This window comes from Rhinichthys klamathensis, unplaced genomic scaffold (assembly GCF_029890125.1).
Source record: "Rhinichthys klamathensis goyatoka isolate OS25496 unplaced genomic scaffold, OSU_Roscu_1.1 h1tg000191l_1, whole genome shotgun sequence".
NCBI lineage: Eukaryota > Metazoa > Chordata > Actinopteri > Cypriniformes > Leuciscidae > Rhinichthys > Rhinichthys klamathensis.
Window position 1 is genome coordinate 533,132 of NW_026606717.1, and position 116,590 is coordinate 649,721.

General features: G+C 40.7%; 5 protein-coding genes and 1 long non-coding RNA gene across 14 annotated transcripts; 5 read left to right on the forward strand and 1 right to left on the reverse strand.

Moving 5' to 3' along the window:
- Window positions 1-12,488: 12,488 nt before the first annotated feature.
- LOC130095584 (uncharacterized) lies at window positions 12,489-13,142 on the forward strand. Its single transcript, XR_008808132.1, has 2 exons — window positions 12,489-12,795; window positions 12,880-13,142. It is a non-coding gene; the product is annotated as an uncharacterized LOC130095584 (long non-coding RNA).
- A 5,576-nt stretch (window positions 13,143-18,718) lies between these two features.
- LOC130095291 (complement factor B-like) lies at window positions 18,719-32,962 on the forward strand. Its single transcript, XM_056261982.1, has 18 exons — window positions 18,719-18,828; window positions 19,073-19,288; window positions 19,723-19,908; window positions 20,190-20,363; window positions 20,492-20,587; window positions 20,725-20,858; window positions 24,581-24,731; window positions 25,621-25,752; window positions 26,024-26,116; window positions 26,296-26,433; window positions 27,573-27,667; window positions 28,027-28,162; window positions 28,274-28,403; window positions 28,492-28,571; window positions 28,736-28,869; window positions 29,209-29,338; window positions 30,977-31,026; window positions 32,733-32,962. Exons 1-18 carry the CDS (start codon window positions 18,768-18,770, stop codon window positions 32,907-32,909), a joined length of 2,313 nt encoding a protein of 770 aa, XP_056117957.1. The 5' UTR covers window positions 18,719-18,767; the 3' UTR covers window positions 32,910-32,962.
- Window positions 32,963-39,186: 6,224 nt separating this feature from the next.
- cfbl (complement factor b, like) lies at window positions 39,187-44,450 on the forward strand. The gene is made up of 18 exons (XM_056261981.1): window positions 39,187-39,281; window positions 39,741-39,932; window positions 40,042-40,227; window positions 40,366-40,539; window positions 40,629-40,724; window positions 40,822-40,955; window positions 41,142-41,289; window positions 41,404-41,535; window positions 41,694-41,786; window positions 41,926-42,063; window positions 42,248-42,348; window positions 42,468-42,600; window positions 42,683-42,821; window positions 42,913-42,992; window positions 43,330-43,430; window positions 43,631-43,760; window positions 43,916-43,965; window positions 44,120-44,450. The coding sequence occupies exons 1-18, from the start codon at window positions 39,221-39,223 to the stop codon at window positions 44,288-44,290; spliced, it is 2,259 nt and encodes a 752-aa protein (XP_056117956.1). The 5' UTR covers window positions 39,187-39,220; the 3' UTR covers window positions 44,291-44,450.
- Window positions 44,451-45,850: 1,400 nt separating this feature from the next.
- Window positions 45,851-66,713, forward strand: bbs1 (Bardet-Biedl syndrome 1). Its single transcript, XM_056261983.1, has 17 exons — window positions 45,851-46,018; window positions 46,335-46,411; window positions 46,521-46,555; window positions 47,877-48,149; window positions 49,841-49,887; window positions 50,277-50,315; window positions 50,732-50,804; window positions 50,899-51,030; window positions 51,193-51,299; window positions 52,317-52,437; window positions 52,524-52,682; window positions 52,774-52,843; window positions 52,940-53,098; window positions 63,687-63,820; window positions 63,906-64,040; window positions 64,164-64,250; window positions 66,211-66,713. Exons 1-17 carry the CDS (start codon window positions 45,987-45,989, stop codon window positions 66,295-66,297), a joined length of 1,767 nt encoding a protein of 588 aa, XP_056117958.1. The 5' UTR covers window positions 45,851-45,986; the 3' UTR covers window positions 66,298-66,713.
- Window positions 66,714-69,144: 2,431 nt separating this feature from the next.
- si:dkeyp-50d11.2 (calpain-1 catalytic subunit) lies at window positions 69,145-83,455 on the reverse strand. 3 transcript variants are annotated; one of them, XM_056261985.1, is made up of 22 exons: window positions 83,322-83,455; window positions 82,687-82,949; window positions 82,335-82,404; window positions 82,022-82,140; window positions 74,614-74,747; window positions 74,352-74,520; window positions 73,854-73,937; window positions 73,681-73,766; window positions 73,509-73,583; window positions 72,963-73,123; window positions 72,721-72,881; window positions 72,288-72,299; window positions 71,914-72,125; window positions 71,111-71,150; window positions 70,953-71,018; window positions 70,817-70,874; window positions 70,577-70,641; window positions 70,398-70,466; window positions 69,834-69,912; window positions 69,618-69,734; window positions 69,441-69,499; window positions 69,145-69,325 (listed from the first exon to the last, which is right to left on the reverse strand). In XM_056261985.1, exons 2-22 carry the CDS (start codon window positions 82,936-82,938, stop codon window positions 69,299-69,301), a joined length of 2,115 nt encoding a protein of 704 aa, XP_056117960.1. In that variant the 5' UTR covers window positions 82,939-82,949; window positions 83,322-83,455; the 3' UTR covers window positions 69,145-69,298. The 3 variants fall into 3 exon arrangements, 2 of the variants coding, with proteins under 2 accessions (XP_056117960.1, XP_056117959.1); XM_056261984.1 differs by having other exon boundaries at window positions 69,145-69,499; XR_008808081.1 differs by lacking the exons at window positions 69,145-69,325; window positions 69,441-69,499 and having other exon boundaries at window positions 69,717-69,734; window positions 69,834-69,901.
- A 2,526-nt stretch (window positions 83,456-85,981) lies between these two features.
- Window positions 85,982-111,732, forward strand: pacs1a (phosphofurin acidic cluster sorting protein 1a). 7 transcript variants are annotated; one of them, XM_056261986.1, is made up of 24 exons: window positions 85,982-86,372; window positions 94,409-94,496; window positions 94,580-94,669; window positions 95,760-95,885; window positions 96,499-96,643; window positions 96,809-96,900; window positions 97,581-97,673; window positions 98,142-98,201; window positions 98,696-98,856; window positions 99,161-99,254; window positions 100,363-100,446; window positions 100,576-100,688; window positions 101,365-101,515; window positions 103,464-103,568; window positions 105,885-105,991; window positions 106,210-106,364; window positions 106,484-106,594; window positions 106,742-106,859; window positions 106,949-106,991; window positions 107,262-107,307; window positions 107,782-107,926; window positions 108,046-108,278; window positions 108,504-108,623; window positions 111,224-111,732. In XM_056261986.1, exons 1-24 carry the CDS (start codon window positions 86,203-86,205, stop codon window positions 111,340-111,342), a joined length of 2,769 nt encoding a protein of 922 aa, XP_056117961.1. In that variant the 5' UTR covers window positions 85,982-86,202; the 3' UTR covers window positions 111,343-111,732. The 7 variants fall into 7 exon arrangements, with proteins under 7 accessions (XP_056117961.1, XP_056117965.1, XP_056117966.1 ...); XM_056261987.1 differs by having other exon boundaries at window positions 85,983-86,372; window positions 97,581-97,664; XM_056261988.1 differs by having other exon boundaries at window positions 85,986-86,372; window positions 101,383-101,515; window positions 111,224-111,731.
- The last annotated feature ends 4,858 nt before the right edge of the window (window positions 111,733-116,590 follow it).

Consider the following 116,590-nt stretch of genomic DNA (forward strand, 5'->3'; position numbering starts at 1 on the left):
TTCATCTCTATGATAATTAAGCCATTTTGGGGATGAGCTAATTCTAAAATATATTCGGGAGTGGACTCTGGGTCGAGGCAGACTACAATTTCTTATAGGCCCCTCTCTGATGCTCTTGGCCCAAAGTAGCATCCCATCCACTCCCTTCTCACAGATAACACCTCTCTGAGTTAGTTATCACAACCGTCTATTCGGTGTACATCTACATCTGTAGCCGGAGCCATCGGCCCTGAATGGTGGAGACTAAAATGAGACAAAGAAGTTACTGGTCCTAAAATAAGCTAATCAAAAAATGTCACTTCTATCATACAAGGTCTGCATTATTTTAAAGATTTCTACAACATTTAAATACAACTTGTCCTCTGAATGGCAATGATTTCTTTTAACATCTCCATGTCTATGATTTTCAACTGAAACACTGTGCTTTACTATCAATAGCTTATTATCACTTATGACACAGGCTCAGATAACAGCTTTTAGCTGACATTGAATGAGAGAGACTTTAAGGACTTGGCACCTTTGCACTTTCATAAACTTCTAACTTTAGACTTCATCCGTCATCTTTTAACTCTAGCCCAGCTTAAGGCATGTTTTCCATGAATTACATGTATTTTCAATACAATCACAATTTTATATTTGTCTTTTGCCCATGCAGGGAATTTAGACATTACAAATTTCAACTCAGATAGAGTATCTGTCGTACTGGCAGTTTCAGCACAGCAAACACCAGATTCAGATAAGCAAATTGTTTTAGCCAAATCACAAGCTTATCTTCTAAAATCTAAAAACACTAACAAGCTTTTGTTTAATCAAATGGCATTTACATTTAGCAACTGTTAATCCTGTAACACTGCTTTTGCTTAGCTTATTTAAAGGAGCTGTATGTAAGACATTTATTTCAATTAATCATAAAATGGCCCTGATATGTCACTAGACATTAAGAAATCATGTACATTTCAAATACTTATATCACTGACAACAGTAGTCCGGCCAGGATATTGTCATTTAAAAAGTGCAGTTGCAGCCCTCAACTGATGTTGATGTTGTCATGTTGCGTTTTGGTCTGATGCTCCACCCTCCACCTATCTACCAATCACGAAGTCAGTAGTGTTGCGGCATCCGGGTTGCCAGCTCTGCTCTAGTTACCACTTCTTGTAGCAGCCTACGCTCCTGCTGGATCCTGCAGCCTATCTGGCAACCTCGAGTCAGGGAGGAGGGGGAGGGGATACACCGCTCTACAGTCATTTGAAAGTGATTGCAGTACCAGTTTTGGCCACAATCTTACATACAGCTCCTTTAATCATTATGAAAATAATGTTTCAAATTTCATCTAATTTCATTCTTGTCAGGTTCTCAATTACCATAGTTTAATATCTGACTTCCATGTTTTCTTTTCTAGGAGTTTACCAATCTGCAATTAGCAATACTTTTAAAAGTATATTGCAACTCATTTCTTATCTGTAATTTTCCACTAACCCCAGTGAAACCAGATCTATCAGGTTTTAGAAATACAATGTCCCTCAACCCCCCTTCCTGGGCGTTTTACTGTCCTCACCCCTGTGAAGTCAAAACAATACATAATACAGTGATCCTTCTGACCCCCCTGGGCTTCACTGTTTTCAATCTTATGACATTATTTTATCTCCTGTCCTTTCTTAAATTAAACCTTTAATTTCATCATATTAACATCTATCTGCTTTCTAACCCATATTAACACATAATTTTCTTCAAATTTGTATCATAAATCCCTGTCACCTTACCACATTTTTAAACCCCTTCTCAGTTGCCATCCACAGCTACATGTTAAATGGCCCTGCTGACCACAATCAAAACACTCTCTGTCGTCTTGTTTGTTCCTGTGCCAGCCTCAACTACACCACCACAGACCCTGCCCAATGTTTGGTCACTTTGAGCTTCCAAACGACTCCAACTCACACCTTCGGTGCACACCCCCGAAGCAGTGTGTCCCAATCAGGAATGTGAACAGAGCTGATAAGCAGTTCTCTGCCTTCCTTTGACCATCCACCAGTGGCTGATTCAATCACAATATCCAAATCATAATTCTCATCATTACCATTATCATTGGCAGCACATTAATTTTCATAAACTGCACGGAAAATCATTCAACATATTCTAAGCGGGTTTCACAGTCTTTTGATTAATCGTTGGTCACACTTGTCCAGGGAAATTATCCCCGACCCATAATTTCCTTTATAAAACTGACAATATCTTTTTCCTTCAATGACTTAATATCAACATCATATCCGACATTGTACATTATTGATTTCCAGAATCTTTAGACATAGCTGTCTTTATCATCAACACTAATTACAGAACAAGTACATATCTAACATCTGGAAGCCGGGCTAAATAAGCAAGCACTGTTGCTGTACTCCCAGCATAGCTGGACCCTCAGTCACTCCTCAGTTATTAGATACAGACATCATCTACAATCATAAATACCAGGATATATGCATTCGTTTTTTATAAAACTATAATTTTCCAATTCCTTTTATAATAAACGAAGGTTGATGGTTAATCCATCTTTTCACTACCCCCTTTATAGACCCGTTGGGTTCAAAATGTTATCAAACTAAAACTAAACATCATCTGCAAATTTCTTTAAAGTGAGAGCTTCAGAGCAGAGCTGCTTACAGCATTTGCTCTCTTCTGTCTCACTATTTGTGTCATGACTGTTCAGTTACTATTCATACAGTATAAAGAAATTTAGCATGTCATCAATTTCATTAACACTGGTTTGAAATCTATTTCTTCTATCAAATGGTAATCTGCAGATTCAACTTAACATTATCATTATTCCTCAGTCCCACTTATCTTTACCGTTTCACAGAAACCACAGGATTATATTCCTCATATCTTAGTCCCTAAATTACACAGACAGCTATCACAGCCGCTTGCACCTTCAACTATAAAAATATGGCAATCTATTCTTCAATACCCTTGTTTCCATAACATTGCTACAATAAAGCACATTCACATCATTATTTCAATCATTATTTTATCACTAAAATATAGAATTTTCCCCATTCTGCTTGATAAAACTTTTCATACTATTTCAACTTATTTTGACTTAACAGGCGTTCATAAATGACTCCATGAATTCTATCTTTCCCTACATGCCAGTTCCTTCTGCATCTGTTCTCTTTTATCTGCTTCTTCAATTCAACAATTCCCTGTTAAATTCTATCAGGAAAACCCCACATTTTCCTACTATCTTTCCCTACATGCCAGTTCCTTCTGCATTTACTTTCATTCTCTTTTATCTGCTTCTTCAAGCCAGCAATTCAGTTTTTACACACATGTAAAACGCAGCCACAAACAATCCTTTTGTTTCTCACTGCCCTGTTCAACTGATTCCTTTACCACCTTTAATCTTCTAACACTCAGTGTCCCCTCATCGGGAAAATCATGATATTTTAGCAACTTTTCTATGTCCAGCATGCATTTACGTTCAATTTCACACTTTCATTCTCCACTCCACTAAACCAAGTTTCCCTTTCGTCTGGGAACTCCTACGTCTCGTCGGAGGAGTTTCCAACGAATTGGGATCACGCTAGGGAGACCAATTGCCTTTGAGTGAATAAAAACGAGCCAATAAATATTGGCATGCGAGATTTGCAATCCGTGTCCCACCTACCAATGCGGGTATAAAACGGAAGCAAACGCACACACCTTTGCTTTTAGCTTCGGAGCCGAACTTAGTGTCCTCTGAGTGATGAGCTACAAAGATTGGTTTGATATCTTCACGCTCAACGAGTCTGCTGTTTCAGAAAGAACCTCTCTGTGTTGGTGTGACGGCGCTTCAGTGATCCTCGCGATCTCCCGGTGTCAGCTGTTGCTTCACGCGATCTGCCTTGTTTTCAAATCTGCCTTGATCTGCCGCGCTTCACGCGATCTGCCTTGTTTTCTGCCTGGTATTCGGTTGAGTGCGCGCAGCGGGCTTGCAGTTTCCCCGCTGTGTTGCAGCGTTGGTCCCTGTGTGTCTCGACACAATAAAGAGAGCGTTTCTTTTCTAAAAGAGCAACACGAGTGAAGTTCGCGTCCTTTTCAGGATGACGTTTCAACCGTGTGTTTCTGGATGCGGTCAACTTCTGCCTCCGGCCGATGGTCACGATCGCTGTGTCACGTGCTTGGGCCTCGCGCACGCTGAAGCAGCGTTCGTGGATGAGTCATGTTCTCATTGCGGGAACGTGACCGTCGCGGTGTTGAGACTAAGACTGCGATCCCTCACCAGAGGGGGAGTCCCTTTGTAGGGGTGTAACAATACATCGATATGGATCGATACATCGATCAAAAGTCTAACGATACGATGCATCGATGCCACACATAAAATATCGATTATACGGTACCTTTATTTTGACACTCTCCACATCCTCACGTAATTTTTCTCAGCTGAAATAGACGCCTGACAAGATTGACTGAACCCTTTGTCACAAAAGCCGGTATTTTCCACTGTCAAGGCATCGCGAGTTCATCTTTTACAGCAGAAACGACAAGCACCCTTGTTTGTGAAACAGTGCGCAGTATTCAGGTCAGGTGACAAGCCTGCTAGTCACTTTGAAAAGACGCGCTAGCTGAGAGGAGTTTCGATTAAAAGTGATCGAGGATGGATTTCAACGAACTTGATGAACCTGTGATATCTTCTTCGGGGCATAAAAGGATATAAGATCTGAAACTTTTTCACGGAATCTTGCTAAAACAGCAGGTTAGTGGTGAGGGAAAAGCTCTCTGTATCGCGTGTACGTTATTCACAACAACAAAGTTTGACAGGCGTCTAGATGTCAGCTGAGGAGATTAACATTACAAAGATTAAGTGTTTTATTAAGTATCGTAGCAATTACTAGGCTTTGTTTAACTCTGAAACATGAAATGTGGAGTTATCTGCTTTTGCCACACACAAAAAATATATAGCTATAGCCTATATATATATAAAAAAAAATACTTTCAATGCACTTTAATTTAATAATTTACCTGTATTTTTTTTTTGTTATTATTACTTAATCAAAACAACCTCTTCTGTTAGTTCATTTGCAAAAACAGATAACTCTGTTTTTACTTGTAACTTGTAACAAACAACTTGTAAATGTCCCAATTGGGAGAGGGTGTGCAATTTTCAAAGAGTTTAATTAAACTTTCATATATTTTTAGATGCATTTGTGAGTTAATAAACGTAACTGGTTGTGTAAACTTGGCACATAATATCTAAATATCGATAAATCGATTGATAACCCTGAATCGAATCGAATCGTAATCGTATCGCGGAATTTTTTGAGGTATCGGCAATAATCGTATCGCTGGCTGAGAGAATCGATATCGTATCGTATCGTGATGAACTGTCCGATTTACACCCCTATCCCTTTGGAGATCCCCCGATCTAGTTGTTCTTCTGGTTCACTCCAGAAGAAAGCTACTTCGGCTGATCCCATTGGTGGTCTGAGGGTTACAGTGAGGAATGATCTACCGGGTGAAAAACCCCCTCGGACATCCCACTCCTCTTCAGCCGTGCCACTGGGGTCTTCGGAGGAGCGTGCTGGGTCATCACGTGTGGCTCCAGTCGTTTCCTTCGGGGCCCCTCCGGAGGACCAGATGTCGATCGAGGCATCAGAGGGAGATGAGTCGCGATCTGGGGATGACGACTCGGCTGCATTGCCCCCTTCGGGTGTGGTAGTGTTGTCCGAGCCTGACCCGGAGATGACACTTATGCTCGCCCGGGCGGCCGAGAAGGTCGGGCTCGTGTGGAACCCTCCACCGCGTCCCGAACCGTCTCGGCTCGACGATTGGTATCTCGGGGCGGCCCGTGCTGGTACTCAGCGCACCGCTCCGGTTCTTTTCTTCCCGGAGGTGCATGAGGAGGTGAGGAAATCTTGGTCGAACCCCCTGGCGGCTAGACTGAGGTTGACTCCCTCCTCCTCCCTCACCACTCTCGATGGCGGAGCAGCTCTGGGATACAAAGGCATCCCCCCAGTGGAGCGCGCGGTGGCGATGCAACTGTGTCCCACCTCCGCTTCCTCCTGGCGGGGTAACCCTTCGCTCCCCTCTCGCGCTTGTAGGTTCTCTTCCAGTCTGACTGGAAAGGCCTACACTGCGTGTGGAGAGGCTGCCTCTGCCCTGCATGCCATGGCGCTCCTCCAGGTCTACCAGGCCCGGGCGCTCTGTGACATGCAGGAGGGTGTTGTCGACCCAGGGGTGCTCAAAGAGCTGCGCACGGCGATGGACCTTGCCCTACGGGCAACAAAAGTCACCGCGCGTTCCCTGGGTCGAGCGATGTCCACTCTCGTGGTCCAGGAGCGACATCTATGGCTCACCCTGTCGGATATGAAGGACTCAGACAAAAACAAGTTCCTTGCTTCTCCCATATCCCAGGTTGGCCTCTTCGGCGATGTGGTGGAGAACTTCACCCAACAGTTCTCCACCGCCCAGAAGCAGTCGGAGGTGATCAAACACATCATGCCTCGGAAGTGGGCTAGGGCTGCCCCGCCTCCGACGGTCGCGCCTCCAGCTGCTCGTCACCGAGGGCGCCCTCCTGCCGCCGCCTCCGCCCCTGCCCAGCCCAAACAGCAGCCCGCTAAGCGACAGGGTGCCGGCCGTAGGAGAGATGCGCAACCCGCTCAGGCCTTGTCTAAACCACCCGGCAAGAGGAAAGGTAAGCGACCCTGAGACGGGCCACCCAGAGGACGCGGTTGCTGCTCTTCAGGAGAGGGCCTCTGCACCTCTCCTTCCCCCAGAGAAGGGCCGGGTGGAGAATCTTTTGTTTCCTTTTATTTCTGTTCCCAAATTCTCAATAAAAGAGCAGTTTCCGTTTCCACTGGGTCACCCACGGTCGAGACTGGCAGTCAAGAACGACGCTCAATTGCCTCGTCACTCTCATTCTCCTCCGTCGAAGAAGGCGAGAATGTCTGTGTGCGCCGCCACGTTGCCTCGCCACACTCATTCCCTTCGCTCCAGCGCTCAGATGCCAGTGATGCCGCCCCGGGCTCATCACTCTCGTCTGTCGTTGGCCAAGGAGGCGCGGAAGCCAGGACTCGACGCCCCTCAGCCTCGCTCCTCGTTTCCCCTCCGACCTTCGCCACGGGACAGTCAGCAGTCGAACGCTCCAGAGAAAGATGGGCCTTCCCTGCTGCTTGCCCCCCGGTGGAGGCAGATAAATGTTGCACCACACACTCAGACCCCACCCTCGGCCGCAGCAATGCCTCCGGGGGCGGGTCCCTGCCTTCCACCTCGCTGCCCCTCCGCGGGTACGCCCGTGGTCCGAGTGGGTTCGTTGGTTCGGTTTCGCGAAAGGCCTGGCTAGCGCTTCCGAGGCTGTCCAGGTGGCTCATTCGCACCATCCGGGTCGGCTATGCAATTCAGTTTGCCCATCGGCCTCCCAGGTACAGGGGTGTCCTCTTCACCCAAGTGCGGAGTGGCGACGCCCCTGTCCTGAGGAAAGAGATCGTTGCCCTGCTGGCGAAGGACGCGATCAAGCCGGTCCCTCCAGCCGAGATGAGGTCTGGGTTCTACAGCCCTTACTTCATTGTACCCAAGAAAAGCGGTGGGTTACGACCAATCCTGGATCTGCGTGTTTTGAATCGGGCCCTTCACAAGCTCCCGTTCAAGATGCTTACGCAGAAACACATCTTCGAGTGCATCCGTCCCCAGGATTGGTTTGCAGCGATCGACCTGAAGGACGCGTACTTTCATGTCTCGATTCTGCCTCGACACAGACCGTTTCTTCAGTTTGCGTTCGAGGGTCGGGCATATCAGTACAAGGTCCTACCCTTCGGCTTGGCCCGGTCGCCCCGCGTCTTCACGAAAGTCGTGGAGGCGGCCATTGTTCCCTTGAGAGAACATGGCGTTCGCATTCTCAACTATCTCGACGACTGGCTGATAATAGCTCACTCGCGAGATCTGTTGTGCGATCACAGGGACCTGGTGCTCCGGCACCTCAGCCGGTTGGGACTTCAGGTCAACCGGGACAAGAGCAAACTCTGCCCCACGCAGAGGATCTCTTATCTCGGTATGGAGCTGGACTCGGTCAGTCAGACTGCGCGCCTCACCGAGGAGCGCGTCCAGTCAGTGCTCAACTGCCTCAGGTCTTTTCGAGGCAGGTCAGCGGTTCCACTGAAGCAATTTCAGAGGCTCCTGGGGCATATGGCAGCCGCAGCCGCAGTAACGCCGCTTGGCCTGTTGCATATGAGACCGCTTCAGCGCTGGCTTCACGACCGAGTCCCGAGATGGGCGTGGCAGAGCGGCACGTTTCGGGTCAACATTACCCCGCACTGTCGCCAAACCTTCAGTCCTTGGTCGGACCCTGCCTTTCTACGGGCCGGAGTGCCCTTAGTCCAGGTGTCCAGGCATGCTGTGGTTTTCACGGATGCCTCTGCCAACGGATGGGGGGCCACGTACAACGGGCATGCAGTCTCAGGTCTGTGGATGGGGCCTCAGCTGCATTGGCACATCAATTGCCTAGAGTTGCAAGCAGTACGCTTAGCCTTGTGCCGCCTCAAGGGGCTGCTTCTGCACAGGCATGTACTGGTCCGTACGGACAGCACTGCGACCGTGGCGTACATCAACCATCAAGGTGGTCTACGCTCCCGTCGTATGTCGCGACTCGCCCGCCATCTCCTCCTATGGAGTCAGAAGCATCTGAGGTCACTTCGGGCCATTCATATCCCTGGTGTGCTCAACAGTGCAGCCGACGAGCTCTCACGGCAGCCGCCCCTTCCGGGAGAATGGCGACTCCATCCCCAGGCGGTCCAGCTGATATGGCGAATCTTCGGAGCCGCTCAGATAGATCTGTTTGCCTCTCCGGACACGACCCATTGCCAGTTGTTTTATTCCCTGACCGGAGGGTCCCTCGGCACGGATGCACTGGCACACAGTTGGCCCCGGGGCTCACGCAAGTATGCGTTTCCCCCAGTGAGCCTTCTCGAACAGACACTGTGCAAAGTCAGGGAGGACAAGGAGCAGGTCTTGCTAGTTGCGCCGTACTGGCCCAACCGGACCTGGTTCCCGGAACTCATGCTCCTTGCGACAGCACCTCCTTGGCCCATTCCTCTGAGGAAGGACCTGCTTTCTCAGAGACGGGGCACTCTTTGGCACCTGCGTCCAGACCTGTGGAGACTTCATGTCTGGTCCCTGGACGGGACGCGGAGGTTCTAGGTGGCCTACCACAGGCTGTGGTAGATACCATCGCTTCCGCTAGAGCCCCCTCTACGAGGCGCCTCTATGCGTTGAAGTTGAACCTGTTCGTCGTTTGGTGCTCTTCCCGCTGGGAAGACCCCCGAACTTGCCCGATCAGTGTCGTGCTTTCCTTTTTACAAGACGGGTTGGAGCAAAGGCTGTCTCCCTCCACCCTCAAAGTATATGTGGCCGCAATAGCTGCCCATCATGATGTGATCGACGGGAAGTCGTTAGGGAAGCACGACCTGATCATCAGATTCCTTAAGGGTGCTAGGAGGTTAAATCCCCCTCGTAATTTGTACCCTGTACCCTCTTGGGACTTAGCCCTGGTGCTGAGAGCGCTTCAAAGGCCCCCATTTGAGCCCTTAAATGATATAGAGCTAAAAGTTTTGTCTGAAAAAAACTGCTCTTCTATTGGCTCTAGCTTCCTTCAAGAGGGTCGGGGATCTGCAGGCTTTTTCGGTCGACGAATCGTGCCTAGAGTTCGGACCGGGCCTTACTCACGTGGTTCTGAGACCCCGGTTCGGATATGTGCCCAAGGTTCCTACCACTCCATTTGTAGATCAGGTAGTGAACCTGCAAGCGCTGCCCGTGGAGGAGGCAGACCCAGCCCTGGCTTTTCTCTGTCCCGTACGTGCACTACGTTGTTTTGTGGACAGAACGCTAAGCTTCAGGACCTCAGAACAGCTCTTCGTCTGTTACGGAGGCCAGCAGAAGTTGAAGGCTGTCTCCAAGCAGAGGTTAGCCCACTGGCTAGTGGATTCTATCGTCCAGACTTATGAATCCCAGGACGTACCTTCCCCACCCAGGTTGACGGCTCACTCCACTAGGAGTGTCGCTTCCTCTTGGGCTTTGGCGCAAGGTGCCTCACTGACAGACATCTGCAGAGCTGCGGGCTGGGCGACACCTAACACGTTTGCCAGGTTTTATAGCTTACGTGTTGAACCGGTTTCCTCCCGTTTACTCGCTTCGGTCAGTGGCGCGAGGGAATAGGTTCTGTCGGCTTGCTGCGCCATTCCGCCTTATGAGCTGGATCCGTGCGCCTTTTTGCTCCTTGGTTCCCCAACAAACGGCTAACCTTCTGAGCTCCTTCATCACCCCTCGGCATCAGGCGTGGCGGACCGCCTGACGCTAGGTCTATTACCTCTCTTAAGAAGTTGCTAGTAGACTGGGTGACCTTCATGATGACTTCTTCGTGATCATTTTTCCACGTTCCTGCTACCCTACAGGCTAGCTCCGTGTCTTCCCCTCGACAGACTCACTCTGTCGTCCTTGCTGAGTATGCTCCCCACCCTACGGGCTGGGACTACCTAGAGGACTCCCATATGTTTTACTACCCTACGGGCTAGTTCATATGTGTATTCAGTGCCTCCCTTCGGGCTGGCCGGGGCTCTGCAACGTTCCCACATGGGCACGTTTCCCCAGTGTTATCCAAATCCACTGAGTGGGTCTTGCGGAACAGCAGTGTGATTTCCTCCTAGCTAGCTCCCGCCCGGAAGAAACTGAGAAACTGCTTAGCTGGGCGCTGGAAGGGGCCAGCATCATGGCGTTTTATTTGGGATCCCAATTCGTTGGAGACTCCTCTGACGAGACGTAGGAGTTCCCAGACGAAAGGGAACGTCTCGGTTACGTATGGTAACCCTCGTTCCCTGAGTAGGGAACGGAGACGTCTCGTCCCCTCGCCATGCTTGCTGTACCTTCGCAAGGTCTGGACACCGTCTGGCTCCTCAGCGTAAAGAAAAGGTGTGTGCGTTTGCTTCCGCTTTATACCCGCATTGGTAGGCGGGACGCGGATTGCAAATCTCGCATGCCAATATTTATTGGCTCGTTTTTATTCACTCGAAGGCAATTGGTCTCCCTAGCGTGATCCCAATTCGTTGGAAACTCCTCCGACGAAACGTCTCCGTTCCCTACTCAGGGAACGAGGGTTACCATACGTAACCGAGATGTTCTTCATAGTGTGAGAAAAACCGCTGTGCTTTTGTACATTTTCAAACATTCATCGGAAATACTGCTCAAAATTTCATCATTCACAACATTGCTTTTTTTTGAACGGACTCTTTCACAACATTCAGTCACACGTTTATGTCCGTAAATCTTTTTTTCCATTTTTTTTTTCATTTGACCGAAAACTGGTGTTTGAAAATTAGCTAGCTTACCGTTATATGACCCCATATTGGCTGTTTTCTATTTCTGTGGATTTACGACGTCTAATAATCTGTTGGACGTCTCCGACAGATCTGATTTCTTAACCCAAGATCAGTTAAGGGTGCACTCTCTAGTGCTTTATCTATCTGCTTGAAATCTCTTGATTCGGCTGCCCGATCTCAATTAATTCCAGATTAAAGTCCACCTGAAATCTCTTGACCTGTTGCCAGGTCTCAATTAATTCTGGACTGTAATCTGCTTGAAATATCTTGATCTGACCCCAAATCTCAATTACTTCCAGATTTTCACGAGAACTCAGTGCCCACTTGAAATCTCTTGATCTGGCTGCCCGATCTCAATTAATTCTAGATTAAAGTCCACCTGAAATCTCTTGACCCGTTGCCAGGTCTCAATTAATTCTGGACTGTAATCTGCCTGAAATCTCTTGATCTGGCTGCCCGATCTCAATTAATTCCAGATTAAAGTCCACCTGAAATCTCTTGACCTGTTGCCAGGTCTCAATTAATTCTGGACTGTAATCTGCTTAAAATATCTTGATCTGACCCCAAATCTCAATTAATTCTGGACAAATCTTGTACCCGCACCACAGAAATAGACTCAGCCACTTATGGTTCCCTCACATTTATACCAAATTGCACCATAAAAATAAAACAATTTTACGGTCTCTTACCTGAGATGCTTTTACTGCCACCGGATTCTTTCAGATCTCAGTCGAGTCCCTCCTGGCCCTGAAAGCAGTTTGGCTCTTCTCTCTCAATTTCCGAGGTAAGACCATAAGCCTGGTGCTTTGGGATGATCAGTCGTCAAATCCGTCTTCAGGACCAGAAAGGAACTGCTGTGAGATCCCACTTCTGACACCAAATTGTTGTGGCAAAAACAATTATTAAACAAACAAGCATCACAGCGTAAGGACATCAGGGGCCCGTTCTTCGTACGTCGCTAACTCAGTTAGCTGGATTTGATTGTTGGCGATTTGGCATGATCTTGGATTGTTTGGTTCTTCGACCCTCATCCTGGACCTGCTGTCATAGCAACAGGTGCGCCAGCTTGAACCTGCTCGCGAGCAGGCTTATTTCATGTTAACAGGATTAGATCGCGGCTTTATAAGCGGAGCTGATACGGGAAGTAGCTTTAGCGCAGTGCGATAGTGTACTTTTTGAGAGATATCATTTTTCTCATGACTCGTGAGGATGTCGTTTACATCATTAATTTGTTGGAAACGCATAAATGTTCGACTCGTCGGAGTCGGGCTTTAATAACAGTGCAGGCAAGTTACTATTGCGATTCTTATCCAGATTAGTAATATTATATCAAATTTTAAAAAGGCAGTTGACTGACTAAAATCTCTTAGAAAGTCTGTGATATGTTCCATATCACAAATATGGCCAGGATCTGTGCATGACTCAAGAATTTTCAGAGATTTATGCACATTATTTGAACGTGGTAAGGAAAAATATAAATATCAAGCTCAAAGTATTACATACACTTATGCTTATCCTAACAGAACTTAATTTTTCCATTAAACAGGTGATTACAACAGGATCCTGCTTGGAGACAGGTGTTTTATGATCCCATTCCCTGACCCAAACCCCAGACCAGTTACAATGCAGCTCTAGCCAGGACAAGGGCACACAATGAAGTGAACTTTAGCCAACTAAAGTATCTGAAAAGTCTGAGGGTTGCACCTGACAGGGCCTGTGACATTGCATGGGCCATATTACACAACATTGCACCATCAGAAAAAATATAAAACATTTCATTAATGTTTAATAAAAGACAAGACAAATATGCTTAGTTCTTTGAGTTTTATTTTAATTGTTCTTTGTAAAGAAAAGCCAGTGATCAAGTCATCTTTTGCCTGCAAATAATATATATTGTACTCTGTGTGAAATAATATATTAGCACTTACTCTGAAGTTCCTATGAAGCAACTCTATCTCTAGTGCCAGTTTTTTTTCTTTAAGTTGTCAAGAATTTTCGAAATACTCTGTTTTCTAGGGGTAGGGGTAAACCTGTCAAACACATGGCTTATGCATCAAAAATTAAAAGGAAAAGTACAACACTGCCCACCTCTGCATCACTGCTTTGTGCAGACTCTTCTGTAGATGTGGACTCCTGCAACTCATATTGCATTCAGAAATAATAGGTACTCAAGTGTAAATTAAGTAAAGATATTTATGCACTTAAAGATACCTGAGAGGGTTTCTTCACTGTCCTGTGCATTGGGGGGAAAATGGGCATTACAAAGTGTTGTACTTTCTTCCCTTTTGATGTAACATTAGAAAAAGTCCACTTACTGCACATGCTTCAGCCACCACTTGCTTGGGAACACGTAAAAGTGTTGGTGTATTGTTTAATACTGCACAAAAGAGGAAAACACAATTTCATTACAATGAAGTACACTGGGGGGAAATGTGATCAATAATTCATGGCAACATATTTTTTTTACATTAACTATGTAGTTTCACAGTCACACATGTAGACTTTCATAAGTCAAAGCAATTCATTACTACTCAAGGTTTAACAGTTGATATGACTGGACAGCCATTTGGATTATAGGCCTACTTAATTTAATGCAGCAACAAATTATTTTACAGTGTACTAGGATCATTTAAAGGTCATTTACCAGCAGTGAAGGTGTTGCTGCTCCTGGCTGTGGGTCTGAGGAAGAGCTGAACCCAGGGATGCCCTCCACAAGATTTACATTTAACCCAAGGGCCAGCTCTTCTGCCTGGGTATAATGTGGGGGTGCAGGACCACCATCTGTTTGTTTTTCTTTTCTTCTTTTTTTTCTCAGCCTTTTTCTTGGTTGCTTTTATAAACAGGCAAACATTTATTAACAGTGCCTTTTTAAAAGAGATTAGTTAGTACAAATTACTATTATGTAGAATATTCTAGTACTTCACTTTTACTTGTTCCCATGTTCTAGTAGTGGGTGGTGACTCTGACATTACAATGAACAAAGTTATGAATTATTTAGAAATTATTAAAATATAAAAATATATACTGTAATAAGTGATAAAAACATCTAACTACAAACTTAATTTGTCTGCTACTTTTTGCCAGCCCTCTCTCCTGGCTTTTGCACACTTTAAGGTGTTCCCTGGCGTTTTAATTAAGTTTTCAAATTTAGCATATCCTTCAAGCAATAACTCTTGCTCTTCTGTGGAGAAAAAAACTGAGCGCGCTCTTTGGCCACGGTGAGCAGCCAATATCAGCGTTGCTGATCAATGTTTCTTCTATCGATACATATCCCCTTTTAAACCAGCGCATGAACGCGCAATTATCTCAGATAACTCAATCCAGCTATACTAATCATAACCGGCAGGAGTGTTCGAAGACCCTAATTAGCCGGATCATGATGAGCACGATGATATTATCTTGGATGTCTCGTTTGATCTCGGATGTTTTACGCAACGTACGAAGAATGGGCCCCTGGATTCCAATTGTATTTTAAAAGATTTATTCTTGCAAGAATTGTTCCCAGTCCAACCACAGTCCAGCTGCAGGCGGAGTGAGACCCAGAGCAGAGGTTCGCTAGCAGTCTTATACTGTTCTATCTCTTGTTTAGACAAGAGGAACAAAGGAACTTTACGACTACCCCGAAACCAGGGGGTCTTCTCACCTCTGAAGTCAAAGGTCACTTGCCCAACCACCTGCTGAGTGTCTCACACACACACCCTCTAGCTGTATTAACATAACAACAGGAAACAGAGTCCTCTGTTTCTATAATCAGATCACAGATAAGGAACTAAAATCAATGAGAATATAAAAAATTTCCATTACATTCACAATAAACAAATTGTATCCAACATACTTGTGCAATTAAATTGTTTTAAATTGAATGTTAAAAGTTCATACTGATGTTCTATTCTGTAACTAATTTTAAATTAAATCATATACTGTCAGAATAAAAAGGTTACATTTAATTGGTGCAACAGCCTGTCACTGGCAGTCCCTTATGAAAATGAACATTACAGTGACCATAGTTCAAATAGGCCTATAATATTTTGTAGATTTCCATGGTTACCACTACAAGTAAACATTTGAACCATGTGTAAATAAAAATATAATCTAATAAATTCTAATTAAGGCATATTGAATGTTAAAATGCCTTTCAAATATAATGTTTAATGGGTATCATTACCCATTTTAATCTTAGTAATTCAATAATTTAATAATTTCAAATTTAAAAGTTCAGTTTAGAGGTATCGTATTGGTATTGGTATCGGTATCGTATCGACGATACTGGCCTTGAAACTATCGGTATCGTATCGAAAACAAAATAAGTGGTATCGCCCATCACTACTCACTGGAGCCGAATGACGTCCAGCTCCACCTCTCTGGACGGCATGGGTTGAGCCTGACCTAGTCCAGCCCCACCTCTGTGGATCTAATGGGTGAGTGGAGGGATAGAGTCACGCAGAAATTACAAATAGGAGATGTACTTCACGCTCCACCCATGGCTCTGCAGTGAGCAGCCTATGAGTCGCTTCTACATCCGTGTTAGTGTTTATTTTGTTTTCAGTGTTGAAACAGCTATTAACAAAATAGGACGTTTTTAATAATTTTGTTTATTATTATGAAGGTAAAATACGGCCATAAAGAATCGCATGCGCAGGGTAAGATTTGTGAAAGAGTACATAAGATTGCAAGTGTAAAATAATTGTCATGCGCAAGAGAAGGTTTGTAAAGGTGTAAATCGCCCTTCAAGTGTAAGAAAAAAATATTTGCTGCATTTAACTGTTATTCGTAAGTGTAATTCATGTATTTTGAAGCTGTAGCTTCATGCTAACTTAACATAAATAAGATCTGTATTCTTCAGACTTTCATTTTTCCGCGCTTACACTTTTGGCACGGTTTTTGCGCACAAATGCGGCCAAAAGCATTGCAAGCCTGTGAACAGCAATCTGCAAGCGAAAACAACAGAGGCAGGAACTGCAAAACAGACGAATTGCGTAAAATCAAACTTTGTGCAAAAAAATAAACTGTTGCAAATGTCTGAATGACTTGTTGTGTGCATGGGGTAAAAAAGTTCCCGAAATAACCCGATCTGTACAGCAAGGAGGAGGGCGGGTCCACCTTCATCATGTAGCGGCTACATGATGAAGGTGGACCCGCCCTCCTCTTCGCGCTTGCAAAACTCAGTGAGTGAGAGAATCGTGCCAAAACTGAAAGCGCAGGTAAAAGAGAGACGCAACTGTACAGATCGGGTTATTTCGGGAACTTTTTTACCCCATGCACACAACAAGTCATTCAGACATTTGCAACAGTTTATTTTTTTACACAAAGTTTGATTTTACGCAATTCGTCTGTTTTGCAGTTCCTGTTGTTTTCGCTTGCAGATTGCTGTTCACAGGCTTGCAATGCTTTTGGCCGCATTTGTGCGCAAAAACCGTGCCAAAAGTGTAAGCGCGGAAAAATGAAAGTCTGAAGAATACAGATCTAATTTATGTTGCGTTAGCATGAAGCTGCAGCTTCAAAATACACGAATTACATTTACGAATAACAGTTAAATGCTGCAAATATATTTTTTTTTCTTACACTTGAAGGGCGATTTACACCTTTACAAACCTTCTCTTGCGCATGCACATTTATTTTACGCGTGCATTATGTACTCTTTCACAAATCTTACCCTGCGCATGCGATTCTTTATGGCATTATTTTACCTTATTATTAATATTTCATTAACAAATATTTAATATTGTTTAATATATTAATAATGTCAACACTCATATTGTTACGTTTTGCGTGGAAGCAAAGGCAGTAGGCGGATCTAAATGCAGCAGTAGACTTTAATAATACAAACTAGGGAAAACTCAGAACAGGCAAGACACTCGAAAATACATACATTCAATAACTGACCAAGAACAAAAGAGCAGACAGGATTAAATACACAGACGGGATGAGGGAACAAGACACAGCTGGGGCAAATCAGAACACAGGTGAATAAACTGAACACTAACAAGGAGCGGGAAAACTGGGAACAGGACTGAACCAAATACACAATGACGGGGAAAACTCAGGGAAACAGATACAGAACAGACATAACTATAACACATATAAGCACAATATAATCCACAATTATTGTTTTATACTGCAAATAGCCGACATATTGATCATTTTTATATTGCAAAAAGCTTAAGGCTAAGTAAATTTGAGAAGAGCTGTGAAATATGGATTTCGAAAAGACATTATTATTCAATATTCATACATGATAGTGTTATTATTGTTATTACATTGAATTTATTGCAACACTAGAATATGTGAACTATATTCTCAGAAAACTGAACACATTTTGTGTGTTGCGCAAACGGAGTTGCGCACTCGGGGTGTACGGCTAGCCTACTATAAATTGGCCTGCCACAAGATGACACTGTTTTCAAATTCCATTAGGACTTCGGCCTACTAAGTTTACATTGTCAGTGTTAGTTAGGATACAAACACGGAATTAAAAAAGATATGGATATGCAGTCAAATTGTATATATATATATATATATATATATATATATATATAACTCAAAATTACACTTTTTCAAGAAATCTAAAAACAGAAACAGAACAATCAACAAGATCAGACCAAGAACTAAAAATTAGGACTATAATACAAACTCAAACCAATCAAAGAAACGTGGTGTCAAAACTTAATCAAACCATGAACAACAATGCAACAAATTCAAACAAGGAAACAAAAGGGGAAAAAAAGTAAAACCATATCAAAATTCTACAGAAACACAGACTTATCATATTCCTTACTTTCTCCTTTTTAAGTCTTTCTTTTTTGTCTTGAAATCAGGAGTTAAAACACGTTCCATGAAAATAGGACACGTTTATTATTACCAGTAAAGTCAATAACAAATGTATTTAGTTCCAAAGATGAATCTATTGCACATAGCTATAGCTTTTACAAAATGATTTAATTATTAGTCTAAAATGTAAAAATGTTTAGTTCTTTGATTATATATGATTGTATCTATTAATATTCATGCATTAAGCTGGTGTTAATGTATGAGGCGAGCAGTTTAATAGTGTTCTCAAATGACCCCTTGAGTCTGAGCTGCTCTCTGGACCCAAGAAATACACATGATTGTGTTTAACTCTAAACATATTCAGTATTCCCCAAACAAATGTGCTTTTTTCTTCATCTGTATATTTGATGAAAAATTGCAAATAGAATCCATGATAGTAATTGTTTTTTGTTGTTGTGATTTTTGAATATATAATGATGTACTGATTACGGTTATTATTTTGTTCCGTGTGCCGGGAAATTGATTTGCTTTATTTGACTTAAGGTTAAACATTGACCACTGAATGTAAATAAAATCCTTTTGCTGACCCCACTATAAAAAGATGTCCCCTGGTCCATTTGCTTCAGTTTTTTTTTCCATCTCAGCTGAAGAACTGAAATAAACAGCATGGAGTGTGAGCAGCGGTTGAATTGGTTAATGTTTGCAATGATATGTCCTCTTATTGCAGGTAAGTCTTTTTGCTTAATCAAGATAAATACATTCTAAAATTTAGAGACAAAACGTTATTTAGCATGAAAGGAATATATTAAAAATGAAGGTATACTTTTAAAGACTTTATGATAGACAGCTCACAAATAATTCTCATCTAAATCTGTATTTTGGCTTGTATATATATGCATTTTCTCTGGAAATGAAACCACAACAAAAGTATTTTTTCTTGTGACCTCCTCCAATGATCTGATTGTTTCTAGGTGCTCCATCCTCCATGTCCAAAAGACACGGATCATGTCCCGAGGCGAATCTAAACATTGTTGGAGGGAGCTTTGTTCCTTCAAATGGCTATTCAGATGGGAGTGTTCTAAGATACATCTGTCCGGATGGATATTACCCATCTGTTCAGTCACGTAGTTGTCAAAATGGACTTTGGACCCCAAAGCCTAGTGCCAGAAAACCCCCAGAGTGCAAAAGTAAGAAACAATACAGTATCATGTGGGTGAACGGGATTTCACCAAGTAAAACATGTGCCTTGATCAACAGCTTTGTTGATCCTTGAACAACATTTACGTTTAGAGTTTATGTCAAGTTTGCACCTATCATTTCTCTCTGATTTTAGGGAGAATTTATGGTTAGGTTTAGGGGTAGGGATAGGGTTAAATGTAAGACATTTTTGGACAGGAATGTTGTTGCAGCATCACCAAAACATGTAAATCCAGGAACATGTTGTACATGGTAAAATCACGTTCACCCATATGGTCACCGTGATTTTGAGTCATTATATCATGAATAAATGCTGGACTATTTTGAAGCAGAGTTATGTATTTTTTATTTTTAAAAAAATAATTCTGAGGCTGTTTCAAAACATCTCTTCTACAGTATGTGTTTATTCATGCTTTTATTCTAGAGGTCACATGTCCCAATCCTCGTGTTTTGGAGAATGGAGAGGTGACCCCATATAAAAACTACTACTATGTAAATGACACAACCACCTACTCATGTCATTCCGATTATAAGTTCCGTGGCTCGGCGGTCCGTGTTTGCAAGTCTAATGGGAAATGGAATGGAACCACACCAATCTGTGGACGTGACTGTGAGTAATTGCCATTATTTTCAGCAGTTTCCATGAACTAATCGGATATAAAAATGCTAATTTAGTTCCTGGTATAATATCTCTCCATATATCCTCGAGTCCTTCAGTTTAGCTTAAAAAAATGTTGTACTGATGTGTGATGTGTATTCTGTTGCGTTTTTATCTGATGTCATGTGAGTTCAACACAGTTCCAGCAGAGATGTCATCACAATCATATCAAATTTCATCAGAAAGGTCCACAGATCTTCACTTCAATTAGTCTTTTTGTTACTTCCTCACAGCTGATCACTGTCCTGATCCTGGCGTTCCCCCTGGTAGCAGTCGAACAGGCCACGTGTTTGACATTGACGACAAAGTCACGTACCGCTGTGACAGTAAATTGACCTTGATTGGTTCCAAAGAGCGAGTCTGTCAGGATGGTGGCCAGTGGTCAGGAACAGAGCCACAATGCTACGGTGAGTCTTCTGATCGCTAAATCGCAGTTCCAAAATGATGTGCTTTGTATGGACCTGTGTTCTCAAAAATAAGATATTTTGCTCTGAAATGTGGCTTTTTTGGATAATGCACCTATAATGTTGTGCAGCACATTTCACATACGACACCCCAGAGGAAGTGTCAGAAGCATTCAGCAGTTCTCTAAAGTCAAATCTAGCAGTTTCTCAACAGCATGAAGGAGAAGGTACATATTTTGTGGTTTAAAGCCTTAATCATATACTTAAACGCACATGTTTTTCATCGTCATTAATAATTGGTGTGCTCCGAAAAAGAAAATAATGTGAATCTATAACGTGAATGCCTTGTTCCTTCTGGCTTCAGTTCAGCAGGGGAAGAAAATAACTTTGGATCAGGGTGGAAAACTTGATATCTACATTGCTGTGGATGCATCTGACAGCATCGAAGAGAAAGATTTAGACAAGGCAAAAACTACCATTAAACTGCTTATAGATAAGGTATGTTCCCCAGAGGTTAATGTAATAAAGTTGTAAGACCACTTATTTTTTTAGGCTACTGATGAAGATAATTAAGCTTTCTTAACTCGTTCTAAAAGCAGTAATTTAAAGGTTCTGTAAATTCATCAGTAAAAATACCAATATTTGAAAAGGAAGCATTACAATTGTGATGCTGTCAATAGTGAACTTTTAACCTCACAATCTTGCCGTAAGCCTCAAATATGAGCCTTGGGTTAGTTCTCCCAAAAATGAAAATTCTGTTGTTGATTACTCACACTCATGTCGGTCCAAACCCGTAAGACTTTGGTTCATCTTCGGAACACAAATCAGCATGAGAGGAGACCTATATACTTAGCCCACACACACACCTATGTTCTTTGACAGTTTTCGAGTATGGGGTCTTTGCAGAACAAAAGTGGGCGTTTCTAAATTTGTGGGTGTTTTCAAACTGGTGAGTGTATAGAAATCATGCCATGAAAATTATGCCCTTCACCCGACCCCACCCCTAAACCCTACCTACACTGTGACCTGGGCAAATCAGGTAACGCGGTCGAAAACGGCCCTCTGTTTATGGCCTTGCCCACTGATCTGGTAACTCCTGTTACTGTCCTGCAGAGACCTATACTTGTAGTTTTCTTCATTTGGCTCTGAAATGGACAATAAGCCCCGTCGAGCACCAAGCTCGCGTCTCAGGCAATGCTGCCCTCTTCCTGCGTAGGAACAGGCTTTCCTCACAGCAGGCCCTCAGCAAACCAGGGCCGCACCGCAGATTCAGTCCCTGCCAGCTCGCACTTTCCGCCCCGTCTGCTCAACCTCGTAAGATCATTGCTCAAATCTTTCTAGTTTTCAAGCGCCACACTTGAAATAGTTTGTTTCAGCGTTCCCCCATAGACGGCGCAAATTAAATGATCATTAGCTTAGAAACCAACATATTATTATACTATTTATACTTATTATTATTTTATATATACCTTTATTTATTCATTTTTGACCGCTACTCCTAGATTTAACGCTATAAGCACCAAACCTAGCTCAGACTGTATACTGTATTTTTTCTGAAGGACATACTGCTGTCCACAAGGAGGTTTCAGGATAAGACATCTTTCAAGTTTACTATTTACAATTTTAACATATAAATGCATGCTCTGATAATAAACTTTTATGTTTAGGGTTCCTACCTACACAGTTTGGAAGGTGGAATTTGATTTGAGTTATTTCAGGTCTGGATAAGTATGGGAAAAGAGAACTAAAAATTAAGACAAAGGAAAGAAAATAAAGAAAAAGAAAATGAAGAATTTCTAAAAATAAATGTATCATACAAACAGTGTGTTTTCATGGAATCCCTTAACCCAGGATAAACCCAGGGTCCAGTCACGTCAATTGAATTTCTGGGCATTAACTTGGATGTCATGTGCTCCACTCAGCATTACCACAGCTCCTCCAGTCATTGCGCTGTTCTTCGGTATGCCCGTTGGCTTCACTCCCAGCCTCCCAATCTTTACTTTTCCCTCCTGCCACCACCAACTCTCTCCTTTTCGTTGACTCCAGCTCCTGTTGCAGACGCTAGCGTGAGGCTGCCTCTGTTGGCAATCGCAGCCCCGGCTCCTCTCCTCTTCATCTCTCTTTCAGTCTAAATCCCAATATTCACTTTTCACCGCAACACTGCTCCTCGTCACCAATTCAGCCGTACTAATCCCTTTTAGTCTACTTACATTTTAGAAGCTCACGGGCTAAATTCCTATCTGACTCCAATTGCTCCATCACAGTTTCTGGTTCCAAAAACACCTCAAATCAATTTGATTCAAGCCGACATCCCAGCCGAACACTTTTCCAGTCGTTTGTTCGGCATAGGTACAGCAACCACAGCTGCTCAAAAAGGCTTCTCCCAGCAGCATCAGATTCAAACACTCAGTCGCTGGACGTCAGAGGCTTTTAAGAGCTATAATCAATCTAATCGCTTCCACATCAAAGAAGCTCAATGAACCCTTATCAGCTAAATTCTTCAGCTCCTGCTTATTCTCACACACTCAAACCTATAGGATCACCATATACGCCTCAATTAACACCACCAATCCACTAAAATAGTGAAAATATTTCTACTTCACTGCTGGAGCAGTGTCTTCCCACCCGCTCCAACAGGAGCTCTATGTCTCCGGCCAACTTGCTTTCACTGCCGCAGCAATGTTATCTCCTCCGCTCCTTCAGGAACTCAGTTTCTCTGGCTAGTTTTCTCCACTGCGGCAGCAGTGATGTTTTTGTCCGATGATGCGAGAACCCTCCTGGTCCACCGACTAACCCCTCAGATCGGCGCACTATCAGCCCTGTGCTCCGGAATTTTTGAAGGTTGACAGTAATGTTCCTGGCTGCTGTCCCGTGTTGGTTTGCAATTTTTGGGGGGAGTACTCTGAGTTCGGGCCATAATACAGAGCTCGAAGCCCTCTTCTCGGACAGCACACCAGCACACCAAATATGCATACTTTTTTTCATCGCTTTATATGATGAACAGATTGAATTTAGGCTTTTATTCTCATATAAACATTCATCAATTCATACATCAGTTGTGGTAAACGGAAACTCAAGCATGTTCACTTAACACACAAAAACCAATGAGATTCATTCTCATGTGTCAAGAAAGTAGGGTTAAGCTTCTGTTTATGTTAACTGATCAATGTTTATTGTTTATATGTAAATAAAAGCCTAAATTCAATCTGTTCATCATATAAAGTGATATTGTCTCTTCAGAAAATTTGGACTAAACTGATCAATTCGTATGGATTAGTTTTACGATCTCTTTATGAACTTTTTGAAGCGTCAAAGTGGTAGTTGCGTAGCCTCAGATTTCATAAAAAAGATCTTCATTTGTGTTCCGAAGATGAACGGGTTTGAAATGACATGAGGGTGAGTAAATAAAGACAGAATTTTCATTTTTGGGTGAACTATCACTTTAAGCCTAAAGTATACTTAGTTTTTTAAGCATAGGCAGTGCACGTGATGCAAATTTTGTCACCACCTGATTTTTGTTGACTTTGTATGCGTAGGTTGCACATGCGCATTGTATTTGTTTTGCACTAATCAGTTGTTCCACAACATGTCAACACTGGCCCGGGCGTTGTTTCACAGTAGAAAACAAAATACAAACAACAAAATCACAGAAATTGCAACAACAACAACAGACGCTCGTGATCATAACTTCTGGGGGGAAAATAATAGCGCTGTCACTTGATGAATGATGAATCTTTTAAGACCGCATGTGTCGACCACCTGCATTCACGCACACTATTAAATGGACTATATTTTGAAAGGCTACACTTTCGACTGTGCGCACACGCTAGCGTAAGCGTAAAAAAACAACAACGAAGTAGGCCTATACTTTGGCCTTTGATGTATTTCAAGAGGGGAGTAGTCCCCTACAATCCACAGTATAATTGCATTCAGCACTGGTACAGTCACGGTTCACAATCCAAGCAATAACCGGAGGATGAAATCAAGTCGAAGACTGAATTCGATCTTAATGAAAATCCTGTTTCACATTATGGAAGCAAAATGTATATGTTGTTTCATGTGGACTTGAACTCTTTATGTGTTCATGCTATCGTTAACATCTTGCCATTTGTTCATGCTATCATTACTGCCAACATAATTACATTTAAATCCAGCATTTTGATTGGATAACCGACAGATGTTGCGTCCAACTCTGAATTCTTATTGCTCTTTCCCAAAAGATCAGTTATTACCAGGTCTCACCAAACTATGAGATCCTGATGTTTGCTACGGACTTTTACCGGATAATCTCTATGAGGGACTATAAAATTACTGAAGATGAAGATAAGATAGAGAAGGTTTTTAAAGATCTGGACAATTTTAGTTTTGAAGGTAAGTACGGGTTTTATTGTCATACATTACATACATGAGTCTTATTGTATATATTGATAGTCAGATTTAGAGATGATAATTACAGAAAAATGTGCCATGCCAAAATAGTACTTTTTTTTTTTATTAGAATTTTATGTCAACAACAATAAAACAAAAAGGGGAAAAGTAAAATAAAATAAATAACATACATTGAACAAAATCAGAGGAGGCCAAAATAGTACATTTAAATGGACTGCATTTATATAGCGCTTTCACAGACCCAATGGCCACCAAAGCGCTTTACAATTTGCCTCACATTCACCCATTCACTCACTCATTCAGCCATGCAAGGCACCAGCTTCTCCCGACGAGCTGGATGGTGCCTTCCATCCAGCTCGTCGGGAGCAGCTGGGGTTAGGTGTCTTGCTCATGGACACCTTAATAAAATAAAATAAAATAAAATAAAATAAAACCGGGGATTGAACCACCAACCTTCCGGTTTGTAGACAACCTACATGAACCACTGAGCCACTGCCGCCCCAAAATTATTTAGGAGTACAGCAACTTGTAACAGTTAATTTATGTAAGTGAGGATAACAAGGTGTCTGAATAAATTTGGGTAGACTGGTGTGTATATATATATATATATATTACAGTCTAGACTAACTTAAGGATGTTTGTTCATTGCTATCCAATGTAGAGTAAAAATTAAACAAATCATATATTCTTTTTAAACAAAATCCCAATTCATGTTCTAATTTAGATTCATTTTAATTTTAAAATCTTTCAATTTTTAGATTTAATGTAGTCACTTGCTTTTAGAATTATTTAGTTAATGAGAAACTTTTTAGAAAAAAGTTTCTCATTAACTTGCTGATTGTAATAATTGTTTTTGGTGTTTTTGTGACAGATAAAGGTGATCGCACAGGTACCAATATCGCCAAACTCTATACAGCCATTCATGAGAGCATGGCATTAGAGGAGACGACGAATTCAACGACCTTCCTTGAAACCCAACACATCATCATTGTGTTCACTGATGGTATTTACATCTATTCCATTTATAATTTGCGTTTACTATTCAAACAACACACATGTATGTACATAATGTCTTTTGGTCCCCATGAGCAAAAAAAAACAACAATAATCTGTAAATCACACTAAATTGTGTTTTTTGAAAATGTAAAAATGCATAAAGTTTTCTGTGAGGGTTGTTTAGGGTTAGGGGTTAAGGGATGGAATATACAGTTAAAAATCATTATGTCTATGGAAAGTCCCCATAAAACTATCAAAATTGATCTCCTACTTCATAGGTCATGCAAACATGGGGGGGAATCCTATACCTAAAGTGAACAAGATCAAACATCTCATCATCAAAAATGATCCAAAGCGAGAGAAGAAACTTGGTAAGCAATGAATTTTATTAATCATTATAATGAAATCAAATATTTAGGACTAGTTGTATTTTTCAAATTTGTCTTTCATTTACAAGCATTATCATCAGGGACAGCAAAAACTGCACATATTGATTTAGAAGACTTTATTATTGATTTCATATTGATACGAATGTGTCCTCTCTTTCCAGATCTTTATGTATTTGGAGTTGGAAACGATGTAAATAAAGATGACATGAATGGCTTGGTGTCACAGAGGGACCAAGAACAATATTTCTTTATGCTTCCAGACTTGGACCAGGTGCAGGAGACGTTTGACAGCATGATTGGTACTGTAGCTATAATTTATATTTAAAATAGATATACATTTTTAGATATTATATTTAGAGATTTATAGATATACATTTCCGGTAACACTTTACTTGAAGGGGTGTACATAAGACTGGCATGACACCTTCATAACCATGACATGACATATGTCATGAATATGAAGTAGGGTTTATGCATGTTTATGACAACTGTCATTAAGTGTCTTTCGCTCAATAATGACATTTTGAATGCAAATATGACATTGTTTAAGATGTCTTTGTTATGACACCTTGACATAAACCATAACATCATAACCTGTCAGTGTCTTTGTCATGACAACTTGACATTAAATTAAGTTAAACTGTCATGTGGTTGGTTTTGACATTGGCTGTCATAAGGCCATTATAACTGTGTCATGAATATTTTTCGTGACCTCAACTACAGTGGTACAAATTGAATTTGTCATTAAACAGTTATTATGGCTTCATGACAGGCAATGTCAAAACCAACCACCTGACAGTCTAATGTAATGTTAACCAATAAAGCTAAGTGGTTTCTTAAGTTTGATAATTAATCTGCTATGTCATGTTTATGACAGGTTGTGTTGTCTTAGTAATGTCAAGTTGTCATGACAAAGACACTGACAGGTTATGATGTATTGGTTTATGTCAAGGTGTCATAACAACGACATCTCAAACAATGTCATATTTGCATTAAAAATGTCATAATTGAGCGAATGACACTTAATGACAGTTGTCACAAACATGCATAAAACTTCCTTCACATTCATAACATGTGTCATGTCATGATTATGAAGGTGTCATGTTAGTCTTATGCACACCCCTTCAAGTAAAGTGTTACCAAATTTCCTCCCTGCTTCTGTTCAGTTCAAATATGGTGCCTTTAGATGTGTCATAGCAGGTTTGACGCCATTGACGGAAATTGTCATTAATTCTCGTGTATTTGATTGTGAGAGAATGCATTAGTTTGAATATGTGGAATGGACAATGGGATTTTCTTCAAAATTTCTACTTAGTCATACAGGTTTGGAACTACATGGAGGTTAATGAATGTTGACAGAATAGAGAACTAATGCTTTAAGCATTGACTTAAGGAACCTCTAGTTCTTATCATGTAATGATTGTTCTTCCTTACACAGATGAGAGCACCAGTGTTGAATTGTGTGGAATTCATCAAAACTATGACAATAATAAACGGAGTGCATTTCCCTGGTTGGTAGAGATTAATGTAGCTGTAAGCATAACCTTTTTATCATATGTATGTCTATATATATATATTAATAATTGTTTTTTAAGTTTTATAGGTTGACTATGTAACAACTGTCCAGGGACTACAGATGAAAAATAGTCTCTTGGCTAATTCTGGCGCATTTGCATTTATGCTTATTAATGTGCATTGTCCCTGCTAAAATAAACTGTTTAAAAAAAAAAAAATATATATATATATATATATATATATAATTATAGATAGATTCATGTATATAATACTAAGCTCATTAAAAAAAAACACAAGAAGAGGCAAAACAGACATGCAGGTTATATGGCAATAGAGATGAAGCATGACAACATCTATCTTTTCTGCTCTTCATGTAGCATTTATCAAAAGGTTCTTCCAACTGCATGGGGTCATTAGTTACCTCAAGTTACATCTTGACAGCAGCTCATTGCTTCAAAAACGGAGACACACCTGATAAGATAACAGTTCATCTGGAAAAAGACCTGAAAGAAAGTAATGTTATGTCCTGACCTGATACACCCGTATGTCAGATGATTAATGAAGAAAAATGTGTTACAGCATAAATCCTATCAATGACGTTTACTTGTTCTTTTGCATTTGTAGAAGTGGAAAAATACATACTTCATCCTAAATATAACATCACAGCAAAACAGCCTAGAATAAAGGAATATTATGAATTTGATGTAGCTCTTATACAGCTGAAAGAACCTGTCACGATGAGTGCTAATCTACGGTGAGGAGTATGTAACGTGATGTAACTTTATTAAGAATAATAAAAAAGGCTGAATTAATTAAAGAACATCATGTGTATCTCTGTACAGACCTATCTGCATCCCCTGCACCAAAGAAACCAATGGAGCTCTGAAACTTTCAGACAGTGAAGGGACGTGCAAAAGACACGGTAAGGAACCAGATTAGATATCTGTCAGACCTGCTGCATGCATATTAGAATCCTATCAAAAAGTGTGAAAGATTAATTAAATGTAGCTATATTAAACATGTGCCACTGCTTATACAATGAAATATACCAAACGTAAAATGTCATACATTTTGCATTTGTTACAGAGGAATTACTAATGAGCAACGAACTTGTGGAAGCTTCTTTTACGTCCAAAATGAAAAGAAAAACAGAAACTACCGGTTCTGTACAAAAAGTACCAGAAAAAATAAGGAACATCAAGATCAAGCGTGGGAAATATGTAATGATTTTATTTTTTATTTCTAATCTGATGTGTAGTAATTGAAAAAGTTTCTCTTTAAAAAAAAAATCTCCAGTGCATTATGATTATAAGAAGAAAGCAACAAAACTTTAACTTTGATTTTGATTTTATGGGGCCTAAATGTCACACAAAGTTCATACAGCACAATCATTTGCTATAGGACTTGAATTTCATTTAGCCATTTAACATTAATTATGTGCAATATGCTACAGAAAATGTATTATTTGAATATATATATATATATATATATATATATATATATATAAACATTTCATCCACAACAATCTAAAAACACTTCTTGGTGTACTTATTCTTTAGCGGGATGCTTGTGTTGAAGATGCAAAAAAAGCAGAAGGAATCAACGTGACAAACGCAAGAGATGTAGTTACAGACAATTTTCTGTGCAGTGGTGGTAATGAACCACAAACAGATGATGTTGCCTGCAAAGGTATGTTTGATTTTTGCCATTGTGACAGCAGCTTATATATTTGGCTTTAAAGGGTCACTTCACCCATTTGCATTAAGGTTTGTATTGTTAGAAACCCTGTCATATATTATAATGATGGTGGAATTTTGCTTGTTTTTTTTCTGAGATGGGAGAAAAAAGGAATTAAGTGTTTTACTTCCGTCCTATCGTGACGTAAATATCGTCATTTTGCGTCACGATAGGACGGAAGATAAATTTCATTGCATATTAAGAAAACTACAGCCTTTAGCTCATTATTATTCAAGGGCGTGGGACCCACTCACCCCACCGGCCTATTACAGATCAGTGGGTGGGACTAAACCTGAAGAAACTAAACTATTAATCCGCCATCTTGCTTGGAAGACAGCAAGCTAAGCTAACAAGCGCTCAAGGAGTTAGATTTACCATAATGCCTGAATTTACGACACACGATATGGAAGACGAGGATTTTGAAAATCTTTTGCTCGAAACTGATACGAGCCACAATATAGTGAAGAGCAGCTGAGGCTGATGGAGGAACAAGAGGCGGCGTCGGCTGCGGCAGCGGCCGCCACAGGAGACCAGCCCGGCGCAGACGAGAAGCCCGGGCTTGCTCGCGCTGTAGCGAATTGGTGGTGCTCGTGCTGTAACTGTGCGCCTATGGACACCGAGCTAGAGTCTGTCTGCTGCAAAGAATCTCTAAAATGCCAATTCCTTCTAGAAGAAATGTCAGAGGCAGACACGGACATGGAGTTTTGTGCACACGGACGTTTGTGTTGTGATGTGAACCATCCTAGTGTCGCACCCCATATGCAGATTCCAGGTATCATGCAATAATTCACCATATAGAAAGAAATACAAACGAGGAGTAGCTGCTAATTCGCTAATGAGTTTGCCAATGTAACGGGGTTCGTTGTTGTGGGAAGAATGAGACGGGAATCGGCGAACATTTAAACATTTTAATAGTAAAATAAACAAATACAAAACAAAAGTATAAGCCAGCAGCCCCGCACTGCTGGCCACACACAACAGAAACAAAACACACCATAAAATCAGGCCTGTTCCTCTCTCGATCTGCCCTGTCGCTCCTCGTTTTATGCGTCCGCTCCTCGGTGAGAGACGCGAGAGAGACCAGTGCGGCTCACAGGTGTCGTTCATTATCACTCACGCCACCGGCCTCGCGCCGCTCTCACGTCCCTTGTCCTGCTCGCCACAGCCAACTAACTATACATTTTGTGTGAAATGAATTTCTAACTCTGTTGGCAGCTAACGTTAGCCCCGTAGAGTAGACGGAAAAGTGATTTCTCTGATGTTTGCGACTTTGCGCTGTTCTGGATTAGTGGGAGTGGCTTGCGGAGCTGTGCAACGTGGTGCATTCTGGGAGTTGTGGTCTTACACACAAATGCGCCCTAAAGTTATTTTCTGTCTTTTCTCGGTCAAGAGGGCACCAAATTCAAAATTTCTTTTACATTTCGACTACATATATGACCCACTTTCAATAAAGATTAATGTTGAAATGGGTGAAGTGCTCCTTTAATACCACTTCATAACATTGGTTGAAAACATTTTAATCAGAGATCTGAAATAAATTTATGTAATTCTTATATAGTTACTTGTGTCTGCATGTCATTTTTGTAATAGGTGAATCCGGCGGGGCCACTTACATAACTAAAAAAGGTCGACTGATTCAGGTGAGATTTCCATTTCCTGTTGAAAACAATATTGGTGATGTGGTTGTGAAGTCCCGTATAAAATGGCTCTTCATGGAGAGGACGCCATTAAAGGTGCTCTAGTCTAAGCGATGTTGGGTGTCGTCACTTCTTGTTGACGTTCGAAGTATTGCCAAACAAAACGGAGGCTAGCTAGACCCTCCCTCCTCCTCATCCCGTCCCCTCCCCCTGTTGTTTTACTGATACTTCATTCAAGGTGTAATGTCGCCAAGTTAGATAAATGCTTTCATATAATGCAGAAAAGAGAAACATTACCGGAAAAACACGATAAAACGTTTCGCCACCTGAGGTTATAACTTTAGCTCCCATACAAGGACGCAATAATAGCAAGATAACATTAGCTTCACGTTTCCCATGAGCATAAACAACGGCTCCGTCGTAAACAAATTTAGTCAAAGTTGTCAATAGGCTATGAATGAACATTCAAATTCAATAAACAGTTGGTGAAAACAATCATTCACACAAACTGTCGCCCTACTGTGAGTTTGCTTGATCATTTACAATAGAGATCGATAGCTAGCTGCTAGAAACCTATGTTGTATTCACCAAAGTTAGCACTGACTGCATTGTTCTAGCTAATTATATCCTTGTGTTTGTTAGGCGAACATGAAAGTCCATTTAGAAAAACCAAACTGGATTTACCCACCTGTCCAGCAAAAACAGAGCTACCTGAATGTCGGATTGGAAGCCTTTCTGCCGGCGGATTTCTCGACACCTTTCACAGGCTTTACCAATGTAAATTCGGGACTTCGCGCGTTTCTTCTCCTTTTCCCTCTTCTTTGCATTTTTGCAATCTGTTCATCGGAACATCGTCTCTTTGGTCGTGTGTCGACCATATCAAACTTAAAGAGTTATAATTCTAACTTCCCTCTTCATGCTTCTCTCTCCTCCACACCCCCCTTCATTTGTACGCGCACTAACCCCACCCCCCAAATCATTCTTGTCGGTTATTGGCTGGAACACTGTTTGTTTTGTTTTGTGGAGCGTGTTGCCCCAGTTTGTTTTTGTTGCCGTTTGTGGAGCCTGGGCTGTCTACAGAGACTGCTTTTTTTTTACAGTGTGTTCAGGGGACAGGCAGCTAACGGATAGTGAGGAGATGTTTGCTGTATGTGACAAAAAATGTTTCGGCCTAAAAAACGCGTGACATCGCTTAGAGCACCTTTAAATAGAGGCGTGCCAAACGAAAGTGTACACCTTCATGAAGGGCCCTTCCACAAGTCAGTCAGCGAAGGGTACATGCCATGCTCACTTCAAAGGAAGTAATTTGACCATTTATGGTCATATGACTCAGAGTGGTGAGTCCTCGTGATTGGATGGTATGAACAGTTGCTGTATGAACAGAATAATTCAAGTTGTTTTGTTTTGTTGTGCTATATTGCACACATTTTCGTCATGCATTATTTCATATGAAGTTTAAATAAGTTATGTATAGGTAAGAAATGATGTGATTAGCTGCAGGGTCCAAAGAAAAGACGGCAAGTTTTGAAGAGCAGAGAGGAAACTCTCACACATACACACACACACACACATATATATATATATATATATATATAAAGCCATAGGGATGTTCACTTCCAATTGGAATTTGTGTGTTACAGGGTGAATTGTTTACAACTGTCAAGCTGAGAAATAGGAACCTTTTTTAATATCTGTAAAAATTTTAATAGGTTGGTGTCATAAGCTGGGGAGTGAAGGACATCTGCACAAAAAGAAACCCGAACCCCGTTTCCCAAGCAGACACCAGAGATTACCATACAAATCTGTTCAGTGCGGATATACTATCATTCCTTAAAAAACACCTAGGAAATGACACAATTATAGGCAACCCTCTAGGATTCTTCTGAATGTTTTGGCAGACTGAAACTGTGTGAGTGCAATTTGATAAAACACTTTGATAAATTTTCATTGATATATTAATTTTTTTTAAGTCAAATAGCTGGTCTTTGTTAAAAAATGTATACAGTTTATTATCAACAGTCTTTCATGTGTTATTCTTTTATGTCTATGTTTGTGCAAGACTATCTGTATGTCCAACCAATGGCAAGCAGGGGAGTGTCATTATGTTTTTGCAATTTTGTTTTGTGATGCCAGTGGTGCAAAAATTGTGCTCTGCAAATGTAATTACAAAATAATGATCACTGACACAGAAGTATATAACAGTGCTTTCAGGCATTTTTGTGAAATAAACCTACAAATTTATAAGTTAATTTCCATGTTTTATGTGGACTTTCCATAGACATAATGATTTTGATACTGTGCAAACTGTACTGTATATTTGATCACCTAACCCTGACTACCATAACCCTAAAAACAACAAACATAGCAAACTTTCTGTATTTGTACATTTTAAAAACAACAACAACAACAACATAATTCTGTGTGATATATAAGCTGTTGACCTCATGGGGACCAAAATAAATAAATAAATCTCTTCACACACACACACACACACACACACACACACACACACACACACACACACACACACACACACACACACACACACCACCTTGCTTTTATTATATTACTATAGACAAATATTTCAAAATGACAATTAAAACTAAAGTCACAGTTACAGTACATCACTGCAGTTTCCAGTCAGCTGTTTTATGGCCAAAGGATATGAAGGTAGATTACGTCCTATGAAAAATGATAACTATGGCACTGTATGAATTTGACAGTCTCGTCTCACAGACACCAGATTAGCAGTGTCAATTAGATTGGAATATGATTATGTGAAACTTGTGTAAGTTATTGAAATTATAAATCATAGACAATAAAATTGGACAAAAAGTATATGCAGGAAAAAAAAAAGCATAAACCATAAAATGGAGGTTTGATAAGAATAAAAATAAAACAAGACCTGTTCCCTGTTCCCATTTCTTTCTTTTTTTGTACTTATAAATTTCACCAAAATGTCACAAATTTAGACTCTTTATTCACAGAAACAGTCAAATCTTTGGTGAGTGCTAAAATTTACAGGAAATTGTTTATGATTGCAACAAAGGTTTTTTTGAAGGTTTCATCATAGTGATTTTGGTGGTGCAAAATTTATTTCACAATTCAATAATTACAACAAACAACTGTAGGCCAAAAAGAATTGTAGGCCAATAAAAAACAGTATACCAAAGATACAATTAACAGCACATTGCATGTTAAAATTTTGCTTTGTTTAAAGGTCATTTGTTTTAAATAAGTAAAATTCTTATTATTTTCTCTTAGAAAATGTTTGACTTTTTTATGTGATACAAGGCCTATAACAGTGGTTCTGGTTTGGTTTTGCTCAAGTAAACTAATGTGGAAGGAAACACACAATATCCTTTACTTCAGTGACATTTTTACACAGGATTTAAATGTTATATTGTAAATATTACCATGAAGACACGAATAACAATATCTAGGCTACCTCAGAAATATTGTATTAGCCTATATTACAGAACATTATCTCTATTGAAGATGATGCTGTGACATGAGGTTTCTGTTTTAGGAGGTGTCTAGGCTACATGACAGCATTTTCAACAAAAACAAACAGAGAAAAAAAACGGTTTGGCCATTTATTTACTCAACAACGATGTTTTGGGGGCCGCCTAAAAACGCAAAAGTTTGAAAACGTGTTTCAAAGTGTAAGGTTTTAAAAATGATACCATCGTCTCTCCATGTAAACTACAAAAACGTGCATTTGTGAAAATGGTGATGTTATAAATATTACGTTGTTCAGTTTGTAGGCGCATAGTTTTTTTTATAAAGTGACATCGCCGACTACTGGCCTGGCATGAATAATACAGTGTTTTTAGTCGTTTTCACAGATCCGTGTGAAAAGGTATCGTTTTGACAGTCATCTGTACGTGAAAAACACAAAGGAAAAACTGTTCTGTTTTTAGTAGCTACATCATTGTCGTGTAAACGTATCAGTTTGTTAGCTCTTGTTTCCTCCCTAATATGAAAAAATAGCCCTCATTTTCAGTTGGTTTTTGTCCTCCTTTCTCTTCTGTATTTCCTGCTCTCTCCTGGTCTCCAGTGTGTTTTTTTTTTTTTTGTTAATAAAAGTGACTGCTGCAAATAGATCCTGCTTCTACTCTCCCTTCCTGCAACCAGCCCAGACAGACTTTATTTCATTTCAACCAATGTCATCCTAACTGTGCCCTTTTTGAGAATAGACGTGAAAATGCACTATCCAGACATAAATAGTTGTAATTCATGAATGCTTTGGAATACAGACCTTAGGTATCTTTTAAAAGACAATCAGCAGAATGAAAGTGTAAAAAAGTTTAAAGGTGCAAAACGCAAGTCTCTGAGTTTTTGCAGAACTACGCCCCCTCTGGCGACAAGCGAAACTGCAACCAGAGTTGTGCACGCTCATGGACCACACGCATCTTTTATTGGATATGTTTTATGTTTCATGTTGTACTATTCTTCCGAACACAATTCCTAGTTTATGAAACTGTTCACTAACAATGGTAGTAAAACCAATTCTGATTGTACATGTATCTAGCTTACACTAAAGCATTACACATTTTACGCATCGTCATTTGTTGTCATACATAGATTGGCCGCATCAAACATTAGAGAATGGGCTATATCTTACCGTTTTATCAAGAAAAAAGCCAACTGAGGATCCCGTTTGAGACCAAGAGCAGACCGGAGATCTCTCCATTTGTTGAATGCCTTCCCGAGGTTGACTCTCGTCTTACTCCGACGCCTGTCTGACTCCTGTCTACTTTACGTGGAGTTTGCGTTGGGGGTTGGAATGGACTACAAGCCGGTCTCTTTGAATCAATCTTCTACCTTTGACGCACGAGTTGTCTTCGCTGATGCGGAGAATGGCGGCGCCGGCGAATACACAAACCTGCAAGACATAGCCTGGTGAGCGTGAACGCGCATGACGTCACGTCCAGTCTCAAATTCGAGACTGAATCCCTCTTATATATTTTACTGTATGGATTATAGAGGCAATCTCAGTGCGCAGAGAAGGGCTCATTCAGCCCATCAGGCAGTTCTTTAAGCATGTATAGGATAGAAAAACAGGTATTTTTAACATGAAAAGTTGCGCAATGCACCTTTAAAGAAGTTTAAGTTTACTCTAAAACAAATGTACTGTACTAAACATTTTTTATTTTATACAAAACATATATTTTAGTAAATAGGCCTAGCATTTACTGTAAAATTGCTATAAAATGAATGTATGTCTAACCAATTTTGGTTCAAAATTGTAGGCTGATATCACAAAAATAGGCCAATTTCACACTTAGGGGTTTTTGGCTTCCGTATTGGCCCTTGTTGGGTAAACTTTTTTTTCCGGAAACAGCAATGGCTGTGCCTAGAAAGAACCAGTATATAATCAAATCTAATAAGCATATAAGTAAACCAATATCTGTCAAAGACCGTTTGCATCCCCCTATTGCCTGTTCTTTTAACTAATATTTTTGTTATTTCTAACAGAAATGACACAATGATTCTTAATAATTGAATAAATAGAAACATTAAAAGGAGAAGGATGGAAATTTGGGTTAAAGATCATTGCAACACTTATGTTGAGTAGTATGGAAGCTTATGTGTAGCAATATTCAATTTGAAATGTAATATGCAAAATGATAATGCAATATGTAAAATGACAATGCAATATGTAAAATGGCAATGCATTTCTGTATTTAAATTTACATTTTCCATTACATTTGTGCAACGTTTGGTGCAAAATGAAAATGATAATTCAATTATATAATTTACATTTGATACACATATGCTTAACTTTATTCTTATTACTATTAACTATATTTACCCAATAATGTTGGAGATCCTACAGGTTTTCTTTACAAATGCACCTACTCTGAGATCACAGAATATGACGGGTCAAATTCATAGCTACCAAAAAATTTGACCGCTCTTTATTTCTTCATAACTTACTGTAATGTTCAATAAAGTGTCTCATGTGATGTTTAACCATCTCCCTTTTTTATTTTACAAAGCATATTGATCAGATATTTATCCGTGATCGGCTCGGAATGCATTTTCAATTTGCACATTGAATTTTGCTACATTCATTGCGGGACATTTAATGAAAATCCAATCGCAAGTGTCTTAACTGAGAGTGTAAATGCAATTAAGAAAAATAACATTTAAATGATCATTTTGCAACAGTTTTTGCTTGAACATTTTAAACAGATCTAAAAATTTCTTTAATACCTTTTCATTTTAATTTTGCAACTTATAAAGCGTTAAAATATGTATTCAATTTACATATTAAAGCATATGTATGAAATGGCAAATGTAAATTATATAATTGAATTATCATTTTCATTTTGCACCAAACGTTGCACAAATGTAATGGGAAATGTAAATTTAAATACAGAAATGCATTGCCATTTTACATATTGCATTGCCATTTTACATATTGCATTATCATTTTGCATATTACATTTCAAATTGAATATTGCTACACATAAGCTTCCATAGTAGTGTTGAACTAAATTTTCAGCCAACTCCCACTAGCCCCACTTTCCTTCTGTAGTTTTTAACCCTTTGATGCGCAAGCTATGGATACCCCTTCTAATGCACAACATGGGTCTAAAAAGACCCGTATTAATTTCCTATGTTATTTCATGCATGGCTTGGCTTTTTTTTTTTTTTTCACCTTTTGAAATCACTTTATTTGAGCATTTAATATTTCATGATCTATAAATTTCATGATTTATGAATATTCTAAATATCTTGTTTTCAATTATCACAAATTCATATTTGAATATTTCCTAGGTTTTGTGTTAATACATCAAGTTTACACACATGGGTCTAAAATGACCCATCTATGCAAGCGTGATAAAACAAAAGAATAAAGAAAGCTTTTTGTTAAAATAGCCAATGTCACAGTTGTTTAGATCAACACATTTACTGTAACACTTGAAATATGTTTATTGGCCACTTTGTCACACATAACACACATATAACCGATAACACTGAAATTGAACTGTAGTGTAGTGCAACTGTAGCGGGATCTACCCACCACCAATGTGCAGCATCCACCTGGATGATGCGACAGCAGCCATAGTTCACCAGAACGCCATCCCACGAAGGCTTATGTGACCGATAGCATTGATTTATGACCACAAATAAAAATGAATATGGAGGTACAAGGTTTCTGACCAACAGCGACAAATATATACTTGTATATATAACTTTCTATTGCAACTTTTATTTTGTTGACCTAGCTAACATTAGATAAAATAGAATATGTCGACCGCAAGCTAGCTAATAGTATTGGACATGTTTCTCTTTTGCACTAGTAATGGATTCCAAGGTCAAGGTAACCTTAGCCTAAACGTTCAAATATTAGGCTATATCTAGATGTCTTTCACAAAATATCAAATATTTTCTGTGACAAAAAAATTTATTAAATAAAACTTACATACATGAAATATACAAAAGCAGCCGTGTTGAATTGTGAAATGTGTGGCAGGTGAATAGTTTTCTGCAGTAAATATATTTACTATTTATAAATATCAAAGGTTCCTATATGGGTCATTTTTGACCCATGTGTGTAAAATTGATGTAGAAATACAAAAAACGTGTTTGTTTATAAAGTAAGAAAGGAAAAATAAACAATGATTTGTGGAAATCAAAAACAAGATATTTAATGAATACCTGGATTAATAAATGATAAAAATACATTTCTTTCAAATATTCAGCAAAGAAACATGAATACGGGTCTTTTTAGACCCATGTTGCGCATTAGAAGGGTAGTGACACAAAAACGATTTTTATTCGAAAAGTAAGAAAGGAAAAATTTAAATAAGGATTTGTAATGATCTAAAACAAGTTAATTGAGGAATACCTGGAATACTGAATGATGAAATTAATTTCTTGCAAAGATATAGAAAATGAAAACGCAGTCGGGTCTATTTAGACCCATGTTGTGCATCAAAGGGTTAAAAGGAAAAATAAAGAATCTTTCAGGATCAATTTTGGTAACTTTCCCATTTTCAAGAGAACTTTATACAGTTTTTGTTACTTTATACGTATACATTTTATGTATAATCATGTAAGTTTTACCTTGACAAAGTGTTTGACAGATTAGTTTGTGTCCACAGTCACTTCCTCTTCGCTATAAATATGTGGCCTTCCTCGGTTTTTGTTTCACTTGCTTTGTGAACCTGACGAGAACATCATGGAGCGTGAACCATGGCTGAATCTGTTCATGCTTGCAATACTGTGTCCTCTCATAACCGGTAGGTCATCTTGCCTTGCCTTAAACCATCAGAACCATAAGGTTTTTTTGTCTATGTAAAGTTTTATTTTGCTGTTTCACTGAAATGCTGATTTGAGGGAATGTTTAAACACATCAAGAGATGCATTAAACAGCTAATTGATTCTTAATTTCTAATTTAATAGTCTGTAGTATATAGTCCAAAGCAAATAAGTCTAAAATGAGTCTATAAATAATTTATTGTAACTTTTAGACGCATAGTTTTTTTGAACTCACAAACACACCATCTTTTATGATTTGAGCTTAAAAAGCACAACTTTTATTTGATAAAGCGTAAAATAATATTACAGTAATTTTACTTGAAAAGTAGGTTTGGGACCCAGAATTCTAAACTGTACAGCCCTGCTGAAGGGTCACACTAATGTTCTTTACAGTGATTTCTTTCACGACACCCTTTTTTTCCATCTGATATTCCCAAAAGGTGCTCCATCCTCTAATTTGTGCTCTGATGAGAATCTCAGTATTAGAGGAGGCAGTTTTTCTCTCTCAAGTGATGGGAGCCTTGTAAGATACAGCTGTTCAGAAGGCTATTACCCAACCGTAACAATCCGTCGCTGTAACAGGGGAAGATGGAACCCGATGCCAGAAAAAAAGAAAAAAAAAGATTGCAAGAGTAAGCAACACATTATGAGACAAACATGATCTTACTCTTATTTATAACTGAGAAAACAACCACATTTTCCATTTCAAGGCTACTCATAAAACCAATCCTTTTGTCTCAGAAGTCACATGTCCTAATCCTCGTGGTTTTGAAAATGGAGAGGTGTATCCATCTTTGCCAAGGTATTTCGTGAACGACACAACCCACTACTCATGTCATTCAGGCTACATATTCCGTGGCTCAGGGACTCGTGTTTGCCAGTTGAATGGGAAGTGGAGTGGAAGCACAGCAGTCTGTGGAAGAAACTGTGAGTGAGAAGTCTCTCTGTGCTCTAGTGCAATAAAAAAGCTGTAAATTCAACAATTTCCTGGTTCATGAATGCCCTACAGATTTGTTAAACATTGGTCCTTAATATATTTCATTATCTGTTCCTCTTTTCAAACAGCTGATCACTGTCCTGATCCCGGCATTCCCGCTGGCTCTACAAAATATGGCAACAATTTTAACATTGACGACAAAGTCACATACCGCTGTGACAGAACATTGACTCTGATTGGTTCCAAAGAGCGAGTCTGTCAGGACGATGGCCAGTGGTCAGGAACAGAGCCAGAATGTTACGGTAAAACCTTCCTCCTTCCTGTTCAAAGTACATTGCCCTAATTTTACTGAAAGTTCAGCTTTGCTAATGTTGTTGTTGTGTAAATACAGCTGATTTCACATACGACACCCCAGAAGAAGCCTCAGAGGGTTTCAGCAGTTCTCTAAAGTCCAATCTAGAGCTTTCTAAACAACATGAAGAAACAGGTAGTCTTGTGCAACTCACGCTGCCTTCTTCCTCTGCAAGACAACATATACTTTTGTCACCACAACTTTTTTGAACGAAACCCATTTCCTGTGTCAGATCAGTACGGGAAGATAATACGAGTGCAAAAAGGTGGAAAACTCGATATCTACATTGCCCTGGATGTATCTGACAGCATAGACGAAGATGAGTTTGAAAAGGCAAAAGAGGTCATCAAAACACTCATAGATAAGGTATATGAAATAAATAGTGTGGTGATAACCATCATTTCAACTGACCGATTTCATGCTTCGATATTTCTGCCTAATTATGTCCCATTAGTACTTGTGCACCATTACAAGTTAATGTAAGGTGTTATATTTTTAATGTAACTACACATGAACATAATAAAGATTTGATCCTATGTTAATTACCGACAGATCAGTTATTACGAGGTCTCCCCAAACTATGAGATCCTGATTTTTGCCACAGACGTTAAAAAGATAGTCTCAATGAGGGTCTTCAAGAGCGGGCAAGGAAATAACCTGGAACAAATCCTTAAAAGCCTGGAGGATTATAAATATGAAAGTAAGTGTTTTGTTTTAGTATAGCAAAAGTTCAAATGCATTTGTTCAGCGTCGTATAGTCTGAGAGTCTTTAAGGACGTATGTTTTAATATCCTGACTTTTTTGTGACTAACAGGTAAAGGTAATCGAACAGGAACTAATATTGCCCAGGCCTATAAGGACATTTTAGAGAGTATGAAAATAGAACAGCTGACCAATGAAGAAGACTTCATGCAGACCCAGCATATCGTCATCATGTTCACTGATGGTATTGATGACAATATTTATACTTGGCGGTTACCACTGAAACTGTTAAAGTGTCTTTTGTTCTTAATGTAAAAAACTATTAAATTATCACAAATCAGAAAAAAGTAAACTAACTAAAGCTCTATATTTACTATACTTTACAACTTATTTTGTCTTTAGGTCAGGCCAACATGGGTGGTAGCCCAAAAATGCCAGTGTACCAGATCAAAAATCTTGTGATACAAAGTAATCCTTTACGAGAGGACAAACTTGGTGAGGAAGAACATGAATCATCTTTGACATTATAAACTATAGAACATTAACAAAAAATAGAGCAAATCTTCAAATACATCTCACTTATAACTCAGTTCTATTGTTTATTATTGATACATTTTTTTTGTTTGTCGTAAAGATCTGTATGTGTTTGGGATGGGAGATGAAGTGCAGGCTGAGGACATTAATGATTTGAAGACTGATCGGGGAAATGAGAAATTTTTCTTCAAACTTAAGAACTTGGAAGAATTGAAAAAGACATTTGACAACATGATTGGTACTTCATTATGTGTCTTTTCCATTTAGGAACATGGTTAGAAACATAAATTTAAGATAATTATTGTCCTCTGTATTAATCTCAAAGCACAGTCAATATATATAATTAATCTATAAGTTAATATTAATATTTATAATGATTTAATATATGATTTCTCCTGTTCTCCTTGCTTCTCCCTTAACAGATGAGGGCACCAGTGTAGCATTATGTGGACTTTACAGAGATTACAATGATGGTTCCAATGACCGCCATCAATACCCTTGGTTGGCAAAGATCAGTGTGACTGTGGGTATCCCTATATCATAGTCTTACTACTTATAGCTTAGCATCATCACCACATTAGTTCTAGGAACATATGCAAATTTGTTTTGAATTATAACGTCCATTCTCTGATGATTTTGCAGCGCAGCAATGGAAAAATCTCTAACTGCATGGGGTCACTAGTCACCTCAACCTTTATCTTGACAGCGGCTCACTGCTTCAATTTTGGTGACACACATGATAGGATAACTGTTGATATTGGTTCAAATATCCGAGGTAATGTTATGTCTTCAACCATATCATTTAGAATATGTATAATGGTGTAAATCTCATCAGTGGTGATTCCATACTCTTATAGGAATAAAAGTGAAGCAGTACATACCTCATCCTCACTATAACCTCAAAGCAAAAAAGGACATGGGAATACCCGAATATTATGAATTTGACGTAGCTCTTATTCAATTGGAGAAACCCGTAATTATGGATCTCAATCTTCGGTGAGCAATGCAGCTCATGAGTCATTTTACGCTACTAAAAAGTGTTAAAATAGTGTAATGAATGAATGACATATTGTGTTTGTCTGTACAGGCCAATCTGCATCCCCTGCACCAAGGAAACCAGCGGAGCTCTGAGACTTTCAGATAGAGAAGGAACGTGCAGAAAACATCGTGAGTTGCAATTGTCAGAAATGCTGCATGCATTTTAGTTTTGTGGATTTTCTAAAAAAAAATGCTGGGTTAAAAACAAACATTTCTAAGTTATTTGGCAACTCAGTGCTGGGTAAAAATATTACAAAATATCCCAATAAGATGACACAACAGGCTGAACCGCATTTGGGTTAAAAAAAAAACCCCAGCATTTTTAAGTGTATAAATATATAGTAAATATATATCATTGCACTGTCACAATGTAGTTTAAAAACATATTTGTGTAGCCTGTTATTTATATCTTGTAACATTGCTAAAATACAACATATATTTTATTTACATTTAAACTGTTTTACAGAGGAAGTGATAATGAGTGCAGACACTGTGAATGCTGCTTTCATGACTGACAGGAAGAAAAAAATTGACAAGAAGTTAATCAAAATCAAGCAGGGAAAATGGGTAATGATGTGTTTATGCTGAACACTGGGTTATCCTTTGATTGTTTTCCTTATATTTGTATTCATTTGTGGTTTCATTAAGTATATACAGGGCTTGATTGTTTTTTTCTAAGTGGATCTCAAAAGGGAATGGACTTATTAGCAATAGTTTAATTAAAAGCATTACCTCAACAGTTGAATTAATATGTCCTTTTTCTTCAGCGGGATGCTTGTGTTGAGGATGCCAAAAAAGCTGAGGGAATTACTGCGAAAAATGCTGAAGATATCGTTACAGATAATTTTCTGTGCAGTGGTGGGATTGAACCTACCAGAGATGATATTGCCTGCAAAGGTACGTTTGATTTTGCAAGAGTGCATAATATTTGGCTCTAATCTACAATTTTTGGTGTTGCTAGAATCATCAAAATCTCATATAACAACTCATTATCCTTAGTAAATTGAATTTGCTAAAAGATCTTCTCTTAATGCTGTGCATGTCATCAACAGGTGACTCTGGAGGGGCCACTTTTGTGGTTCCTGGTAATCGAATGGTCCAGGTGAGATTTTGAATAATTTTTCATGTTTGTTGATACTTTTTACAGAATACAGAATAACTATTTCAAATCACCTGCATACTCTTCTGAAGACTTAATAGCTATTCATGTCTATTTTAAGAGATGTTTGTTTTAATATCTGAATAATCTTGGAAAGGTTGGTATCATAAGCTGGGGAGTGAAGGATCTGTGCGCGCGCAACCCGAGCGCTTCGTCTGATGCACAATCCAGAGATTACCATACAAGTCTGTTCAGTGCAGAAGTACGCTCATTCCTTAAAGACTACTTAGGAAATGGCACACTGGGAACCCCTCTTACGTTCTTGTGAACATTGTTTTTAACAGTAGTTCAGAAATGTTGTGCATGCCTCTCAGTTAAATAAACATTTCTATTGTCCTTTCCTACTTTGAACTTTGTTGCAATTTGTAAGAAATGTGACACAATAAAAGCATTGTGTAGGCTAATAATGAAAAGCAATAACATATTAATTTAACCTATATGTTGTTTTTGTCATTTTGAATTTTAAATTATAATCCAGTGCAAGTAACAAGTGTGGTTAATTAACATTGAATTTAATGAATCAGGGGTCGTTTACACGACACTGGTTTTATAATTTTTTGTATGCGTTTTTGCCGTTCATTTAGGAGGCCTGAAAACGTAAACTTTTGAAAGTTTTGCTTCAAAGTGCAAGATTTTTATTTGTGATCACCTGAATATTTTGAATTTTATAATTTGTTTTGTTTTGTATACCTGTTTGCTTTCATATTGTATGTAAAAAAAGAGAGAGGAAAAACAGCTAAATGGCTTTATTTTCTATGTGACATTTCTACCTTACAGTTATGTATCTTTCATTGTGTCATGTTTCTCAATAAAAAAATATATATACAACAAAGTGCAAGATTTTGAAAACAATACCGTTCTTGTCTCCCTTGTTTAACGAAAAAAACGCACATTTGTGAAAACGGTGATGTCATGCGCATATGGTTAAGTCAATAGACCTTATTCAGAGCTGCACCATAGGTGTGAAAGCGAGGCTTTGAGGGATAGACTTACCTTGTTTTCAATGTCATCTGCTGTACAAAGCTCCTAGATCACTTATAATTTTCCAAAGCTCATGGTGTCTGGAGTTTTTTGTCTACTGAAATTTCTTGGAAAGATATTTCTGCAGTGTTTCGTCAGCAGAACAATCCAAAAAAGAAAAACACATTAAATAACAGTACAACCCACTGAAGAAGAGACGTAGAGATCACAGCCTCGCTGTGTAATAATAATCGAAGAATAATCGAAAGATTATTCCCGTTAAAAATGGCGTAGTTGGCGCTGCTGTGAATAAGGTCTAGGCCTTTCTATGGTCTAGGCTTAGTTTTTCTTTACAAAGTTACATCGACAACTCTTGGCCTGGCATGAATAATACAGTGTTTTTAATTATGTTTGCGGATCCGAGTGCGATCGTTTTGACAATGTTGTCGTCTGTACGCAAAAAAACGCAAAGGAAAAACTTTTCCGTTTTTAGTAGGCTACATCGTGGTCATGTAAATGTGCCCACAGACAAAATAAAGCTTGAAACTTTATTTTACATGACTTTATATTATCTAGCAATGAATTTAATGTTCATTGCTAGGTAATATATTTTTTTAAATCACAAAAAGGTTTTGAAACATTTAGACGTTTTTAAATATTTATATCTGTTTATAATGCAAATGTGCTAATATAATATAATATAATATAATATAATATAATATAATATAATATAATATAATATAATATAATATAATATAATATAATATAATATAATATAATATAATATAATATAATATAATGTTGTTGTTTTTTTATTCGGAACTAATTATTACAACGAACCTTTCCTGGAGGAAGCATTTTAATGTAGCGCCTTTGAGCTCTTCCGCTGGAGTGGTTGCTATAGGAACGAGGAAAGCCGATCTGAGGATTACAGCAGACAATCGAAGCAGTTTGATTTTCACTGCCTTGGTTAATAAAAAGCATTTGAAAATAGCAAAACCGTCATGTCCTCTGTTTCCCAGGAGCTGAAAGACACGTGAGTAGTTATATGCGTATTCATGAGGCTTTTTCTAGAAAACAGCATTAGCATGTTGATATAGCATATTCGAATAATTTAAGATTTCCTTAAAATATAATAAATGATGGCCAATCCTTTTATAATAGCAGTAACGTTAGAGCTGAACACCTCTGATTTGCTCAAATATGTCGGCACAATAAATAATACAACAGAGTTGGAGTGTTTTCAAATCCAGTGGATAGAAATAAATTCAGATGTAACGTAACATTACCGATGGTTTTATAATAAAATGCTAGCTTATTGGAAGTAGTAAGTTTTCCCTGTGCTCTTGTAGTTCAGTGGCCAGCTCCAAATGGCTTGATGCCCACTATGACCCAGTCGCCAATCTATACACCTTTTCCTCTTGCATTGGTAAGTCCCTTGAGTCACATGAACTTTCACAATAACTTAACGTACATATCTGCTGTTTAGCCTGCAACTGCCAATGTCCCCAGCTCAGTCTTCCTGTTATTTTCCACAGCTCTTTCAGATTTGCATGGAGATGGTGAGAATAAGGTGAGAATGTGTGTTTATGGCATTGTGTCCCTTGTGAGAAAGATGTGCACTTATAGTTCATCAAAAAATGTAAATGATCCCATAATTTACTCACCCTCAAGCCATCCCAGGTGTATATGACTTTCTTCTTTCAGACAAATACAATCGGAGTTATCAAAAAAAATATCCTGGCTCTTCCAAGCTTTAATGGTACCTTAGATTTTGAAGGGCATGCATCCATCATAAAAGTAATCCATACGGCTTCAGGGTTTTAATAAAGCTCTCCTGAACCGAAGCGATGGGTTTTTGTAAGAAAAATATCCATATTTATAACTTTATAAACTATAATCACTTGCTTCCGGTAACAGCCGTACGTGAGTCGAGTTCCGGCGGAACAGTGACCTCTGACCCGACGAGTGACCTATTGATGAACGCGGAAGCGCAGAGGATAGAGCAAAACACCGGTCACGAATTAGGTGTCTTAAACGAGAATTTTTTAAGTGAAATGTTGGAGGAGCTTGAGTTTGTTGGCCAGCCCTATTTGTTTGAACCAAGAGAGGCGTCTACTTTCACCTAAGCTTACGCTACGTCATGAGTCGGGTCAGAGGTCACTCTTCTGCCGGAACTCGACTGGCATACGGCCATTACCGGAAGCCAGTGATTATAGTTTATAAAGTTATAATTATGGATATTTTTCTTACAAAAATGCTTGATTTCAGAGGGCCTTTATTAACTCCCTGGAGCTATATCGATTATTTTTACAAGGGATAGATGTGCTTTTTTGGACTGCAAAATCGAAGGTACCATTCACTCCCAATTATAAAGCTTGGAAGAGCCAGGATATTTTTTTAATATAACTCTGATTGTGTTTGTCTGAAAGAAGAAAGTCATATACACCTATGATGACTTGAGGGTGAGTAAATTATGGGTTAATTAAATGTTTTGGGTGAACTGTCCCTTTAATATATATATCAGTACATTTGACAGTACATTTTAACTATATTTCAAAGGCAATAGACATAATTATGAAATTACTTATAAATATGTACTTAAGTCCCACTTAAGTGGGTAAAAAAAAAAAATTTCATTTAATATTAATTTAAACTGTAATACATGTTTTATTTAATTGTAAATAACATTAAGGGTACGAAAACATTACATTCAGTAAGTATATATATGTATTTTTTAAATATTATATCCATAGAAGTAATTTTAAAAGTATGCTAAAGTGTAAAGTTTTTTTTCCCAGAAGATAAGAAGTTACCTTTTTATGCAATGGCAATAATCCATCAATGAGAAGTAGACTGGCAATAAAGAGTGATTTGAGCTGTCTGTGTACCAGCTGGTGGTGGGTGATCTTGGCACGGGAGTGTGTCACATGAAGCTAAAGGTGTACCGTGGCACTGGCCTGTTGAGTGAGAGCACCCTGCTGGACTTGCCCACTGGACTGGTCTCCTTCCTCATGGACCTGCATGAGCCACGGACACCGGCCATCGCTGTGGCCTCTGGTCCCTTCATATACGTCTACAAGAACCTGAGGCCCTACTTCAAGTTCACGCTGCCTAGTCTGGAGGTGAACCCTCTGGAGCAGGACGTCTGGAGTCAGGCCAGGGAGGTGAGCTGTTCATATCACACATTCAGCTCTATGCATTGAGTGAATGAATGAGGCATTTATATAGTGCTTTACTATGTACTACTGTACACCCAAAGCGCTTTACAATCATATAATGGGGTCGGCAGCCACAGTACAACAGCACTAGTGCGCTCAATACACACCAGCTATAGATCTTATGCACCAGAGAAACAAGGGCGCCGCCATCTTTAGAATATTGTCTTTGAACTTCCGTTTTTGCGGTCGCTCTATATATCTCTATGGCATCGCTGTCCAAGAGTAATTCGCTTTTGAAGTGGATTTACTTAATGTAAAGTTAACGAAAGTTATCATGAGGATTGTAATGTTTAAAGCAGATGTCTTTAAAAATTTCAGTAGACCGGGAAGATTTTAAAACGAGCCGTTCATTCATAAATAGGCAAGATCGCTGTGAAAATACAGACCGGAAGACAAAAGACAACGAGCGCTGCGCTGAAAAGGGGCGGGGCTACATAAGGTCTATAGACGAATCCGGCGAAACTACCGGAAGTAAGCGGGTGCCATAACTGAGCTGTTGCTGGGTAGCGTTGCGCCATTGCCTCCTATTGTTTTAGTTGCAAAATGCGTCCACTGGAATAAACAGCTCGCGATTTACGACTGTCACTAACGTTACAACTTTTATAATGTCGAGTGGGAAAACATGTTCCGTTTTAAATTGTTTCAATGGTGGCAGTAAAGGGCGCATTGGGGCAGTAACGTTAGTAACATTACTGTTATGTCTGTTGTTAATGTTTGATTTGCTTGACTGTGACAGAATTTTTTTTAAATAACAAATTAAAATAACAAATTAAATTAAATATAATGCAGTTTTTGTTATAATAACAATTATTTAATGACATAAGTAAAACATATAATACATATGTAATATAGTGCTCAGCAAAATCTCCTCTCTAGCTATTTTTTTCTATTCAATTAACATGCTATGGTCATTAAATGGCTTTCCTGAGCTAAATGTTACGTTATGTGACATAATTGTTCTCCTGCTGTTATATTGACCTCTTTCCATGGTTTAAAAACACTAATTGGTCGATATTATGTATACTTTCTAGCTGTAACGTTACCTTACCCTTGCCTTTTGTAATGTGAAAATGAGATAAATAATGGACACAAATGAAAACCATGAATTCGTTTATTTGATGTCATTCATTTATTTATTGTTGCCAAATGGACAGATCTTTTTATAGTTTCCTCGTTAGCTAACGTTAGCCTAGCTGGCTTGCCAAGCTATTTTCATAAATAATCTGTAAGATCGTTTGTACCTTCATCTGTGACTGGAGGCCACTGTCTAACATCATCAACCCAACAAGTCATTCTGCCTGGCTGTAGCTGTCTGTCTGCCTGGCTGCGTTATCACGGAGGTTTGTTTACATACCGGTAACAGCTCAGTAATGGCGTCGCCACAAGATGGCAGCCTACACAGAACGCTCGTCGGATTCGTGTATAGGTGGAGAGGAGAATAAAGCCAATAAAAGCCAATTGAGTGAATAAAGCCGATAAAGCCAATTGAGTGGATGGGGATTATTAGGAGGCCATGATTGATAAGGGCCATTGGAGGGAATTTGGCCAGGACACTGGGGTTACACCCTTGCATCATGTCGTGTGTGAGGCTGCCATATGTTTACTCTAATGATTACTGGATGTGTTTTGACTCTTAGGACATGATTGATCCAATGACCCTTAAAGAGATGTTAGAAGGATTAAGGTGAGTTACTGTATATATTTAGTGTTTTAGACCCAATGCACTGCAGTTGTAATGGCTTTTAGAGTACAGCCTGATACAATACATGTGTATTTTCAGCCCGTTCTCATCCTTTGGCGTCATACATGTGGACATTTCGTTGAAATCTTACGCACATGGCATCGTTTAGCGTGAATATGAGACGCAGATCCCAAGGCGTCATAACCGTACCCTACCCCGGACCTAAACCTACCCATAACAGTGCGTGTTATATTGACGCTAAAGGATGATATGTGCGTAAGATTTCGACTAAATGTCATATGGCGTCACCTATATGACGCCAAATTATGAGAATGCGTTGGTATTTTACAGTTAGAGTACTGTAGATAATTGTATTGTTTTCTTTTGAACAGGGACAAAGCTGAAATTCCCCTCTCTGTCAGATCGCTACGGTAAAAACTGTTCCAATATTATATCTGTTCATATTATAACCTTATTAAGATTATTAATCTAGTATATTAATATAATATTAATATACTATAATAATAACCTTAATAAGGTTATAATATAAAAAAATATTATTTAAAAAGTAATTATTAGTAGTAGTAATTAATACTACAAAGTAGTAATTAAATAAAAATTCATATTAAAATATAATTTTTTTAAATATCAATAAGGAATTGGAAAAACTTGGAATTGGTTGCCTCAAAATAAGTCTTTATACAAAAACAATTATTTGTTTAATATAAAATATAATATATAAACCTTTGTCAAAGTCATATGGTACAACCAACATGCAGAACAAAATCATATAAATATTTTTGTATCTATTTATTAATTAATTGCCTTTCTCGTGTGATTTATTCAGGTTCCTCATGCTTGAGCCACAGGAAATGAAGAGTTTTGTTCATCTTTACAAAGAACAGCCTATACGTAGACAGGTGCCAATATCCGAATACATATACACAGTCACTCACACATAGATGGCCAAAAACAATTGCACTAACATGGCTTTTGTCTCTTTGTTTGTCTCAGACGGTCATTACCTGTATAGGGACGTTGAAGAAGAACATGGCAGATGAGGATGCGGTTAGCTGCCTAGTGATTGGCACAGAGAACAGTGATGTTTACATATTAGATCCAGAAGCCTTTACCATTCTCTATAAGGTCAGCACATTCATATCTGCTTCATATGTTTGTAGTTTCTGGTTTTTATGTATCATCAGAATATCAGTGACTAGTTTAAAATGACTTTACATGTAGTTTTAAATAAACCGATTTCCTAAAAAGAATGAACTCTTTACTGTGAGTTTTCCTGTGTGTTTTCAGATGTCACTGCCTAGTACAGCCACCCTAATGGACGTGACGGGTCAGTTTGATGTGGAATTCCGTATCACTGTGGCCTGTCGCAACGGCAATATCTACATATTACGCAGGTAATTCAGTGAATTGAAACATTTTTGCGGTCCAAGAGGATTTTCAAAACTTGTAATCAGTTGAACCAATTGCTTTACAAAATAAATCTCAAAGCACTCAAAACTGGACATGATGAGGATGTCTGCTGGTTAAACACATGTAAATACATTGTAAATGTGTTTTCATTAAAGTTTCATATGTTCATATGTATTTTTAATACCTCCCCCCGTGGCATTTTCTCCTATAAATTCTAAATGTTCTGAAGCAGTGGGACAGAACAAAGACTCTTTCCTGAAATCATGTGACTTGGTCAGTTAGATACGTGCTCTAAAGCAGTGGATTAGAGAAAAAAAGATGTATAAGGGCTTTGAGGCTTTTTGAAGCAGTCTCTCCCAAGATCCTGATTCACAGGTCAGAGTTCTCCAAACCTGAACTTTGGAACGCATTGAAATGCGAAACTTTTTCGCATGAGCTTGTGTTTCCAGTTCCCAGCTTTCGCATACGTATGAATGGAAGTCAGTGAAACGAAAAGTGTAGTGTGACCGTCCATTTAGTGTAACTTGTATGAAAGATTGTTTCCACCATGGAAAAACAAAAAAAGTAATTGTGACTTTTTATGCTAGTTTTATGCAATTCTGACTTTTTCCTTGCAGTTGCGAGCTTATATCTCGCGATTCTGAATTTATTTATCAGAATTCCGAGTTTATATCTCGCAATTCTGAGTGACGTATTTTCTCAGTATTCTGTATTCAGTGTCCCCCCCAACCGCATACACATGAGGAATAAAAAGCCAGAATTCCAAGATATAAACAGAAAAAAGTCAGAACTGTGAGTTTGTATCTCGCAATTCCTACTTTTTTCACAGAATTGTGAGATACAAACCCGGAATTGCGGAAAAAAAGGTCACACTTGTCATTTACCTTTACCTTTTTTATTCCGTGTCGGAAGCAAGCTCGCATAAACCTGTGATAACGTTAAAAAAGGCCAATAAATAGGTGAGCAACGCTCACTGACATTTTTTTTTTTTTACCTTAAAGGGATTCCCCAAAGCCCAAGTACTGCATTGAGCTGTCCTCTCACCCAGTAGGACTGGTGAGGATGGGAAAGAATGTAGTTGTAGGATGTACCGGTGAGACGCTGCATGGTTACACTCAAAAGGTATGATACATGTATCCATGTCTGTCACAATAACAATAATGCCTCAAAAACTGATAATGATAACCTTCTAATGAATTCTCCTGTAGGGGAAAAAGCTGTGGACGGCTTATTTGCCAGCCCCTGTTACCACCATGGCACTGATGGACCTCCCCACACGAGGATTCCAGGCTGTACTGGTGGGTCTGGCCAACTGTGAAGTACACATGTACAGAGACAAAAATCTGATCAGCACCATCAAAACACCAGTAAGAACTCAATGGGATCATATTGAAGTGTGAAGTTGAAGTGTCCCTGTTCTCGTTATCATTATCAGAGACTTTAATTTCTGTCTTACAGGACGTAGTGACAAGCATTTGTTTCGGGCGCTATGGACGGGAAGACGGCACTCTGATAATGACCACCAAAGGTAATAACGTATGTTACATGGTAGATAAAGCAGTTTACGTCAACTGTAAGATTGGATACAATGCATTTCACATGTTTTTAACTGTCTGTGATCCAGGAGGAGGTTTGATTGTGAAGATCCTCAAGAGGACGGCTGTGTTTGATGACAGAGACTCGGCCCCTGGACCCCCAATAGCCCAGAGCATCCGCCTGAACGTGCCCAAGAAGACCAAGCTCTATGTGGACCAGACTTTGAGAGAGCGTGAAAATGCAGTTGGTTAGTGATGAACCGAAATCATTTTTTTTACAGAAACACCTCTTTCCCCACCATTGACGGAAATTTCTGGTAATCCATGTTTTCACTGTTATACGCTAGGGGAGCTATTACACATCTTCTGAAACAGTAGAGAATCTCTGGATCAAACATTAAACCGCATATAAATCAAAACTGCTTAAAGGTCCTTTCACACTGGACGCGATTTTGACGCACGAATAATTCGCGCGATAGTTTTATTTTTTGATCAGCTGTTTGTGTAATGAGTGCTTCCACACCGAACGCGAATATGCTGCAGGGAAAAAAACGACTTTTATTTTTTTCGCTTCGATGTCGATTTTTTTTTTTACTTTTGCGGCGACAGAAAAGGCTTCAGCCAATCACATACATGGAAACAAAGGTGAAGCTTGTTGACGCTTTGGCCGCTCTGACGTAGCAGCATTATGTGCGAGAGAAGAGAAGTGTCACAACATGAAATGTAAACTAAAAACAAGTAATTCATTGAAACTAGAAACCTTTTATAATGACAGCATTTTTATATTGCCTATTCCGCATCTTAACGCACATGACGTTGTTTGCTTAGGGACCAAAAGAACGAGGCATGGGATAACATAGCTGGGATAGTTGGTGTCTCCGGCGAGTTGATGAAGTGCTTGCTGATGATGTATAATATTTGTGACTATTCATTATTATTAATGTATCGTATCGTTGGCTATGCATCGAGATGCATATCGCATCGGCCTCAGCTATGGAGATGCACATCCCTAGCCCAATATATCGAAAACATTCGGAATGGGTCAGACATAATTTTGGCCACTTATTAAGTTTTGTTTTGTAGAAAGCCTTTCTTTAAAGTGAATTTCATTTTGTATAAATTGTATCTTAATTTTAATCAATTTTTCATCAACAAATTGCCTGGATTAATAGGAATAAGAAGCAAATATAGTAGACAATATAATTAGGACACGGAGGCGCGTGAACTGAAGCGCGTCTCATACCGAAAACGGACAGAAAACACTAGTTTATTAATTAACAATTCAAATGTTTAATGCATAATCCTTACTTTGGCCGGTTCTTTGTGGCAAAGTTTAAGCTACTTTACAAGATTAGCATACTCCCCTTCAGACTATCTGTTCTTTAAGATTGGGTGCACACAAAATCTTTTCTGTCTTTTAAAGAAAACGAAAAGCTCGTCTTCACTGGATGATGATGATGGTGGTGAAGTGTCCGTGTTTTCTCAGTTGTCGGCGCGAAAGTTTTGGAATGTTGAAGCTCTGAACGTCGCAAATTCGCATCGCGGCTGATGTGAATGGTTTTGACGCGAACTATTCGCTTTTTCGTTACGCGTCCGGTGTGAAAGGGCCTTAACGTTACAGAATAAAATGTCGACCCAGGACGAGCTATAGGACTGTGCAAGCTTTGGGAGTGTTGATGGAAGCGATCTACATCTGTTTTGATCATCGTTCTGAATCCGATCCGGACGTCATCTTTGATCATTTTTTTCCCAAATTTTTTTTCAGAATGTTTCTTTTTTTTACCCACATTCAAGTGTTGATAAAAAAAGATTGAATGTAGGTAGAATAAAATGTTTTATGTATTTTTTCTTAAAGCAGAGGCTCTGTTCTTTTAATATATTGCATGTTCAGCTATTCATACAAAAATTTTTTGTATTTTGTGAAAATGATCAAAAATGCTGACTATGCTAAAGTTTTCCCTTGGCTGAAAACCGAAACCGGAAGTCTAGTTTTGATAATTAAGTTTCACTGAGTAACTGAACGTTTGCTGTTAAGGGTGTTGTGTTCTCAAGTGATAAATTAAACCAATTTGAACAAATCTTACATATTGCATATTACATACTAGTCAAAACTTAGGAATAATTAAGATGTTTAAATGTTTTTGTAAAAAGTCTCTTATGCTCACCAAGGCTGCATTTGTTAGATCAAAAATACAGTAAAAACACTAACATTATGAAATATTATTACAATTTAAAATCACTTTTTTATTGTAATATATTTTAAAATGTAAAATGATGGCAAAACTGAATTTTCAGCATCAATACTCCAGTCTTCAGTGTCACATGATCCTTCAGAAATCATTCTGATATGCTGATTTGCTGCTCAATAAACATTTCTTATTATTATCAATGTTATATCATTACAAATATTTACCTATTGTTGCATCATTTTTGGCCATGGTGAAAAGTGTCTGACATGTTTATCTTTTGTATTTTATCCACGTTTTGTGAACAAAATAGATACTGACAGTCAAAACACGCCACTGAAGAAGTGGTAATTAAACGCCAATGTTTAGGTCAATTGCTCTCCAATACCATTTCCACTGAAACCAACAGTTCCTTTTTTTTGCGTGTTTGTTTCCGTTTGCTGAAATTTCGGTGCATTGCTACAATTGGACACAGTACTAGAACAAATTAGATAATTTAGTCATTTTTATAACCAAAGGTGATGGTGTAGTTCCCTTTCGTTGTCACTCCGAGTTCCGTCGGATGACGACGAATGGGGTTTCGCTTAGAAAGCCAATCGACTTCGAATACTTCAAAACGAGCCAATGGCAAAGAAATGCCATGGGTCTGCGGAATTTGCATAGCGTAGCACCGCCCCACCTCGTGGGTATTTAAGGAGCACGCTGGCAGCAAACCGGCATGTTTTCGCTTCGGAGCCAAGGTGATCCTTCGTTCCACAAGCCATTCCTGAATTTGTCAGTTCTTCAAACGAGCAAGATTCTCTGGTGTTGGTGTGACGGCGATCTTCGGCGAGCGCGCACTTCCTGCGTATCTGTCTGTGGTTCGACAGCGAGTGTGTTTCTCCCCGAGCGCTTCAACACAATCAGGTTTCTATTCTCACAAAAGAGCTTGCACGTGGCACGTCTTTTTAAAGATGCCTCGCCCGTGCACTTCTGGTTGCGGTAGGCTGGTTGACGACTCTGATGGGCACGAGTGGTGCATAGTGTGTTTGGGCATTGATCACGCTAGAGCAGCACTCGTGGATGACTCATGTTCTCTCTGTGGGAACATGACCATCGCAGCATTACGGTCAAGACTCGGTGATCTCGCAAGAGTGAGGGTCCCCTCATCCACACCCCGATCTACTGACTCTAGAAATAGAGCTAGTACTTCGGCTGGTGGCCAGGGTGATCTGAGGGTGACGGTTTGGAACCAAGCGCCGACTATCAGTCCGTGCCCAGCCGCACCCTCTCCAATGCTGCAACCCGTGAGTGCTCAGGGGATTCCGGCGAGATCATCTTCGGGTGTCCCGCGGGTTTCCTTTGGCGCTCCAGAGGAAGATGCCATGTCTATTGCAGCATCACAAGGTGGGTCGGAGTCTGCTGGAAGTGAAGACTCATCACAGCTGCCGCCTTCGGGTGTGACTACAGTTGTGCCAGAGTCAGATCCAGAGATGACGGCCATGCTGTCTCGAGCCGCCGCGAGCATCGGGTTAGAGTGGAACCCTCCGCCCTGTCCCGAGCGCTCGCGGCTGGATGACTGGTATTTGGGTCAGGCTGCGGACCCCCGTCCGCGTCAGGCCCCGATACCTTTCTTCCCGGACGTGCATGATGAGATCTCGAAGTCCTGGAAGACTCCCATGTCTTCCCGTGACCGCTCGATGATCTCATCCGCCTTTCCTCCCCTCGATGAGGCCGCTGCCCGTGGGTACACTGGGCTTCCCCCGGTCGAACGCTCTGTTGCGATGCAACTGTGTCCTCAGAGCGCTTCGTCTCGTGGTGAGCCAAAGCACCCATCCAAAGCCTGTAGGTATTCGTCTACGTTAGTGGCGAAGTCCTACAGAGCTGCGGGACAGGCAGCCACCTCTTTGCATGCCATGGCCATTCTGCAGGTCTACCAGGCCCAGATGCTCAGGGACATGCACGAGGGTAGGACGGACCCAGGGCTCTTCAATGAGCTGCGCGCCGCCACCGACCTTGCTCTCCGAGCGACGAAGGTGACCGCACGCTCCCTGGGTTTGGTGATGTCCACAGCCGTGGTCCAGGAGAGACATCTATGGCTTAATCTTGCCGATATGAAGGATGCCGAGCGGTCCCGGCTGCTCGACACCCCCATATCGCAAGATGGCCTTTTCGGCGGTGCAGTCGAGGACTTTGCCCAACAGTTCTCGACTGCGCAGAAACAGACTGAGGCTATTAAGCATATTCTGCCCCGACGGCCCGCTGCTGCCTCCACCCAGCCGACCGGGCAGAGTACTCAGTCTGTTCGCCGCCGAGGGCGCCCTCCTGCGACTCCCGCCCCTCCCGCCCGGCCCAAGCAGCAGCCTCCACCCGGGCCCGGTCGCGGAGGAAGTCGCAAGAAGGCGCCCCAGCCCTCTCCAGCCCCGCCCCCCGCTAAACGCCGGGCCAAGCGGCGCTCCTGAGACGGGCTGCTCAGGGATGACGTGTGTTTCTCAGGAGGTGGTAGCAGGACCACTCCTTCCCCCGGTGGAGGGCCGGGGGAGAATCTTTTGTTCTCCACTCCCCGCTGCTCACCCACGGGTGGGCAGCACCCTAATGTGGTTAAGAAAGAAATAACACGTTCATCCCTGAGCACACAGAGTTCTTGGACGACACGGTGCGCCGCCCCCGGGCCGTGCACCCCTCGTCCTCCTCTGTCCCAGAGCCGGATGACAGTGCGCGCCGTCTCCGGACCGTACCACTCTCATCCCCCTCTGTCGCCAGACCCCTGGCAGAGCAGACCCCCGTGGAACGTTCGTCCTTCCCTGGTCTCCTCTGTCAGGGCGCGGTTCATGACTGCACCCCCACATCGGGCCGCTATGCCGTCCACGTCTGGGTCAGTCATACCGCCTCGCTGCCCCACCGACGGGAAGTCTGTGGTTCGCATGACCCCGCTGGTTCAGTCCTTGGGAGCTTGGTTAGAGCTTCCCAACCTGTCCCGCTGGGTCGCACGAACGATCAGGCTCGGCTACGCGATTCAGTTCGCGCGGTCTCCTCCCCGCTTCAGGGGAGTCCGCTCCACTATGGTCGGTGGCAATGCCCCTATCATGAGAGCGGAGGTTGCTACCCTGCTGGCGAAGGGTGCGATCGAGACTGTCCCTCCAGCCGAAATGAGGTCCGGGTTTTACAGCCCCTACTTCATTGTTCCGAAGAAAACCGGTGGGTTACGGCCAATCCTGGACCTGCGCGTATTGAACCGCTCCCTTCACAGGCTGCCGTTCAAGATGCTCACCGCCAAACGCGTTTTCGAATGTGTGCGGCACCAGGATTGGTTTGCAGCGATCGACCTGAAGGACGCCTACTTTCATGTCTCCATTCTCCCTCGACACAGACCGTTCCTACGGTTTGCTTTCGAGGGACAGGCATATCAGTACGCAGTTCTCCCATTCGGGCTAGCCCTGTCCCCTCGCGTCTTCACGAAGGTCGTCGAGGCAGCCCTTGTTCCCCTCCGGGAACACGGGGTTCGCATTCTGAACTATCTCGACGACTGGCTGATTCTAGCTCACTCTCGAGATCAGCTTTGCGAACACAGGGATTTGGTACTCCGCCATGTAGCCCGTTTGGGCCTTCGGGTCAACTGGGAGAAGAGCAAACTTTGCCCCGTGCAGAGGATCTCTTTTCTCGGTATGGAGATCGACTCGGTCGCCATGTCCGCGCAGCTTACGAGCGAGCGCGCGCAGTCACTGCTGACTTGCCTGAGACAGTTCGAGGGCAAGAGTGCGGTTCCACTGAAACTTTTTCGTCTACGTTAGTGGCGAAGTCCTACAGAGCTGCGGGACAGGCAGCCACCTCTTTGCATGCCATGGCCATTCTGCAGGTCTACCAGGCCCAGATGCTCAGGGACATGCACGAGGGTAGGACGGACCCAGGGCTCTTCAATGAGCTGCGCGCCGCCACCGACCTTGCTCTCCGAGCGACGAAGGTGACCGCACGCTCCCTGGGTTTGGTGATGTCCACAGCCGTGGTCCAGGAGAGACATCTATGGCTTAATCTTGCCGATATGAAGGATGCCGAGCGGTCCCGGCTGCTCGACACCCCCATATCGCAAGATGGCCTTTTCGGCGGTGCAGTCGAGGACTTTGCCCAACAGTTCTCGACTGCGCAGAAACAGACTGAGGCTATTAAGCATATTCTGCCCCGACGGCCCGCTGCTGCCTCCACCCAGCCGACCGGGCAGAGTACTCAGTCTGTTCGCCGCCGAGGGCGCCCTCCTGCGACTCCCGCCCCTCCCGCCCGGCCCAAGCAGCAGCCTCCACCCGGGCCCGGTCGCGGAGGAAGTCGCAAGAAGGCGCCCCAGCCCTCTCCAGCCCCGCCCCCCGCTAAACGCCGGGCCAAGCGGCGCTCCTGAGACGGGCTGCTCAGGGATGACGTGTGTTTCTCAGGAGGTGGTAGCAGGACCACTCCTTCCCCCGGTGGAGGGCCGGGGGAGAATCTTTTGTTCTCCACTCCCCGCTGCTCACCCACGGGTGGGCAGCACCCTAATGTGGTTAAGAAAGAAATAACACGTTCATCCCTGAGCACACAGAGTTCTTGGACGACACGGTGCGCCGCCCCCGGGCCGTGCACCCCTCGTCCTCCTCTGTCCCAGAGCCGGATGACAGTGCGCGCCGTCTCCGGACCGTACCACTCTCATCCCCCTCTGTCGCCAGACCCCTGGCAGAGCAGACCCCCGTGGAACGTTCGTCCTTCCCTGGTCTCCTCTGTCAGGGCGCGGTTCATGACTGCACCCCCACATCGGGCCGCTATGCCGTCCACGTCTGGGTCAGTCATACCGCCTCGCTGCCCCACCGACGGGAAGTCTGTGGTTCGCATGACCCCGCTGGTTCAGTCCTTGGGAGCTTGGTTAGAGCTTCCCAACCTGTCCCGCTGGGTCGCACGAACGATCAGGCTCGGCTACGCGATTCAGTTCGCGCGGTCTCCTCCCCGCTTCAGGGGAGTCCGCTCCACTATGGTCGGTGGCAATGCCCCTATCATGAGAGCGGAGGTTGCTACCCTGCTGGCGAAGGGTGCGATCGAGACTGTCCCTCCAGCCGAAATGAGGTCCGGGTTTTACAGCCCCTACTTCATTGTTCCGAAGAAAACCGGTGGGTTACGGCCAATCCTGGACCTGCGCGTATTGAACCGCTCCCTTCACAGGCTGCCGTTCAAGATGCTCACCGCCAAACGCGTTTTCGAATGTGTGCGGCACCAGGATTGGTTTGCAGCGATCGACCTGAAGGACGCCTACTTTCATGTCTCCATTCTCCCTCGACACAGACCGTTCCTACGGTTTGCTTTCGAGGGACAGGCATATCAGTACGCAGTTCTCCCATTCGGGCTAGCCCTGTCCCCTCGCGTCTTCACGAAGGTCGTCGAGGCAGCCCTTGTTCCCCTCCGGGAACACGGGGTTCGCATTCTGAACTATCTCGACGACTGGCTGATTCTAGCTCACTCTCGAGATCAGCTTTGCGAACACAGGGATTTGGTACTCCGCCATGTAGCCCGTTTGGGCCTTCGGGTCAACTGGGAGAAGAGCAATCTTTGCCCCGTGCAGAGGATCTCTTTTCTCGGTATGGAGATCGACTCGGTCGCCATGTCCGCGCAGCTTACGAGCGAGCGCGCGCAGTCACTGCTGACTTGCCTGAGACAGTTCGAGGGCAAGAGTGCGGTTCCACTGAAACTTTTCAGAGGCTCCTGGGGCATATGGCATCTGCAGTCGCGGCAACGCCGCTCGGATTGCTTCATATGAGACCGCTTCAGCTTTGGCTTCGCGACCGAGTCCCGAGGTGGGCATGGCAACACGGCACGCTCCGAGTACCAGTTACTCCGACCTGCCGTCAGACCTTCACCCCGTGGGGGAACCTCAGCTTTCTACGGGCAGGAGTGCCTCTGGAACGAGCTTCCCGGCATGTTGTTGTAACGACAGATGCCTCCACCACGGGCTGGGGTGCCATGTGCAATGGACGTGCTGCCGCGGGCTCCTGGACAGGACCCCACCGCTTATGGCACATCAATTGCCTCGAGTTGCAGGCTGTACGTCTTGCTTTGCGCCGCTTCCGGGCCGTGCTCAAGAATCAACACGTACTAGTCCGAACAGACAATACCGCCACTGTAGCGTACATCAACCGTCAAGGTGGTCTGCGCTCCCGCCGTATGTCGCAACTCGCCCGCCACCTCCTCTTTTGGAGTCAGAAGCATCTGAGGTCGCTTCGAGCCATTTACATCCCTGGAGCCCTGAACTGTGCAGCCGACGAGCTGTCACGGCTTCAGCCCCTCCCCGGAGATTGGCGACTCCATCCCCAGACGGTTCAGCTGATTTGGGACCAGTTCGGGGACGCACAGATAGATCTGTTTGCCTCTCACGACTCGACCCATTGCGCCCAGTATTATTCCCTGACCGAGGGCACGCTCGGCACGGATGCTCTGGCGCACAGCTGGCCGCGGGGCCGCAAATATGCGTTTCCCCCAGTGAGCCTTCTTGCGCAACTCCTGCGCAAGGTCAGGGAGGACGAGGAGCAGGTCACTCTGGTCGCGCCGTACTGGCCCACCCAGACCTGGTTCTCCGAACTTGTACTCCTCGCGACAGCACCTCCTTGGCCGATTCCTCTGAGGAAGGACCTCCTTTCTCAGGGACGGGGCACCCTATGGCACCCTCGTCCCGATCTTTGGAACCTCCACGTGTGGCTCCTGGACGGGACGAGGCAGGGTTGAGTACCCTGCCACCAGCGGTGGCGGCTACCATCACTTCCGCTAGAGCGTCGTCCACGAGACACCTCTACGCGTTGAAGTGGAACCTCTTCGTCAGCTGGTGCTCTTCTCGCCGAGAAGAGCCCCGGAGTTGTTCGATCAGTGTTGTGCTTTCCTTTCTTCAAGAAGGGTTGGAGCGAAGGCTGTCTCCCTCCACCCTTAAGGTCTATGTAGCCGCTATTGCCGCACAGCATGACCTTATAGAAGGTAAGTCTTTGGGGAAACATGACCTGATCATCAGGTTCCTGAGAGGAGCGAGGAGACTGAATCCTCCTCGTCCTCCTCTCGTACCCTCTTGGGACCTCGCAGTGGTCCTAGCTGCCCTGCGCAGTGCTCCCTTTGAGCCTTTGCAGTCAGTCGAGCTAAACTTCCTATCTATGAAGACAGCGCTTCTGACTGCATTGGCCTCCGTTAAGAGGGTGGGGGACCTGCACGCATTCTCCGTTGACGAAGCGTGCCTAGAATTCGGGCCGGGCTATTCTCACGTGATCCTGAGACCCCGGCTTGGATATGTGCCCAAGGTTCCTACCACTCCCTTTCGGGACCAGGTGGTGAACCTGCAAGCGCTGCCCCGGGAGGAGGCAGACCCAGCCTTGGCACTGCTCTGTCCAGTACGTGCGCTCCGCATCTACGTAGACAGGACGCAGTGTTTCAGGACCTCAGACCAGCTCTTTGTCTGTTATGGTGGGAAGCTGAAGGGAAAGGCTCTCTCCAAGCAAAGGTTGTCTCACTGGTTAGTGGACGCCATTGCTTTGGCATACCAGCAGCAAGGTCGACCGTGCCCCCTTGGTGTGACTGCCCACTCCACCCGGAGTGTGGCATCCTCTTGGGCTCTAGCGCATGGCGCCTCGCTAACAGACATCTGCAGAGCTGCAGGCTGGGCGACACCTAACACATTCGCCAGATTCTACAATCTCCGAGTGGAGCCTGTGTCCTCTCATGTACTCGCTTCAACCAGCTAGTACCGGACCCGCTCAGGTGTCTTCGCTTGCTCGCCATTCCACTCTACGGACTGGATACGTGCGATATTCTCCTCAGGTGAGCTTCTCCGAAAGCCCTGAGTTCCTCCAGCACTCCTGACGTCGGCGCCAGTGTCTCTTGCCTGCGCGTCGGCTAGGTGCCTCCCGTGTGCATGGTACCTTCCGGAGCTACCCCCACATGTGTATTCCCACTGTAAGCCTCTCTGAGCATGTGTCTTTCCCTTGCCAAGCCACCAAATATTCCACCTGCGGCTGGATACCCCAGTGATTCCCCATATGCATCCCTCGGGTCATATGTGTATTTCTAAGTCCCCCCCTCTGGGTTGGCAGTAATTGCATACTTCCCTAAGACCTGGGATATGCTCCCCAGTGTACCTTGGTATTCCTGTGTTAAATAGGAGTCCTTCGTCCGTGCTAGTCTCACGACATGGATCTCAGATTTACGCAGGGCACTGGAAGACAGCTGGGAAGGTGGCGTGATTAGACTGGTATCCCCATTCGTCGTCATCCGACGGAACTCGGAGTGACAACGAAAGGGAACGTCTCGGTTACGGATGTAACCCTCGTTCCCTGAGTAGGGAACGGAGACGTTCCGTCTGTCTGCCACTTCCGCTGTGCCGCGAGGATCGCCTGACCTCAGTCTTGGCTCCTCAGCGAAGAAAACATGCCGGTTTGCTGCCAGCGTGCTCCTTAAATACCCACGAGGTGGGGCGGTGCTACGCTATGCAAATTCCGCAGACCCATGGCATTTCTTTGCCATTGGCTCGTTTTGAAGTATTCAAAGTCGATTGGCTTTCTAAGCGAAACCCCATTCGTCGTCATCCGACGGAACGTCTCCGTTCCCTACTCAGGGAACGAGGGTTACATCCGTAACCGAGACGTTTTCTGTTATTCCTTATTAGCCTCTTGTTGCTTTTTCTATGCAGCCATGCACCGAGCTTTTCAGATGGATCTAAGCAGGCTGCGTCTAGCTGCAGCACGTGCTTATGTCAAAGCCCTGGAGTCCAGCCTCGCGCCCATGTCTGCGAGCCTGACCGAGCCTCTCAAGATGAACGCAGTGGTAAGTTGTGCAATACTGAGTGCATGAACAAGATGAAACCGGATGGCCGATACTGATCTCCACTTCTGCTTTCTGTTCCTGCTAGGTTCAAGGGCTGGGCCCATCCTTCAAGCTCACTCTGAACATCCAGAACACTGCAGCGTCTCGTCCGGTCATGAACCTGGCCATCAGTTTTCTGTATGATGAAAGTTTGTACAGCATGAGGACAGCCTTCTTCAAGGTGACCTCAACTGAGCAGTTTCATGATCACTATTCTTACCTGATAAGTGCCGACTTTTTATGTGTAGTTATTAATGTTGAGGAAATGTTTTACTGAAAACAGTGAATTGTCGTGTGTCTGTAGATTCCCCTGCTGGTTCCAGGCCTGAATTACCCGATTGACACTTTTGTGGAGTGCTTGAGTGACAAAGGCATCTCTGACATCATCAAAGTAAGACTCGCACCCAGTTAGAACATTTATATTCTGAATGGCTAGAAAAATATGCAAATTGCACAATATACCAATATTAGCCCCAAAGTTTTATACAAAATTGAATTAACCATTTTATTTACAGAATAATAACTATGCGTCGCTCACATGCATATAAGGAAGTGACAGTAAAGACTTTCATAATGTTACAAAATATTTATACTTCAAATGCTAATAATACGAAATGATTCTTTAGCACCAAATCAGCATATTAGAATGATTTCTGAAGAAATGTTTTTTTCACTGAAGACTGAACAAGAACAAATTACATTTAATTACTATGTAATATATTTAAAGGTGCCCTAGAATGTTTTTTTTATTATTTTATAATGTTTCCTGGGTTACCCTTATAATGTTAGTATGTTTTTTAGATAAAAAATAATCATAATTTAGAAATAAATGGCATTTTTCCTAGCCTGCTTTTAGCCTCTGATTTGAACACTCTGTTTGAAGGGGCGTGTCTGCTGTGGGATTCAGTGTAACCGCGGCCACTGCTGTGATTGGCTGACATGCTTGCATATGAAATAGCTAGTACGCATTACATGTGAAACTCTCTCCCGAATACTTTTACTACTGCTATTATACGTTTTTACTATAACAGCTATCGAGATTAACGAATCGTGAGATGTTTTTAAAGTATTTAGATCTATTCCCATCACATAAAATGTTGCCGTGATGAGCATTGAGCAGATGACAGTGTGTTGATCGCGAGAATGAAGATCTTATCATTGCAAAGCAGTTTCTGCACTCTCTCTGCTTTCACCAATGCAAACACGATGATGTAAGTACAGTAAGAGCTTCGTTGTGCAGTAACGTGCGTCATTGATTTCATAACGAGTTTGGCAAGTGTCCACATAAACTCGCGCTGTGTGGAAAGATTGTTCTTTGATCGCTTTCTGTATATAATTTGTTCACAATTTAAATACGATTATTTTCATCCTACTAAAAGAAACGATGTGAAGCTGATATTTTAGTCACTGGCTTGACTTACTGATGCATAAACAGTATTGAACGATTTTGAGAGAAAGATTACCTGTCTGAACTTGAACAATTACACATCAGCTTGGTAGCTCGATCCGAGGCCAGCTCTGTATTGGCCCAATTTGAGGAAACACTCGGTGAAATGTTTGGAAATTTCCAGAGAAAATAAAATTAACCCATTGTTTCTTCAGAGGCTCAGATGAAGGAACTAAAAAATACTTTTGTGTTCATGTGTACATCCACACTGAGCAACTGCCATGCTTCGGCTGGGCAGTTCCGCCTGGCATTGAGGGCTGGCATTATGCAAATATTTGGAGGCGTACATATTAATGATCCCGACTATTGCGTCACAGTCGGTATTGTGTGGAGAACCGACCGTTTTTCAGGGGTGTTTTTCATAAACGTGAATTAAATGAGAACGCGAAAACAGTCCAGTTTGAGATTCACTCTATGTCATGTCCATGCACTGAACTCTTGTTATTTGACTATACCAAGGTAAATTCAATTTTGAATTATAGGTCACCTTTAAATAGAAATGTTTATTTTAAATTATAATAATATATATATATATATATATATACATACACACACACACACACACAATATTACTGTATTTTTGATCAAATAAATGCAGCCTTGGTTTTAATAGACAATCAAAAACTAAAACATTCAAAAAATCGTATCGATCCCAAACTTTTGAATGGCAGTGTGTGTATAAAATGTAGGTAAAACAGTGTTTATCTAAAATGCTGTGGCATAAGTAATCTATTCATGTCTACATTTGCTTGAAACTGAATATTCTATTATCATTCTATCACTGGTGCCACCTCAAAAAATAGGAGCATGATGCCCCTATACAGTCCCATGATGTACTACATAAACGTTGATTACTGTATGCATGAAATCAAGCCGATGTTTGTTGTTATGTTTCTGATTTTAGGTGTTTGTGCTGAGAGAAGGAAAGAGTGCTCCTCTCCTCACCGCCCACATCAACATGCCTGTGAGTGAAGGACTTGCACTGAACTGAGAGCGAGTCGTGTCGTCTAGCTGAGCTTCACAGGCGTCTTCAACTCTTGCTGTGCTCCTAGCAGCAGCAGTAGTTAGCAGCGAGGCTTCTCCAGGCAGCTGCCTGAAACGTCACAGGAGTAAAGAGAAGCTTGTGCTGGCCGTAGAGCCGGTGCTTCCTGTAGTTTAGATCAGGATCGAGGGAGTCGTGTCCTCACAGGCAATACCTTTTAATGGATAGTGACTGGAGCCTTTGATTGACAGCTGTGAGGCCAAGTGCTCCATAGTTTGGATGTAAGAGTTGTTCTGATGTTTATTTGTGGTAGTCATGTATATGTGTATGTAAATTCATATTTATTATTCCTGATGTAATGATCACACACAAACTCAATTATGAGACTTTATTGACTTTTGTTGTTATATAATTATTCATTACATGATCAGTGTAATGGTTTATGGGGTTAATCTTGCAAAACCGTTCAAGGCAGAGAGAGCAGTAAGTAAAAGATTAGGTGCGTCCCAATTCACATTCTTATGCACTATTCTATGACGTTTTGTAGTATAAATAGTGTGAATAGCACTTTAAATACCTGGATGATGCACTTAATTAACCGAAAAAAAGAAGGTGGAATGTTTGACCCTTCATGCACTCAAATGTCGTATCAGAGGGGCATCAGAATTCAATGTTAAATGACAAAATAACCATATGAAATTCATACAATACATGGTTGAGTACATAGTGCATAAGTACATAGAGTATAAGTGCAGTGTTTCATCTGGGACACAACTATTGTATACTACTTTTAAAGCACACACATGAAGAGGCACACGGGTGAAAGGTCACAGGAGAGAATCTCATGTAAAGGGCAGCCAGAGCTGTTGACGACTGACCCTCCGCTAAGCCCCGTTACTGACCAGTCCTGCCTTAGCAAATGTTGCTGATCACCATATTATCAGACAAGCTTTTGCTCATCTATTCTGTATGTCTATGGAATTCCAATGTGTTTTAAAGATTTTAACCGGGTTTACGGGCAATATAAATAGTGGCACGGTACCAAAAGAGGATAGAGACAATATTTTTTTATATATATTTAAGAGAAAAAAAATGGTCTGAGTGAGCATCAGTAACCAAATGGAGTGGGGCTTAGTGAAAGGTCAATTCATTCTCTCCCTCTATACAGTGCAACAGTGCCATCCATTTTTCAGAAGTATATTTTCCTTTCATTTCTCCCATAGGGATTTAGAAAAAAGTTTTCATTAAAGCGTTATAAGCCATGAATCAAGACAACCAGCTACAAGGTGAATCATAACATTACAAACTTTGATTTGAAGCAAAACAGTATTTGAAAATCGGACTAAAATAAAAACGTACAAGACTGTGCACTTACCAGCTTCAGTGATGGGAAGACCTACAATCCCATGAAAAATTGCAAACAGCATAATCAATTCAAACCGATGGAGAAATCCAGTAGCACCTCAATGCAGTACATGAGATCCACGGGGAGGAGTCGGATCAAGATCCAAGGGGTGGAGATGGGTAGGATTAGGGGTGGGGTTAGGGATTAGGGGTGGGGTTAGGGATTAGGGGTGGGTTTAGGGATCAGGGGGCGGAGATGGGTAGGTTTAGGTATGTAAGGTGGGAGATCCAGATCCAACTCCTCCCCGTGGATTTCATGTTCTGCAGTGAGGACCATCTCGAGAAATGTGACACTGCTCATTTAAAAATGTTGATTATATATATTAGCAATATGTTTTAAGTGTATTGCAAAATATGAACATATATACAAATATTTAAGCATTTTGAGAGCACAGCGAGACCGATTTGATTACATAATTGGCAGTGCTTCATGGGATTGGGCAGAACTAATTTGTTCTTTTGGCGTTTCGACTGGTGGAATTTTCTGTACTGCATCATGGGTAATGCAGTTTTTCACCACAAATTCTGCTGTTAAACAAGATTATTTTAAAACCAAGTATAATGCAATAATGCAGGCTAATGGCTGATGAATGATAAAAACATTGACAGCCAGTCAGAATCCATCCTGCTGTAATGAGCTCGAGCATTTAAAGTGACAGACAAGCAGGCGCTTCTAATAAACAGAACGATATCATCCGCTGGTGTGGATGCTAATATAGTTATCTTTATAGCTATCGTTCTTGGTGTGAACAGGCCTTAAGGCTGTTTAAAGGTTTATAAGTTATCATTAAAAATCTATTTCCCTATGGAGAAAACGAATGGAGTTTTTACTTCCTGAAACCCAACTGTTGCACTCTATTTCACAGTTATAGTCTAAACTTTTTACTCAGACTAGTCATTGGCATAAGTACAAACGTTCTCTTTGGCTCAGATACTTTTAAGTTTTGCCAACATATTTCTTACATGCTTGTAAACTTTATTGTACACTACCGTTCAAAAGTTTGGGGTTGGTAAGTTGTTTTTGAAAGAAGTCTCTTCTGCTCACCAAGGCTTCAATTATTTGATCAAAAATACAAGAAAAACAGTAATATTGTAAAATATTATTTCAATTTAAATTAACTGTTTTCTATTGTAATATATTACAAAATGTAATCAGCATCATTACTCAAACATTTATTATTATAATGTTGAAAACATTTGTGCTGCCTAATATTTTTGAGAAAACATTTTTTTCAGGATTATTTGATGAGTCATAGTTCAAAAGAACAGCATTTATCTGAAATAGAAAATGATTAACATTATGTAACATACAACTCTGTACTGTCACTTTTGATCCATTTAATTCATCCTTGTTAGCCTCAAACCTTTGAACAGTAGTGTAAACAAAAAATAAGGTTCACAGCTTTTTCTGAGTATATTCTATTAGCTGTTGCATCTCAATATTTGCTCTCCTTTCCTAAATCGTGCATATTGCCATATACTGCTGATAGTATGAGTGCTATACTGCTGGTCAGGCACCTGCTTCATAAACACAACTGAGGTTACATGAGGCATGTAGTAAAGAGGATTTGGGACTGAGGAAGCAGAGAGGACAAGGAACATCCATCTAAGCAAACATAGTGAGGGTGATCCACTATAAGACAGGGAAAAAACAAGAGGGAGAGAAATGTTGCAAAAATATATTACTGAGCCACAGAGAGACATTTGCTTTTTGAAGTTCTCATTACTAATGACCCGTTTAGACCAACCTGGGAGAAGCTGAAGGATACCAAACCATCTTCATCAGTGTCCATTGTTTTAAAGGTTTCTGTTGGAATAAATGTGAACTCTCAACACATCTAGTCCTACTGAATTTTGATGGGTTATAGTAATTGCACTGTGAAAATGATCATAAAAAAATGGAGATTTCTACTTGGCACACTTACTGAACATAGTCTCCAGGCGGATCAGACAGGCCACAAAGTTGTCAAAGTCCACGTTGAGGTCTGCCTTTGCATAGCGCAGGATTATCAGCTGGAACAGGTTGTTGGTTAACTTGAAGCCTTATTGAAGCATACAATCCAAAAAGTCATCATCAACATAATTTACCACAGTAATTATAGATAGGCTATGCTTATTAAAGTGTTGCATGTGGCAGATACCTGCTGATTCTAATGCCAGACGCATTTCATAAGAGCTCATTGTGCCAGACTTGTCCAAGTCAAACTTCCTAAACACAGCCTAATGATTTATTGAAGAAAAGAAAAAATACTGTCCAAGATCTACGCTACTATTCAAAAGTTTGGGGAAGGTAAGATAAAAAAAAAAAAGATAAAAAAAAAAGTTTATAGTTCCTCATAACATCGTAATATACATCGTTTAGATTTTTCTTATCAACAACCGAGACTGAGACCAGTTAATGATATGCTAAAGCCCGCCCACACGTTGACTGGATTGGTTACAAAGTAGTTTGTGACATAAGAAACGTGTTTTTTTTTTTTCACTGCTGTTTTAAGGAGAAAATACTCATCAATGGTGTTCATTTATGAATTTGCACATAGACAACATTAAAAACTTAATTTTCACTACAGGGGGTCTTTAATAAAAGTAAAACATTTTTTTATTTTTTTTTACATTTTCCAACCCCAAACCTTTGAATAGTAATGTATGTCTAATACTTCATTCATACATGCACCATAAAGTAAGCATAAAATGTAGCCACTGACAAGATATCGTTTGATCTTCTCCCAGAGCACATGGAAGTCTGTCAGTCCCAGCTTTCCAACTCCAGTTGTCTTTATAGCAGGTCAAGGTTTGTTCCAAGACTGTAATGCATACTATTCACATGCCTTCAAAGTGGTCCACAAATGCTAATATTCATAAATGTGGAGTCTTTAAAGGATACATCCATAAGATTTATCATGGCTCGACAGGCCTCTTTGCCAAATCCGTCAGTTTTTATATCTTTATCTGTAAGAAGAACCAGAAATAAGGTCATTTTATACTTCAGTTGCCTCCTTTCAGGGAATATACAAGGTAAAATATGACCTTAGCTTTATTCACAGCATATGTGACACGTTGAAAATTAACACAGAACTAATTGTGAAAACTGAAACATGCGTTACGTGTCCATTAGCACACTGACGTTTGCCAACCACCCGGTTTAGAATCATCTGGAGTTTGGACACATTGATCTCCATTTCCTGTAGAACAAAGTGAGCAAGTCAATGAAGCTATCGAGCATAACAGAAACCCATTAACACCACTTCCTGCTGTCTTACCGGCCCTGCCAGCTTTGCGAAAAGTGCCTTAAAGCCTGCGTCAATGTCACTCTCCTGGAGTGCAGGCTGCCACAGAAACAACACATTCATTAGCAGCAAAACTTCCCAGTATTCATCTATGTGCAGTATTGTTAAAAACATTTCACAGGGAAACTCACCTCCTCCGGTACATCTGCTGAAATTTCATCATCTAGCTCCCTATAGTGAAAGAACTACATTTTATTTTCTCTCAGAACCATCCACAAGAAAGATGGGTCATGGCTCGCCACTTTGTGCCAAATTTCATAACAGAATTGTCAAACAATTATATTGTGAAAAGATTCAGGGAAACTTCTGTTAAATGCAAGGCAGGAAATTTCTGTTAAATGTGTGTGACCTTCAAGCCTTCAGATGGAATTGCATGAGAGACCATCATGTTACTGTGTTAAATATAGCTCAGGAGCACTTTTAAAAACTGTTGTCACTTAATGCGGTCAAGTTAAGAATAAGTCTGCATCAAGAAATGCCACTCGAATCTCTATTACGCAAGGACAAAGCTTGTACATCAATTCAATGCAGAGATGCACTAAGTTCTCTGGGCCCGAGCTCATCTCAGATGGCCCAAAAGACAGTGAAAATGTTTGCTGTGGTCAGATGAGTCCACATTTCAGCTTGTTTTTGGGAAAACGGACATTGAGTTCTCAGTCCCAAAGAAGTAAGGGACAGTCCATACTTTCATCAGCATCTGTCATGATATGAGGTGCATCAGTGCAAACAGCATGGGTGACTTGCATGTGTGTGAAGGCACCATTGATGTTTAATTATTTGTATTTCTAACCATTTCAAATATTTATTACTGCTCCATTAAAAATATATTAAACAAATTCTGTTATTTTATAACCATTCTGAATCTGAATATTCTGTATATTATTTCTTCGTTAAAAAAAACCATTACATTACATTTTCTCAAATGGTCACTCACTGGGAGTCAGCAGCCTTTTCTGAAAAGACCCTCAGCACAAAGTCTCCTTCTTTCTGGGGCTCAAAGGTGGAGGGGACGATGATATATTCCCCTGCTGGCAGGCAGAAGCGCGAGCTCACCTCTCGAAGGTTGATGTAGAGCTCGGAACGAGCGCTGGACGTGTGGGTGAGGAAAAAATCACGCTTCAGATGCACACCCACCCCGCCCAGATACTGACAAGTGGAGGAGATTCGTATCACTACACACATATCATCAGCTATCGGACCATGTGCAGGATCTCTCAGCGTTACGCTATCTAAACTAAGAATCAATCTGCAGTTTAGGCACTGATAACAAATGGTTTTTACCTATGTTTAACAATGCTGATCTCGTACCTCTTTTGGGACCTGTAAGATTCAGAAATAAAGTTTAGAAAAAATTATAATTAATAATAAGTATATAGCTTTCAGTTTTTCTTTATAATTGGAATCACTTTTTTAGCAACCTATAATAATTGTTACGTCCAGTAATGTAATATAGGCAACAGTGGGGCTAGTTGTCACACTTTTTATGCCAGTGAATATTTCTCAGGGATGGGTTTATTTTATTTAAGGTTGACTTTCTCTATAAAACATAAATTAAAGCCTATAGTTAGTGAGGTAAAGCCAGTGCGACAACTTGCCCCAGTCTCATCTATAACATGGAAATACATTTAACGAAACAAGAGTTTATTCCTGATACATAAAAAGCATCTTAAAGCTGATTGATTCTTCAGCAATTAATCAAATCTATTTAGCTAATTATGCCCATATCAAATGAGTTTTCTACCTCATAAATGGCAAATCCAATCGTCTCCATGTCTTTGCCCTCCCGACGTAACTTTCTGCGATTCTTCTGCATCAGGGCCACTAGAAAAGTGCATTCATCTCGATTTTGAATATCTGGTTCCTTCAAGACTATTTTAAACTGGGGATTGATCCAAAATGTTGCTGTGTAGAGAGAAATAGACTTTAATGTGAGAGCACTGTCACTCATGTCAGCTCACAAGCATCCTTTCGTAGAGAACATGCCTGGATAATTCCTGCAGCCGCCAGCAGTGCTTCCTCTTCTCCATTCACCAGGATACAGGGACGTGTTCCACTTCTTCACCTCGCTGCTCTGTAGCGCATCCGCTGTCAAGTTACAGATCTCTAGTCTGCTGAACTCTCGCATGAAGTCACTGAACGACATCCTGTGTGTGTGGGAGTGAACAATACTTATATTTAAAGCTTAAAATGATAGTTCAGAAGAAAAAAACAGCTGAAACATTCTTCAAAATATCCTCTATTGTGTTACGCAGAAGAAAGGAAGTCAAAGTTTGGAATGACACAAGGGGAGTAGAATTTTCTTTTTTGGGTGAATCCCTTTGGGTGTGTCATATTTTGGATCACATGCCATAGATGTCCTTGTTGAGTTTAAGATGTATTTAACACAGGAAAATTGCTGTAATGGTGCCATAAATATTGAGCAATTAATTATTCCTGTTTAATATGCCCCATATGTAACTATTTAAAAAGTAATATGCAAGTGAGGAACAGATTCCATTGATTAAAAAAAATACTGCAAGAAACATGTACCAGAATTCTCCATCCTCTTGGCAGTTGTGCAGACGGGACCTTACAGATGGGTCGATTTCACGCCATTCCTTTGACCTGAATTGACAGATGGTGATAGTATTCAGCAAAGCTTTCTGACATTATTCATTGTTATTTTAGGAATAATTTTCCCTCTTCACATCATTCTTCTCACTCATCGCTCCATGGCCCCATCCACTCCACTTCTCCCCAAGGGTTTCTGATGCGCAGCAGCTTTGTGAGGTTTCTTTTGTACTCCACCTGGCCAAGGCCAACAGATTTACATCTGCCAATGATGAGTTGTCTGTGATTGATTGAATTTCTTCTCAATCAAAATCCAACACTCACCTCCTCAACTCCAGTAATGGAGTAGGCGTGACCTTTCACTAGCTTTTTAAAGGTGATAGCCTCCATGTCAAAGAAACTTGTAACCTGAAAGTAAAAAAAAAAAAAAAAGTTGAGTACTTTTGAACATATTAATAACAATCTAAATATGAGAATCTAAAGTTAGGTTGGCATGGCCTCTGCTGGTAGATGCTGAAATTACACCAACTAAAGCATTTCTCTGCATCATTCAAAAGTATTATATTATCCTGTGATTATATTATATTATACTATATTATATGACTGGATTATATTTATTTGAAGGGCTCTAAAAAGCTCGAAATGGACTAATATTTTCTTTTATGTATTTGAATTCAGGTTGATTGGGACACTTTGTGCCATTGAGATGACTGGGAAAAAGTTTCCCAAATCAACCTGAATTCACCTAGATGTTCAAGACACAGACTTCTCCAGATATTAAAGACTGATTGGCTAATGGTTATGTTGTTCCTGAGCACTAACATCTATCGAGCAGCCCATCAGGGAGCCTCTCTCCACAGCTCTTCTGATGATGCTGAAGAGGTTGGCTGGAGCTTTTTTCAGCTCATACATCTCTGTCACTCCACCGGTGAAGTCCTCAAACCCCTCGGATGTGCAGCCTCCGGAAAGAGCCTCGTAGCAGCCGTTCAACCTGTCACGTTCATAACAACAAACGCATTACACAACCAAACAAGATCCTGGTCGGAAGTATACCTGTAAAAGCGTATGACTGAGGCCTTCTTACTTTGCATAAGCCTTCTCCACCAGGGCGCTCCAGAACTCTGCTCCCTCGGCTGAGTGGACGAAAAGTAGCTTCCCATCTCTGACAGGCAGCCGGTCGTCAATCACCACGTCCACCCAGTCCCCGAACTGCCAAAACTAGAAAACCCAGTAGGAAACACATTGGATTTAATGCAGCATTCACATCATGTCACAATTATTATAATTAAAAGAATGACAAACAGGAATCAAAGAGTCTAGTCTGAAGCTTTGACATCCTTTTACTCTAGATTTGTTTCTATGAAAATGTTCACAATGCCTAAATGCATCCATGTCTGACATTGATGACAATTGGTGATTTTGCAACTTTTCAACTAGTAATTACGAGTTTGACGAAGACGTGAATGTTTTTTACTAGTCAGGAACACGTAATTATGATAATACTGACATGACATGAATGGAGCATTAACCAGTGGAATCAATGGGGGGGATGGGTGTATTATATTTTTGCCATTCACCTGATGTGTTAAATGTTCCAGATCACTATCCTCACTATCAGGCCTGTCATATATATATACTCAGCAAAAAAAGTCCCTTTTTTTAGGATACTGTATTTTAAATTTGATTTAGTAAAATCCAAATAAGCTTTGCAGATCATTATTGGAAAGGGTTTAAGCAAAGTTATTCATGCTTGTTCATTGAACCATGAACAATTATTGCACATGCACCTGTGGAACAGTCCTTAGGACACTAACAGTTTACAGATGGTCGACAATTAAGGTCACAGTAACAATAACTAAGGACAATGCCTAAGGCATTCTACCATTATACTGACTGCTACTTTTGATATTGACCCCAACCCCTTTGTTCAGGCCAGCGACTCATTATTCAATTTCTGTTCGTCAAATGTCTCTTAAATTCGTCCAGTTCATTTGTCTCAGTTGTTGAATCTTTGTATGTTCTTACTATTATTTACAAGTTAAGAAATTTGCTGGGGGGAAAAAAACAGTTAAAAGCAATAAGATGTTATTACACGCACACACATGAACACGCACACACACTATTAACATTTTTGAGCTAAGTATGATTTTTTTGTGTGAGAAATCAACACTTTTATTCAGCAAGGACACATTAAATTGATCAAAAGTGAAAGTAAAGACATTTATAATGTTACAAAAGATTTCTATTCCTTTTATGCTGTTCTTTTAAACTTTCTATTCATCAAAGAATCTTGAAAAAAATATATGACGATTTTAGGCAGCACAACTTGAGCACCAAAAATCTCAAATATAAGGCTGAAATTGTGTCAGCTAGATCTGTTTATCTTTCTCAGATAATTGTCAACAATCAGAGAAACCCTAAAAAACTGTTTCACTCAATCAACAAGCTGCTTAAAAATCACAGCCTCTCTAATGTTCCTGCTTCAACTCACCTTTGTAATATGTTTTTGGAGTTTTTTAGCACCAAAATTGACAATATACGTAACCACATTGTTGCCACTCATACCGTTGCTGCCTCCTCCTCAAATACTTTTGCATTTTCTGGTGTCTCTCTCTCTAACTTTGCAATTCATGACTCCCAGTCTCTGTGTAATACGGTTTCAAAACTGAAAGCGTCAACTTCAAGAGTTGATCCGATACCATCTTGTCTTTTTAAATCATGTTTTGATTCCCTCTCTCCTGTTGTTTTGAGAATTATCAATAACTCTCTGTGCACTGGAGTTGTGCCAGCAGCACTTAAAATTGCTGCTGTCACCCCTGTACCAAAAACTAACAACATGGACTTGATAATCTGAATAATTTTCGTCCCATCTCTAATCTTCCATTCCTGGCCAAAATTTCAGAACAAACAGTGGCTTCTCAACTACTTTCTCATCTCTCCTCTAATGATCTTTTTTGAGCCACTTCAGTCTGGATTTCGGAAACTGCACAGCACTGAGACAGCGCTGGTCAAAGTGACTAATGATTTGTTAACCCTCTACTGCACGCATTATTATGCAATCATGGAAAAAAAATTTACAGTGTTTTTTTTATATATAAAATAGACTCAAATTAACATTTTTTTTTTTTTTTTTTTACTTTTGGGTACGTTGCCATATGGCAACATTGTGCGACAATGGAACAGCCTGATGCGTTTTCTCCCAAAATGACATGACATTCATAGATGATTACAGACCTGTCTTTTAGAAATGAAATTGTTTTTATTATTTAAAATGTTTTCAAGAGCTTTGTGTACAAAATATGAAACTAATTTTCAAAGTATTATTTCAACAATATTTACAAAACATCTGACGCATACTCATAAGAACTGTTCAAGTGAAACTACTCAATGTGAAACGATTATTTCAACAACATTTACAAAACATCTGACGCAAACTCATAAGAACTGTTCAAGTGAAACTACTCGATGTGAAACGCCTTAAAGCAGTTGTTCTCTCCGTTAAAGGTGGGGTATGTGATTTTCTTTTTTGACCATTTTTTCAAAATCACTTGAAATCCTATTCCTAACCCACTTACAGCCACTGAGTTAGAAGCACTGACATGAAAATAAAAAAATTTAATCATCTGTGGAACGGGCAGGACTCGAAAAACTCCAGCCAATCATTTCCAAGACCACCTAGAATCATTGGACAGTAAGTGCGTCAATCAAACGGTCGTACCATACCCCCCTCCCCCCATGCCCCTCTTCGAATGGGTGGAGTGGGTGGAGTCAGGGCCAGCGTTGGAGGAAAGAAGGTAGGACCTTTTGAGTTGTGTATTTTCAAAATCTGCCGGCCGTTTTGCAAATCACATACCCCACCTTTGAGGCAGAGGTGCACCTTGCACTTAGAGCAAACAACTCTGACGATGCCCTTGCAGCCAGGATTCTTGCACCTTCCTTTTGGTGCACCCATCTCTGGCCAGTGATCAAAGCGGTCAAGACGGATATATATTTTACTTTTATACTTTACTTTTACTTTACTTTATAAATATATACAAATATATATAAATATATGAGTAGAATACAACCATCCAACTATATCAGTGCATCCATACATTGTCATTCATACAAAGCTACTCTGCATTAGCATGGGTAAAATATTGTTCCATTACCGCACAATGTTGCCATATGGCAACATACCTATTTTATTAAATAAAAAGGTAATATAAGTATCAAAACAATGTGACAATGATTGAAAAAAGATTAGAACTTATCCCAGATGCTTGATGTATTTTTTTATTCCGAAGAAATATGAAAAAAATGAGGAAAATCTTCACATATACACGAGCACTTTTTCAGCAGCTGGAGTCATCAAAAGTGTGTGAAAAGAATGACGTTGCAAGGGTGTGTGTAGTGTCGTGATGTCATCACAGCATATCATTGGTTACCACCAGGTTCTATTATGAATTTAAGATCAATCAGAGCTCATGTTTATTTTCAAATTTCAAGAAATGTCCAAAGAAAAGGTATGTTGCCATATGGCAACACTGTGCAGTAGAGGGTTAATGGCTTCTGATTCTGGCCGTCTATCTATACTGATTCTTCTTGATCTTAGTGCCGCTTTTGACACTATGGATCACTCTATTTTAATCAACCGCTTAGAGACCATCTTTGGAGTTTCTGATTCTGCATTAGAGTGGTTTAAGTCCTACCTCTCTGGTCGCAAGCAGTTTGTTGTGATGGGTGATTGCAAGTCTGAGGTCGGTGTGGTGCACTCTGGTGTTCCCCAGGGATCAGTTTTGGGCCCGTTACTTTTTAGTATTTAAATTTTTCCATTTGGCCAACTTTTAAGAACACTTGGTCTTAACTTTCACTTTTATGCCGATGACACTCAGATCTATATACATTCAAAACCTGATGTCAATATGCCTGTGTCTTTTCTTTCTCAATGTTTTACTGAGATTAAGAAATGGATGTCTGAAAATTTTCTCTGTCTAAACAGTGGTAAGACAGAAGTGATGCTTATTGGTTCAGCTCATCAGTTGCGTAAAGCAGAGTCCATAACCTTAAGTGTGGATGGCTCTGCTTTGAAATTGCAAACTAAACTAAAAAATCTGGGGGTGATATTTGACCAACTTAACATTTGACCATCATGTTCGTAACACAGTCAAAACATCATTTTTTCATCTCAGAAACATTGCCAAATTACGCTCTATGTTGACCTTCTCTGTGGCTGAAAAGTTAATCAACACTTTTGTTTTTTCACGTATTGATTATTGTAATGCTCTGCTGGCTGGGGTTTCTAAAGCTACCCTAAGTAAATTACAGTTGGTACAAAATTCGGCTGCTAGGGTTCTGACTGGGACCAGTGCAAGGGAGCACATTACACCAATCCTGGAAAAATTGCACTGGCTTCCTGTTAGTTCTCGTATTGATTTTAAAATTCTCATGCTCACCTATAAGGCCTTGAATAACTTGGCCCCTCAAAATTTGTGTGAGCTCTTAACCCCTACACTCCTACACGTGCTTTGCGATCTTCTGAAGCTGGTCTTTTAACTGTCCAAACAACACGGCTAAAAACGTCTCGGTTACTGATGTAACCCTCGTTCCCCGAAGGAGGGAACGGGAGACGTGACGTCGACGTGACGACGTTAGGGGATCACTTCAGGGAGCCCTATCAACTTCGAGTATCTAAGAACAAGCCAATGAACGTTGGCGTGCGTGAACGCGTCACGCGCCCCCGCCCCGCAGCGCGGGTATAAAACAGGAAGCGGGCGCGAGCACCCACCGTTTTTCACTGAGGAGCCGAGTTTAATGACGGCCGTACAGCGATGGTCAGCAACTGTGGCGGCGGGACGTCACGTCTCCCGTTCCCTCCTTCGGGGAACGAGGGTTACATCAGTAACCGAGACGTTCCCCTTCAGTCGCTCACGTTCGACGTGACGTCGACGTGACGACGTTAGGGGATCCCATGGAAAACGCCACCGGTTGCTGCCACATCCAGTGCCCTACGCAAGACTCTCAGACCCCCAAGCTGGGGCGGAAGACCTGCGTAGAGGGAGAACCTGCTGTTCCACATACCCACGCAGTGAACTCTTGAATAACACTGGGAAGCGTGCCTCTCCAGGGGAGAGGGACGCTGCGGAGCCACATCCTGCCCGAAGGGAGGTACCATGTGGAGAATACACATATGGACTGGCCGGTTGGGGCAGTGCAACATATGGAATGTCACTGGGGTGGCTCCACCTAAGGAGGGGGAGGCTACACCAGACAGTGACAGCAGAGCGAGCTCTGCCAAGGGAAAGACACGGGCTCACCGCAGGGAGCTGATCGTGGAAAATACTCATATGGGATCGCCGCAGGGATCACACATACGGAACCCAGCCTAGTACAAGTTACACAAGCATACGAGCACTAGGCCTGGCGTCGGTTCGGGACGTGGTGGAGGATTCCACGCAAGCCCGACCTTCTCGGCGGCCCGGGAGAGCATAGCGGCCCATTCTGGATCCGGCTCGGACAACGCTACACACCCCGAAGGGGCCAAATGCAGCCGAGTCGTCATCTCCAGATGACCGCTCCCCCTCCGATGCTGCGATCGACATCTGATCGTCAGCTGGTGCCCCAAAGGAAACGACTGGTCGTTCCGGAGAAGGACCGAGCCGTTCGCCAAGGGGCGCCGATGGCAACAGCACATGAGAGGCGTGAGGGGCCCGCGGAGATTGCCTCGGCGGGGAAGCCCTCACGGTAATCCTCAGATCACCCTGGTCATGCGCCGAAGTAGGCCTATTCTGCGGGGCAGAATAAGCACTAGATCGGGGCATAGGCGAGGGGACTGCACCTCCCTTGAGGTAAGCGAGTCTCGATCTAAGTGCTGTGATAGTCATATTCCCGCAATGGGAACATGAGCTATCCACAAAAGCTGCTTCAGCGTGCCGAACGCCCAAACACGAGATGCAGCTATTGTGGCCATCTGCTGGCGCCAGGGAACGACTGCATCCAGAAACGCACAAGCGGAATGACATCTTGAAAAAGACGCAGGCGCCCAGGGGTAGCCACTGTGTGGACACACACACACACACACACACACACAAACAATAGTGCTGTGAGAACAGCAGTTGAGAGCTGCACTGCTCGCGGCCACCGCTGATCGCGCCGTCACACCAACACTGGAACAGAGAGATCTTCCTTGAAGTCTTCAAAGGCGTTGAATCTTAGACATCAGTCACAGGAAACTCGCGCTCCGAAATGAAAGACGGTGGGTGCTCGCGCCCGCTTCCTGTTTTATACCCGCGCTGCGGGGCGGGGGCGCGTGACGCGTTCACGCACGCCAACGTTCATTGGCTTGTTCTTAGATACTCGAAGTTGATAGGGCTCCCTGAAGTGATCCCCTAACGTCGTCACGTCGAACGTGAGCGACTGAAGGGGAACTATGGGTGATCGGGCTTTTTCTTCTTTGGCTCCTAAATTGTGGAATTCCCTGCCCTCTGAGATTAGGAATGCAGAATCCCTTAGAGTTTTTAAATCGTCCCTTAAAACTTACTTTTTTAGGGTGGCTTTTATGTGATTCGTGTGATTGCTGTGTTTGTTATTATATCGGCCTTCTATTTTTATTGCTTGTTTAGTTTTTACTGCCTAGACTGTTGTGTATCTTTCTAATTTCATTATTTTTATGGAAAGTGCTTTGAGAATACTTTTAAAGGCACTATATAAAATAAAGTTTATTATTATTATTATTATTTTACTGTATTTTTTATCAAATAAATGCAGCCTTGGTGAGTAGAAGAGACTGGTATATTATTAAACATTTGTTTAAAAAAAAGATAAATAACATCTTTGTTTATTTTTTCTCTATGTAAACATCAGTACAGTAGGTGCTGCTGGCTGTATTCCAAGTCTCTCTGCAGCACTAATGCTCTGAACATTACAAGCATTCACTGAGTGACTGAGCCTAAATGGCTCCTGGCTGGACAACAGAAGGGGAATTTGGCAGAGAGGAGTGAGAGATGTGGCCATTTCATTTTCTGGGTGAGGCTTGTATATATAGTCACTGCAGCAGACAGGGTGGGTTGAGGTTTAGGGACTGTGGCTTAAAGTAGATCTGCTGAGCTATGGAGAATCAAATGGAAGGGGAACAGATCAGTTTACACGCTGCATTGGAAGGAAGGAAATGTTTGGGATTTTTCACAAAAACCAGGGCTCAGGAAATGTGTCAGAAGATTAACTAACGGGTTCTAAATGTATTTACTTAAATAATTGTAAAATATTCATTATCTTGTGACTAAGTGTATATATTACCTCTAAATGATGTCTCTCTTTTATAGGTAATTGTAAATTATAATTAAATTTTAATCGTAATTAAAAGAGCAATTTGGCTGGTCATACGATCATATATAATTGTAATTATATATACATACTGTATATATATATATGTATAAAATTAGACATTTATAAAATTAGAATTAAAAAATATTACTGAAAAAAAACTTACAATCTGAATGTACACTGCTCAGTACCTGGAAGTGAAAGATTCCAGCATATTGTTGATGGAAGCTCTGGCCATGAGGCACCACCCGATGCAGCAAGGGTTCATTGAGGGTGAGGCACGCAATGGCTGCCAGCAGCCAACAATCTCCTACAATCAATTTATTGAAAGAAAAAAAACAAGTGTAGAGAAACAGATGGGAAACATGCTTCATTGCTGCTGCAACAACGTTATCACTGGCAAAAACATGCACTTTCTTGTGAGTTAATTGGCAGGAAAGCATCCATGCCATGTTTTTGAGTTCTTCATTGATTTATTTCTGTTTTAGTAGATGCTTGTTTTACCTAGAGCTCCTTGGCAGATGTCTGTGCGAGTGGCCCCATCTACGATAAAGTGTGGATCAGTGCAGAAATCCTGGGGTACATAGAGAAGACCTATGGGTCAGACAGGGCATACAAATGACTGGAACATCTCTGCTTATTGAAAGATAAATAGTTGGTTAGTTGATCAACCAGTGTTATCTTTTTACTGTATTTTGCAAGTAAAAGATGCTTTAGAATATTAAAGCCCAGTATGTGAGCAAAGACTTTGCATAATTTATGTATGCTAATGTCTATACATATTAGGTTTTTGATCTTGCTATGGTTGAAATACTGGCCCACACTACAGACTCCCAGTTTATTCTATTATTCTCACCGTCGGCCTCATCCAGCGAACACCTTTGGTTTTGGCAGAGCCGGGGCCCAGCTCTTTGAATCCTAAAGAAGACTGCTGGGCTGGGAATGTTTCATCCTCAAATAGACATCCACTCTGAAGGCAGCGGTCACGCAAGTATTCAAAATCTTGGCCCAAAAACTTCAGGGCCATATGGTTTTGACCAAATCCCTCATTTCGATCCCATTCACTCCTCAAACGAGCAGCGATTCCCGTGGCACAGATTTGCTCCATCCAGGAAAGAACTGTCAGAGACACTCAAAAAAAAAAATATATAGATCACTGCTACATCACATCACTTTTACATCAAATTCACTATTCCTTATTTTACAACAGTCTAAATGCAAAGTTAATCGCTTTGATCAATCATAGCAGCCACATATTTATTATTTATATTTTTATTTATCATCTACCCCCAAAATGTAATTATTTAGAAGCAGATGTAATGTAAAAACTGAACTGGAAATGAAAATCAGGGGAAGAAATCCTTCCACTCATTATGTTTATATGGTTGGTGGTTGTTGACAACCACTTATGAAGAGAGTGAAAACATTTGACGACAAGAGAAATACTTTTAGACTTCTACCAAGTGTACAATTATTGTAGGCCTACCTTACCTTAAAACGACACTCTCCAAATCCTGTTATGACTGTCCTTGCAATGAGGTTCTGTTTAATTAATTTAGCCTATACCATGTAGGCTTGTCCCAGCATGTAAAGGCTGATGTAAAGACTGCAGTGCGGAGCGCGCGCACGCGTGTGGTTCCGAACGTTACTATTCACTTTGAGACAAGCAGCCAGTTATATTCCTCTAGAGGGCGCAAGGGTGCTGGAGACATTTGCAGGATATTATTTGTACATTAATATTTTAGTCAACATATCGCAGGGACCGATACATGACATACACAATAAAATTGGCTGAAATAACAGATATAAAACGTTTTTTTTTTTTTTTAAATAACCTTATTGAAAAGCCAAACGACTGTGATTGGTGGCCCATCCTGACAAACGCAGACAAAAGTAACAGATTACATGTGGCAACATCGTTACTGCAATATGCAGAAAGCCATTAATTTGAAGGGGGGGGGAAATAGAAGATTTTTAAATTATTATTTAAACCCACTGTACATGAGCAGATTTCGATGTAGTGACTGCGGTAACCAGCTAAAATCTAATGTGGAATTACTACTATCTACAGGCGAATAGCCTACAGGTAAATACTGCATGACTTTAAAAAAAAAAAAGGTTCTAGGGAACAAGAGTGCTGCTGGGCAGATTTATAAATTTATAAAAAAGCCAGCATAAAGCAACTTATAGGTCTACCGAAAATATAAAACTAGGCTCCATGAAATGCCTTCTAGTTTGGAATATTACATTTAATTGTTACATAAATGGCCAAAGGGGGGCAGCAAAGAGCTGTAATAATGTGACAGCCATTTGATTTGTGGTTTAAAATATTGCACAAATAAGAGAATCAGAATGATCTTGTCCTGTCCTTTGATGGAAAGCCCTTGGATTTTCTTTAGTCTCCAGAGCTAGATATTTTGTGCCAACAACAACAATATTCTAGTGTTTGTTTATCTGGGAACTATGGTGTCTGATTACAGTGTATATGAGAGATAATGAGATCATATCAGAAGAGACTAAAACATACATGTACTTTACTCAATACTATTTTGTTCTTGAATTTGCTTGTCATGCATCCTAAATTCCTTTCAAAGTATGTATTGGAAGTGGGGATGTGTAGTGTGTTGCACGAGTTTAGTAAAAGCACAGTCCTTAAAATCCAAGACAGTCTTGAAATAGAGCAGACATTATAACCTTTAGGTTCAGCTTTATCCGAAAAGATTAAAATGTAGAAAGTGTAAGAAACTCTGGGCTTTTTTTTTTTATTAATCCTCGGCAGTCTGCATGTTTTAGGACTTGATGTCATGAAACTTCACTTCTTTCATGGCTCCAATCTGTCAGGGAGAGATAAATTACAAATGGTGCCAGTGTGGGTGGCTGCAGTGTTTTAGGAGCTGCCACTACCATAATAGATTCAAGTGGGTTGCGTTTTAAAAATAGATAGATAGAAAGACAGTAAGAGAGAGTGAGATTAGAGTTTATGATTATGACTTGATTCAATACACATTTATTTGTATAGCACTTTTCACAATAGGCCCCATATCGTTTCAAAAGCAGCTTTACAGAAAATGTATTGGCGCATGTTGATTCAGAGTTTGCGTCATCTTGAGTCCTCGCAGGAGTTTGAGTCATCTCGAGTCGTCTCTTCACAGGTGTTGGGGCATCTAAAGTTTTTAAGAAGGTTGGATCCAAACTGGATGGCGTACTCTCTATGGGCATCCTGAGATAAAACAGAAAAGGAAATAGAATGGAATTAGCATAGCTGCTGTTCATAACATTTCAAGCAAAGATAATCATGTGCATTTGATCTGATATAACTGGAGTATAAGGTTATGAGATGCATTATGCTTGGCTAAAGAGATGTGTCTTTAATCTAGATTTAATGGGAGAGTCTGAGCCACAAACATTATCAGGAAGGCTTAGGAGCCAAATGCGAAAACGCTCTCCCTCCTTTAGTGGACTCAGATATCCTATAGCTATACCAGAAGTCCAGAGTTTTGTGACCTTAAAGAGCGTGATTGATTGAAGATCGGTAAAATACACAGGACATGAGCAAAACCGTTTAGGGCCTTATAGGCTATAGGTCAGTAGCAATACTTTTTAATCGATGCGGTCCTAATCAATAGGCCCACGGAACTTAATATTGTTGTCTGTAATTTCTTAAACATTTAAGATGGTAGTTGATTTTCGCAAGTGGCCAAAATCAGTCAACAGTCTAACCAGGTCATCTAGCTAAGACCAGCAAACCATCTTAGACTGGTTTACAGGATATAGCCTATAGGCCTATTCGTGGTAAGCTGAAAATAAGCATTTTTTCAGACACTACCCCAATGCACATGGAAAGGTAGACATTGACAAATATTGTGCTAATACAGCAGGTGCTAGAAGTGACCGCCTAGTGATATTTCTTTTAAAAAAAAGTTAGAAAACAAGTTTATGTTTTTGTTTCTTATTTCGAATAGCTGACTTTAATAGTAGCCTAGAGACCTAATGGCTAATGCTCTGTAGCCTATACAAGGACAAGAGACCCGTTCAGTTTTGTTCCGTCGCGTCACTAGCTTGAAGTAGGCTACGTGCGTCTTTAACGAGAGGCGTTGCTTTACTAGCCTATATGTTTTTAAAGAAGAGATTTCCGCTTCCTGCTGCTGTTTTAAACGCTCTATTGATCACAACAAGCCGGAGAAGCACTGACCGCAGCAGCAATTGAGTGAAGTCATATGAATCCACCGCTAAGCGGAGGCGGGAATGTCAAGAGGCTCGTGCCATGAACGTGTCATCATCATCATTCAAAAAGATTACAGACACGAGCGAGTGTCTAAACTGAGCGAGTAGAGTGGCAGCAGCACACACAGATCCCGAGACTTCCTTCAGCATGTCGGAGCGTGGAGGTCTTCAGCAGCAGCAGCAGCTCCAGCGAGCGGGAGCTCCGTCTCCACACCTGCAGCATCTCAGGACGGTCACGATTTCTTCGGGTCGCCCGGTTCAGATGAACCTGTTCGCGACATGGGAGATTGACAGCTCCTCTCCCAGCTGTGTGCCCAGGTATGCCGCGTCTCACTTACGAGTAGACATGCGCTTTTTTTTTTGTACAGCCACCGATAGAGCTACTTTGTATTCGAGTAATTGGTTAATCCCGATCACGCTGCTGGAGATCACATGAAACAGTGGTTTCTTACTTTAGACAAGGGGGCTTTCAACTTCACACACCAAACACCAGAGACTCTGCAAAGCCGTTTCAACACACACACACACACACACACACACACACACACACACACACACACACACACACACACACACACACACACACACACACACACACACACACACACACACACACATACATATATATATATATATATATATATATATATATATATATATATATATATATATATGTTACTTGTACTTGGCCTATTTTTAAATTACTATTGAGAAATTCGTTAAGTTCACTTGTAACTGTCATTAGATAATATTTAAAAGCACTAGACAATATTTAGTCAAGGCTCATTCATTAGATACTAGCCTTTTCTCCTCACTATTCCAATACGTTAATGCCTTGTTTTTATATTTTACCAGAAAGAAAGTTGTATTACTTAACGTATAGGCTATATATTAGTAGCTAACATTTATTTATATTATGGTAACACTCATTTGTAAGTCACTCTGGATAAAAGCGTCTGCTAAGTGAATAAATGTTAAATGTAATGTAGCCTATATGTTGCATATGAATGCAGCAAAAGCTGCAAAATCATTTCAAATTAATTGAAATGTCATGATATACTGTATGAGGGCCCCTGGTTGAAACCCCCTGGCTTTTGACAGTAGCTGATACTGACTGCTGATCGTTTTGCATTATGTTCTAACTTCTTTCTGTTACTCACTAGTCATAAAAAGTGTACTGAACGTAAGCAGTCCGTTAAAATCAACACGTCATATGTGGAGCCATCCTTACATTTGTAGAGTGAAAATGTCATTCGAGGTTGTTGCCGCAGTGAAAACTAGTGCGAAAAGAGTTGTTTAAAAACAAAACAATGCATCTCCTTTGTATAATGCTTGCAGTAAAATGGATGCATTTGCTGTATACTATTCACCAATATTCAGCCTCATTACTTCCATAAAGGGATTGTGATATGGAAATAAAGAGGAAGGGCTTTGGGATTATTTATGCAGGGAGTGGAATAAAAAATGTCCATGAAGATGCAAAAAGGCCAACTGTAAAAGTGGCCAGCAGAGAAGAAAAGCAGAATTGGAGTGACAGAAATAGAATAAAGAGTATTACTCAAATATGAAGACATTTTTAAACTAGTCTCTATCTATGACACTGCGTCCATAATGCTTTCAAAGGCGTTTGAGACTCTTTTAGGCATTTAGTTTCTTACTTTGTACCTTCCATTATATATCAGTGTATATATCAGAATATACCAGTAGGCTACTGCTGAATGTAAACTCTAAATGGATGATGTAGCATATTATGCCATTAGAATCTTGCAGATGATCACTGAAAGGTGAGATGTGTTTCCAATTCTCCCCTCCTCTCCCAATTTAATTTCTTCTGTGCTCTAGAGTTACACTCTAATGCACAGGGACAGACTTGTAAGTGAATTAGACCCGTTCAATATTGAAGAGCAGATTGGGCTCAAGCTCCTATTATGTATTCATGTCTTTTCTTGATGTTGCTTTTAGGTAATGCAAGGGCATTGAACGTCATCTGTAGCTTAGAAATAAAAACAGATTGAAAGTGAAGATATATAATTGTATTATACACAAATTTAGTTACTGGATTCAAATATACACAGCTCTGGAAAAAAAATTAAGAGACCACTGCAAAATTAGCAGTTTCTCTGGACTTGCTATTTATGGGTTTGTGTTTGAGTAAAGTTAACATTTTTGTTTTATTCTATACTGACAACATTTCTTCAAAATTTCAAGTAAAAACATTGTCATTTAGAGCATGTATTTGCAGAAAAGGACAACTGGTCAAAATAACAAAAAAGATGCTATGTTTTCAGACCTTGAATAATGCAAGGAAAACAGGTTTATATTCAATTTTAAACACACGGTACAAATGTTTTAATATAGGAAGAGGGTCAGAAATCAATATTTAGTGGAATAAATCTGATTTCCAATCACAGCTTTTATGTGTCTTGGCATGCTCTCTACCAGTCTTTCACATTGCTATTGGGTGACTTTATGCCACTCCTGGCACAAAATTTCAAGCAGCTTGGCTTTGTTTGATGGCTTGTGACATTGTGTCCTTCCTCTTGATCACATTCCAGAGGTTTTCACTGGGGTTCAGGTCTAGAGTTTGGGTTGGCATTGGCAGGTTCTTGATCTTGTTGTCTAGCTTTGAGTTGGGGAACATTGTCAGAGCAGAAGGAAGAAAGCGTCTTCACAAAGACGGATCTGCCCGATTCCAGACACACGCAGGCTTGGGAGGCTTACTTTAAAAATGTATTCCGTTACAGTTACAAATTACTTCATAAAAAAAGTATTCAGTAACGTAATCCAAGTACCACAATATGAAAGTAATGTAACTGATTACTTTTGGATTACTTCAAGGACAGATATTATTTTTTTTAAAAAACTTTTATTTATTAAGAATTTCACAGCCCTGAATAAATATTTATGTAAAGGACTATACAGACATCTAGTGGCTACAGTATGGTATTACAGATTCTTTTGTTTTATTTTTAACTTGACATGTACAAGGAAAAAATAAAATGGAAATGTTTCTTCAACAGGAAAATAGAGAATACAAATTCATTTTTTTCAAGCAAATATAATAAAGAATTTTTAGACCAAACCACACCGATCAAGCCATGAGAAGGTGGTGGAAGTGGCTAAACCCCCAACTCCTGCTCCACCAGCAGAGGGTGGCAACACAGACACTCAACTACAGATCCTGGCTGCTATTCAAAGTTTAGCACAGAGGATGGACAGAGTTGAAGCCCGTCACTCATTTTCACCATCACTACCTCCTGGTCAGGAAGGCGTTCCTCCACCTGCACAGCAGGGTAATCCTGACACTGACACAGAAGATGCTGATGTATTATCTCTTCGTGCTCCCCACTCGCTAGTTGATAATGCGCAGCAGGCAGAAGGAGGGAGCCAAGGAGAGGGACCCCATTCAGATTCTGCCGAAGTGGATGGCAAATCAACAGGGAGGGATGATTTTCCAGCAAATACTCTTGTTGCTAGAGTTTTTAGTGCAGCAAAAATTCTTTGTTTGCAGCCATCTGTGGCTGACCCAGCTCCTGTCGGGAGTGTCTGGGAAGGCATACCTCAGACTAATTCTCCATCTTGCATTTCAGTGGCAGATGAGTATACCTCAATGTTGAGGACAACATGGAAGAAACCATCTCAGAAGCCTCAATTCAATGCAGGCTGCAGATGGTTGGCCAATGCCCATTACCCAAAAGAAACTGGACTGGGGGACATGCCACCACTAGAACAAGAAATAGCATCATGGACAACTCTGGGACCAGCTTATGCATCTGCTAACCCTCGCTGTCCCAAGGAGTGTGCGAAAACTGACCGTCTGATCTCAAGATCCTTTAATGCCACTGCACGTGCAGCTCGTACAGGCAATGCTTTGGCTATCCTCTTAGCAGCCTTACGGAAAACAGTAAGTGCGGATGACCAGGATTCTAGGAACCTTGTTGATTCTGCTCTGGCAGCCCACTCACAATTGACCCGTGATGTGGGGGGCGCTATGTCTTCGGCTGTTTTATGTCGTAGACAGATATGGCTGGCACAAACCTCTTTGCCAGAGACCATACAAAGCAAACTAATGAATTTGCCAGTAATTCCCGGTCATGTTTTTAATTCAAATTCTCAGGAGGTGCTGGATAAGGCGGAGCGCTCCATTGTAACGAGAGAAGCTGTTCAGCGGGCTTGTCATAAACCAGCTCCAGTCTTCAGACCAAGGGCTCGAGAAACACAAAGGCCGCAGCAACCTGCCTGGTCTAGACGCATGAGTGGCAATCTTGTTTGTGTTCAAGGGCAGAGCTTTCGTGCCCAAAGACAAAATCCTGCCACTTATCCCCAGAGGAGATTTCAGTCCCGTGGGGGAGCCCAACAGAGAGGTTCACGAAAGGGTACAGGACGTGATGGCGGACCTCAACAGCTAGATGAATCGGTATGCGATACACTGAATAACGCCAGAGCTCCATCTACTCTGAAAAAATTCTCCACTTTATGGAGTAATTAGCCCGAGTGGTGTTTAGGCTTGAATGATGATCCAATAACCTGCTCAGTGGATGGCCAGCCATTAGGCCGACATCCCATGGTAGGTCAGTTCCTGAAAGGAGCTGGTCGCTTATGTCCAAATCGCACTTTGCAGGTACCCAATTGGGATTTGCCTTTTGTACTAGACTCTCTCACTAAGCCCCCGTACGAGCCTATGGCAGATTTTAAAGCTTGGTCTCTCAAGACAGCTTTTCTCTTGGCTATATGCTCTGCTAAAAGGGTAGGAGAATTGTGTGCGCTATCTATTAGTGAGGATTGTTTATGTTGGAGGCCGGATGGCACAGGGGTGACGCTTTGGCCCAACCCTGCCTTTTTACCAAAAGTACTTAATTCTCAGTTCAGGAATCAAGTTCTGGAGGTAGTTCAATTTCAACCCCCTTCACAGGCAGATCAGCAGAATTTACTCACCCTTTGTCCAGTAAGGGCATTACGCTCTTATGTTAATTTTACTCAGACCTTGAGGAAGTCTCATTCTCAGCTTTTTGTTTGCTATGGGAAGGCCAGACTAGGGTGTCCACTTCCTAAGCAACGTTTGTTACATTGGTTGGTTGAGGTTATTTCCCAGGCTTATACAGGAAGTGGGTTACCAGTTCCTATGGGAATACGGGCCCACTCAACCAGAAGTGTAGCTACTTCTTGGGCTGCACTAAAAGGAGTTTCAGTGGGGGAGATTTGTGCTGCAGCATCATGGTCTACACCATGTACATTTGCAAAATTTTACAGAGTTGACGTAACTAGCACAACGCCTGTCAGCACTGCAGTTTTGATGTCTGTAGCCCAGCGAGGTTTGAATAGTTCAGAGTCTGTAGTTCCTTGCGACCCTGTTGACATGAGTCATCCTAGTAGACCGTAGTGACGGTCATCCTTCGGTCTCACAGATCCATAGTTATATAATATTCATAACTTACGATCTGTTTCGACCTCACTCTGACCGTCACTACGATCGTAAGTTATGAATATTATATAACTATGGATCTGTGAGACCGAAGGATGACCCCCACTATCCTTGTCGCTCGGAACACTAGGGCGTTCAAGGTAAGAGAACGAGCCGGAAGTTTAATTCGCCTTTTATAGTGCGTGACGTTCCGCTTCCGGGGTCATGGGCATGACTTTGTTTACATAAGGTCTCGAGAGAAGGCGGAACGAAGGTTATCATCCTATTAGACCGTAGTGACGGTCATCCTTCGGTCTCACAGATCCATAGTTATATTCATAACTTATGTTCGATTTTGTGACGTCACTAAATCGAAAGGCCCCTCCCACGATTGTTGATTGACAGCAGCGTTTCAACACAGACACGCCCTGAGTGAGCTGTCATCATAGTCCGTCAATGTTGATACGCTGGAGCAGAATGGCGTTTAAGTGATTGTGGTGCTCTGTTCTTGGGTGTAATAATGAACACAGCAGTCATTTTGATGTTCCTAAATCCGAACCGCTGAAGACGCAGTGGCTGAGTTTTGTTTTCGAAGGGAATATTCCCCACGATCAACGTCAATGCTTTCATGTTTGCGCGAATCATTTCTCACCAGACTGCTTTATAAACAAGGTTCCTGCTGCACCTCCAGAAGAAGTTAGTGTTAAGTTTTATTAAGCTTTATATTAATCTTTGCAAATCGCGAAAAAAAGTTGTTCATGACCATTAACTGTAATATCAATCTGTCAACGAACTAACCTATACATCAGTAAACGCATAGCGTTCGTATCTCACTACTCTACCATGCCAGTACATACAAAAATAGATCAAAGTGACATTACGTTAACCAACCATTCAGAAATGTCCTGTTCGAGCCTTAATTGTCGAACTTCGGGGCTGTCATCTTGTTACCGGTCCGACTCCGGTTCAAACTGATACGGTTGCACAGATGTGTCCTCAGAGACTCCCACTGCCATTCTTTCTCCAAAATATACCCTAAACTGTTGTCAAGGCAACACTCCACGTGTGTTGTCAAAACACTGTCTATGGTCAAAACGCACTAAAGAATAGAGGGGTGGGGTTGAGCAAAGCTCATTATCATTTAAAGGCATATGCACTGAAACGGCATGCTGAAAACAGAGCTGGTTTTGACCAGGTAAAATTAGTGTTTTCTCACAATACTAATGAGAATTTTTAATAAAAGTATATTACAAAGTTTTCATTTAGACCCTAAAGATTCATATTAATTTGTACAAAAATGGCATTATATGACCCCTTTAAGAAATTCATAATAAATAATAATAAAGCAAGATACCCTGTTAAAATATGTGAGATGTGTGGTTTATTTAAACTGCAACGGTAAAGTATAAATTCAAATGATTGTGACCAATGTGAAGGCGGAGGAGAATATAAAATATAAAATTAGTCGATAAAACACTTCCGCAAAGGATACACCTGTGTATCCTCGCTTATGAGTCCACGGGAAGCCTCCTCACTCCTCGATCCTCGACTGCTCGCTGTGCAATTAGAGAATTGAGATGTCCTTCAAGATGGCTGAGCTCGATCGGTTTCCAGGTCATAGGATGGAGGACGGAGGAGCAAGGAAACGAGGAGGGATATTGAGAAGCACCCTAGGTCTCTGTCTAACCATTAGAAGACAAGTTGAGGAAGGTTATCCTGGAAGAAAACTTGCTTCCTTTGGCTCTTATGATGTTCCCCAACTCGAAGAATGGGTTTCCCCTCAGCCAGGACAATGCTCCATGCCACACAGCTAGGCAAATAAAGGTGTATATATATATATATAATTATGTACTATACGTATAATTATAACTATAAATTGACATTATTGTATGGCAGTATTTTTAATGTTATACTTTTATCTTAGTCTTCATATTGGTTTAGATACACATCTATGTAATTCCTTACAATGTTATGACAATGTTCTCCTGTCGTTCTGTAAAAATACAACCTGTCAAAGAAACTGAATGAGCCAAGAGCCTGAGAGTGCCGTGTCACTCTAAGATGTATTACTCCCAATGCAGTGTTTTTGACTTCAGGCCAAAAACACCTCAGCACACCTTGTGGAGATGTACCCGAGGACAACCCAGTTTTTGGGACATTGCATTCCTTGTCTGTTACAAAATAGAGTTTACTTCAGATGTCCTGTGTCACGTGGAGTGGAGAAATTAACTTGGAAATGATTTTCATTCCAGCATCCAATTATTAGCTGTCCTTAAATCGCTAGCAGGATATTGAATCTCCAGTCATGTTTGTTTTCTGTACATGTATTTTATAGATTGATTGTTAATTTTTTGGCATGAAACTATTTGCCATCATTTACTCACCCTCATATTAATCCAAAGATGTATATTGGTAGTTTTCTGTGAACTAAAGTAGAATAAGGAATCACTTCCTAATTGACCGTTCATAATTACGTCAAGCTCAAAAAGGGACAAAAAAGGCTCAAAAGGGTATATTTTTGAGTTAGACAAACAAAGGCACTATGGAAAAAAATCTGTGTGTAAACAAATAAATTCTCCTTTTGTGTTCCACAGAGAAAAAAAAAGTAAAACATTAGTATAGTCTACAAAACATCCTACGGGTGTGGAACTCCATGAGGGCGAGTAAATATCATTCCCTTTAATTATATGAGGAGGCACATTTTGATTTGTTATTGTGACTGAGAGTGACATATATTAAAAACCATCATGGCACTTCTCACTCACTGCACAAAAGGTCACAATTGTTGTGTAGAATTTTAGGTGAAATGGCAGCCAAAATTGCATCTGGGATTTAAGGCCAAAATGTCAACTCTGTATTTGATAAACCAGCTTGGGGACAGATTATTCATTCAGCTGCCATAGCAACTTGTCCTCGGAACAACGTGTGCATCTCTCTTATTTTTCTCTTGTAGACTTCTCAGTCTAACTCTTAAAAAATTAGTGATTTTGAAGGAGCTGGACAGGGATCTCACATCGGTGGTCATTGCAGTTAAACTTCAGGTAAAAACTTTTTTTTTTCTGGTTGGCAAAAAAAACTGCTTAATCTATGTTTAGGTAACTAATGATTGTAAATATCTCTTTAGGGCTCAAAACGCATTTTGCGGTCAAATGAAATCATGCTATCCTCTGCTGGCCTTACAGAGACTGATCTTCAGCTGACCTTCTCTCTTCAGGTTAGCTGTGTTTGAGTGCATTTTGGATGAGATTAGTACTACATTGATATTTGCAAATTTAATATTATGGTATTATGGTTTTGTTTTGATGAATTTATTGGAAGTCCTTTAGTGACTCTTCCCTTCTGTTTAAAGGTGGGGTATGTGATTTGGACAACGTCCGGCAGATTTTGAAAATATACAATTCAAATGGTCCTACCTTCTTTCCTCCAACGCCGGTGTTCTGACGATTTGTGCTGCCTTGTCGAAAAATGCTACCGTATCACAAAGAATGTCGATTAATATTATATGAAATACAATTATAATACAATTATAAGTTATGAGTAGCTACTGTAGTGTGGACTACTGTTTTTATTTTTAAAACGGTGTGAAAAGTAAAAAATTATCATCAAATATTCATCTTTGACTTGTCAAAGCACTCCTTAGTAACTGAAACTTTCAGTTATTCTTGTTTAGCTGGCTGACCAGACAAATATTCATATGGTAGTTAGCATTTTTTAAAGAGAAATTACATTATAACACATGAAAATGTACCTTTTGTAAAAAAAAAAACGGAGTCTGCACATGCGCAGTAAGTAGCAAATCTCGATGGGTAGCATGAATCGTCATAACACCGGCTCTGACTCCACCCATTCGAAGAACATGGACGCGTAATCATGCACGAGCGAAAACTCAGATGCGCGAGAGATTGTAATGACGATTTACTACTAATCATGGAACTGGCTTTACTGACGAGATGCGCATGCGTCACAAACTTTGAGTATGCGCACGATAGGGTCACGCGCGCTGGGGGGAGGGGGGTGTGGTACAACCGTTTGATTGACGGACTTACTCTCCAATGATTCTGGTGGTCTTGGAAATGATTGGCTGGAGTTTTTCGAGTCCTGCCCGTTCCACAGATGATTAAATTGCTTAATTTTCATTTCAGTGCTTCTAACTCAGTGGCTGTAAGTGAGTTAGGAATAGGATTTCAAGTTATTTTGAAAAAATGTACAAAAAAGAGAATCACATACCCCACCTTTAAATGAATTGGATTCAATTAGATTAATGTTCATTCTTCAGTACTTTTCCCCTTCCATATTGGCTTCAGTACCCACACTTTTTGAAGAGAGATGCCAACAAGCTTCAGATTATGCTCCAGAGACGCAAGAGGTACAAGAATCGCACTATACTGGGCTATAAGACCCTCGCACTAGGACTGATAAATATGGCTGAGGTGAGGAACCGCAAAACCCTACAAATCCAGTTTGGCCACATTTTTGTGTGATTCTAGATTGCTTGTTTGAAAGAAGTCTCACATTTAAGCACAGATTTGAAAAATGCTTCTCAAAAAATGCCATATAAGACATGGAAGCTGCTGTAGGAGGAGGAAGAGAATGACTTTCTGTGCTTCAGTCTCAGTACTGAAACTTCTCACAAATGCACCAAAATCCACACAGGTCATTTTGTATCTGTAATTTAATGCCCAAAACAATGCCAAGACATTTGCATTTGTACTATGATTCAGTACATGACTAACTGTTGAAAGGCATCCACGTCATTTCACATTATTATTATTATTATTATCATTATTCATTTCATACCAAGAAGAAGAAAATATTTAAAAAACCTTGAAATTAAACCAGAATAAAATGTTAAAACGCATATCAGGAAAGCAGGTTAAACAATATATGGAATATATTTTGCTGCAAACATATCTACATTTGAGCACCATAACTAATCTAACATTTTGTAGTTTATTTGCAGTGTAATCACTTAGCAGATTTGTTTTGTAGTTTGTTCCCTTGTCTTTAAAGCTACTTCATGGCTTTTGTTCCCCCTGTCTGTAGGTGATGCAGCACCCTACAGAAGGTGCTCAGGTGTTGTGCTTGCACACGACGGTGAAGGACACACCGGTGCCCGTTGCTGAGATCAGGGTCTATTCTCTCTCCAGTCAGCCCATCGACCCAGAGGGACCAAAGTCCAAGCTATCCGGTGAGTTGTACATGTTGATCTCTGTATTTCAAATTGAACAAGCTAATGAGAATTACAAAAAGAGGTCAAGGCTGCCCTTTTACTTTTGAGAATACTTTCTGTAAGTTCTTTAGCCAGGCCTGCTCTGGTTTAATCACTCACATGCTCCCGTTTTCTGCCTTTCAGATCGTTCACCAGACATTGATAATTACTCTGAGGAGGAGGAGGAAAGCTATTCGTCAGAGCAGGACGGCAGTGATGATCCTCTACAGGGGCAGGTCTGGCCTGTTAGATTGAACTGATTGATTTTGATGTTCAGCCATCTTGCCTATTTCCGGTTTAGTGAATTACGTCTTTGCTCAGAGACTGAAGTGAATCTGTTGAAGTCAGATCACTTAAAAAACGCACTGCATGGTCTTTGTATAGAAAAAAATTTATATTAATTGGTGTGAAGACCCTCTAGCAAAGGAGAGGAAATGTAGGAAGCAAAAATGGAAGATTAGTATAATAGTATAATAGATAAGTTGAACTGAAAACAAAAATTCTGTCATCATTTACTCATCCTTATGTAGTTTCAAACCTGTAATGACTATGAAACTGAAAAAAGAAGTTTTGATAAATGTTCATGCAGCTCTTTTTCCATGAAAAAATATTTTCATATTTTGGCAATAGTTTGTAGCCTAAAAGTTTGTGTAATAAATTCTATATTGAATCAAATAAAATATTTCTTTCTAAAGCTACTTTTTGTAATGTCTATTTGACGCTTTTCTCATTTAACACAATAATGACTTTAAATTATTATTATTTAGATGTATTAATTGGCACATAATGTAATTAAGTATTTTTTATTATTTTTTTATCACTTGACAGTCCAAAAAATAAGTTACTATGAACTGTTATTGTATTCAAATAAGGTTTTTGAGGAGGTTTTAAAGTTTGATTTGTCCCTTTTGGGTAGTACCTCTACGATGACGAGGATGAACTGAGGAAAAAGAAACCTCGTCGTAAACTCCCCTCCACAGCCTCCATCACCAGAGCTAACGTAAGTGACGTAAGTGATCTGTCCAGATTTATAAAACAGACCTCAGAGAACCAGACCAGCTTTCTCTGTCTCCATGTTGACTCAGGCTTTGTCAGGCTGAACAACTGCACATTTCTCCCTGGGGCAACTGTTCTTTAGATGTAGCAGTGATTGCAATAGGAGCTGCTGCAATTCTTCCAATCACATGGAAACTCTTGGGATGGGGCTTCTGAGCACATTAACGTGAAATCTGCTTCCTCCTCTCAGATGCTTTCAGAAGTCTGTTTTGTGTTCCTGTGTGCTTCGTCTTCTAGCTGACAAGCCTTCGCAAGCGCTCTGTGCTTGTTGCGACAGCTTTTTTTCCCCTTCTCTGCTTGCTGCTATTTTTGTTCCCTGTTGTTGCTCAACCAGATACGTGGTTAATTTCCGTCTGTTTGCTATTGTTGCTTTTGACTCCCCCGCTTTCTGTCTAACAAGGTGTTTGTGTTTTAAATCCAGCAACCCAACATCAAACAGAAGCTTATGGCATTGGTGAAATGGTTCAAAGTGTCTGATGAGGTAATTGCATCTTGTCTCTAAATTCACACGCTCTTTTGGTGAAGGTCTTTTCGCTTGTTTTTCCCACCAGGTTTTCTTTAAGAAATGTATTTGGTCATTTAGAACAGTACAAATCTTCATTAATGAGCAGTTAGGTGTGCATCTATATAAAAATTCTGTCAGATACAGATAAGCTGGTAATTATTGTCATGTAATGGCTAATAATCAATAAATAATAATACATTCATCGAATTCTTTTTTTTTTTAATAATTCATTTAAAAAAAATTAGTTTTTTAAGTGTTATTAGTGTTTTTAAAGAGTACCATTTAAGTGTATCAGATGATGAGAAAGGTATTCTAAAGTTAAAAATATGGTAATTGAGCAGAACCAATAAATATCCTATATCAGCCGATAAATATTTTTTTTCAAAAATCGAATATCGGCCGATAACCGATATGGTACCTATTTATCGTTCATCTCTATCAGTAATCGATGGGTAATATTATGAATGTAGGTGGGGTTCGGTTTGGATCATGTGTCCCAAGAGCAGATCCGGGATGTGGAAGAGGACCTGGATGAGCTCTATGACAGTCTTGAAATGTACAACCCCAGTGACAGCGGCCCAGACATGGAGGAGACGGACAGTATTATCAGCACCCCCAAACCCAAACTCCGGTACATCATTCAATAGCTAATATTTACTATTATGGCACCCACTTTCAGATATTGATTTAGTAATTTTCCTTTGCATTAGATGGATTTGATTATACAATAGAGATAGCCAATAAATGTAGTGTTGTTGTTGCAAAAGATTCTGGTATATATTGTATATGAGAAGAAGCATGTACACGCAGCATATTCTACTCTCTAATGTAGAAATAAACTAAGAGCTTTTTCAGCCACATACTGAGTGGGCAAACTGCCTACATCTCAGCTTTCTTATTCTTACCCTGGGTTTTTGTGTGTGTGTGTATTTTAGGCCATTTTTTGAAGGCATGTCACAGTCCAGCTCTCAGACGGAGTTTGGTAGCTTGAATAGTAGGTGCAGCCGCAGCAAAGACAAGCTGAGTCCTGTGAGTGTCCTTCAGAGAGAGAGAGAGACCTTATTTTAGCACTGCGTTTGAACTTTACTTTGCTTTGCCTTATTATGGTGCTTGCCCACCACAGCGGCAAAACTCCGCTTAGTGCCGCTTATAATGCCTCTGCTCTGGGGGATGTCTGAAGCAAGAGTGTTTAATCTGTTTTTTTTTTTTTTCAACAGGGGCAATTTAATCATCAGAGATTCATACGATTACATTTGGAAATAGGCAAGCTTTGATTCCAAATGCCCCAAGTAAAGATATCCTGTCAATTTTGTAAACGTTTGAAAACCCAGCCAGTATAATTGCAATGAAAGCTTTCAAACTGCGATATTTAACATGCATGTAACAACTGCAAAGTGTACAATGTGTAAAAAAAAAAGAAAAAGATTTATGCACTAAATCCAGCATAAACTCCGGCACAACCTGCATATTTTTAAACGCTCAGTAACAGACGTTACTGCCTGAACCACACAGCGATTGGCTGCTGCCCGCATTTTTCCCTTGATATTTGCATAAAGTGGAGAACTGCCTAACCTTTTGACAGTCACGCCCACTCTCAACGCTTTCTCCTGTCCGCTTTCAATCCCACAATGCACCGCGTGAGCGTGAAGCTCAACTTCCATAGGAATGAATTGAAAACGCTCTGCTCCGCTCACTCCTCGACAGTGGGCACGCACCATTACTGCTTTTCTTGTGTGTGTGTGTGTATATATATATATATATATATACATATGTATCTATATATGTATGTATATGTATATGTGTAAACAATATATATATGAGGTAAACCAAAACTATTTGGACTTTTAAGCCAGCTATTTTGGCAATTACTTTTAACCAACTGACTATGGTCACATTAACTATATGAAAGTGTCCGAATACATTTTATCTTAATTTTTTTAACATGTTTTCCTTTTGTGAAATATTTAGCTGTTCTTTTTTCAATATACATGCCACTTGCTTAAATTTGTTGTCTAGTGTAATGACATTCATACAGTTTTAACTACAGTTTTAACTGTCTATATACATTTTGGGGCCACTATATGTCTCATTTCTTTTCAATTCTCTCTCTTTCCCACGCCCATTCTTTCTCCTGAAGAGGAGTGAGCAGACTATAACTGGTAAAATCCAGCGTTCCCCCAGTGCGCAGCTGGATGAGGCTTTCTCAGAAATGGACACGCTGGTGAGCCTGATTGCACCTCTCTATGTGCCCCCTTCTCACTTTCTACCCCTCGCATTTGGTTTGTAGTGAATCCACTTTTGTGCTTTGTGAGCCTGTGAACTAGTATTTATTGAGAAGGTTATGGTATAGGAACTCAATGAAGTGGAGGTGATAGCAGACGGGACACCTAGCATCACTTTATCAGTGGCGGAGAGGCCCCGGACCCCACAGAGGAGCAATAGCACTAACATGCCATCTCCTAGGTTGGTATTTCACATTAAACCTGTATTTAAAGTGATGGTCCACCCAAAAATGAAAAAGTTGATAACCAAACAGAATCGGTTCCCATTGACTTTCTATTGTATTTTTTTTGTCTATACAATGAAAGTCAAAAGGATCCAAAACTGTTCAGTTACCTACATTCTTCAAAATAGCTTCTTTTGTGTTTCACAGAAGAAAGAAATTCAAACAGGTTTGGAATAAGACAAAGGTATGTAAATGAAACAATTTTTATTTTTGTGTGGACTATCCCTTTAAGGGCTGTTCGCTATGAAGCATCAAATGATAGAAATGTGTCAGCCGATAGAGATTTTTCCATACTAATTTGTGATAAGTTATGTAATCTTTTGGTTTTATTCCATCAAGTACCAACCAAAAAAAAGAAAATAATAATTTGAGATGGAGTACCTTATATAAACTAAAATAATATATAAACAATTATTGACCTTAATATATAAACAAGTACTTGCCTTTCTTGCTAAATTAACTGCATTGTTAAATGTACTGTTACGACATGATATAAAATGACTCATTGTGGGTAATACTGCCCACTCCTAATGTATTCTATGCGCAAACTATGTACATAGTTCCTTGTTCATTTAGACTTTTGTGCACATATTGAGAAAAAAAATGGAGTGGATAGTAAATAAATAAAAGCAGCTGTGACATTATCTCCAGGCTGGATGGCAATCATACCCCTAAACAGCGGCGAGGGACCCCTATGAAAGAGAGACAGCTGTCCAAACCACTCAGCGAACGCACCAACAGCTCAGACAGTGAGAGATCACCCGAGCTCAGCCTCACCCCTCAGGTAACCACACAGACACACACAGCTAGCACTTACAGCACTTAGTCAAGAACAGCTGCCTCACTTTTCTTAAGTTGCTCTGACTGAAGTTCAGAATCAATAAAGGGCTATTTGCTCAGGAAATTGTGTGTTTGTGTGGATGTGAGAGGGCAAAGCCGAGAATATGGTGATGCATTTGGGCCGTGCATGAGGATTAGTGAGAGGGGGAAGTGGGTGTTGCTAGAGGAGAGAGAGAGAGAGAGAGAGAGAGAGAGAGAGAGAGAGAGAGAGAGAGAGAGAGAGAGAGAGTGGGCGATAATTCTCCTTATGTAACTCTGTACACATGATTCAACACCTAGTTCATATGGCGGTTCACTTTTGTGCAGAGGTGTCAAAACATACTCAAAGGCCATTGTGATGAAGTGCCATTTTTAATTCTCCCTGCATGATACATTCCACTTAAACATGTATTTTTGCTGCTAACCATCTCTGCTGCTTTTTATCAAATGTTTGTGAGAAACCATGTGGTTCGTGAGACCGAAATAGCTGTTACTGAGTCACCCACAATACGAGAGCTCTTAAAGGTGAAGTGTTTATTTTTTCGATGTAATTTTTCGAAGTACTTTCTCTTATCCCAGTTTAATGTCCAGAGATGATTGTAAGCATGCTATTCCTAAATTGATTTCCTGAAATGTGTAGGGTCAACATGTCAACTGATTTAGCCAATGGCATGGGCTTGGGGTGGGAGCCGGCGCCAGGGCACATAAATCGGGGGTGCATATATTTCTGGGGGGGTTATGGATTGGGTGCATTCATTTCGCACATTTGTGATTGCTTTTGAATGCGTGCTCACTTTTCACTTTTGCGAATTTGCTTGCGTTCAGCGAGGAGGGGAGGGAGGGGGTGTTACAGTTACTAGTTTGGCTCCGGACCTGTACTGTCTGTTTGATAAACAGTGGAAGACACAAGCTGTTGGGTGTGTTTTTGCGCTGGCACAAGATGTTAGTATATCTGGCCCTATGAATGTTATTTCTACAGTAACGGTAGTATTTATCTGATACAATCTCAGGATCTCAATTAGAATAACATTTAAACTTGAACAGTTACATAAATTTCACAAACATTTCTTCTGAACAGTAGTTTCACACGTTCACCATTTATTTGATTAAAATGTAACAGTAAAAACAGTAATATTGTAAAATATTATTACAATTTAAAACAAGTGTTTTCTATTTTAATCTATTATAAAATGTAATTTATTTCTGTGATGGCAAAGCTGAATTTTCAGCATCATTACTCCAGTCTTCAGTGTCACAGGATCCTTCAGAATTCATTCAAATATGCTGATTTGCTGCTCAAGAAACATTTCTTCTTCTTATTATCGGCAATGTTAAAAACAGTTGTGCTGCATAATATTTTTGTGGAATCCACAATTCCATTTGATTCTTTGATGAATAGAATGTTAAAAAGAACAGCATTTATATGAAATAGAAATCTTTTGTAACAATGTAAAAGTATTTACTGTCATTTGATCAATTTAATGCTTCCTTGCTGAATTAAAGTATTAATTTCTTACAAAAAGTGACACCAAACTTTTGAACAGTGGTGTACATTTACATTGAGTAAAACCAGGCAAAAACTATGATAATTAGCAGTAAAATATGCCTTGCAATAATGAACCAAATGAGTCAACGAATCGTTTATTTGCGTTCATGAACTGTTCAAAATAAATAAAATCAGACTTTACAATGCTTATTTCCTCGCTTGGATGTAGAGCTGACATTACAAATACCTGACATTACATTTTATTCTTTAAAAGCTACATTAATAAAGCAGCTAAGCTGCTGTCACTCTTCTGTGAAAGTAGTTAAGTTAGTAGCGTCACTATGATGTTAGATACTCTCTAACACCAGAAATTATACCTTAAAATGCTAGTCTGAGAAAATGTTTTCAGTCACACTTCTCTTTGCAGATGCCGAGGAAGATAGTATATGACCAGCTCAACCAGATTCTGCTGTCTGACAGCACCCTTCCTGACAGCCTTATCTTGGTGAACGGCAGCGATTGGCAAGGACACGTAAATACCATTCCACTTCACTTCCTGTGTGCCTGTGTCTGACCACCCTGCACACAACTTAGCCATTCTCTTGTGTTCAATTGATAACTGCTTCAATTAGGGCCTGAGCACCGATGGTGAGAGGACCCTATTGTTTTTGCTCTGTTTATTATTATTCTTCTCTTAAAAGAATCGCTTTTTAGAGGGCCTAAACATGCTCGAAAACTCATGAAACTTTGCACACGCTTCAGAAGTGGTGAAAATTTACGTGTGATATGGTTTTCAAAATTGGGTGGGGCAAATTCTGTAAATTATTGCCCCCACATTTTGCCCCGGCTCTACGTTTCACATACAGGTATGAAATTTGGTACATACATGTAATGACCCAATACCTACAAACAAGTCTCTTGGAGCATAGCCCTAAACACAACAGGAAGTCAGCTATTTTGAACTTCCTCCTAGATTTTGTGCATTTTTCGTAATTTCCTGATGTTGTACTTTAACGAACTCCTTCTGCAGTTTTGATCTGATCCTCTTCAAATTTGGTGAGTGTAATCTTAAGGCCTTTGCGACGTTAAATTGCGAAGATCTTGATTTTTCATTGAAGGGTGTGCTCTCGGCGGCCTGACAAATGTGTGGGGCAAAATGGCTCAATAGCGCCCCCTACATTATTGCCCCGGCTCTACGTTTGACGTACAGGTGTAAAATTCGGTACATACATGTAATGACACAATACCTACAAAAAAGTCTCTTGGAGCATAGCCCTAAACACAACAGGAAGTCAGCTATTTTGAATTTCCTCTCAGATTTTGTGTAGTTTTTGCCATTTCCAGACGTTGTACTTTAACGAACTCCTCCTACAGTTTTGATCTGATCCTCTTCAAATTTGGTGAGTGTATTCTTAAGGCCTTTGCGACATTACATTGCGAAGATCGTGAGTTTTCGTCGAAGGGTGTGCTCTCGGCGGCCTGACAAATGTGTGGGGCAAAATGGCTCAATAGCGCCCCCTACATTATTGCCCCGGCTCTACGTTTGACGTACAGGTGTGAAATTCGGTACATACATGTAATGACACAATACCTACAAAAAAGTATCTTGGAGCATAGCCCTAAACACAACAGGAAGTCAGCTATTTTGAATTTCCTCTCAGATTTTGTGTAGTTTTTGCCATTTCCAGACGTTGTACTTTAACGAACTCCTCCTACAGTTTTGATCTGATCCTCTTCAAATTTGGTGAGTGTAATCTTAAGGCCTTTGCGACATTACATTGCGAAGATCTTGAGTTTTCGTCGAAGGGTGTGCCCTTGGCGGCCTGACAAATGTACACCCAATTTCAGCCTTTTGGTGATTTGTGCATGAATATGTCATATAGTTCAATATTGCTTGCAGTTCCAATGTTGCTAGGCAACCACAGACAGCCTGCAGTAACTCAGGCATACAATGTCCGATCTGCCCCAAACTTCACATGTTTGATAAGAGTCCTGTCCTGAACACATAACCATGCTCATATTTGGTTATAGCAATAGCGCCACCTGCTGGTAGCAGGAAGTGTGCAAATACAAATCCTTTGACATAGTCCTCCTATATTTATTATCATTACATACTGCCCGAAATTTACATCTGATATGGGTTTCAGAACTGGGTGGGGCAAATGGGCAAAAAGTTGGGCAAACAAATATTTCGACTAATTGCCCCTGGCGCTACGTTTCACGTACGTGGACCAAATTCGGTACATACATGTAATAACCCAATACCTACTAAAAAGTATCTTGGAGCATAGCCCTAAACACAACTGGAAGTCTGCCATTTTGTATTTTCCTCTCTGATTTTTGTGCAGTTTTTGCCATTTTCAGGCTTCGTACTTTAACAAACTCCTCCTACAGTTTTTATATGGTCCTCTTCAAATTTGTCCTGTCCTGTCCTGAACACATGACCATGCTCATATTCGGTTATAGTAATAGCGCCACCTGCTGGTAGCAGGAAGTGTGCTAAAAATAAATGACTTTGACATAGTCCTCCGGCTTAAACATGCTCGAAAACTCATGAAACTTTGCACACGCTTCAGAAGTGGTGAAAATTTACGTGTGAGGTGGGTTTCAGAATTGGGTGGGTCAAATTACTTTAACATATTCCCCCTATATTTACATACTGCCCACCGTGCTCTGTTTTCCTAAAACCGCCGGGTGGCGGCGGCACGGGTGCAAGGGCCCTTTTCATCGCTGCTTGCAGCTTTAATCTGAAGTTGAACCTCTGTAAATATGTTTTATCAGTGTCTCAGTGCATATTGATGTTTTTATTCATTTTGAAGTAGAGCAATCTGACTCTGTGTGTCTGCAGTATGTGGCTGAGCTGCTGCAGGCCCAGAAGCTGCCGGTGGTCTGCACCTGCTCAGGATCAGAAATCCAGGCCGTCCTTTCAGCCCTACTCACACGCATACAGAAATTGTGAGTGTAACTGTGGTGGAGTCAGTGAGAATAAACACAAATGTGAAACGACATGGTTTGTAGTGATGCCTGGCTGTTGGATCTCATGATGTTAATATTCATGGTTGTCAATATGAATCACATAGTTGATCAAAGATTTTAGCATACTAACAGCATGTGCTTCTACCATTTCCTGTGTCTGCAGTGTGGTGCATATTGTTCCTTCTTTATTCTCACAGCTGCAACTGTAACTCCATCATGCCCAAACCGGTGAAGGTTGTGGCGGTTGGAGGTCAAAGCTATTTAGGAGCCGTCTTGAGATTCTTTGTCTCTCAGCTCGCCAACAAGATGTCTGACTGGCTCAGCCACATGAAGTTCCTTGTGGTGCCTTTAGGTGCATATAGATAACCTCTAAACACAATGATATTTCACATAAAAACTGCAAAAGCTTTCCAAAACAACCAACTGGGAGTTAAAAAAAGTTCAGGCTGTATCATGTGAGTGTCTCCACAGGCTCTCACCCCGTGGCCAAACACCTGGGTTCTCTGGATAATCGCTACAGTTCTTCCTTCCTGGACAGCTCATGGAGAGAGTTTTTCAGTCGCCCAGAGCCTCCCCAAACTGGTAATTAATGCATTTGTTTAACCCCAGTACGGTTATTTATTTTTCATGTTTAATCTCGGAGTGCAATGCCCCATTTGTCTTTTCTGTGCCCATTGAGATGTATTATATTGACGATTGTCCATAGGATTTGTTCTTGTATCTCTTCAGCTTCTTCCTCTGCTGACTTTGTGGATGTGACTGGACGAATTCTACAATACATTAACGGATCTGCAGTTACTCATCAGCTCCCCATTGCTGAGGCCATGCTGACCTGCAAACAAAAGATGTGAGTGAGATGATTTCTATCACCTCATCATTTCAAATATTTTGTATTATATTTTATTTGATGGTTTTTTTTATTTATTACTATTCTAGGCAAGATGAAGATTCCTACCAAAATTTTGTTCCTTTTGTGGGTGTGAGTACATTTTTAGTTAATGTTACACTAGCATATAAAAGTTTGTGGTCGGTAAAAATTTTTTGGAAAGAAGTCTCACCAAGGTCTCAGAATTCTTTGATTTATAGAAAGTTCAAAAGAACAACATTTACTTTTGTAACATTATAAATGTAAACTTTTGATAAATTTAATGAAAATTAAAAGTATTAATTTCTTTAAAAAGACTTTTTAACACTAGTGTTTTAATTTTCAATGATGGATGGATTTATATTTCCTTTTGTCTTGCAACAGTTGGTTAAGGTAGAGCGATTGGTAGAGCGCAGCCCAGGATCTTCAGGTTTGTCTTTTTGGTTTTTTTTTTGCATCTGTCCATAAAAATTCACCTGTAATATTGTATTACCATTAGAGTTGGGAACAAAGAACCAGACAGTGAAACCAGTGTAGTTTGATTTCTCAACAAGTGACTCTTATGAGCTGGTTTAGTTTTTAGCGAATCAAAAACATTCAATGGAACCAGTGTGGTCTGACTCCCAAATGAAGGATTCTGAGTTGGTTCTTTTTACTAAACAATGCAACTTACCACTAAAGTTAAAGATGCACATTTTGAGTTTTATCAATAGTATTGATAGAACAAATGAATTTAATCACATTTTTGTTGTTTAATGTATAGTTAAACCTTTATTAGATTGGCCAGTTATTAATAGCAGCAAGCATTTATATTTCTTTTCGAAATTATCTTGTCACTTTGCAATGAAATTGCATTTTACCATTATTGTAGTTTTTCCCCAAATGTTTATTTGACTCATTGTAGGTGGAGATTGTGAAGAAGGTTTAGCTTTGAGCTTGGCAGTTCCCTCGACGTCTCCACCTGCTCATGTATCTCCCACTGGGATGATGAAAGATTCTGCAACACCTCCTCCATCACCCTCACTAAGCGGTGGACTGGCTGCTCTAGGGTTTGTGTACAATATTGTACAGAAATCTGCACCGCTTTGCTGTTTCTCACATTGCTATGGCTTACATCTGTTAAAAATGCTAGCCTGGTAAATCTGGTCAAACTGATTCTGTTATCTAGGAGCCCCAGCATGTCTCATGGCGTGGATGCGATTGGGCTGCAGGTGGATTACTGGGTGTCTGCCGGGGTTGAGAAGCGCAAAGACGGAGAGCAGAGAGACAGTAAGAAGACTTTGAGGTGTGCGTTCAGATCCTTGCAGGTTAGCCGACTGCCCGGTTTCGGCAACATTGAGCTCCAGACTGGCTCTAACACCATGTCCATGACTGTGGTGACCAAGGAGAAGAACAAGAAAGGTGAGATTGTTCACTGAATTTACAGAAAATGCACATTTGTCCTTTTGCTAAAGATCCCTTTGTTTTCATGACACTCTATACAGTGTTTTCATTTGACATTTCTGCTCTCTCTCGCCCTCGGCTCTCTTTCTTTTTTTTTTTTTTTGCAGTGCTACTATTGTTTATAGTCTCCATATTTATCCATATCCACACATAACTATATTTACTAATTTCGCCTGTCTTCAGTCCCAACCATCTTCCTAGGGAAGAAGCCAAAAGAGAGAGACACAGAGTCAAAGAGTCAGATCATTGAAGGCATCACCAGACTCATCTGTTCTGCCAAGAATCAACAAACCAGTCTAAGAGGTACTTGTCAACAGAACACAAATGAATTGAGCAGTTTTTTTCGCCCGTTTACTTTTGTAATAACCCAGCAAACATTGGTCCGATACTGATACTGGCCAAAAATAGTCGCTGTAGGACGGCATAAATCTGTAAAAATATGTAACACAGAACAGATAATGTCAAAGATGTCCGTTCAACTTTTATTTTGGAACTATTTTTCAACCATGACAGGACGTTCCAGAGGGACGTCTTTTCAACGGTCATTAAACGTCCAAATGTTTACTGGGAATGTGTCTAAGACTGCATTTACTTTATATGGTTCAAGTGACCAAATTTTTTTCCTCCCATGTGGCGCAGATTAGATATGAAACACAAACGTGTAAGCAAGAAAAAAAGCACATGGATTCCGATATTCTCAGATCGGTTTCAGGCCTCATTCATATGTGGTAGTGTTGCACGGTGCACCGATACTTCAGAAGTATCGCGATTCTCGGAAATGAAAAACGTCACGATACCCAAATTTATTAGTATCGATACTTTTAAGAATGACCGCGTTCCAGATTTGTAAGAGACGTATTACATGTTGGTGTGTGCAACGCACGCTTCCAGTGCCTCCCTTATGGACGTCTGTGTTTTTTCTCCTCACGCAGGCAGCAAAGAAGCTGCAGCTGTCATGAGACAAACACTACATCGAGATGGCTGCATGTGCGAGCACAAGTGATACTGTGGTGGCCGCCGGTCAGTAGTCCGGAGAGTCGGGACTTTTCCCGGTGGGCCGGTAGTGCTAGTGTTTCGAGGCCGCGAGGGCTGGTCTGATAGTTATACATTGCAAATTCTTACACCATCCGGCGGCCTGGTGTGCGGCCGCTGCCCGCTGGTCAAACTGTGCAGAATATAGAGTCTCCGCAACGGCGATAGATTGAAGCGCGCGTCCGAGTGAAGATGGTGCGCGAGCCGCAAAAGACACTGTATCCATGCAACTGATAGCAGCGAAAAAGAGCGCTCCGCTTGATTTAAAAAACAACAGATTTTAGCGCTAGATCTCTTATTTAATAGCAAACTAAATGCATGCTCTGCTAGTTAACTGGAGAGGTTTTATTTATTTTTGTATTAGGTGTACAACCCCCCCAAAATGCTGCTTGGTAGCTCGATCGATTTATTTTCAGACGTTCATCGAGGCCAGCTCTGTATTGGCCCAAGTTGAGGAAACAGTCGTCGGTGAAATGTTTGGACCATACAAAATTTTGGGAAGTTGTGTCGGCGCATTTCCAGAGAAAATAAAATGAACCCATTGTTTCTTCAGAGGCTCGGATGAAGGAACTAAAAAATACTTTTGTGTTCATTTGTACATCCGAACACTGATCAACTGCCATGCTTCGCTCGTTTGCAAGCCATGATATCTCTCGAGGAAAAACTCAAATCGCGCTCGCGCGTTCGTACTTCCTAGCTCATTTTTTCATGGGCGAGACAAATTCTCTGGGCGGGCAAAGCAGAGAAAGGGGAGGTTACCTTTCCTCCGTATGACGTCATACTTCCTACTTCCTAGCTCATTTTCTGTGATATCTCTCGAGGAAAAACTCAAATCACGCTCGCGCGTTTGTACTTCCTAGCTCATTTTCTCATGGGCGAGCCAAATTCTCTGGGCGGGCAAAGCAGAGAAAGGGGAGGTTACCTTTCCTCCGTATGACTTCATACGGAGGAGATTCAAGATCAGCCCGTCTGAGCTTTCATTTTCTCAAAGGCAGAGAAAGATAGCCAAAGCTCGGTTTACACCGATTGAAATTTCTAGCCACTGGGGGACCATACAGGCTAGGGGAACTCATATTAATGTTAAAAATTTCATGTCAGGGGACCTTTAAAGATGGTGCAGAATGTATTATTTTGTAGTATTACGTAGTATCATTTTGTCTGCGTCTATTGCAAATCGCACCATTTTTACTTCCTTCTCGGCCTAAGCTTTTCCGGGTCAGTACATCTACCTTGGGTTGTTTCGCCAAGTGTATAGTGTAAATACAGATATAGGATATGGGTCAATTTTAAAAGATATAAGCTGGTTGTCAAAGAAATCGGAATTGGATTAAAAACCTGCAGTATAAATGCAGCTTTAAAGATTTAGATATGTTAGATACCAATTACGTGAATAAAAGATTACTAGTATCTAAGGATTTAACCAAATATTCCAAATTTATGGGGTCAGTGTGGTAAGTTTATTGGAAAAACCCATTGTGATATGACCACTAACCTGAACATTATGGTGTTTATGGCCCTTAAAGTCCTGAGACCATTCGCAAAATGCTTATGGTTTGCATTTTCCTAATTGAAGATTCAGCATATTATCATATTTTATATGATTGAGAAGTTCAATTAAAAAATGTACATTCATGTATTTTAGAATGTCTTGGTATTTGTTTTGTCTACACGATCAATGTCACACATTTGCTTGTTTTAACAGTGACCAATAATAATGCAGAATCTTAAATATTTCATATTAATTTTGTCATAAGTCTTTTGTTTTAAATGTCAAAATTCAGGTTTAAATTCGCATTTAAATTTCTCAGACATTTGCACCCTCTGTATGTTAATGCACTTTACTCACGAGATGGACGTGTTTAATGTTTCAGTGTCTGTAGATGGGATGGAGTGGAATGATGTGAAGTTCTTCCAGCTGGCGTCTCAGTGGCCCACTCATGTGAAGTACATTCCTGTGGGGCTGTTTGGGTACAACAAACCATCTTCCTAGTGACCTCTGGCTTGGGAAATAACATGGTAAAGTTTGCTGACCCTGCTTGTTTTAGCCTTCAGATGGAATAGAGGGCTAATTGTTCATGAGTGGTCAGGCTTCCTGTACACGAGAGATACTTGAGCCATAGTGGGAGCTCTTGAAATTCTCATCGCTGATCAGTGGGTTTATTTGATCTTGTTTTGACCTATAGAGGGCCAGAGCAGACAGAAAAAGGCTTGAGGATGGATCATAAGTGGGTTGAGATATTATTTATGAACCTTTTCTAACAGTGTTTTGTCTGCTGTGCGATTCATGACACAATAATATCCCAATATTGTATTGAGTTTATATGTAAATGGTACTTGATGTTAGTGATTTAAAGTCCTCAACCTTTTATTGTACAACTTTAATGTGACACCTGACTGAATCTGACATCCAAAGCTTCTCAACCTTTAAGATACTTTATTAAAGGATATTTTTGTCTATGTATGAAATATTCTACTGTATAAAATATATATTTGCTGCTTATGTAATTTTATCTATATGTATGTAGTAATCAAAGCATGTATGTATATGTGCTTACATCAGGGTTTGTCTAAGCTGCTATGGGCACCTAATCCATTCCACTGTGGTTTCTGAGTTTAATCTCTTTGTTGCTATTAATTTATTAATCTGCTACCATTACAAAAGGTAATCACTGGCATTTGTTATGCCTTACACAACAAATACGATTATTTGTGATAAGTAATAATAAGGGTAAACATAATATGGTTTATTTTGTACATTCTAAGTGACCTGAGACCACGTTTGAAAATTGTGAACCATTATTGCCTTTCTAAATCTGTTGTACACAACCTACAGTAGTTAGTTTGCATGATGCAGTATATTGATCAATATGATTGCCGTACACATTTGGTTATTTTGATAACACACTCTACATGTGAAAAGTCAGTATTGTATATTTTGGTCTATAAAGCTTGGTATTTTGACATTTGCAAAGAACTGCAGAAGTAATAAATCTATTGTAACTGCAATCTCTCTGTTTCACTTTACTTTCAGTTAGAATGTTTGAATGCTGAAAATGTGTTGTCTGTAAGAAGGTTCAACTAAAGTTCATCATTTAAAAAGTGTAATATAGATTCTTTACAAATTGTAGTCAGTTAGTAGTTAGTAATGTAATTTAGAGTACTCATTTTAGGTTATGTATTCTGACTACTTTTTAGATTACTTTTGACCTTTTATCACATTGATTTGAATAGGATTCCACCTGCAGTGTACCACAGTGAAAATTAAAAATACAAAAAGAAACAAGATATATTCTGTTCTTTGGTATCAACAACATGAAGTACATTACGTCAGGGTTTCCCAGACTGGAGTTCATGATGAACGGCAGGGGATTCGTGAGAACCGTGAAATTAATTTTTTCCTATTATTTATTATTATTATTTATTTAATTTTATTATTGATCTAACTTAACTTGAAATCTAAGGGCTTACTTCAAGTAAATATATTAGGGCAAAGAGATTCAGCTGACAAAAAAAGTGGAGGAATCCCTGAATTGCATGTAAATATGAAATGACATGAATTTGTACTTTTTGATGTGTCTGAAAGACAAAAACATTCCAAAGACAGAAATACAAGGTTAAATCTCTCACTCAGTGATATTAATTTTTATTTCATTTTTACCGGTAATGTGTTCTTCAAGAGTTGATTAGATATGCAATGTTGGGAAAACCCTTCTTAAAGTAACAACAGGTAACTTTTCAACCTTCATAATATATTTCCAAGTCTCTTGTGATGGTACATCGACTTACAATAGGTTGAATGACACGTCTGCCATAGCCTGACGGGGTCTGTAGCGTTTTTAATCGTACTTTTAAACTTCGGGTTTCGGGTAGTAACCGGCGAACAAAGAGAACTACAAAATTCGACTGCTTTACGGCATATACGTCACTTCCACCACCCCCACTTCCTTAAAATCGGACTTGCGAGCCAAATGTTATAGTCATGGCCGAAGCAGCACAGAAAAACAAGAAAGCAAAGGTTTTATCGGAGCAAAGCAAAAAGAGAAAAAGAGAAAGTGATCGCGTTAAAGGCAGAACGATCGTGCAAATATTGGTCCGACGGCAACGTCGTGTCCCTGGCCAAAAATAGTTGCGGCCAGGACGTCATAAATCGGTAAAAAATGTAACACAAAACATTTCCTAAAAATGCATTCAGATACATTTGTACATGTCTACAGTTGCATGTATAATTGTTATTTTAACTTTTAGCTCGTGTAGTTATGTTTAGTGTATCGGGTGAGAGGACGTCACCTGGCGACGTCTTTTACACGTGCATTTAAAGTCCATCATGACCCTCTATGAAATCCTTGTTAAATATGCAAAAGCTGCGCTTAATCCTCGCATGGTTAATACTGCAATAATTAATGTAGTTGCCCATTAAGTTTTTAAGAGGTTGTGAAGAAGACGTCCACTGGCGTCCTTTACACGTCTAGTCAGGCTGTGAATACTATACGTCCACTGGCGTCTTTTGCACGTCTAGTCTAGCAAGACAGAAAAAAATTATCAGGATTTATAATTCTTTATAAAATACACGATTTATATACAAATGAATATATATTTACTTTATCTTGTTTTTATAAATTATAATCACAAAATGCACAGTATAGTCAAGTGATTGCAAAGCCACTGCCTTTTAATCATTATTTTAACCTGTTGTACCTGATGTATTCGTTGTTATTTTTTTATGGAATGTATGTACATGTAAAACAGAAATATACCCGGTCACCATTTATGTCTGAGTTGGATGTAATTACCCAAACCCTCTGCCCAAACCATAAACTGTGCTGCCAAGATGTAGTAACAAAAGGTCTCGCGATATTACAAAATCATGCGATGGGATTATCTCGCGAGATGTTAACGCGTTCTCCCCATAGACTCTGGAACTTTGAACAACCACGAGGAGAGGACGGAGTTGTGTCGATATTATTATTAAAAATCTACTGTTGGGTAAGTACATTTTGTATTAGATTAACGTGCTTGAGTTTTACTTGTGTGACATGAATGAACCGAAAGAAATTATGCCCACATTGTCAACTGAAATTTACTGAGTTTGGCTAAAATTAGCCAGTAGGCTAAAAGTAACTTTGAACGTATACAACAACGGTAACGTTATACCAAGTATATTGTTTAATGATTAGATGCTGATGCTTAGATGCTGTGAAGAGGTGGAGCCCAAATGCTACAGACTCTGAAATTGATGCAGCAATGGCAGAACACCTGAAACACGAACAGCTGGTGGATACAAAAACTGAGCCAAACAATGTGTTTAAAGGGATAGTTTCCCCAAAAATGAAAATTGTCATCATTTACTCAACCTCATGTTTCAAACCTGTATACCTTTCTTCATTGAATTTTCATTTGTGGGTGAACTATCCCTTTATATAATAATTCAGTATTTTGTAATTGGTATTTTAGTTTGGTTAACAAATGTTAAACATTGAAAAAATATTAAGATACATTTTGGCTTTTCAAGATCAATAAAATGTGCTAAATCAGAACATGCTTCTTTTTTTCTTATGTCCACAAATGTGTTCTTGTTTGTGATGTACACGTGATTAAAACGTTTTATTGACGGTCAGGTCTGACTAGACCAATTTTGGACCTTTTTAGAACCTTTGTCAAGATGTGTAAACTTCAAGACTTGATTCCCTGTCACGATGTTACACAATATGTGTGTGATTATTTTAAATGCAGGCTTATATACACTTAATTATGCAGCAACACATTTAAACACACAAATGACGACGCATTTAGACGTCCAGGGACGCGCTGAAGAGACGTGGAATTCACGGCCAGAAAAGACGTAGAATTCACGGCCAGAAGAGACGTGGAATTCACGGCCAGATGACGTCAAAGACGTCGGTTCAACTTTCATTTTGGAACTATTTTTCAACCATGACGGGACGTGTCGGACGGACGTCTTTTCAACGGTCATTACACGTCCAAATGTTTGCTGGGGAGGATCAACATTGCAGAGCTGCCAACTCTCACGCATTGGCCGTGAGACACCCGCATTTGATTGGTTTCACACGCTCACACGTACGCCACACCCCCGGTTTCTCACGCTAAATTGTCAACCCGGTCGGTCAAATCCCTGAAAGATGAGTTTATCTATAGATCTACCTGTTGAGCCACTCGTGATCGACAAGTTATACCGCAAATTAGTTCAAATCTCCCGGAATCTAGAGCGAGCGCGCACGCGAGACAGAGACTGTGCTCCAACGCGCGCGGACGGCAGAGAGAGAAAGCGAGCGAGAGACCTTGCGTGTGCAGGGAGCATCGAACCCTCCATCGAAAAAAGAATGCCTCTCTCTAACCTCTCTAATTCGCTAGAGTAATAGCGAATTATCAATCTCGTAGCTAGTAAACGATATTCTAGTTTTTGATGGTTAGCTATCGCTAGTATTCTCGTTCTGATTTGAACTTTGCAATCGATGAAATGCAAATAGCAAATGTTTGACCTAAAAAGTGTAGTCTACTCAACATGTACAAAGAAAGGAGGAAGATTATTAATAAAATCATATTTTAGGATACCTAACATGTCTGTGATATTTGTTTATTTGTCTTGCCTCAAGCTATAATGCAAATCGATTTGTAAAATTTGCAGATTCATTTATGGTAGCTTGATATTATAATATTGACGATATACGGTTATTATCAACCACTCAAACATTGCATTGAAGTATCATATAGATCCAGTAAAACGGTAACCAATAGACTAGGCTACTATAATGAAGCTGGCTTGTAAACGTGAGCATCGCGATCATTTGTCGTTAGAAAAAAAATAAAACCCATGAAATTATATTCATATGACATGCTGAAATATATGCCACTGTACCTGGGATGAAGACATTTCACACGCGACGCAAGCAGAACACCTGCATGTGACCTCCTCCTACAGTGTTCAGGGCTATCCTGGTTGTCAACAATTGCACGTGCATGTAGGATGACAGAGTTTACGACAGTAGTAGAGGACAATACTGTTTCCCAACTGTAGGGGGAGCCCGAGAGCAAAAAACTACCTGTTATTACTTTAAAGTGAAATGATTTCTGTAAACCCAGTGGTCAAATGCTGTGTGGGTCTCAGTTTTCAGTGATAGGCTGATAGTGGCTGGTATGTGTGTGCAATTCCACAAACCTGGAAGACTTAACAAAGTAGTATAATAATTTAATGCCATTGTGAGAATAACATGTAATCAATA

Bases quoted from the DNA above. Each gene is read 5' to 3' on its own strand.
- LOC130095291 (XM_056261982.1), top strand. From the start codon at position 18,768: ATGGAGTGTGAGCAGCGGTTGAATTGGTTAATGTTTGCAATGATATGT. The intron at 27,668-28,026 runs GTAAGCATAACC...CTCTTCATGTAG, and splicing joins TGGTAGAGATTAATGTAGCT to CATTTATCAAAAGGTTCTTC. The intron at 29,339-30,976 runs GTATGTTTGATT...TTTTTGTAATAG, and splicing joins AGATGATGTTGCCTGCAAAG to GTGAATCCGGCGGGGCCACT.
- cfbl (XM_056261981.1), top strand. From the start codon at position 39,221: ATGGAGCGTGAACCATGGCTGAATCTGTTCATGCTTGCAATACTGTGT. The intron at 42,349-42,467 runs GTGGGTATCCCT...ATGATTTTGCAG, and splicing joins TGGCAAAGATCAGTGTGACT to CGCAGCAATGGAAAAATCTC. The intron at 42,993-43,329 runs GTGAGTTGCAAT...ACTGTTTTACAG, and splicing joins AGGAACGTGCAGAAAACATC to AGGAAGTGATAATGAGTGCA.
- bbs1 (XM_056261983.1), top strand. From the start codon at position 45,987: ATGTCCTCTGTTTCCCAGGAGCTGAAAGACAC. The intron at 46,412-46,520 runs GTAAGTCCCTTG...TATTTTCCACAG, and splicing joins CACCTTTTCCTCTTGCATTG to CTCTTTCAGATTTGCATGGA. The intron at 51,031-51,192 runs GTCAGCACATTC...GTGTGTTTTCAG, and splicing joins CCTTTACCATTCTCTATAAG to ATGTCACTGCCTAGTACAGC.
- si:dkeyp-50d11.2 (XM_056261984.1), bottom strand. From the start codon at position 82,938: ATGGAGCAAATCTGTGCCACGGGAATCGCTGCTCGTTTGAGGAGTGAA. The intron at 73,584-73,680 runs GTGAGAAGAATG...CTGTCAATTCAG, and splicing joins ATGGGGCCATGGAGCGATGA to GTCAAAGGAATGGCGTGAAA. The intron at 73,124-73,508 runs GTACATGTTTCT...CCACACACACAG, and splicing joins CAAGAGGATGGAGAATTCTG to GATGTCGTTCAGTGACTTCA.
- pacs1a (XM_056261986.1), top strand. From the start codon at position 86,203: ATGTCGGAGCGTGGAGGTCTTCAGCAGCAGCAGCAGCTCCAGCGAGCG. The intron at 96,901-97,580 runs GTCTGGCCTGTT...CCTTTTGGGTAG, and splicing joins ATGATCCTCTACAGGGGCAG to TACCTCTACGATGACGAGGA. The intron at 107,927-108,045 runs GTTTGTGTACAA...TCTGTTATCTAG, and splicing joins GGTGGACTGGCTGCTCTAGG to GAGCCCCAGCATGTCTCATG.